At 35.5% G+C, this 142,636-nt stretch overlaps 5 protein-coding genes, 1 long non-coding RNA gene and 1 other non-coding gene across 16 annotated transcripts; 4 read left to right on the plus strand and 3 right to left on the minus strand.

The window, feature by feature from the left end:
* Window positions 1–8,079: 8,079 nt before the first annotated feature.
* Window positions 8,080–13,388, plus strand: LOC132285458 (uncharacterized). 3 transcript variants are annotated; one of them, XR_009472553.1, is made up of 5 exons: window positions 8,080–9,090; window positions 9,281–9,421; window positions 9,619–9,727; window positions 11,130–11,212; window positions 13,086–13,388. It is a non-coding gene; the product is annotated as an uncharacterized LOC132285458 (long non-coding RNA). The 3 variants fall into 3 exon arrangements; XR_009472551.1 differs by having other exon boundaries at window positions 9,619–9,690; XR_009472552.1 differs by lacking the exon at window positions 9,619–9,727.
* A 2,340-nt stretch (window positions 13,389–15,728) lies between these two features.
* On the plus strand, window positions 15,729–57,163 carry LOC132285842 (uncharacterized). Its single transcript, XM_059788071.1, has 10 exons — window positions 15,729–15,778; window positions 15,857–15,974; window positions 35,870–35,964; window positions 36,773–36,871; window positions 37,262–37,321; window positions 37,430–37,486; window positions 38,335–38,442; window positions 55,704–55,766; window positions 56,010–56,047; window positions 56,900–57,163. The coding sequence occupies exons 1-10, from the start codon at window positions 15,743–15,745 to the stop codon at window positions 56,952–56,954; spliced, it is 729 nt and encodes a 242-aa protein (XP_059644054.1). The 5' UTR covers window positions 15,729–15,742; the 3' UTR covers window positions 56,955–57,163.
* A 2,358-nt stretch (window positions 57,164–59,521) lies between these two features.
* LOC132285169 (pentatricopeptide repeat-containing protein At4g21065-like) lies at window positions 59,522–64,589 on the plus strand. Of its 5 annotated transcripts, none has more exons than XM_059787336.1 (5): window positions 59,522–59,676; window positions 59,837–62,109; window positions 62,268–62,391; window positions 63,087–63,126; window positions 64,061–64,577. In XM_059787336.1, the coding sequence occupies exon 2, from the start codon at window positions 60,000–60,002 to the stop codon at window positions 61,929–61,931; it is 1,932 nt and encodes a 643-aa protein (XP_059643319.1). In that variant the 5' UTR covers window positions 59,522–59,676; window positions 59,837–59,999; the 3' UTR covers window positions 61,932–62,109; window positions 62,268–62,391; window positions 63,087–63,126; window positions 64,061–64,577. The 5 variants fall into 5 exon arrangements, with proteins under 5 accessions (XP_059643319.1, XP_059643317.1, XP_059643321.1 ...); XM_059787334.1 differs by having other exon boundaries at window positions 63,087–63,182; window positions 64,061–64,520; XM_059787338.1 differs by lacking the exon at window positions 62,268–62,391 and having other exon boundaries at window positions 64,061–64,589.
* A 6,154-nt stretch (window positions 64,590–70,743) lies between these two features.
* On the plus strand, window positions 70,744–82,650 carry LOC132283597 (probable plastidic glucose transporter 3). Of its 3 annotated transcripts, XR_009472062.1 has the most exons (16): window positions 70,744–71,097; window positions 71,659–71,768; window positions 72,247–72,358; window positions 72,468–72,535; window positions 72,624–72,756; window positions 74,667–74,766; window positions 74,873–74,985; window positions 75,320–75,413; window positions 76,447–76,606; window positions 76,706–76,849; window positions 76,934–77,007; window positions 77,688–77,776; window positions 78,394–78,508; window positions 79,027–79,211; window positions 80,962–81,043; window positions 82,188–82,650. XR_009472062.1 is itself a non-coding variant. In XM_059785581.1 (15 exons), exons 2-14 carry the CDS (start codon window positions 71,687–71,689, stop codon window positions 79,207–79,209), a joined length of 1,467 nt encoding a protein of 488 aa, XP_059641564.1. In that variant the 5' UTR covers window positions 70,745–71,097; window positions 71,659–71,686; the 3' UTR covers window positions 79,210–79,211; window positions 82,188–82,650. The 3 variants fall into 3 exon arrangements, 2 of the variants coding, with proteins under 2 accessions (XP_059641564.1, XP_059641565.1); XM_059785581.1 differs by lacking the exon at window positions 80,962–81,043 and having other exon boundaries at window positions 70,745–71,097; XM_059785582.1 differs by lacking the exons at window positions 70,744–71,097; window positions 80,962–81,043 and adding an exon at window positions 71,327–71,410.
* An 8,001-nt stretch (window positions 82,651–90,651) lies between these two features.
* On the minus strand, window positions 90,652–104,788 carry LOC132284618 (probable inactive nicotinamidase At3g16190). 2 transcript variants are annotated; one of them, XM_059786737.1, is made up of 6 exons: window positions 104,624–104,788; window positions 104,143–104,256; window positions 103,321–103,555; window positions 103,107–103,223; window positions 98,943–99,037; window positions 90,652–91,029 (listed from the first exon to the last, which is right to left on the minus strand). In XM_059786737.1, exons 1-5 carry the CDS (start codon window positions 104,675–104,677, stop codon window positions 98,964–98,966), a joined length of 594 nt encoding a protein of 197 aa, XP_059642720.1. In that variant the 5' UTR covers window positions 104,678–104,788; the 3' UTR covers window positions 90,652–91,029; window positions 98,943–98,963. The 2 variants fall into 2 exon arrangements, with proteins under 2 accessions (XP_059642720.1, XP_059642719.1); XM_059786736.1 differs by having other exon boundaries at window positions 90,652–91,026; window positions 104,624–104,787.
* An 11,002-nt stretch (window positions 104,789–115,790) lies between these two features.
* On the minus strand, window positions 115,791–116,647 carry LOC132285127 (protein THYLAKOID ASSEMBLY 8, chloroplastic). Its single transcript, XM_059787293.1, has one exon. The coding sequence runs from the start codon at window positions 116,603–116,605 to the stop codon at window positions 115,901–115,903; it is 705 nt and encodes a 234-aa protein (XP_059643276.1). The 5' UTR covers window positions 116,606–116,647; the 3' UTR covers window positions 115,791–115,900.
* Window positions 116,648–116,746: 99 nt separating this feature from the next.
* Window positions 116,747–116,828, minus strand: TRNAS-CGA (transfer RNA serine (anticodon CGA)). The gene has a single exon. It is a non-coding gene; the product is annotated as a tRNA-Ser (tRNA).
* Window positions 116,829–142,636: the final 25,808 nt, after the last annotated feature.

Below are 142,636 nucleotides of genomic sequence, written 5' to 3' on the forward strand. Positions count from 1 at the left end.
ATGGTGGATGGATTCGGGTGTGATCCTACTTGTTTCTTGTTTTTCTATAGACTCCATACCTTCTGAATAAAATTGTAATTTGGTTAGAGAGGATTCATCTGTGCTATGAATAGGATTTTGGAAAATGTCTCTCAAAAAAACTTGAATGCTTGGTCAAGGATGAGATTATTGGACCACAAATTTTATGCGTTGGTTATATCTAAGGACTGATGCTAAGAAACGTAATTTTGAGGCTAGTCGGTCATTTGGTCGTTTGAACTATATTTATACCGATATTTATGGTTCATTTTTTATTGTAGCTCATTTGCGGTAAAGGTATTTCATTGTTTTCATTGATGGGTTCTCAAGGTATGATTGTATACTTAATCCACCAGAAGTCCGAAGCACTTGATGTGTGTAAAATCTACTAGACTAAAGTTGAAAGTAATTGGTATAAAGATTATGATTTTAAGATCGGACTAAGGTGGTGAGTTTTAATGGGAGAATGGTAAGGAGGGTGTAAATCGTAGTACATACTTAAAGAGTAATGCCTACTTAAAGAGCAGTGCATTGTGCCACAGTACACCACTTCTAGTTTTCCTGAACAGAATAGAGTTGTAAAAAATAAAAAGTGTAGGGATATCTTATAGAGACATAGTTATATAATGCAGATATTAAGGAGCTTAATACTCACACTACCAATGATTATTTTATTAGGCATCTTGAAAGATTAAAGGATTCGAGATTTTACTGTCTTGTAGACCTATGGAGATTATTGGAATATGTCATGCATATTTAATGAGAATGGTGAATCGAGTGGGAGTTTAAGATATTGTAGTTTCTTTTTATAGAAAAGTATTTTCAATATCTATTCTATTTATTCCAGGTTTCATTCTACTTTCTTTAGTGGTTTCAGTTAAAGCTCATGTTCACACTCTTTTAGTTATTTCCACTCAATTAGTTATTTCTGCTTTGCAAGCTTTTCTTTCAGTTTCCAATCTAGTTCCTAAGTATTTTTAGCTTAGGAGATCTTCTAGAGTTTGGAAGTATGATGTAGTTGGTGTTTTTGAGGTGTTTGATGGATATAAGATAAAATTGATGGCCAAGTGATTAAGCAAAAGTAAAGTATAGATTTCTTTGAGATTTTTTTCTCCAGTTTCATTAAAGAAATCTTTAAGAGTCATTATTCCATTATCGCTCGTTTATGGCTTAAGCAAGTTTTACAGTGGTATCCTAATACAATGATTGTTAATTGTAGGTTCAAAGAGAATGTTATGGATAAATGCATATACCTCAAGTTCAGTCTAGTAGATTTTACAAGAGATGATATTTTGCAAGATAGCAATGACATTCATGTGATACATGACATTAAGAATTTTATTTAAAGTTTTTGACATGAAGGACATAGGTAAGCAAAGTATGTCCTTGGCATTAGGATCCATAGAGATCACGCTACTGGAATACTCGGACTTTCTATAAAGGTTTATATTAATTAAGTATATGGAAACAATTTAAGGGTGACCAAGCGTAGTAAGCCCATTGACATAAAGTACATTTTCAAGCGTGAAAAGGTTAAGGTTTAAGTACTATTAAGATTTCCCTATATGGTTACAGAAAGATTGTTGCAAATCCTCTTACTAAAGTCTTCAGCTGAAGATAATAAAGAATTTAAAGAGCACGTTATTCGGATAGAGAGTCATTATGTTATGATGTCTGGTATTTCTTTTATATATATATGTTACATTGCAGTTAGTTTCTTTACGCCTTGTGGTGACAGTTATTTTTCCCTCCAATTTACACCTTATGGTGACAGTTATTTACATCCAAAATAAAGTTATGATGCATCATTTTTATTATCTTAATATATATGGTTTATGCACGTGTTATTATGTTTACCTGAGAGTGGTATTTCACTCGTGAGGTTGTTTGGGTTAGATGTGAGATTGGCACCACATCGGCAAGTTCAAAATAATTATTAAAGGTTGTTTGAGAGTGATATTTCACTTATACAGTTTTTTGGGCTAGATATGAGATTGACACTATATCGGTAAATCCAACTATAAGATTTGTCTGGGAGTGGTATTTCACTCATGAGGTTGTTTGGACTAAATGTGATATTGACACCACATTGGTAAATCCAAACATAAATATTAAAGTTTGCTTATGGGAGTATTAAAGTTGGGCTAGATATGGGATTGGCTCGATATCGGTAAACCCTAACACTGAACAGAATGTTGGTGGTTTGTTGTAATATGTTCAGGTGACATACCGCGATGGTATGAAGCAAGATAGATAGTGAGGCGTGCGTTTAGACCACATGCATTTTGCACATCTCATGAAATACAGTAAAAACCACTATATTTGCTTGAATCCTAAATGGAATCGGTTTTGAGACCATAGAGCTGTTTAGACTAATATATTACTTGTCTACGCATTCATGATCCACTATTGAGGAAATTTATGGAGGAGAGTGTTCTAAAGTTTCAATCCATCAATTTCGATAATTGTGTTTTCTAAATAAAAATAAGTGGCCACTCGACTTTTATAAAGTGTGTTGCAATCCATAGTGACATTTTATAAAACTTAGAGTGCATGGACCAAGTGGGAGATTGTTGGAATTTTTATATATACATTTAAATAATAAAAATTATTTTATAGTCTTATGCACTACGTTTTCTAAAGTAGGATTGCAATGTAATTATTGATACTTAATGGATTGGGTTTGTACTTTCCAATTTTGTGGTCTAATTAGGATTATGATTTTTATACCGTTGGATTATGGTTTTCCAACTTATTTGGTGTGATTTATTTCTAATCATTGATATCTAAGTTTCAATGATAGGAAGGGAGACTTAGGTATGGTTGTTTGTAGAGAAGCCGTCCCCCCTTGTTGTTGTTATATATAGGGGTTTTAAAACCCTTATTCAAATTATATCGTATCGACAACTTTTAGAAGTGGGTAAAGCACTCTAATTTTTTCAGATCTCTAAAAGGGCACTCAAGAATTCTCAAGGTATCTAAAGTTTAACCTTCTAATCAAGTATGATATCAAAACCCTCGCTTTAATTCATGATTAATTTTGATTTCTACATGTTGTTATTTGTTATTTAAACCCAACAAGTCCACCCAATGATAGCTTGGACTACAATTAATGAGCAAACAAGTAACTCAAAGAAATTGGAAGAAAGCAAGAATATCTCAAAGCCTAAACAATTATATATGGACAAAGCTTGAAGAAAGGGGTAGATAGTATGGTGAGTGTTTAGGATTCAATGTCAAAGTATTTATGAATCCATTTGAAGCTTATCTCTGTAGGACCATACATATCGATCATATCATCATTCACATGCATGTTCCCATATCCACTAGCAATAGATACATGATCGAAGTCATTGTTAAAAGAATGAGTTAGTTCAAACTTGCATAAGCTTTTAAAGAACTCAATACTTGAGCTAGAATTTTTTTTTTTTTTTTTCCCTGAATTGGGGTATTTTTATAATTTTTTTCAAAAAAAGTACAATTACAATCGGAGAAAAGCTCCAAAAAAACTGAAAATGAAATGAAATTCCACTTTCAGCAAAACAACCAAAACAAGACAAAAAGGAACATTACAGATCAAAAACAATCAAAAGATTTGCTAAGCTAATATTTAGAAATGTAATAACATCCCAAATAATAGCTTGCACAACAAATGAACATTGTTCTTGAGTCCCTGTATGAAGCATGGAATTCCTATGGGACCAAATCTTCCAAATAATAACCGGGAAAATGCCATTTAAAATCTTAGCTTTGAAAGTCTTGGACGCAGTGTGCTGTAAAAACCAATCCACAATGTGGTTCAAGCTTAAAAATTTTGGGACCTGAATCTGCAACAAATCAAAAACTCCACTCCAAATCTTTGAAACAAACTTACCATAACAGAACAAATGGTCATTCAAATCATCCCCAACAAAACAGTTATGACAAACAGATGCTACATGCAGACCTCTTTTCTGTAAATTCACAAAAGAAATATTTTTGTTGTGTAGAATGATCACAACACTTAAACTAATCCTAGGCCTACATTTCTTCCAACATAATCTAGCCCATTTGACCTTGTTTCCAGAAGCTTTGCAACAATTCCAAGTTGCTTTCAATGAAAATTTTCCATTATTCCACTTAACTTGATCCCTACCAGGTTGAATACTTATCTGCTGAATAGCATTTTTCACATTTTCAGAAAAATCTTAAGGTAGATTCCAATTCCCATGTTGCAAAATAACAAACAAGTTAGTTTGTCTGTCAAAACCTCTAAACCTATTAGCCCCAAATAACTGAATAAGAGACTGATATTTACACCAAGGATCTGTCAACAATTTGAACTGCATTCCATCTCCAACCTGAAACTTCATATTATCAAGAAGCATCTCTCTAGTCCCCAACAGGTACTTCCAAACAGCTGAATCACTCACCTTTGGAACAACAAGCCAAAAGTTAGTCTTATTTAAGTACACTGCCCTCAACCAGTGGGTCCAAAGTATACTTGAGCTAGAAATGCTAAGACCTTGTTAAAAAAGGTTATTGCTGTCAACTATAAAATAGTAAAGCTGACTTTTAGATAGTTGAATGTTAAGGCTGACTTCTAAATAGTTGAATGTTAGATTCAACATTGTATAGTCAATATTGTCACCTTTTAATAGCATGCTTTCTAGAAGCACACCAAGCTTGTGTTCACACCTTACCTAACTTCACCTAACCCGTTAGATTTTGCCTATATATACCTCTTGTATCATTCATTGTAATTAATTCAATACAATATATTTTACTCATGTACATCAATCATATGTTTTATTTTGGTCTCTAAAAAGTAGAGTCTAAGGCATTGAACTTACTTTTTCATCCATAAAGCCTTTGTTACCATGACTTGGTAAATGACTTTACCATCCGAGCATTTCTCATGAAAAACTATTTCTTAGTTTTTTGGCTGAGTATGGTAAATATGATTTTTTGAATTAAAGATGTTTTCAAACTAATTTTTTCTGGTAATTACTCCTTATACTTTAAATAGCCTAAACTGATTTTATGGGATTTTTTTTATCAATTCTACATAGAGGATCAAGTTTTACCAAAACTTTCGGGAACCTCAATTTGTACTAAAACTGAATTTTTACATTTTGAGTTAGTTGGATTTTAATTTTTTTGTATTTTTTATTGAATCCAAATAGGGGGTACTTCCTTATTTACTTAAATGTTTTCAATGAAAATAAGGTATACAGAAGTAACAACCCATGTTGTCTATCAGATGACTAAAACAGAAAATTTATTTATTTTTCATCTGACCGATCAGATCAATCATACTATTGATAGGATGCCAAAACCAGTGAACTCGCATCTTTTGTGATTTATTAATTAAACAATAATTTTTTCTTTATTAGAGAAATTCATATTGTCTAGTTTACTCGATCATTCCAATTAAATGATGTGCCAATATGTCTCAAGGTAACAAAAAATTATTGTTCTAAGGTATACGTAGGGGTGTTCAAATAATCCGTCAATCTGGTCCAAACCAATCCGATCCGTGTGGTTTGGTTTGGTTTTCATATCTCATGGTTCGGTGATGGTTTAGAAAAATAGCAATCTGCTATTCGCGGTTCGGTTAAAGAATTGGCCCTGAAAAAATTGATCCGATCCGTTAACCGAACCGAACTGATCCGTTACATTAATTATATATTAATATATTATATATACTTACTATCATTTATTACTAGCCTAACTATTCATGGCCTAACCTGAGCTTTAGCAAAGGTCAAAAAAAAAAAAAAAAAAAAAAAAAAAAAAAAAAATCCTATCAGCCATTCAGCCTAGCCCAATCCATAGTGAAACAAAAAGGCCTAGCTCAGCAAACCAAAGTTACAAACAAAATTTATGAGGCCTCAAAATTGATAGGCCGATGGATGTTGGGTCACCAAAAAAATAAAATAATTAGGGCATATCATTTAACCTTGCCAGTTGCCCCTCCAATCTCCATTCTTGTTCTCAACCCTCAAGATTGATCTCCCGAATCAAAAGTTCAAGACCTATATAAAAAGGTCTGTTTTCATATAATTGTCTTTTATTGTTCTCTAAAAACTATTTTCTGTTCTCTAAATTCTTGAGAATTATTTTCAGAATTACAAACCAAGCAAGCTCTATGGGTCTGCTTGGTTTGTAACTTTGAGAATAGTTTTATGTTTACAGAAAATTGCACAAAAAATTCTGTTTGGTTAAGTATTCTGAGAACTGTTTTTTGAAAACTCATTTACAAAAGGCCTATTTTCAGATAACTGTCTTTTATAAGTCTCTAAAAATAGTTTTTTGTTTTCTGAATTCTTGAGAATGGTTTTCAAAATTACAAACCAAACATACATATCTTTCTCTAGTCTCTGCAATTGCGAGAATCAAAAGTTCAAAACCCACATCAGCATACGCCGCATATCACTATATCAGATTGTCTCTAGTTTCTGCAACTTCTTTTCCATAGCTGATCACCTGTTCAAATGAACTGCATACACCAATTTTTTTCTTTCTTAGCAAACAAAGCATTATTGAAGAATTTTTATTTAAAAAACAAAACTACTTGTGTCATGGAATTTAATGTCCTAAATTAAAAAAATTGTTTTTTTGAATGAAATTTAAATATTTGTAATTTTCTAACAAAATGTTTTTACTTTAGATAAATTTTGAATTTTGTTTTTCTTATTTTTCGCATAATGGCCAAAGTTAAAACACAAATTATATATTAATTAAATACATTATATAATTAATAATTAAAAATTTTAAACGTGACAATCTCTATAAATACATTTATGAGAAATAGCTAATAATTAAATTTATACAGTCCCCCCCCCCCCCCAACCTAAATTTTTCTCTTTATTTTCTCTTTTACTGTTCAAATTCCTTAAATTTTCTTAATAGAAAAGTCAAAATTTTCTTCTTCAATTGAAACTTTTTAACTTTTTCCTTTTAAAGTTCTTTCATTTTTCTTTTTCTACTTTTAGCCTTAAAATTCTTCTTTTTAACGTGCATATTTGAATAATTTTGTTCTTCTTTGCCTTTTGAATTTTATAGTTGTTATATATATATATTTATATATATATATATATACACACACTATGTATTGTTTTTTTATTTGGCAGGGTGCCCCCTCACTTGAAATCCTAGTTCCGTCCGGTTAGCAAGTCACACCAACTTCTCCTAGTTCCGTCCGGTTAGCAAGTCACGCCAACTTCTCCATCATTGATCATTGAGTACGTAATACGATTGATTGAATTAAATCCATTGCCTTTGGATTAATTAGAGATGATTTTATAAGAATTAATTTTCTAAAGTAATTGATTTAAAAAAAAAAATCCTAAGAACTCGACATCACCATATAAAATAATAATAATAATAAATACATCCAAGTTTGGGTCATATATATATAGTCTTATAAGGGGTATTATAAGGTTGGTATTTTAGCTTTTGGGACAGTACCTCTCTAAAGCCCAAAAAATATCTCCCCAAAATTTTGGGGGCGAGAAATATTAGCGCCATTAGCCCAATACAGCTTTTCGTGAATTTTAACTCAAATAAGACTACAGAATGCTCTTTCACAGCCCAAGACAAATTCCTTGCTCTCTCTCTCTGCTCTCTCTCAAGAGGAAAACGGTGCCCGAGTTTTCTCTCCCTGTATTCGACGTCAGACTGAAGCCCCAATCCTTTAGGCTCAGTTTGGTAGAGTGGGTTTGAAGGGAAAGGGAAGGGAAGGTGATGGAAGGTTATAAAAAAATTGTGTTTGGGTAAAATTGGTGGAAGGGAAGGAAAGGAGAGGGAAGGGTTTGGAGGGTTAAGGCAAGGCTTGAACAGTAGATTTGTTAACCTCTCAAAAATGGGCGGAAACGGAAGGAAAAGGAAGGCAATGGCACATGTGATAATCGTGATGCCAATTTTACCCACACAAAATCAAGGATTTAGTTAAGCAAAACAAGAATTACAGACCTTAATTGGTTGATTTAGCAAAACAAAACCCGTACATATAAGTTAGCCATTGCACAGAGAAAGAGAGGGGGGAAGCTTACAGCGGCTGAAACTTGCATACAGCGAACCCGAACTGGAACAACCGGCGATGGAAACGGCGAACCCAAACTAGAACAGCGGGCAAGGGAAACTGAAAGATATGGGTTTTGATTTTTGGAACAATCTGAAACAATATGCCGATATGGGTTTTGAACCTTTGATTCTTGCAAATGATAGATAAACATATGGGTTTGGAACTTGGATTGTTGTAGTTTTGTGGTTTGCAGTTGCAAAAGAGAGAGAGTGTTGCAGAGAGAGAACGAGAATAGAGATGGAGGCGGGGACCCTAAAATGATGACCCTAAAAATATTATATTTATATTAATATTTTTCTTTTCTTTTTCTTTTTCTTTTATTTTCTTTTTTTTTTTTTTTTTTTTTACAAATATTACATACTTAAGTTATTAATTTTTATTTTAAATTATAAAAGGGTATAATAGTAAATTTACCGAAATACTTTCCTTTCCTTTCTTTCCCCAAACATAATTATTATCCTTCCCTTCCTTTTCCTTCCTTAATCAACCAAACACAATACTAAATTAAAATTATCCTTCCCTTCCCTTTCCTTCCATTTCCCTCATAACTAATCTTATCCTTCCCTTTCAAACCCACCCTACCAAACATAGCCTTAATCCGTTCAGTACTCGCAATCTCTTGGTTCAAAAAAAAAAAAAAATTTAGGGCAAATGATTTCACCTTCCCCAATCGCCTCCATCTCTATTCTCGTTCTCAACTCTGAACTTGCCCTCTCTCTGTCTCTGCAACTACAAACTACAAAATCTACAAGAATCAGAAGTTCAAAACCCATACACTTCAGTTTATCTATCTGTCTGCAAGAATCAAAAGTTCAAAACCTATTACCTATATCAAAACCCATATCGGCATATCATTTCAGATTGTTCAAAAATCAAAACCCATATCTTTCTGTTTCCATCGCCTGCTGTTCCAGTTCGGGTTCGCCGTTCGCAAGCTTCTGCCGCTGGCCCGCTGTCTCTCAACTCTCAAGCTTGCCCCCCTCTCTCTCTGCTATGGCTAACTTGTATGTTTGGGTTTTGTTTTAATTTTGTTTTCTAAATCAATTAATCAAGGTCTGTAATTCTTGTTTTGCAAACTAAATCCAATTTGGTGAAATTTTTTATGATCTTTTGTATATAGTTTTATTTTATTTTATGAATTTTAGTTATAAATATTTGTGAAGATAATGATTGAAACAGGATCTCCCTTCGCAGGATTTGGAAGACTAATTGGTAAATTTGGGTTGAACTTGAGTCTTGAAAAAGCTGAAGGGCCTTATCGTGGATTATAATTTTTTCAATTACAGCATCCTACGGTCCTACCATTTTTTAGACTGCTTTCATCACTTCAGACTGGTTAGTCATTTCTTCAATTATTCAATATATATATTTTAAATTCCAGTTTTTTTCATGCTAATAATAAATTGGATGTTAACCGCATAAAGCATAAATCTGTCAATTAATATGGGCACCCAATTGTATATGAAAGAAAGTACAAAAGAAAGTAACAAAATTTATTAATATATAAACAACAAAATTTTCATTTTTTGTAGACATTTGTTCTTTGAGCAACTTGGAGGAGCTTGATTTGAGTGTTAGTGTGAAGGGGTTGATTACAGGAAAAGGTATTATTGTGTCATATTCATTGCATTGCATTTTGAGGTAATCTACATTTTATTTTAGCAAAACAAATTTTTTTTGAATGTAAATGCTCATATTAACTAACAAATCAAAGGAGCAATATTTGAATATAAGTTATCAATGAGTTAATGCATTTAAACTAAGTCACATTACTTAAAGAATAAAAGAAAAGGAAAAAGTACTTACTACGATTTGAATGTGAGGAGCAAACCTTAATCTCTCGTCCTTGAAAGAACTTACTAAGCCTCAATGGCATAGCACTACTTTATGTAAACTACCAGTAACAGAGCTTTGAGCTTGTATTAGGATTGCCCAAAATGATAGATATATTGGTGTAATATATATGATATAGAAAAGATAAATTTGAGTTGTATATATATAAGGAAGCCCTCACTACCTTCTATTTTATAGCTTTATAAGTTGTTGGGTAACATTCGTCTGCATTTTAGAATATAAATAATGGAAAGAAATGTTGATTATTATATAGAACTGGGTTCTTCCTACACTACATGTGATATGACATACTTAATATAAAATTTGAAATTAAGAATCACTTTTGTTTCAAAACTAGGACATATGCATTATATAAAGTTTTTTTTTTTTTTTTTAGTGGTGTGTGGATGAGGCTTCATTTCATGTTATGTCATGGTGGATCGTCTAAGTTGTGAGAATAGATAAGGAAGAACAGGGGTCTATATCATCAAGGTTGCGGAAGTTTTTTCTCTAAAGGTTGAAAATATTACATTAATATATATATATATATATATTTGGTAAAAGGGTAAGCTTTATAATATAAAAGAATATATACAACATGTCCAACTCCCCAATGGAAAAGTTTTCCAAGGTAGAGTACCATAACCAGTGGTGGCATTACAAACATTAGGGGCCTGTAGCAGCAACATTGTGCAAAACATTAGAACCATTACAAATAGTTGGAACAGCACTGTAAGAACCATAATGGAACAGCACAGCTATGTGAGGAACTAGTGTTATCAATAAACTTCAGCAGTAGCAATGTGAGGAACCATAGTGATTGTAGAAATTGATCAAAGCATAGTCACAGTAAAAACCAGGATTGGCCACTTGCATGGGGCATCCCTGAGAGAAAAGTTGTTGTAGTGCTTCAGGAGATCCTATCTTTCTTCGTTCTGTATCATTTCTTAGCTTGAGGGATGCGAATCTTGCTCTGATGCAGTGAATATTGCTGAAGTGATTGTGATGAAATCATGAAAATGTGCTTAAAAAGTTGAATATTTTTTTCCCTTGCAAATTGTGTGTTGTGCCTACCCTATGAACTTGAGTGTTTGGCTCTTTGTAGTGCAATGCATTCACAAGTTGTATCCTGTTACTTGGATTTTCTTTCTTCTCTTTTCTCTGTTTTTGTTTCCTCTCTTTGTCTCTTGTGATTCGATTGTTGTTGCAGGCAGAGGAAAGATCATCAAACCCCGCCAAATGGGTACCAAGAATTCTTCTTCCAAAAGAAAAACCTTCAAGACCCCCTCTGAGGTATCTCTCTTTGTACTATCTCCTTCTCTCTCTCTCTCTCTCTCTCTCTCTCTCTTTCTCTCTCTCTCTCTCTATATATATATATATATATATATATGTCGTAATTCTTAATCCATAGTAATTTCAAAATTCAATCAATTTGAGCTAAAGAAAATCATGTAAACTCATTAAAAATTGTACTTTCATATCCAAAACTTAATTTAAAAGATAATAGTTCTAAATATAGAGATTTCAGTTCTAAAATCAACATTTTTGGTTTCATTTTCCACACAACTCTTCATTTAAATTCTAACAATTTTTCAACTAATTTAATGCAAATATGAAACCAAAACAAGGCAATAAAAATTAGTAATCCATAACCAAATCTAGAGAAATGAAATTGAGAGCATATCACAATAAACTTAACATACAATACTCTAAAATATTAGGGCAAATCATGAAATTGAATATAGCATTAATCAATTTTATGATTGCACATTTTTAATGCTTTTTACTCATGCTCGAGGGGGTCACGTGCCTTTAACTGACCAATTTTGCGGTGTATAGGGGGTCACGTGCCTTAAGTGATCATTTTTTTTTTCTTTTTTAATTTTTTATTATTGTGCATAAATGTAGGTCAGGATATAGTTGTGGATGGAGTTTGGTTTTCATTCATCGCATTTTAATATAGAATGAGATAACTATCTTATGGTCGATCACATGCTACAGAAGCTGATAGATATAAAATTAAATTTAATCATGCTATAAAGCCAAAATCTCTCTATATATACACACACTCCACAAGTCATGATAGAATTTAAACATTACATGTACTTGTTAGTAGAGTTTTGTTTTTTTTTTTTTTTCCCATCAAATTTCAATTTGCAGTCATATGTTTAGTTTGAAAGAAACATAGTTACATTAAAAGGGGTTGGTGATTCTTTAATCTTTTTTCTATGTAGACTATGTTCTAAGAAAAATCACTTATAAAAAAGAAATGTTGTAAGAAAAATCAAACACAGATAGTTCTCATGAGATACAAGAAATAAAATGTTTTATCCTGCTTTTGATTGTGATTATATGAAATTGATTTAGAATAATATAAAAGTCCTTATCCTGAAGGATATACAATAGCTTTAATTTCGCTTTCTTTAATTTGTTTAATAGTTGGACGGGATTGTCTAAGGCGTAATGCAAGTTGAGCAAAGTACATTGGAGAAGTTACTTTGAAAAATATACATGAGTGACATTTTTTTAATTTTTTTGTAATGTCATGTTCTTTGAAAGACATAGGTTTGATCTCCTTAAATGTAAAACCTTGTCTTGCTTGTTATATTATATATGATATAATTTCAGGCCACTCTTTTTTGTTGAGTTTCATTAATAGAATGTAGAGCCACAAAAGGTCTATGAATTTTTTCGTGAGTGGCTATGAATGCAAGAAGCATGTTCTTTTTTCATGGACGAAAATGAATTCATTTTTATACCAATACTAGGACATTTTCTGTATATGCCTTAAACAGAGCGGTGGAAAGAAGAGTTTTATGGGAGGACACGAGACACTATGCCTCAATTTTTGTGCAGTGATTTATTACACCTACGTCCTCTTGTTCATCTTAGTAGGTAAAAACCTACATGGAAATATCAAGACAGAAAAATAAAGAAATATAGGAAGAATTAGTATCTACTTGAGTATTTGATTTTATTAGTTCTCTCAAATTCTACCAACTTTTCTTCATTTCTCTTTGAAAAAAGTATTCAGAATCCTAAATGAATTTTGTAGCAGCATAACTTTTTCTTGGAATCATTTTTTTTTTTTTTTTTTTTTTTTTTTTTTTTTTTTTTTTTTTTTGACATAGGCACTAATTGTATTTGTTCATTATTTGTTTTGCAGATTTTTGGATGGGCTCATGCTACAAGACTTCAAGCTCTTTTTGTTTAAGATGGTTTAAGTAGTGTATGTATGTTCAGGTCTTTGAACTCTTTGTTTAGGAATCTATAGCTCATTTTTGTCTAAGATCTTGAAACCTTTTATTTAAGATACTAGCTTGTTTTGGTCCAAATTATTAGGGTTGAAATTGTTTTAGATGCTAAGACTCATTTTTTACCGCGATGGGCTATATTATGTATGTTGTAAACAATACATTTTTTTGTTGGTGTAACTTATGCAATATCGAGTATTTATTTGTTTGCATAATCGTGTTGATGTGATAAAAAAAAAATAAAATAAAATAAAATATATATATATATATATATATATATATTATTTCTTTTGTTTATAATGTTAATAATTTACAGGTTTGCAACAAATTCTTAACGTGCCACGATAAATATGTGGCCTATTTTTTATATTCGTCACAATATTTATTTTGGCTATTAAATTAAATTTTATTTTATTAATAATAGAATAGCCACGGATAAAATCCGTGGCCTATTTTGGATAGTTGCCACGACATATATTCGTAGGCAATTGAAATTATAGCCACGAATAAACTGACTTATTTTGGATATTTGTCACGACATATATTCGTGGGCAATTGAAATTATTGTCACGAATATACTTTGTGGCCTATTTTGGTATTTGTCATGACATATATTCGTAGGCAATTAAATTTATAGCCACAAATAAATTTTGTAGGAAAAGACTTATTCTGTCACGATAAATATTTTCGTTGCAAAATGATTGAATTAGTCACGATTAATTTCTATATCGGGATTGTTACTTGTCACAAAAATATTGTTATTTAGTGATGAAATAGTTTGTGGCAATAGAAGGTATTTTACTTCGAGTTTAAATTTGTGACAAAAGGTCCACATTTTACCACGAAAATTTTTAGTCGTGGTTAATTATTTGCATTCTGTGACGGGGCTACGCCCACGACCAAGCCACGAGCTATTTCTTATGGCTAAAAGGCTTTCGCCACGAAATTTGAAAGTTTTTACCACGAAGTGTCTTGTGGCAAGAATCCAAATTTGTTGTAGTTTAAATCCAAATCAATCAAATAAGCCTACAAAATTACATTTAAACACATAATTAAATTAAACACGTAAATAAATAATTAATTAATCAATTAAATAAAAAAATTGTAAATAAAATAATTAAATAAATGTCGAGACTATCCTTTAAAATTAAGAATATTACACGAGGTTGGCCGGAACCGCCAAAGGTGGCAAAAGAAACAGACAAACCAGATTCTTTGGAATATATCATCCTTGACAAAGGGCTGAATTTTTTTTTTTTTTTCTTCCCTTCAAATATCTAGATCTAGGCACTTATTGGGGCTAATAAAGTAAGCAATGTCTCTAAACTCAATTAGATGGGAGAAAGAAAAGCACAGAAAACGCACTTATTGGAGCTAACAGAGTAAGCAAAAGCAATCTCTCCAAAAGTCAATCTGTGTGCCTTTTACATAACAATTGGTAAGATGCTCTAAGAGATACAGCATTGGGTATTGGTGAGACTAATTAATGAGGGTAAAACAGACATTTTAAATTGTTGATATTTTAAAATAAAAGCAATTATAAAATTAAGGGTAAATTTATTTTTTTATATTTTTCAAAGGTGTCATTGACAGAAAAATTATTTTAAACTTAAATAATAGTAATTTTTGTTTATATTTTAATATAACATTTAGCCTTAATGTGATATTTGGCTAAAAAAAAAGTGTCATTGAAATTAATCAAAAAAAAAAATGAAGTAAAATTTAAAATTTGACAGAAGTGGCGGTAATCACTCTTTCCTAGGGTTTGTGTGAACCAGCACAGAAATGGCGGTAATCAGCACCACAACCACCATGATCATTGATTGTGAAACAAATCTTCCGTCCATCACTGTCACTTGTATCCGTGCGTCTGTTCCCTACATCACTGTTGAACTTCAGTGGCGCTCTCAGCCGTGAAATCAGATGCAGCCCGATCCGGTGCGCGACGACAGGGCTCCGCCAACGGCGGTGGAAAGAAGGTGTCGGCGCGGCTTTCTCAAATGCATCAACTCTTGCTTGAATTCGAGGAGAGAGCCGCTTCCCCCAGCATCGAACCTATTCCTAAAATCACACTCGGTAACTTCCATACAATTTGCTCTAAATAGTTGTTTTCTTTGTATCTGATATAAATTTAGAAACTATATATTGACTTTGGTGTGAAATTAGCATGCTCTTGTTGTTGCTTTTCGTATAAAGATGGATGTATTTAGTTACATATTGGTGTGGCAATGTGAATAGAAAGTGGTGAAATAAAATTGATTTTAACGAACATTTGATTGCAGAAAGTATAATTTAAACGAATTTAGGAGGGGGTGGTGGGCAACAATGGAGATTTGTTGGAGTGTGAAAGAGGTCCATGACTTTGGGGACGGAGAGAATTCCTCCAGTCAGACGTGTTTTTTGATTACTCATGAAAGAGACCACAATTCACTCATGTTTAATTTTTTTGTTTTTTGGTTTTACAGAAGTGTCAAGCTTTTATTGGTCTAGGTCCCTATCGAAAGGTTGTTAGGCATGCATTAGGTCAACCCATGACTCTTATCAAACATGGTTTCTATGGTGCACATATATGTCTCTCTCACTTTTCTCTCTGAGCTGGGACGAGGTATTCTGCTCAAAACACCCTTCAATCAAAATTCATGTTATTTGCTTGTTTTTGTTTTATTTATTTATTTATTTTCAGATTTTAGGTCAGCTACATATGGCTTCAATAGTTGCAAACCTTCCCCCAGCATTGTTGGTCAATGACAGACAAACCTTTTTGAGAACCCTTCGGAAATTTCCAATCTCTCCCGTTGGAGGTATGTCTGATTGATTTTGATATAACCTTTTATAATTCTGATTCAATTTATGTTACTGTCAAGATTCATTGTTAACTTTTTGTTGTTTGTTGAATGTCTTTTTCCATATGGTGTGTCTTCTCAGTTAATTTTGTGGTTAATATATATGTTGAATTCTATGTATGTAGAAATCTAGTACTTTCGAAAAAATCTTTTTTACCTTTTCCCTTTTTGCGTTTTTTATTTTGGCAGTTCAATTAGCTGCTTTATAGGCCTTGTTGGCCAACTTTAGATTCATATAGATTACCCAAATCAAACTGAAGTTAGCAAAAAAAAGAAAAACATTTTAAAAAAATATAATTTTTTGAGGAGTTCAGCCAATTTAATTTTTTTCCCTATCCAAAACTTTTGGATAATGGGCTTATGGAAAAATGTGTACTTTCAAAAAGATTTTGGAAAGTTTTGGCAGTAATTCGACAAAATTAGACTCTAGAGAGAGAGAGAGAGAGAGAGAGAGATAAGCAGGGAGAAAAGAGAGTGTTGCACCTAAGTTTGTGAAATTATAATTATCTGAGTAGAGTACTTATTCCATGAAAGTGAGATAGGATGCATGTGGATTATGCTTAAGAATTTGATTTCTGGTTGACTTCTTCCCTTGGAAGAAGAATTCACTTGTGGAAGTTGAATTAACTATGTTGGGACAACGGAAGCGCACAAACACACAAATCTAATGAAAGTCAACAAAACAATCATACACAAACACAAGAAATGACTTGGTTGAGCCAAAATTAGGCTAGATCCACAGATGAGAAGAGATTCCACTATAATTCGTAAAGATATTACAATTGCAGAGTACCAACACAACATACATGCCTTTTTACCATGTATCACTCCACGAGTCTATCTCCTCACAACAAGTGACCTTAGGTGTTTTTCCTATCCTACCAACCTACAAACTACCTCTACCCATCAACTCCCTCATGAGACTACATTTCTCTCAATCTCATAAGTCTCAACACACAACCTAAGCATCTATTTATAGAGTTCCAAACTCAATTCCTTGTTGTGGACAAGGATTACAATTCTTTATAGCCAAACACTTGTCAACAAGAAATTACCTAACAAAATACAACTCTAAAATATGAACTAAGAATTCGAGACAATTTCCAACAATATCCACCTTGGCTCAAAAGCCTCAGTTTCCATCCAGTTAATCATTGTTTCCCACAGGATTGATCAGGACAAGAATTTTGCAGCTTCAATCTTGCACACAAACCAAAACTCTCTTGGGACTTCCACCCACGACCCAATCATCCTGATTTTGGAACTTTCACGCATGGAGCCAGTTCCTCCTTTTCCTTCAGATTGCATGCCAAGATGTCATGATCCTCCTGCAAAACTCTTATTGTCCACACCATACAACACTCGATCAATCAAACTTATAAGGCTACACCTTAACAACTGAAACTCCATGCCATGTAACGCATCACAATTTTCTGACCATCATGACCAACCAAGCTAATTGACTTCACCTACAATTGAAACCCATTACACCAACGGTTGAGACCCTATGTGTTTTCTAGATCCCCTTCACCTTCAGCTGTGATACCAATTTGTTAGGATAACGTAAGCGCATGAGAACAAAGATCTAATGAAAACCAACAAAGACCAATGGGTTAGTGGCCTAGCGGTATCAGGTCCTTACTTCCCAACGGGAGGTCAAGGGTTCAAGCCTCAATGGAGGCATGATGTGTATGTGAGTACCAACTAAAAAAAAAAAAAAATCAACAAAGCAATCACACACAAACATAAGATACAGCGTGGTTAAGCCAAAACCGGCTTACATCTACGGATGAGAAGAGATTCCACTATGATTCATAGAGATATTACAATTGTAGAGTACCAACACCACGTACATGCCTTTTTATCATGTAACACTCCACAAGTCTATCTCCTCACTACTAGTGACCCTCGATGTTTTTCTTACTATACCAACCCACAAACTACCTCTACCCATCAACTCCCTCATGAGACTACAACTCTCTCAACTCAAAAGTCTCAACCCACAACCTACGTGCCTATTTACAGAGTTCCAAACTTAATTCCTTATTGGACAATGATTACAATTCCTTAGAGCCCAAAACTTGTCTAACAAGAAATTACCTAACAAAATACAACTCTAAAATAAAAACCTAATTAAATTTGGAATTTGAGACATAATTTCCTACAAACTAGTGGATGTTTTGTTGGGGCAACGAAAGCACAAGGAACATGGAAATCCAACCAAAAACAATAAACTAAAAAACAATCACACAACAAACACAAGATTTATGTGGTTCGGCTAAACCCGGCCTACGTCCACGGATGAGAAAGAGATTCACTATGAATATGTAGAGATATTACAACAGTAGAGAATTCCTAACACAATGTACACAAACTCTTGCCCTAAAGTTCTTCTCTGTGTACTCCACAAGAGTCGAGACTCCTTCCCACCATCGGTATTAACTCCACTTTAACCCGTAAACTACCTTTACCCAACAAATCCCTCACGAGGCTATTACCCTCCACTATAGAATTAGGGTTACATGTCTCTGATTCTCATAAGTCTCAACCAATAAACTAGGGATCTATTTGTAGAGTCCAAAACCCAATTCCGACAAATTATGTGATGTTGTGACTCTAATTTTTTTCCAAACATGACCTGGTGAAAATTTTATGGCTGTTTTTCGCTTACGGGTCGTGAACCTTGTTTAGTACTCTCTTATAGCATGATATATAATGGCACTTAGGGTTTGGAGTGGCATAACGAGAGACTGAAAATCGTAGAAAATAGAGTGAGAGAAAAGCTAGGGTTTGGAGGCTAAAACTTGTAATCCCTTGATTTTCGCATAGTGAAATTTTTTGTCGAATCGACACCGTGGACGTAGGTACAACTTATACAGAACAACATAAATCTTTGTGTTCTTTGTATAGCGTGTTTACTTTTCTGTTGTGCTTCATAATTTGTTCTTGGTTGTCAGCATTTGTCATAACAAATTACAATTCCTTCGAGGCTAGACTTGTCTAACAAGAAATTACCTAATAAAATACAACTCTAAAATAGAAACCTAATTAAACTAGATTATTTTTTTGGGATAAGTTTAATTAGACTAGAATTTGAGATACAATATGTTACGACAAACGTATCAAACCCAAGATAGAACCAGGAATCACGACGTAAACACACCAAACAAAGAATACAAAGATTTATACGTGGTTCGGGAATAGCCTATATCCACGGTGGAGATCCAGCGAAAGTCTTCACTATGTGTAAAATCAAAGATTACAAGTTTTCAACCCCTTACTCTGTTTATGTACGAATTTCAAAGTCTCTCTCTTACACCACTCCAAACCCTAAGCTCCCTTATATATCGGGCTACAAGAGACTAATAAGGGTCCACGATCTATGAGCAAAAATGGATCAAGAAAATTTCCTTGGGGTCTAACGGGTCATTAGGTCGTAAGCGTTGCGACCCAACACCAAATTTGGGCCACTATTGCCATGATTGAGAGAGATATAGTCTCATGAGGGAGTTGATGGGTAGAGGTAGTACACGGATTAGTATAATAGGAAAAACATCGATGACATTGTTATCAAGGAGATAAGCTCGTGGAGTGGTACATGGTGAAAAAACATGTATGAGGTGTTGGTACTCTATTGTTGTAATATCTTTAAGAATCATAGTGGAATCTCTTCTCATCTATGGACGTAGGCCTATTTTGGCTGAACCATGTTGCTTTGTTAGCTTTCATTGGATTTATGTATATGTGCATTTTCGCTGCTCCAACAGATTGGTATCAGAGCAAAAGGTGAAAGAAATCCAGAAAACACAAGAAGTCTCAACATGTGCTGCAACGGGCTTCAGTTGTAGGTGGAGTCAATCAGCTTGGTTACATGGCATGGAGCTCGCGTTTGACTAATTGAGCAACGTATAATGTGGAAAATTAGAGTTTTGCATCAATATCGTTAAGATTGAAGCTGCAAAAGAATTGTTCTAATTAATGCCGTGGGCGATGATTGGCTGAATGGAATTTGAACGAAGATGGAGATTGTTGAAGATTGTGTCTCAAATTCGTATTGTAATTAGGATTCTATTTTCAGAGTTTTATTCTATTAAGTAATTTCTTATTTGACAAGTCTTGGCCTCTAAGGAATCGTGTTTGGAATTCTATAAATAGATACCTAGGTTTTAGGTTGAGACTTATGAGATTGAGAGAGATGTAGTCTCATGAGGGAGTTGATGAGTAGAGGTAGTACACAGGTTGGTAGAGTAAGAAAAACACCGATGACACTGTTAGCGAGGAGATAGGCTAGTGGAGTGGTACATGGTGAAAAAATATGTATGAGGTGTTGGGTACTCTATTGTTGTAATATATTTCTGAATCATAGTGGAATCTCTTCTCATCCATGGACCTAGGCCGGTTTTGGTTGAACCATATATATTTTGTGTTTGTGTGTGATTGCTTTGTTGGCTTTCATTGGATTTATGTATCTATGCGCTTTTACTGGTCCAACACAATATATAACAATCTCCGCTTCGGTTAAAATTCCATCAATTCAATTATTGGTTCCCACAGCAATTGAGTGGGATAGCTCATGTGGCTTCAATCTTGCACAACTCTGATTGCCCCCATTATAAGTTTCTCGATCAGTCAAACTACACGGCTCCACCTTAACTACTCGAGCTCCATGCCGTAAAACCCATCACGATTTTTTTACCATTGAAACCAAACACGTCATTTAATTGACTTCACCTACAACTACACCCTATTGCAACACCTATTAAGACTCTTTGTGTTTTTTAAATCTCCTTCATCTTCGGGTTTGATACCACTTGTTAAGTGTAACGGAAGCATAATGACATCGAGATCCAATGGAAAACAATAAAACAATCACACACAAACATAAGATTTACGTGGTTCGGCCAAACCTGACATACATCCAAAGATAAGATTCCATTGTGATTATGTAGTGATATTACAAAAGTAAAGAATTCCCAACACTAGATGTGACGGCCCTGATTTTTCAAGCCAGTGCGTCCTGTGATGAATCGTAGTTTGACTCGATAATGGATCCGAAATGCGGAAGTGAAAACAGAAAAGAAGTCTCTAAGGATATGCAACATCCCTAGGATACCAAAGTGACCTTTCATAAGGCCACGGAACTCCACGAGAACCGACGCGGAAGAAAAGATCAGAAAAAGACCAAATAAGCCCCCAGGGGCAAAATGTAATTTTCTAAAACTATGGATTAGGGTGCCACCGAGCATGCCACTGGAAAGACAACGAAAAACTAATCAAGATGGACTTAAGAATCGCATGATTTAGAGTCCCGGATAAAGGAGAAACGACATGACGAAGAAAAATAAGCACTTAAGGCAAAAAGGGTAAACTGGTAATTATCCAGGAAAATCTGGGTGTAACCGAGCACATCGTTGGAAAGCCAGCGAAGAATTAGTTAAGTTCAAAAAAAAGTTCACTCGATTTGGAGTCCGGACGAGGAAGAAACGAGGGTTTGAAGTTGAGACGTCGCGGTAGCCCGACGAAGGCCTGACTCAAAATCCGACCCCCCAACGGCCAAAAATGAGAAAAATGAACTTGAAATGGAAAATTTGAAATCCAAAAATGTGAAATGGTATCAAATTACCGTTTGACCTTTGGCCACACTTCATACATGATTAATGAGACCCTATGAAAGAATAAAAATGAAATTCTCATACCCGATGCAAACATAGTGAAGCAAAGACTTGTCATTTTTCAATATTTTCATAATATTTCATGAAGTTGAAAGTTACATAGGATACAAACTAGATACCATTGGCCTATGGCCTCATCTTATACATGTCAAATACATTGTAAAGAGTGTACTCATGTACACATTACATGTATGGAATCAAATATACACATCTTGACAAATAAGGCTACAAGTGGCATTTCAAGCCAACATTTACAAGAATTAAAACCTTCAAGTCTACAATCATCCAAGTAATGATGAACATCACGAACCAAGTCTTCGTACCTGAACAAAACCCCCAGTAACTTCAGGGTGAGTAAACAAGTTTACTCGTAGGGAATGAGCACGCATAGACTCGATTTCTTCATAGATTTTTACATTAACTTGAAACGATTCAAAATGATCTTGCCACCTAACGTCTATGTCAAATTGAGACTCAGGGATCATCCTAAGCTACTTATGCAATTTAAAGTGAACAACGGCATACAAGTATACATGCTCAAGTATACTAAACACTATTAAAACATGTTATGCGACATATAAACATACATTTCCAAGTATACTAAACCATATTAAAACAAGTTATGAAACGTCCAAGCATATCTACTCAAGTATACATTTAATATGGAAAGCTCGTAAATCAAGTACACAAACACAAGTATACTAAACTAATAGGATTGTACATGTGACAAGTATACATAGCATAAGTATACTAAATGAAATTTAAACTCCTGGAGCAAGTATACAAGTTCAAGTATACTAAATAGGATTCAAATACCCAAAGTAAGCATCAATTCTCAAGACACAAGTAATCCATGATTAACAACTTGAAATTAAATGCAAAATCAAATAGTGGAAAGACTAGGACATTCGGTCGCTAAACCAAGCAAGTATTTTTGGGTAATTACGACCCACAAAGTACCACCTAGTGCGCACTTATAACTTAGAACACTCTTGTCTCCGTACTAGAGCCAAACCATAGCCATCAAATAAATTATGTCCTCACAAGCTTTCCAAAATAAATAAGTTCAAAATTTATACAAACTTAAATGCAAGTTACCACATTCCATGCACAAGTAAAGTTGAATCCACACAAACCATGTCCTAGAATTCAAGTCTAAATAGCATATGACATGTCATGTCCTCAATATGCAATTTATACATAAAGCAAGAATATCTTACAACAATTGAGCCACACAACCATCCTAAGTCACAAGTACTAAATAAGCTACAATTTAGTAACTAGCTTTCAAGGTAAGTAATTGTAATATTCTAACAAGCTATATGATCGGTCTCGTCGACTATCTCAATAATAATCAACCTTTTGCAATAGCACAAATCATTGTAAAATAGAGCTATTGTTCGGGTAAGTCGACCCACTAGGATTGCTAGTTTATGGCAACCAAGATTGTACAATCACTTTTAGTTTAATGAAAGGGGGTATAAAAGTTGGTTTTGTTTGTCACTTTGAAACTAGAATTAAGAATTGCATAAAAGAATAAATGCAAAGAATTTAAGAGGAAAGAAATCTAGGTAGAGATAGCTAGGGAAGTGAATCTACTACCAACCCTCTAAACATGCTATAATATGATTAACTTAGGGAAACAACATTTATATGTAACCAAGAAATGTAATTACACATGGTTGCTACATTACCTTCAAGAAATTTCATGAAATCAATGGCAAGAATAACCTATCAAAGTTGTACATACTTGAACTACCTAAACTAGGGTGTAGCCTTAGACATGCTTACTAAGCTAGAGATTATCAAACCTTCAATCAAATGATAAGAGCACATGAAGTTAAAAACCAAATATAGTCCATCAAATGAAGGCCCTAAGCTATGGACTATCAAACCATTACACAATCTCATTTCTATTGTCACTATGAGAATGCAAGCCATATGATCATGAGAGAAAATAATCTAAGACAAGATAATAAAATCAAAATGATCATTTATAAACATTAATATCCATTACAACATGTGTATAGATCTAGATTATGGAAAGGCCAAATATATACATCATTCCCCCAAAATAAACCAAAACTAAGGCATGCTTACAAGGGAGGGCTTCATCACCTCCCTAGAAAGGGAGTTAGTTACCCATGGGAGCAAGGAAGGAAGGAGAAGAGATCATCATCCCCACCATTTTCGCACCTCAAGGCCACAAGACACACAAACCCTCTTGAACCCAATATTTCTCTCTCTAAAACCTTACAAAAATATATGAGATGTCCCCATTACATGGTTCAAGCCTTCTATATATCAACCATAGCTATCCAACCACCTCATTTTCGTGGTCCAAAGCCCCTAGAAAAAATGCAGAGCAATCCCCTAATTAAGGGGATAACATTAGGTGAAGAGGAGGGAGCCCATGCTTGCTTGTCTGCGGAATGACGGGCGCCCGCAGGCGTAGGGCGGGCGCCCGCGATGTGACGAAGCTACTGCCAAAATTGGCAGGCTCCCATGGTTTCTTGGCGGGCGCCTGCGGCTTTGGGGCTCCAGCGGCTTCACGAGCCCGCTGCCCATTTTGGCGGGCGCCCACAGCTTTCTTGCGAGCGCCCGCAGGTTGTCCTCAACTCTGGGCACCTTTGGTAAAAAGGTCATAACTCTCTGCTCCAAACTCCAAATGACGAACCGTTTGATGATTTGGAAAACTAACTCAAAGATCTAAGTACGTCATGTTTAATGGGAGTCCAATTCTCAAGTGTGGTAGGTCAAAAATGAAGAACAAAGTCAAACTTCACTGCTGCCAGGCTGCTTTTGGTAAAAAGGCCATAACTCTCTGCTCCAAACTCCAAATGACAAACCGTTTGATGATTTGGAAATTTAACTCAAAGATCTAAGTATGTCATGTTTTAATGGGAGTCTAATTCTCAAGTTTGGTGGGTCAAATATGAAGAACAAAGTCAAACTTCACTGTTGCCAGGCTGCTTTTGGCTTTGTCCGTTGACGCGCTGATCGCGGCTAGCGCTTTTTACAGGGATAACCAGGAGTTCAATGGGACACTGGCTTGGGCAAAAATGAAGGTTCCCAGCAATGGCGTGCTTTGATTCTTCACAAACTCAATAAAGCCGCACTTTTAACTATCTTTGGGGAACCAACCTGAAAGAAAACAAAAACACGCAAATGAAGCTAATATGTACAATATGATCAACTAATGGACTTAACTAATGCAAATAAGGGTGTTTATCACACCCCCAAACTTACATTTTGCTAGTCCCATAGCAAAACCAAAATGAAGACACTTAATGAAATGACAACAAATCTCCTCTTTCGTGGGAGTGACGGTTGCATTTAGCATATGCAACAAGCCTTTTAAAACCCTTAGACATCCCTAGAGGACGAGTGAAGTCTCGTGAAGGTTTAACAGAAATGTTACCAACAAATATCAAACATGGTGCATAAAGATGCACAAAGCTCATTTGATAACCTGGAACATAGAGAACATTGGAGATGGAATCATTATGAAGACTACCTTGTGTATATGAAGTCTTGATATAACACAATGGTTAGACACATTTCAATTCTCATGCATCAACATCATAGTCTATATAAATACTTCAATTGTCATCTCTTTAATAGAAATCAACTCTAACTTCAATGAAAGTGAACCGGATTCCCAATATGTGGTTCTTACCTTCTTTTTTCAATTTCAAAACACAAGCTTCAAATCATTGAATTTCCCTTTTGAGTGAGGTCTCTAAGGCATGAATTTATTCAGAAAATAACTTTTGTTATATATATGATACATATTATGGTCGTGCATTGCCGAAGTCCCTTAAGCTTTCTAACCGACCCATGTAGCAAGTGTTAGGCTAGCAACTCCCAAACCGGACGGCTTTAGGGTGCTAAGTGTAAAGACACTCCAAGGGCTTAATAACTCGAGTTGGCAAGGCTACGAACTCCAACGAACCATGTTTATTTATTTTTATTTTTGTGAATGACCGTGCAATGCCGAAGTCCCTTAAGCTTTCTAGCTAACCCATGTAACAAGTGTTAGGCCAGCAACTCCTAAACCGGACGGCTTTAGGGTGCTAAGTGTAAGGACACTCCAAAGGCTTAATAACTCGAGTTAGCAAGGTTACGAACTTAAACTAGTCATTATCCTTATTAAATTTTATTTTATTTTTGTGATTCAATGCCAAAGATATCTATTCATTAGGGTCATCATTCAAATCAACCGAGTCATGGTCAAGGTAAATCGGATTGCATGCCTCACAATTGAGTTTCCGGTGTGCATCTGTGAAGTGTGAAGCATAGAAGAGTATGAAAACCGACGAGAGTCTAATTGAAGCATTTATACAAACCAATTTGAATCAACATGATCATTTTAGATTTTTCTTTATTTTCAAAACTATCATTTACCTCTATACACAAAGTATTAAATATATGTTTCAATCTCCAACAAGTTCCAAGATTACAGAATCATTGCTTCCCAAAAACATTATTTATTATTATTTTTTTTATCGAAATACATGAACAATCAGCACATGCAAACAAAAATGCAAAAAAAAATAAAAATTACATACCAAAAATATACCTCCAAACTTGAATGTCGCATTGTCCTCAATATGTGAAGACAAGTAAATCAAAATAAAAGCAAAGAAGGTAAAAGAACAATAATACCAAGTGGAGTGACGAAGGCAAAGGGTGTCAGCTATGTGAATACACAACCCTAAACAAATACTATACCTCCACATAATCAATCCCATCCTCCATTAAGTCAAAAATTAAAAGAAAGAGAGAGAGTAGAAGAAGAAGCTTACCCAAAAATAGAGAACAAAAAGGCCCTTTTTCTCTTGGAGTGAAATGGAGATGGATGAGAGAATGATGGAGATGGAAGGATGTTGGAGATGAGGGTTTGTGATGGAAATAGGGTTAGGAGAGAGAAAAGGAGATGGAAGAAGAGGAAGAAGGAGAAAGAGAGAGGTTGGGTCGAAGGAGAGAGAGGAGAGAGAGTTATACATTTGAAATAGGCCTAAATTGGGCCTTTAGTGGGGCTGCGAAGCATGGCGGGCGCCCGCGGAGTGTCAAGAGGTGCCCCGTCGTACGGATGAAGGCACATGGCGGGGCCCCGCAGAATTCTAGACTCTCTGCCTGTTTTGGCAGGCGCCTGCAAGAACCCGCAAGGCTCCTAGGTATAAACCTCCCTTTTGAAGTGATTTTGATTTTTGGCCTAACGAAGGCCGGGCCAGGGTCGAAAAATTCCCAAATTTGAAATTTAAGCTTTTATGGACCCTAGATACCGTGTATAACCCCCGGAACGAGAATCGGAGCTCAATTGCAAAAACAATATTTTAGAGGCCCGAATTTCCCGTGATTTTTGGATTTTTTAAGAAAATTACCGGAATGACCTTGAAAAATTTCGAAAATGGTACCGAGACCTTAAATTGACTAAGAAAACCAAATGTGACTTTTGAAACGCAATTCGAGACAATCCTGGGGAAAGTCACATTTTGGCTATACTTAGCTAATTTTCGAAAAATTTATGGCTAAGGCAACTTGGAAGAGGGAAGCTTGGAAGTTGAAAGAATTGCTTCTCAAGAGTGCTAAATTTAATATCGATAGCTAGACAGACCGAGATCGGGATCTATCGGGGAGATGGTCCCTTAACGTTCCTTTTTCAACTTTCCTCCTTCATATGGTCTCAAACTTGGATCAATGAATGGTGAGGGATATTGATCCTTCCGAAGAGAAACAAGTTTGGCCTTAGAGGATTTGAGTATCTCTTGTAATCTCATTTTTTTCATTTCCAGATTTAAGCAACGGTGTTGCTTGTTTGAGATTATGGAGTCTCTTTCAATGTCATTGTCTGGAATAACAACGAGAGGATCATGACCTTTCATATTTGCAATATCCAAGTCATATACCTCGTTATACTCAAATGGTTCATTCTCAGGTTGAGTAGCTTTGACAATGATTATAGATTGGGCCGAAATGATAGGAAGAATTTTCAGCAAACTGTCAACATTTTCCTTACCCTTGTCCGGTGGTTCACTATCAAAATATTGAGGTAACTTTGGTGAAGAAAGGGAATGAGATGGAAAATCCCAAGATAGAGATGGATTCGGTGCTTCCCATGAAGGAAAGGGAAAGTGTGATGGAATATTAAGCAAGGAGTTAACTTCCAGAATGGATTTCTCCACATCAAAATCCTCAAAATCAAAGTGGACCAAGCAAGCTTGTAGGGGATCCTCTGTTGAAGGAGTTGGGATTAGATTTTGAATGAGTTCATCAACAATAGTGACTGCAAAACACTCACTGTCATCCGAAGGAAGTTGCATAGCATTGAAGATATTGAGCTTAACATTCATATTCCCAAAAGGGATATCCATCAATCCGGTCTTACAGTTAATGGAAGCATTAGTTGTAGCTAGGAAGGGACGTCCGAGAATTATGGGAATGTGTTTTCTTGGGTCATGGACTGGTTCCGTATTAAGAACCACGAAGTCTACCGGGAAGTAGAACCTATCCACCTTTATGATAACATCTTCAATGATTCCCCATGGTTGCTTAATAGATCTATCAGCAAGTTGCAACACTATCGGAGTTGGTTTAAGATCACCCAACCCAAGTTGTAAGTAAACTGAATATGGAATCAAGTTCACACTCGCTCCTAAGTCAAGGAGGGCCCTCTCTATCTTGTGGTCACCAATGACACACGAGATTATTGGGGTGCCTGAATCCTTATACTTTGGAGGAGTGTTGTGCTGAATGATCGCACTTACATTTTCAGTTAGTCTTACCTTCTTTGGTAAATGATTATTGGAAGTGCGTTTTTAGTACACAAATCCTTGATAAATTTTGCATAGGGAGGGATTTGCTTGATAACATCCAAGAGCAGAAGGTTGATCTTTACTTGCCTAAAGACCTCTAACATGTCCTGAATTTTACAACTTTTGTCCCCAAAAATGTGTCGACTCTTGGAGACGTTGAGGAAACGGAGCCTTAGGCTCATAAGAAATCTCCACATTTGGGGTCACAAGCTTGGAATTTTCAGTGCTAGACTTTGGATTTTCAGGAGTGAAATTTGGATTAGATGAGCTAGGATTTGGATTTTTGGGAGGAAAAAGTTGTTCATTTTTTCCTCCATTAACCTTGTTGTCCACAATTCGACCACTCCGAAGGGTGGTGATTGCTTGAACTTGTTCATGAGTAGGCCCACTCGGAGGAAGGGCTTCGTCAATCACATGCATCCCTCTAGGATTCTCAAATGGTTGAGCGGGAGTTTTCCCTTTTCTCTTTGAAGAAGTTGGTTCACTGAATTAGCTATTTGTCCCACTTGATTCTCAAGTTTAGCTATTGAATGGTATGTGAATAAACCATTTGGAGAGTGGGCTGCAATGATGTCAAGAGTTGCTTGTTGGATTCCAAAATTTGCTTGTTAAAGGATTCCATCATTTGCTTGTTTGCAGCCAAAATCTCATCAGTTGGAATCACAGGAGGTGGAGTAGAAGCATTTGGATTATAGGATGGATGGTAACTTGAAGAGGCCTGAAATTGCCTATTTGGAAATTGAGAAGAGGGCTGATTTTGATGCCCTTGATTTTGAAAATTCGAATTTTGTGGGGCGGGTTGCCTCCACGAAAAAATCGGATGATCTCTCCATCCCGGATTATAGGTATTGGAATGCGGATTATTTCCGGGCTTGGAAAACATAGCATTTGCTTGCTCTTGATTGTTACTAGGAAATTGCTCCGGTGTGGGGCAATCTTCCGAAAGATGGAAAGGACTAGTGCATGATGCACACACCGCACTTGCCGAATTTTAAGACAAGGAAGGAGAGAGATGTGGTGCCATTAATTGATAGAATTTGTGAGCTATGGCATCCACTTGAGAAGATTCTTCCCTCAATGTCTTTGGTTGACATAGATTGGTTTTATTTGCATTGGTTGAGGTTGGAGCACTACGAGAATTATGTTGCAATGAGTTTTCACTCAAATTCTTGAGTAAGGTCCAAGCATCATCCGCATTCTTAGACATGAACATCCTTCCACATGATAAGTCAACCATGAATCTATGGGGGTCGGTTAAACCAGCATAAAAAACTTGCACCAATTGTCATTTTGGAATTAGGTGGTGCGGACATTTCCTAAGGACTTCTTGAAGTCTTTCCCAAGTCTCATGGAGTTATTCCCCATCGATTTGTGCAAAGCTAAAAATAGAACGCCTTATTTGGTTGGTCTTACTCACAAGATAATATTTTTTAAGAATTCTTGCTGCAATTGAGCCCATGTAGTGATGGAATTTGGAGTAAGGGAGTTCAACCAATATTTCGCCCTATCTTTTAAGGCGAATGGGAAGAGATGCAAATGGAGAGCATTTTTAGGGAAGCCCCTCAACTTGATTGTAGAACATATTTCAAGGAATTCATCAAGATGCTTATAGGGGTCTTCATTTTCAAAGCCATGAAAGGATGGAAGCATTTGAATCGTGCTAGATTTGATCTCATATTAGGTTGCCTCGATGTTTGGCATCACTATGCAAGAAGGATAGGTATAAGTTGTAGGGATGAAATGGTCCCTAAGAGTCATAGGAACTACATTTGGAATTTCGGCCCTATCATTATTGATTCCCTCATTCTCACATTTTCTTGATTACCAGCCATTGTATTAAATTCAAGTTCAATTCCTCTTATGTTTGCAGATTCCCTAAGGTTTCTTCTAAGAGTCATTTCAAGAGAATTTATGTCAATGGGAGATTCAATAGTTGGTAAAGATAATAACCTATGGCCAAACATCAACAACACACTTCACAACAAGCACAACGATTCATCACCACAATCAAATATCTCTAATTTAACCATATGCAAGATATTCACAATTTTGAAACTAGAACTTCGAAAACTTACCTAAAGTCCTCTAGACTTATGATATTTTCAGTTTTTCCACGACAAGCCTTGAGTACCTAGAATCTCACTAGAATACTTAAAACACAACAATAGTCAAAATCGAACAAGAAAATATTCACAAGAAACAATATTAACTATCAAACCAAAGTTAATCCTTCAACCTCGGTTACAAAACCGTTTGCAATCCCCGGCAACAGCGCAAAAAATTGATCGGTCTCGTCAACTATCTCAATAATAATTAACCCTTTGAAATAGCACAAATCATTGTAAAATAGGGCTATTGTTCGGGTAAGTCGAACCACTAGAATTGCTAATTTATGGCAACCAAGATTGTAAAATCATTTTTAGTTTGATGAAAAGGGGTATAAGAGTTGGTTTTATTTGTCACTTCGAAACTAGAATTAAGAATTGCATAAAACAATAAATGCAAGGAATTTAAGAGGAAAGAAATCTAGATAGAGATGACTAGGGAAGTGAATCCACTACCAACCCTCTAAACATGCTAGAATATGATTAACTTAGGGAAACAACATTTATATGTGACCAAGAAATGTAACTACACATGGGTGCTACATTACCTTCAAGAAATTTCATGAAATCAATGGCAAGAATAACCTATCAAAGTTGTATATGCTTGAACTACCTAAACTATGGTGTAGCCTTAGACATGCTTACTAAGTTAGAGATTATCAAACCTTCAATCAAATGATAAGAGCACATGAAGTTAAAAACCAAGTATAGTCCATCAAAGGAAGGCCCTAAGCTATGGACTATCAAATTTCTTAAACAACATGCCATTAAACCATTCCACAATCTCATTTCCATTGTCACTATGAAAATGTAAGCCATATGGTCATGAGAGAAAATAATCTAAGACAAGATAATAAACTCAAAATGATCATTTATAAACATTAATATCCATTACAACATATGTATAGCTCTAGATTATGGAAAGACCAAATATATACATCATTCCCCCAAAATAAACCAAAACTAAGGCATGCTTACAAGGGAGGGCTTCATCATCTCCCTAGAAAGGGAGTTAGTTACCCATAGGAGGAAGGAAGGAAGGAAGGAGAAGAGATCATCATCCCCACCATTTTCGCACCTCAAGGCCACAAGACACACAAACCCTCTTGAACCCAATATTTCTCTCTCTAAAATCTTACAAAAGTATATTTAATGTCCCCATTACATGGTTCAAGCCTTCTATATATCAACCATAGCCATCCAACCACCTCATTTTCGTGTCCAAAGCCCCTAGACAAAATGCAGAGCAATCCCCTAATTAAGGGGATAACATTAGATGAAGAGGAGGGAGCCCATGCTTGCTTGTCTGCGGAATGGCGAGCACCCGCAGGCGTAGGGCGGGCACCCGCGCTATGACGAAGCTACTGCCAAAATTGGCGGGCACCCGCGGCTTCTTGGCGGGTGCCCGCGGCTTCACGAGCCATCTGCCCATTTTAGCGGGCGCCAGCAGCTTTCTTGCGGGCCCCCGCAGCTTGTCCTCAGCTCTGCGCACCTTTGGTAAAAAGGTCATAACTCTCTGCTCCAAACTCTAAATGATGAACCGTTTGATGATTTGAAAAGCTAACTCAAAGATCTAAGTACGTGATGTTTTAATGGGGGTCCAATTCTCAAGTGTGGTGGGTCGAAAATGAAGAACAAAGTCGAACTTCACTGCTGCCAGGCTACTTTTGGTAAAAAGGTCATAACTCTCTACTCCAAACTCTAAATGACAAACTGTTTGATGATTTAGAAAGCTAACTCAAAGATCTAAGTATGTCATGTTTTAATGGGAGTCCAATTCTTAAGTGTGGTGTGTCGAAAATGAAGAACAAAGTCAAACTTCACTGCTGCTAGGCTGCTTTTGGCTCGGTCCGTTGACGCGCTAATCGCGGCTAGCGCTTTTTGCAGGGTTAACCAGGAGTTCAATAGGACACTGGCTTGGGCAATAATGAAGGTTCCCGGCAACGGCGTGCTTTAATTCTTCACAAACTCAATAAAGCCGCACTTTTAACTATCTTTGGGAAACCAACCTGAAAGTAAACAAAAACTCGCAAATGAAGCTAATATGTACAATATGATCAACTAATGGACTTAACTAATGCAAATAAAGGCGCTTGAATATGCAATATTCGGCACTTATCACTATATACCTACACAAGATATATATTTAAACAAGTTTTACAAGTCAATGATATTTTATATCATGTTAAGTCCAATTACCATTTTAAGGAGCCACAAGTACTAATTCTACATCAAGTTAGTAGCATGCTCACAAAGTAATTAAACATACTTACATTTTTAGAGATTTTCAACCTAATCATGGAAAATCTCTAGATTTCAAATCAATTCCAAATAACCTCAAACTAATATATGTTAAATAACATAGCATGCTCATTACATATATCAAATCAAAAGAGCAAAATGAGCAAGACTCCATCATGTAGATTTTAATTAATTTAAATTAATTAAATCTCTAATTTTTCAAAAGTTGTTCAAATGATCCCAAATAAATATATAACAAGGACTAAGTCATGGCCATGCCATATATCAAGTCAAAAATAGAATACAAGCAAGTTAAAATTTAGTAGAATTTAAATAAATTTAAATTCATTAAATCTCTAGATTTGAAAACTTATTTAAATCACCCCAAATTAATATACAACAAAGATCAAGTCATGGCCATGCAATATATCAAGTTTAAAGTGTATATGCAAGTTACAATAAATCATTTATTTCTCAAATTGATATAAAACATGCATACAACTTGTATTTCACTACAAAAGCAATTAAAATCGTTTATAAAATAAACTATAACACCCCCTACCTCACAAGATGATTGTTCCCCTTGAATTCAAGGTAAATCAACACTAAATGGCAAACCCTTCAAGGGTTATGTAGAGGAGGATGAGGGGAACAAAAAGTATTCCCAAGATTAAGCTTGGAAATCAATGGAAGGTTCTCAAAAATCAAAGTCAAGGCCTAAGCATTAACCTCTCTAATGGTGGCTAGGGTTTGTGGTGAGGAAGAAAATGAAATAATGAAATGAAGTGCGAGTGGAGGAAATAGAAATCCTCCACTCACTATATGATCTTACACCATGGTCAACACACACAAGTTTGGTCAATTGCACAAAAACCCTTCTTTAAAATCATAATCCCAAAGTGGCCCAAAAATAATTGTAAGACTTAATTTGGAGCATACACTTGTCACTCATCCAAGCCAACAAGTGGTCCAATCCTAGGCCAACAAATGGGTGAATTTCCACCCTCCACGTGTCAAGAGCTTAAGCTTCCAAGTGGTTCCACCAAAATGTCAGCAAGTGGTTCCATAGGAGTGTGACACTTGTCACACTTTCCAAAAATTACAAAAAGGTCCTTTTCCAAAATATCTTCTAAATTAAATTACAAAATGGTCCTTAAGGCGAAAAATAATTACTTTATGTAATTATACTAAAACCCCAAGGTTATGCATCCATACCCTTTACAAGAAAAGTAAACACTTAGCATACTTTTCTAAAAAAGTAAAAATACACATAGCATGTAATTTAAATATCGTGGATGCATGCAAAACCAGAATCAAATCCGAACACGAAAAGTGAGGTTGTGCCAACAAAGTGACAAATGGGAAAAAGACGAAAAGTGAATAATGTCGAAAAACGAAAAATGTAACAATGACGTTGTCCTTAAAGGAAGTTGTCAATCCAAAAGAAAGAGTCTCAAAAACCATTTCCGAGTACCCGAGACGACACTAATTGACAAGAAATCAAACCCAGAAAAGAAATTTCAATGAAAAAAAATTCATCCATAAAATTCTGAGGAAAAAAGGAAAGGAAGGAAATGATCGGATCATTACACTAGATCCTAACACAAACCCGTATTTTCCATGAGACTCCTTCTCGCTATCGGTGTTTCACTCTATTAACCCATAAACTACCTCTACCCATTAACTCTCTCATGAGGCTACCACCCTCCAATATAGAATTAGGGTTGCATGTCTCCTTCTCATAAGTCTCAATAGTAACCTAGGTATCTATTTATAAAGTCCCAAACCTAATTTATTGTTAGACAAGGAATACAATTCCTCGGAGCCTCAGACTTGTCTAACAAGAAATTACTTAATAAAATACAACTCTAAAATAGAAACCTAATTAGAATAGAATTTGAGACACAGTTCCTAACAATCTCCACCTTGGCTCAAATTCCATCTAGCCAAGGATCGCTTCCTACGACATTGATTAGGGCCGCTTGATCGGTGAAACCTCTAAGGCTCCACCTTGACTACTCAAACTCCATGCTATGTAACCTTTTCACAATTTTTTGACCATCGTGATTGATTCCACCTTCAATTGAAACTCGTTGCAGCATCTGTTGAGAATCCTTGTGTTTTTTGGATTTTTAGATCGTCAAATAAAAGCGAGCTTCCCAACACGAACCTTCGGCTATGATACCTTTTGTTGGGAACATCGAAAGTGTAAGGACATGAAGAAACTCAGCCTATGTCCATGGATGAGAAGAGATTCACTATGATTATATAGATATATTACAACAACAAATAATTCCCAACACCAGACCATGTACACAAACTCTTGCCCTAGAGTCCTCCTCGGTATACTCCACAAGACTCCCTCTCGCCATCGGTGTTAACTCCACTCTACTAACCCGTAGACTACCTTTACCCATCAAATCCCTCACGAGGCTACCACCTTCCACAATAGATTTAGAGCTACATATCTCTCCTTCTCATAATTCTCAACCCATATCCTATGTATCTGTTTATAGAGTCCAACACCTAATTCCTTGTTGGACGTCAACAATTACAATTCCTTCAAGTCTAGACTTGTTTAACCAGAAATTTCCTAATAAAACACAACTATAAATGGGAACCAAATTAAACTAGAATTTGAGACTCAATACATAACATGTTTGTTTGAGTTTCGCTTGTCAAAAAAAAAAGTTTATCAGAGATTTAAAATTTTGAGTAAATCGATGACTGTTTTAGAAAGTTGATGACTCCGAACGGGGTGCGATGACCTTGATAGAAAACTTTTATGGAAGACTAATTATGAGAATCACTTGTGTGAAATTCAGCACGAGGAAATTTAGATTTTGTAAAAAGCAGCTAAATTTGTATGGGCCAAATTAGTGCTGGCGTTGTGCAAGTTCCCTTGTGTAAAACATTTGAAGTGAGGGACTGGGGCTTATTCAATCTAATTTACTCTAGCACTTCATGCTTTTAGGTTTCAATTTTTATTCTTGGGTTCATTATATTTTCCATTGCAGTGAGACAGCGTCATGTTGCTGTTGTTGCAAAGGCAGGGGGTGAGACCTCCGATTCTTCACCCATCCGGACATTTATTAAAGGTGCTCTAGACTATGTGAGTACTCTCTCTCACACACACACACACATAGGCGCATGCACATACAAAAATGTCAAAATCTTTTAGTTGCCAATTTTTTTTAAAAAATGGAATTGTTTTACAGAGTGAATGCCCATAGTCCCCTGGTAAATTTGTCGCTCTGAATACTCGTTCTTTGTTCCTTCCCCTCCTCCTTTACTACCATCCTTTTTTCTTTTTCCTTTAAAATCGACTAGCAAGTTCAGCTTGTGACCACAAACTTGCGCTCATTGTTAATTTTGTTGGGATACTTCAATCTTCTGACAGATCCAATCGTCAAAAAATGCATTGTCTTCTATGTTACATGATCTCCTGTAAATGCATGAAGACTCATGTTAGACACACCTCACGTGGTATGAGTACCGTATTATGTATGATGTGTCTGGTTCTAAAAGACCCACAAACATATCCTGTAATTTAAATTACTCTGCTAAAATGTATATAAAATTCTTTTAGCATGGTCCCCTTTTACATGGTTAGTTCAAAGCACACTTTGTGCTACATAATACACCATGTCGTCCTAAGTGTTAGAAGAAATACTAAATATATGGATGTTTAGCCATGTTCTTGTTTCCTTTGTTTGGGGATTTGATAAATCCAACACTAAGACATACCCACACTTCAACAATTACTGGAGTCCATCTAACATAAATTGACTATTGTGGTTCTATATATTTTTTATTCATATTTATAACAGTAGTATTCTAAAGAATATACAACTTTATATACTCTGTTTTTATATTGATGCTACTGCTGTCTTATTTTGACTTTGGTGTTTTTTGAACAGTTGGATAAATCTGATGATCCACATGCTCTTATTAAAGTTATTATTGGGTTGGGAGCTGCAGCTGTTTTAGCTCTTTTGGCATCTATGAATCCAATTATAGTAATTTCTGCAACCCCTCTTTTGTAGAAGAACAAGAAGGAGTGTGCTAACAATTGGATGATGTCACCACATTTTTGGGGAGCAAGTTAAATCAAAAGGAGCTATTCAAAATGTTAGAAATGCATTACTTTAAGGGGATTAGAATCCATATATAATGGATCTGCTGGTGTATTTTCTGTCATTTAGTTCATCATTATGATGGGCGAACTTAGCCCTCTTAATTTGGAGCATAAGCAATTTTTTTATTTTATTTTATTTTATTGTCATTAACCTGTTCCTCTTTATATATATATATTTTTATTACTTTGGTTATGTTTGATGATTATCCTTTTACTGCCTTTCAGCACGATGAATGTCGTGATTTTTTATATTTTTTTTTTATATGAACAGGCCACTCACAAACATTTCTTTATTCAAATTGTAAAAGGAATCATCACGATGTTTCCTACGGTACGTATTGTTACATGTTTATGGTAGATAGATGGAGAAAGATATGAAAAACCTTATATGTTGCTGTTGCTGCTGTTTCATGTCATCGATGCTGCTGTTGTTGCAAAGGAAACGGGTGGTAGCTCTGATTCTTCAACCTCCCCTGCTAAATATGTTCAAAACGTTGTAAGTACTCTCTCTCTCTCTCTCTCTCACACACACACACGCACACACTCACAGAGGCTCGCGCACATGCAAAAATGTCAAAATCTTTTAGTTGCCAATTTTAACAAAAATGGAATTGTTTGGAAGAGTGAATGCCCAAAGTGTCTGGGTAAATTTGTCACTCTGAATACTCGTTCTTTGTTCCTTCCCCTCCTTTATTCCCATCTTTTTTTCTTATTCCTTGACAATTGACTAGCTCAGCTTGTGACCACAAACTTGTGCACATTGTTAATTTTGTTTGGATGCTTCAGTCTTCTGATAGATCCAATCATCAAAAAAGGCATTGTATCCTAGTTACGTGATCTCCTATAAATGCATGAAGGCTCATGTTAGATGCGGCTCACATGGTATGACCGTATGAGCACTATATTATGTATGACGTATCTGGTTCTAAAAGACCCACAAACATATCCTAGTGTAATTTAAATTACTCTTCTAGAATATATAGAAAATTCTTTTAGCATGGTCCTGTATTACGTGATTAGTTCAAAACAAGTGAAGTGCCCATGTGGAACACTTTGTGCTACATAATGCACCAAGTGATAGAAGAAGTACCATATATGGATATTTAGCTATCTTCTTGTTTCCTTTGTTTGGGAATTTGATGAATCCGACACTTACACAGACCCACACTTCAACAATTACTCTAGTCCATCCAACATAAATTGGATTTGTATTGTGGTTTTAATGTTATATATATATATTTATTCATATGTAGTAACAGTATTTTAAAGAATGTACAACATTACATACTCTTTTTTATACTAATGCTACTGCTGTCTTACTTTGACTTTGGTTTGTTTGAACAGTGGACTAATTTTGGAGCTCGATTTGCTCTTAATGGCTTGGGATTTGCTCTTAATGGCTTGGGATTTGCAGCTGTTGCAGCTCTTGGGGCAGTTACGAATCTAATTACAGTAATTTCTGCAATCCCTCTTTTGTAGAAATTAAGTTGAAGGATCTTGTGTTTGTAGAAGTAGCAAGGGAGAGGGAAAAAGAAGAAGAGAGAGAGGAATTCTGTAGAGGATGGGAGTGAGTTAGGGTTTCCCACACCTCTCACCTATTTATATATTCAAAGGATAAAAATACAGTAGTGCCCTTAGTGAATAAAAGAAATAACAAACTCAAACTCTCTAACACTCCCCCTCCCACAAACTGGAGCATGCAAATTCTATATGCCCAGCTTGGAACACATGCGTTGAAAAGCAGTACGAGCAAGCGGATTTGTAAGAACATCACCAAGCTAGTCTTTAGAGCAAATATAGGGAGTAATAATATGTTTGCGCATTAGCATATCTCAAATAAATTGACAATCCACCTCGACATGCTTGGTACCCTCGTGAAAAACAAGATTGCTAGCACTAAAGATAGCTGTCCGATTATCATAATGTATTGACATAGAAGTAGGAACGACAATACCCATCTCCTGAAGAAGAGAGAGAACCCATAACTTCTCAGAGGCAATGTGAGCCATAGCACGATACTAAACCACAACACTAGAACATGCAACAATTGTATGCTTTTCTACTGTGCTAAGTAACAATATTACCACCAACAAAGGTGCAATAACTAAAGGAGGAAACACGATTATATGACATGAAATTAGCAATGAGATGTCAAGCACAACTACGTTTACCTTGACGTAAGGCAAGTGGTAAATCATCAGTGGCAAAAGTGGACAGGGACCTCCGGTTGAGAAGATGTCGTGTCCGGACTATAAGAAATAACAGGCCGAGATCGTGATCGCTCATAAACCTACAAGGGAGGATTAGAGGGTGGAGCTAATGGCACTGGTATAGGAAGAATAGGAGAAGGTAAGGAAGACTCCCCCTCACGAGTAGATTTGAGATTATAAGGCAAACTTTGACCAGAGAATGAAAAGAAAACAGTTGACTTTCAAAAGGTAACATCAACGCTCACGAAGTATTATCGACTTTCAGGACTATAACAACTATAACCTTTCTGAGTGTGGGAGTATCCAAGAAAAAAACAATTACGAACACGAGGGGACTGTCGCAACCAGGATCTAAGATATGAACAAAGGCCAATAACTGAAGACACGAGGAGTGAGCTAAAAGGGAGGGAGATCATGATATAAAAGAGAAGAGAGAGACAAATTATTCAAAACAGTAGAGGGCATACCAGTCCGAAGAAACAATACTTCTTGAAAGGGGGAAGGCTTACCCTTATGAAGAGCACTCTTTCGAATTTTCCTACGTACTTTATGTCTCTTTTCCCAATGCCTATGAAGGTGGTTTAAAGACTTGAACAGATTTAGAGGAATTCTTTATGGGGAGGCATGAGAGACGATACCACTTGGTAAATTGAGTGAGAGTTGAGGTTTAGGAATCCAAAGGTTGGAGTTGTTCAATGAGGCGCTATTAGAAAAATGAGTTTAGAGATTTGGGGGTGAGAAGACTAATCTTTAGAGGCATGTCATTGCATGCCATTATAGGGAGGGAAATAGAGGGTGGTAGTCTAGGGAGGTGAGATCGCCAACTGGTATGGGTTTTTGGAATTTCATCCTCAAAGGATGGGATGAGTTTTCCAAACGTATCCGGTTCAAAGTTCAAAGTGGGAAACATGTCAGCTTTTGGGAGGACCACTGGCGTGCGGACTTTGTTTTGGCTCGTAGGTTTCTTTGAATTTTCAGAACTTCCATAAATAAGCATGATGTGCTTGTTGACTATTATTGGCTCGTTAATGGGTGGGTGACTTCAGATGTGAAGCTTCGTACATATGCCCATGATTGGGAGCTTATGGAGGTCACAAATTTCCTTGGTTTGATTTATAGCCTGGAGGGTGCGGGTATCAACGAGGTGGTATGGGTGGCACCTCGAGAGGAGTGTTTGAGGTCAGGTCTTTTTACCAAAACTTTATGGAGTCCCCAGGTCCCACCTTCCCTTAGAATGCTATTTGGAGGACAAAAGCCCTTTGAAGGTGGCTTTCTTCACTTAGTCTCCGGCCTTTGGAAGCATCCTTCCTCTCGACAACCTCATAATTAGACGTCAAATCGTGGTGAATTAGTGTTGCATGTGTAAAAAGTTTGGGAGAATCTGTGAACCATCTTTTGCTGCATTATCCTAGAGCAAGGGATGTCTGGTCTATGTTCCTGGTTGATTTTGGTGTGGATTAGGTTGTTTCAGAATCCACAGTGGATATGTTAGGGGCTAGGAAAGGGTGTAAAGTGGAGAGCCGAGTCAGAGATGCTTGAAGGGCCACTCCCCTTTGTTTATGGTGGGGTTTGTGGCGTGAGACGATAGGAAATCCTTTGAGGAAAAAAGAGTCCCCTATTTCATTTCCCAACTGAGTCAGACTAGGAAAGGGTTAATGGGTGGAATTGTATATCTATGGATCTTCTTTTGGATTTTATGGATAGTTTGAAATTATAGTGTCGTTGTGGGCATCTTTTTTTTGTTTGTTTTTTGGGAGGGCTCCCTTCTTGAGCACCTTTAATGAAATTTCACTTTAAAAAAAAAAAAAAAAAAAAACAGCAGGAGCATATGATTAATGAGATGACATGCAGTAAGAACCGCATTAACCCAAAACTGTTTTGGTTCCTCCATACTAAATAACAAGGTACACTCAACATCCAACAGATAGCGGTGCTTTCGTCCAGCAACACCATTTTGTTGAGAAGTGTGAGCACACCTAGTGTGACGAAAGATACCATGACCAACATAGAAGGAATCCATGATAGACTATGTATATTCCAAGGCGTTATCAGATTGAAGAATTTTAACGCGTTTACCAAATTGAGTAAAAATTTTATTATAGAATTTAACAATAATATGAGGTAACTCAGATCTCTTTAATAAAAAATAACCAAGTCATTCGAGAATAGTCATTAAAAAATATAACAAAATAGCGAAATACATTCAAACTAACTGAAATGTCCATTGGACTACATCAAAAGACTCAGTTGGACAACTATGATATGACTACGACTAGGAAAAGATCTACAGTGATGCTTGCCCAATTGGTAAGCTTCATATTCTCAGATAGACAAATGACTCAATGTAGGAATAGCTAAGAGTAACTTTGCCAAAGATGGGTGACCCAAAAGAAAATGCCATTGAAGAGGTGAGACTGTAGAACTGAAAACTGATGATAAGGTAGAAAGAGGTTCACTAGGATCCAAAAAATATGGCCTATCCTTCTCATGTCCCGATCCTATTATCTTCTAAGTCCCGAGGTCTTAAAAAACACAAGAATTGGGGAAAAAAGGTTATACAATAGTGCAATGCCTTAGTTAGTTAACTTACAGAAAGCAGATTAAATGGTAATTTAGGAACATAAAGACCGGAAGATAACGACTTGGTAAGGTGAAGGACGTTTCCCACAAACAGAATGAGAAGAACCATCAGCTAAAACAATATGATGTTTAATAGATTTGAGATCAGAAAAGAGAGTTGATATACCAAACATATGAGAACTAACTGATTTTTTCGATATCATTGACGGATTGTGGTTTAGTATTAGCCATGGGTGGTTCAATACCAACAGCAACAAGACCAATAAACCTCAACAGCCCAAGTATCCAAACAAGTCTCAGTTGCAGATTGTATGTTTTTTTACTGTGCTAAGTAACAATATTACCACCAACAAAGGTGCAATAACTAGAGGAGGAAACATGATTATATGACATGAAATTAGCAATGAGATGTCGAGTACAACTACGTTTACCTTGACGTAAGGCAAGTGGTAAATCATCAGTGGCAGAAGTGGACAGGGACCTCCGATTGAGAAGATGTCGTGTCCGGACTAGAAGAAATAATAGGTCGAGATCGTGATCGCTCGTAAACCTACAAGGGAAGATTAGAGGGTGGAGCTAATGGCATCGGTATAGGAAGAATAGGAGAAGATAAGGAAGACTCCCCCTTACGAGTAGATTTGAGATTATAAGGCAAACTCTGACCAAAGAATAAAAAGAAAGCAGTTGACTTTAAAAAGGTAACATCAGCGCTCACGAAGTATTATCGAGTTTCAGGATTATAACAACTATAACCCTTCTGAGTGTGGGAGTATCCAAGAAAAATACAATTACGAACACGAAGGGACTGTCACAACCAGGATCTAAGATATGAATACAGGCCAATAACTGAAGACACGAGGAGTGAGCTAAAAGGGAGGGAGATCATGATATAAAAGAGAAAAGAAAGACTAATTATTCAGAACAGTAGAGGGCATACCGGTCGGAAGAAATAATACTTGTTGAAAGGGGGAAGGCTTACCCTTATGAAGAGCACTCTTTCGGATTTTCCTACGTACTTTATGTCTCTTTTCCCAATGCCTGTGAAGGTGGTTTAAAGACTTTAACAAATTTAAAGGAATTTTTTATGGGGAGGCATGGGAGATGATACCACTTGGTAAATTGAGTGAAAGTTGAGGTTTAGGAATCCAAAGGCTGGAGTTGTTCAATGAGGCGTTATTAGAAAAATGGGTTTAGAGATTTGGGGGTGAGAAGACTAATCTTTGGAGGCATGTCATTGCATGCCATTAGAGGGAGGGAAATGGAGGGTGGTAGTCTAGGGAGGTGAGATCGCCAATGGGTATGGGTTCTTTGAATTTCATCCTAAAAGGATAGGATTAGTTTTCCAAACGTATCCGGTTTAAAGTTCGGAGTGGGAAACATGTCAGCTTTTGGTAGGACCATTGGTGTGAGGACTTTGCTTTGGCTCGTAGGTTATGGTTGTTGACTATTATTGGCTCGTTAATGGGATGGTGACTTAAGATGTGAAGCTTCGTACATATGTCCATGATTGGGAGCTTATGGAGGTCACAAATTTCCTTGGTTTGATCTATAGCCAGGTGGTAGAGGGTGCGGGTATCGACGAGATGGTGTGGGTGGCACCTCGAGAAGGGTGTTTGAGGTCGGGTCTTTTTACCAAAACCTTATGAGTCTCCAGGTCCCACCTTCCCTTAGAATGCTATTTGGAGGACTAAAGCCCCTTTGAAGGTGGCTTTCTTCACTTAGTCTCCTGCCCTCGGAAGCATCCTCCCTCTCGACAACCTCAGAATTAGACGTCAAATCGTGGTGAATTGGTGTTGCATGTGTAAAATGTCGGGGGAATCTGTGAACCATCTTTTACTGCATTATCCTATGGCAAGGGATGTCTAGTCTATGTTCCTGGTTGATTTTGGTGTGGATTGGGTTGTTTCAGAATCCACGGCGGATATGTTAGAGGCTAGGAAAGGGTGTACAGTGGAGAGCCGAGTCAGAGATGCTTGAAAGCCACTCCCCTTTGTTTATGGTGGGGTTTGTGGCACGAGAGGAATAGGAAATCCTTTGAGGACGAAGAGTCCCCTATTTCATTTCCCAACTGAGTCAGGCTGGTAAAGGGTTAATGGGTGAAATTGTATACCTATGGATCTTCTTTTGGATTTTGTGGATAGTTTGAAATTATAGTGTCGTTATGGGCATCTTTTTTTTGTTTGTTTTTTTGGGAGGGCTCCCTTCTTGAGCACCTTTAATGAAATTTCACTTAAAAAAAAAAAAACAACAACAAAGGCACATGATTAATGAGATGACACGCGGTAAGAACCGCATTAGCCCAAAACTGTTTTGGTACCTATATATTGAATAACATTGTACACGCAACATCCAACAGATAGCGGTGCTTTCGTTCAACAACAGTACCATTCTGTTGAGAAGTGTGAGCACAACTAGTGTGACGAAGGATACCATGACCAACACAGAAGGAATCCATGATAAACTACGTATATTCCAAGGCGTTGTCATATTGAAGAATTTTAACGCGTTTACCAAATTGAGTAAAAATTTCATTATAGAATTTAACAATAATATGAGGTAACTCAGATCTCTTTCATAAAAAATAACCAAGTCATTCGAGAATAGTCATTAACAAATATAACAAAATAGTGAAATACATTCAAACTAACTGAAATGTCCATTGGACTACATCAAAAGACTCAGTTGGACAACTATGATATGACTACGACTGGTAAAAGATCTACAGTGATGCTTGCCCAATTGGTAAGCTTCATATTCTCAGATAGACAAATGACTCAATGTAGGAATAGCTAAGAGTAACTTTACCAAAGATGGGTGACCCAAAAGAAAATGCCATTGAAGAGGTGAGACTGTAGAACTGAAAGCTGATGATAAGGTAGAAAGAGGTTCACCAGGATCCAAATAATATGGCCTATCCTTCTCATGTCCCGATCCTATTATCTTCTAAGTCCCGAGGTCTTAAAAAACACAAGAATTGGGGAAAAAAGGTTATACAATAGTGCAATGCCTTAGTTAGTTAACTTACAGAAAGCAGATTAAATGGTAATTTAGGAACATAAAGACCGGAAGATAACGACTTGGTAAGGTGAAGGACGTTTCCCACAAACAGAATGAGAAGAACCATCAGCTAAAACAATATGATGTTTAATAGATTTGAGATCAAAAAGAGAGATGATATACCAAACATATGAGAACTAACTGATATCCCAAACATATGAGAATTAGCTCCGGAGTCAATGCCCCAAGACAGAGAAAATTAGGCCACACATGCAATATTTCCTTAATTGGCTAAGGTAGCAGTTAAGGTGGAAAAGAGAGTGATTTGCAATGTCTGAAGGAGCTTGTTAAGCTGAGTAGTGAGCGTATCACGAGAAAACCCTGAAGTTACATGTCTAGATGTAGTACGAGGTTGTAGTGGCTGTGTAGCATCATCTGTAACTTGATGTGCGTGCTTTGGTTTGCCATATTTCACCCAACAATAAGGTTTAGTGTGATTTGTACTATTATTGGTTCAATGTGATTTGTACCACCACAATGATGACACTTCATGTCACGTCCACTAGTGCAAAAGAACTCTGTAACAGGTACAGTAGAGCTTTGCCCAAAGATGATCTCAATAGTCAAGAATAAGCATTAAGAGCTGTAGGTAACTTTTTGCTAGTGAGAATCTGATCTTTAAAGCCACAAAGATCTATGTCTAAACCGGATAACAATGAAGCAATTATAAACTCCTCCTCGTGCCGCTTTTGTTGATGAAGATCGGTAGTAGAAGGCTGATGTTACAGTAATTGACCTACAAAATTTTCTAGGTACCGTAGTATTCCGACAATGGTTTCCCAAACTTCTTAGTATCAAAAATCTTCTCATACAATTCATAAACCAAAGAAACATTATTATGGTGTGAAAATGACTTTGCAAGAGAGTCTCAAATCTTCTTAAGAGGAATCACAAATTGCAATTGTACTAGCAATCTCAGGTTCCATACTGTGGCACAACCAAATCATAACAATACAATCCTCACATGCCCAATTTTCAATTTGCTTCTTGTCTTGTCAGAAGAAGGATTTTCAGTAAATATTTCAATTTCTTTTGGCTACGTAGAAAAATCTGAACCACACGAGCTCAAGAAGGATAATAACTCCTATCAATTTTTTGAGCTAATTGACTTGGGCAACTATCCTATTAATTTTTTCGAGTTAATTGACTTGGGCAAATCAACATCATTGACATATTCTGGTTTATTATTAGCCATGGGTGGTTCAATACCAACTGTTTGCACAATTTTCGGCTCTTGAGAAGTGCGGGCGTGCCAGAGTCCTTGACCCGAACTCAGGGTACAAGCCGAACCATATTCCCCATGTTGGATTAGTCCTGAAAATTGGTTAGGCGACTGTAAGGAGGCGGGGAAAACACCTCCTACTGGGTTAGCATTGCCTTGGTAACAAGGACTTAAATTTTTCTCAAATGGTTGATGAAGATGACACAAAGAGTAAAATGAATGAGAAAATAATGGTGGCAAATTGAATGAATACATCTTATTGTTAAAACAAAGTGATATTTCATTAGCATCTAATGAAAATACAAAGGACAAACTAGAATGTAACATAAACTAGAGCATGGGAAATAAAAGTGGAAACATTGATAATTAACAAATACTAAAGAGTAAGACAACGACTATGATAAGTTTACATGAAAGCTGATAAACTAAATAGAAGATGAGTTATAAAACTACACTATGAACTATTCCTAGAAGAAAATAAAAAAGGCCAGTGGCCTAAAAGAGATAAGAAAGAGAAGCATAATGTTGGTTTTTTGGGGTCCTCTTGCTTATAGCCTTAGTTGGATATTTATAGTGAATTTATCTCCAAAGCACCAACCATGTTACCATTGCTTGATGTGTGCCACGTTATCACCTTGCTCATTATTCACCCTTAGATAAGGAAACTATAAAAGTGTGTTGCCCAAGATTTTGGACTTTCCTTACATTGCATACTAACATTGGTTAAACTAAAAGCTCACTTTTCAACTTTACCCAATTCTTGTAATATCATCATTTGATATCTATGTAACATATGGGTGTTTCAAAATTGTTGAAACACTTATATGTATATATGTATTTATGCTGGGGTCTTATTGTAATTAGATATAGGGTTTGTGGCCATTATGTAATTAGGCCTTTATTGTATTATATATAACTCCCTTTATGTTTTAGGGTTAAAGAAATGAGAAAATGGGCTGAGCAATTTAGTCTTTCTCTCGTGTTGTCTCTCCTTCTCTCTGTATCTCTATTCTCATTATATACAAACCTTCATTTCTACATGGTATCAGAGCGGATCGAAATTGTGAGTATGGGAAATTGCAATTGCATTGTTCTTGTATAGATCTGTGGATCTGTTCAGAGCTCATGACGGTGGTGTTATTGCCGTTTTTTGGTTGTCGACGAGCTCGCAGCCTTCTCTTGTCGTCGCTGCTCGTTGCTCGTTGCTCGTTGCTTGGTCTCAGATCTGAAACCCAGTTTGGTTACTCGCGTTGTTGCCATTTCAGTTGTCAACGAATTCACCACTTTCTCTTGTCGTCGCTGATTGCTGCTTGGTCACCGGCGGCTGTCGTCGTCGTTGCTGCTCGTTGTTTGGTCACCGACGGCTGTTGCGAGGTGCATCGCTGCTTGTTGATTCCATCGTCGCTGCCGCTGCGTACTTGCCGGAGAGCTGAGAGACGAATGGTGTTTGGCTACAGGGTGCTCGCTATCCTAATCCAGGTTAATATAATCCGGATTTGTTCCGACCCAATTTAAGGTCTGACCCGTTTAACCCGGTTTAAGGTCTGGTCCGTTTGACCCGATTCAAAATCCGATACGTTCGACCTGATCCAAGATCCGGCCCGTTTGACTGAGTCAAGGTCCGACCCGTTTGACCCGATTCAGGTCCGGCCCGATTTACTTACCGAGTCTGTTCTGCTCCGAGTCTTCTTTTGTTCCCGGTTCAACTCTGGTCTGGCCTTCTCAGGTGCAACAACTTCTTTGGTTCCTCGGTACAGATTTGGCATCTTAACTTGGCGGAGATAAGTTCTTTTTTTTTTTTTTTTGTTCTTTTCATATTCATATCTCCATGCCGAACGATTCAAATGTTGCTTCTGGGTCTACTGGAGTTAAATCTTCTGCAACATATGTTGATCCTATTAGGCTGCAAATTACATCTATGAAATTAAGTAATTCCAATTACTTACTATGGGCTCAAGCAGTAAAGATTTCTTTAAGTGCCAGACGAAAGCTGAAGTTTATTACAACTGATCCTCCATCAAAAACATCAGCAACATATGAGGAGTGGGAAACTGATAACTATATGGTTATGTCCTGGTTGTGGAACAGTATGGAACCTTCAATTGCATCCACTTTTATGTTTGTCAACACTACCAAGGCAATCTGGGATGCAGTTAAAGAAACTTACTCTATGGACACAAATGTTTCTCGCATATATTCATTGTATGAAAAGATATTTCATTCTCGTCAATCTGACTTCTCTGGTCAAGGCCTTGGTGAGTATTACAGTAATTTCAAAAGCCTGTTAGATGAGTTAAATCAGTACCACCCCTTGACTACTGATCCTGATGTTCTCAAGCGACAACGTGAGGAATTTTCTGTTTCTATTTTTCTTGCTGGTTTGCACCCGAACCTTCATAATATTCGGGACCAGATTCTTGCGGGTGATGGAGGACTCCCATCTTTGGGTAACATTTATTCCCGCTTACTTAGGGTTTCAGAACAATCACATGTGACGCCCACTGGAGTGAAAGAAAATTCAGCTATGATGATTCCTTCTATTTTTCCACAGTCCTCTAGAGGTCGTGATAGTCCTAATGGCAACAGAGGGTATGGTGGAAATTCAAGTGATACTCCTAGTGGCAACAGAGGGTATAGTGGAAATTCAGGTAGTTCTCGTGGCGGTAGTGGCCATGATAGAAGTCGCAATCGCCGTGGTCGTGGACGGAGTGACACTCGTATGTGCAGCCACTGTAAGGGTACTAACCATTGAGTTGAGAACTGTTGGACTCTTCATAGGAAACCAGCATGGGCAAATCAAGCAGTGTCTTCCTCTGACCTTGCGGGGTCTCATCCTTCTCTTGGTCAAACTTTTGGATTACCATCACCTGCGTCTACTAGTGACACTGTCACTATCACGAGCTAAGTTCAGTGCATTGGTCAACCAGACAGATCCCAACTCTACTGATGTAGTTAATTTTGCGCAATCAGGTAATATTGCATGCTTGTCCGATTTACAGACTTCAGCATCCCCTTGGATTATTGACTCTGGGGCTTCTACCCATCTCACAGGTGATGCCTCTCTATTTTCTAATTTTCAGAAGTCTAGTTCCTCATCTTTTGTTACTCTGGCTGATGGTAGAACATGTTCCATTATTGGCCAGGGAACAATTAAATTAACCCTATCCATTTCTTTATCCTCTGTGCAATTAGTTCCAAATTTTCCCTTTAATTTATTATCTGTAAGTAAATTGACTCAAGCTCTGAACTGTTTTGTCACATTTTATCCTTCGTCTTGTGTCTTTCAGGACCTCAACACGAAACAGACGATTGGTGGGGGCAGTAACAGAAATGGCCTATACTATTTGGATTGCAAACCTTCCACTGTTGCTTTACATTCCCAGATGTCTATGTACCAATGGCATTATTGGTTAGGTCATCCCTCGTTGCAGTATTTGAAGTCTGCTTTGGCCTTCCTTGAGTCAGTGTCTATTTTAAATTGTGAATCTTGTCAGTTGGGTAAGCACCATAGAGTGTCTTTCCCTCCTCGTATTGTTAATCGTCGGTCTTCTTTATTTGAATTAGTACATACGGACATTTGGGGTCCCGCTCGTCACACTAGTCACTCAGGTTTTTCTTATTTTGTTACCTTTGTTGATGATTATTCAAGGATGACTTGGTTGTTTTTAATAAAAGACCGTTCTGAACTGTTTTCCATATTTCAAATATTTTTAAAAGAAATTGAGATCCAATTTAGGTGTGTTATACGTACTTTACAATCTGACAATACTATGGAGTATGTCAAAAGTGTTATTTCTAGTTTTTGCGACTCTCGTGGTATTTTGCACCAAACTTCTTGTTCTTATACTCCTCAACAAAATGGTGTAGCTGAACGGAAAAATAGGCATTTAATTGAAATAGCTCGCACATTGATGATACATATGCATCTTCCAAAAGCATTTTGGGGCGATGCTGTTTTAACTGCTTGTTATTTAATTAATCGTATGCCATCTTCCGTTCTTAATTGGAAATGTCCTTATTCCTTTGTTTTCCCTACTCGACCATTATTTGCATTGCTGCCTCGTGTTTTTGGGTGTGTGTGTTTTGCTCACATATTACGCCCTGGTGCTGATAAATTGTCTCCTCGTGCCATCAAGTGTCTTTATTGGATACTCTTGGACTCAAAAAGGTTATATATGTTGGGATCCTAGCACTCGTAAGGCTTTTGTGTGCATGGACGTTACCTTTTTTGAGGATACTCCTTATTTTTCTTCACATAGTTCGTCTTTAGATACCGAGCTACTGCTTCCGTTGCCTGTTGTGTCACATTCATTACCCTGTGACCCACCACAATCACCTCATATGCCACTGCCACTTCAAGTGTATAGCCGTCGATCACGAGTAGCACCCCCCCCCCCCAATTGTCTACTTCCATTGAGGCTCTTCCTGCTACTGATGATCTTCCTATTGCATTACGTAAGGGTGTTCGCTCATGTGTCACTGTGCACCCCATATCTAACTTTGTTTCCTATAAAAAGGTATCGCCCTCATTTTCTTGTTTTTTATCCACGTTATCTGCTAGTGTTGTTCCAAAAACTGTGCAGGATGCTCTATCTGATACAGCTTAGCGCAACGCCATGATAGATGAAATGGATGCTCTTCATCATAATAGGACATGGGATCTTGTTTCCTTACCCCCCGGTTCCAAAATGGTTGGTTGTAAATGGGTCTACACTGTCAAATATCTCCATAATGGATCTGTTGAACGATTGAAGGCTCGCCTTGTTGCAAAGGGATACACACAAACCTATGGTATTGATTATGATGAGACCTTTTGTCCTGTTGCGAAGATTTCTTCGATCTGAATCCTTATTTCTATTGCCGCCAATCGCAATTGGCCATTGTTTCAATTAGATGTGAAAAATACTTTCTTACATGGTGACTTACATGAAGAGGTTTACATGGAGCAACCACCTGGATTTGTTGCTCAGGGGGAGTCTCGTTATGCTGTTTGTTGGCTTAAAAAGGCCCTGTACGGATTGAAACAATCTCCAAGGGCTTGGTTTGGAAAATTCTCCGAGGCGGTACTTTCCTTTGGCCTTAACAAATGCGAGACAGATCATTCGGTATTTTACCAACATACTAAAACTGGCTTTATATTTCTTGTGGTATATGTAGATGATATTGTTATAACAAGTGATAATTCTAACGGCATTGCAAAGTTAAAATTGTTCTTACAGAATCGGTTTCACACAAAGGATCTAGGCAAACTCAAATATTTCTTGGGTATTGAGGTTACTAGATCCAAGGAAGGTATAAGTCTATCTCAAAGAAAATATGTGTTGGACTTGTTAAAAGAAAAAGGTATGTTAGGTACTCGCCCTGCTGATGCTCTTATGGACCCAAATATAAAATTATTACCTGATGAGGGTGATTTATTTGACGATCATGGCAGATATCGACGCCTAGTTGGGAAACTAATTTATCTCACTATCACCCGACCTGACATTTCATATGCAGTTAGTATTGTAAGTCAGTTCATAAGTGTTCCGAGAGTACCACATTGGAATGCTGTTCTTCGAATTATTCGATATCTCAAACAAGCTCCAGGTTTTGGATTACTATATAAATCTAATGGCCATCTTAATGTGACAGGTTTCACAGATGCTGACTAGGCTAGTTCTCCCTCAGATAAGAAATCTACTACAGGCTATTGTACACTTATTGGTGGAAACCTTGTTACATGGAAAAGTAAGAAGCAAAAAGTTGTAGCACGGTCTAGCGCTGAAGCAGAGTACAGGGCGATGGCCCATACCTCTAGTGAGTTAACGTGGATACAACATTTTCTTGAAGAACTTGGGTTAATAGTCAAGACTCCTATTCCACTGTTCTGTGATAACCAAGCAACTATTCACATCGCATCCAATCCGGTTTTTCATGAAAGAACCAAGCACATTGAAGTTGATTGTCACTTCACTCGAAAGAAAATATTGAGTGGAAACATTTCTACTCCATTCGTGAAGTCTGAAGATCAATTAGCTGATATGTTTACTAAGGCTCTTGGTCATAATCGGTTAAAAGTAATTTGTTCCAAGCTGGGATTATATGATATAAATTCTCCAGCTTGAGAAGGAGTGTTAAAACACTTATATGTATATATGTATTTATGCTGGGGTCTTATTGTAATTAGATATAGGGTTTGTGGCCATTATGTAATTAGGCCTTTATTGTATTGTCTATAACTCCCTTTATGTTTTAGGGTTAAAGAAATGAGAAAATGGGCTGAGCAATTTAGTCTCTCTCTCTCTTGTTATCTCTCCTTCTCTCTGTATCTCTATTCTCATTATATACAAACCTTCATTTCTACAAAAATGATAGGGAGTTTCACCAAAATAGAACTAAAAGGTCACCCTTTCATTGTTGTTGGCCTAAAAATGCAAAAAAATAATATGTATATGATTGTGGATCAAATTTGGGTGTTAACAACTGCCCACCAACTCTTTGAAAATAGGTTCATACCAAATTTTTGAAGAGTTATTTAGGCTGATTCTCATGTTCAAGGCCATTGTATAGCCAATTTAAGGTAATACAAGCCGAAATGAGTAAAAGAATCTGGTAGCAAATTCCAGTTTTCGGCCAAAATTTTTGACACTTCTAATACTAAAATTTTGCCACTAAATGCTAGCTTGAATATTGCAATCTGTATGGCAGCATTGACCAAATCAAAATTTTGGTCTTTAGTAGCACAATGTAACATCAATATAGATACTAAATATGAGTCTAGATGACTGGCGAAATCCCTTTCTACCGAAAATTCAAAAAGTTTTTTTGTGCGACAAACAAATAAATAATCAAACGTTGGAATAATCTGAATCAACTTGACTCGAAAAATTGGCTAATTTTATTTATAATATAATTAATAATTTTCATTACTTACTGTATTGGACTAATCAATATGAAATATAAGATGTTATGATATGCATCATTTAGATACCGAGTGCCAGAGTATCTGAATATTGTGGTTGTCTTAATGGCCAAGGAAGAACCATAAAATATTCAGCCAATATAAAAACTGGTAGATCCTCCCGGCTCACATGCCAGCCAAACTAACAAACTTAATAGTTGGTGAGCTCCAACAATCCAGTAAGGATGTGAAATATGAAAATAAAATTTCACATCTAAGAAGGAAAAACTCAACCACTCGTCCATAGACCTACAAGTTTTTGTGTCAAACTTTCTACTCGCCGCCATTTTAGTAAAATTAATTGATACTCTTTTAAGGCAGATTTTCCTCCGGTGGTGTTTACCACAATGTCTAACTTTAAAAATTTTGGGGCATGGAAGTGGTGTCGTTTCTTCAGCTGTAACCACCCGGATCACTTCTTGCCCCCCATGTCCTTATAAACATCACCTTCTCGGTTATTGCATCCGAGAATCTGATTCAAGCTATCTTGGCCAACAAAGTGATCATATTTGTGGCCATGCTCAACTATGTGATAATCGTGACCTTTTGGGGAATCAGAGAGTTGAAGCATTCTTTCAAAATCCGCTCCCAAATCTTGAAAAATACTTTTTTGATTTTCTGCAAAACCATTTAAACTTTTTGCTAAATTAACTTTTAAATCTTGTAAAACGGCTCCTTGGTTTGCTAAGGAGGCACTAACATTTTGTAGAGCCGTGACAACGGCTTCTAAATCATCTTTCAACCCTATAGAAGTCCCACAGGGCGTGCCAAAAATTGTTTGCACAATTTTCGGCTCTTGAGAAGTGCGGGCGTGCCAGAGTCCTTGACCCGAACTCAGGGTATGAGCCGAACCATATTCCCCATGTTGGATTAGTCCTGAAAATTAGTTAGGCGACTGTGAGGAGGCGGGGAAAACACCTCCTACTGGGTTAGCATTGCCTTGGTAACAAGGACTTAAATTTTTCTCAAATGGTTGATGAAGATGATGCGAAGAGTAAAATGAATTGAGAAAATAATGGTGGCAAATTGAATGAATACATCTTATTGTTAAAACAAAGTGATATTTCATTAGCATCTAATGAAAATACAAAGTACAAACTAGAATGTGACATAAACTAGAGCATGGGAAATAAAAGTGGAAACATTGATAATCAACTAATACTAAAGAGTAAGATAACGACTATGATACGTTTACATGAAAGCTAATAAACTAAATAGAAGATGAGTTATAAAACTACACTATGAACTATTGCTAGGAGAAAATAAAAAAGGCCAGTGGCCTAAAGGAGATAAGAAAGAGAAGCATAATGTTGGTTTTTTGGGGTCCTCTTGCTTATAGCCTTGGTTGGATATTTATAGTGAATTTCTCTCCAAAACACCAACCATGTTACCATTGCTTGATGTGTGCCACGTCATCACCTTGCTCATTATTCACCCTTAGATAAGGAAACTATGAAAATGTGTTGCCCAAGATTTTGGACTTTCTTTACATTACATACTAACATTGGTCAAACTAAAAGCTCACTTTTTAACTTTACCCAATTTTTGTAATACCATCATTTGATAGCTATGTAACATATGGGTGTTTCAAATGATAGGGAGTTTCACCAAAATAGAACTAAAAGGTCACTCTTTCATTGTTGTTGGCCTAAAAATGCAAAAAATAATATGTATATGAATGTGGGTCAAACTTGGGTGTTACACCAACAGCAACAAGACCAATAAACCTCAACAGCCCAAGTATCCAAACAAGTCTCAGTTGCAGATTCAATCCAAAACACAACAAATTAGTCTAAAAAAAGCAGCTGAACCAAAATTTGGGCAAAAAGTTCAATCCAAAAGCAATGAATCAGAAAAACAACAACCAAGAAGTTCCTTTATGGTAGATGAATCCTTTAGGAGAGATTTCAACACAAAAACAAAATAAAAAAATGCTCCAAAATTCAGGTAAAAAAACCTTGGGCCAAAATTCCGAAAATATTTTGAGAAATGAAAACTACATCCAAACAGCTTCAAAATGCAAAACAAATAACACCATAATTACGTAAAATTCAAGCGATCCAAATGGTATGGTCCTCGACCAGTAGGTGCTGACGTCAGTGTTGGACTATGGTGTTCGGCAACTGGATGTGACTGAGTTCTAGGCTTTGATTTGGCTCTGATTCCAAGTTAAAGTTGAAGGATCTTGTGTTTGTAGAAGTAGCAAGGAAGAGGGAGAGGAAGAAAGAAGAAGAGAGAGGAATTCTGGGATGAGAATGAGTTTTTGCACACCTCACCTGTTTAGATATTGAAAGGATAAAAATACAATAGTGCCCTTAATGAATAAAAGAAATAACAAACTCAAACTCTCTTACAGTAGAAGAAAGAAGGATTAATGTGCGACGTCCATAAATTTTTGGGGAACAAGTTAAATCAAAAGGAGCTAAAAGGGGATTAGAACCTATATATAATGGATCTGCTGGTGAATTCCCTATCATTTAGTTCATCATTGTGGTGGACAAACTTAGCCCTCTTCATTTGGAACTAAAGCAAAGTTTTTTTTTTTCCATTTTTTTCCTTTTTTTGTCATTAACATGTTCCTCTTTATATTTTTTATCATGTTGGTTATATTTGATGATTTCATTTTTTATTTTTACCTGCATTTCCATACGATCGATGAATGTTCTGATATTTTTTATTTTTTTCTTTATCATATGAATAGGAAATTGACAAACTTCCTCTTATCCCAAGCGTATTTGAATTAGTCGGGATATTGTTTTCTTCGGTAAGTATTGTTACATGTTTATGCTCGAGTTAATTGCTAGAAAGATGGAGGAAATAAATGAGAAAACTTTCATTGTTGAATTACTAAAACTTCTTTGGAGCGCCAAATAGGAATAAGAAATCAATTTTCCTTTTCTGTCTGTTATCACATCTCAGGAGTCAAATGAGTATCTTACATATAGTATATTTTTCATGCACACTATTTCTTTGTTCACATATTAACTCGGAAGTCTTTCTGTTTCAGTGGTTCATATATCGCTATCTCTTATTCAAACATGCTCGGTAAGTATTTTTTTTTGGTTTTTTTTTTTTTCTTCACAATTGGTGATGTATTAAGAAAATAGAAAAAGAATTACAGGAGGGCATACCCTCAAAAAGAAAAACAGCTGGGCAAGAGAAAACAATTGAGAATGCCCATTTCCAGTACAAGCCAAAGACTTGCCAAAAAAATTACAGAATATCATAGAGGAACCATGGATATCAAGAAACTCAAACACGATCTGTCTAGCTACAACCTCAAGGTCTCTCACAGCATCACCATGCATCCTTGCATTCCTCTCCTGCCAAATGCCCCAAATCATGGCAATGAAAATACATCTATGCCCCAATAGTTTTGAACCTCCCTAAATTGAGCTGCATCCCAACCCAGTATTACGCCAAGCCAATGCCAAGCAGTATGAGAAAACTTACGAGTCCCAAACAGATGGTCTCTTGAGTCTCCTGATAGCAATTAGAGCACCTTGCTGCCAGCTGCACTTTTCTTCTCTGTTGGGAGAGAAATTATGTTCGTGCTCATCATTGAATTAAAAAGCATAGTTCCCGTAAAACAATGACAATCTCGATCCAGCTAAATCAAGCATAATATAATACTAGAAGGAAGAGTTATTTTTGTTATTTTTTTCGGCTTAACCTCTCAATCATCCTTAACTTAAGAATTGTGATTTATGCCTCTGAATGTAATCGTGGTAACCACCTCCTCTCTGTATCTGAAGACGGAACCCTTCCCATCTGTGTACCAACACGCAAATCTGTTTGCCACCTAGTTGTATTAATATAATAGTACAGCTTTTTTACATTGGAAGTTGGAAATTGCTCAGGCTTGCATATATTATCTGTTTTCTTTTTGCTGCACAGAGAGGAGCTATTTCAGACCGGCAAGAAGTTCATATCAGATATTTTGGGCCAGTAATATGCAGTCGGATAAGATTGTATTGTAATATTATATTTGTCTACAATTTTTATTGTTGTAGCATTGAAAAAAAATGTAACCTGCATTTATGCAATGGACAATGTCAGCTCTGTAATATACCATGACAAAGTATTTAACTAGTAGTCCCTTTGTTCTGTGGTTCCAGTTCCAGATGGATTGATAATTTGATTTACCAATTTTATTCTATTTCCTTTTTAGTTTTCCGTTGAACATTTTCTACTCTTATTTTCTTTTCTTGCATTCTATGGTTTCCTTTAGATTTGCTTTGGTGTGCTTTATGAATTTTTAGGGTTAAAAGGCCATCAGATGAAGGATACAGAAAATATTTTCTGAGCGAAAGGAATGCAGAAAATGTTTTGGGTTATTTCAGGGAAAGCTCACAAATGACTTCTGGGTTAAAAAGAAGTGATTGTTAGGAAAACAAGGAGGTGCTATAAGGTTGAAGGTTAGGCCACAGTGAGTGTACTATATATATAGTACACTCACTGTGGCCTAACCTATATACATATATGCGCGTGTCATTTTATCTACACTAAATCAGCATGGTGAAAGTCTAGGTTATACTTGCTGTTGGAAGGATTGATTTATTTGGTTCACATCAGGATTTTAAATGAAGTCATCAAGGTTAATTGTTTTGTGTGTGTGAGTGTGTGAATAACTGATGTATTGTCACTCTTTTGGTCAAAGTGATCTCTACCAAGCACACTCCTGCTCCTTTCTCTGGGAGTGGGGATGTGCCGTTTTGTCTCCTCGACGTCGTCGAGGATCTCTGTTATCAGAGTCTCTCTCGTTTAATCGAGAGTTTGTGTTTTTCGATCACATGTTTTGAGCCGTCTCAGCAAATGGATGGTTTTTGGGTTGCCGAAGATGGATCTGTTTGGATGATCCTTTATGGAGCTTCTTTTTGTGAAGCGATTTGCAATGGGGAGTAGATCTGCTGCATCTGAGCACTATGCCGGAGTCCGACGTCTCTGGTGCTTGTGATGTTGTGCTCGGTCGTCTCCAACTGTCCTATGACATCATGGCTGACGTTTTGGGCCGATATTTTCGATGTTCTATTTTCCTTCCTAGTGGGTCCGGTCCTTGGCTATGCTAGCACCTTCTAGATATAGGTTGTTGTCAAGGCTGTGATCTTCACATTAGTGCGTGTTAGTTTTGCTTTGGATAGTTTTGTGCATTTTGGCTTCGAATGTGTTTCTTTGTTGTATATATGGTTTACTGTTCTTGCCCATGTAGATACAACTTCTAGATATAGGTTGTTGTCAAGGCTGTGATCTTGACATTAGTGCGTGTTAGTTTTGCTTCGGATAGTTTTGTGCATTTTGGCTTCGAATGTGTTTCTTTGTTGTATGTATGGTTTACTGTTCTTGCCTATGTAGATGCCGTATGGCAGTTCTCTTGTCAGATGACAAAAAAAAAAAGGCACCCATTGACATCAAGCTGTGTCAAATGTCTGTGGTCACTTGGGCTTGGGGTTGATACTGGCTTCGTTACCTAAGGCGGTGTTGGGTCTGAAATTTTTAAATATTTGACATTTTGTTGTGAAAGTAAATTATATGTGGCCATCATCAATTACTTTGTACCAATTATATGTTTTGATAGATGTCAGAAGAAGAAAATTATGATTAAAATATGATTGTGTGTATGGGCGTGGGCAGTAAATAAAAAATGGGGGGAAAAAAGCTGTAAAGTGAGAGTGAGAATCTGCCTATAAATATACATGAATTGTGTTAAATTTAGGATACTGAAAAGAGAAGAAGTAATAGAAAGTTCATTGTGTCTTTGTTTTTTTTTATCTCCTGTGTTTCATATTTCTTGTTCAATATTTACTCTATATTTATAAAACATTAAAAATACTAATCAATGTCATTTCTCCCACGCCCAATTGTGGATGCTAATACATTAAAAATGGTGGAGAAACTTTAGACATGAAGTGTCACTCTTATATTATGTGCATGCTTTCGCTCTTGTTCCTGATTTTACTACATGTGATTTAGATTTTATTACTTTCATACTCCCGCTCCGACTCCATATGACTTAGCCACAAATTGAGTATTACCACCAAAAAAAAAAAAAACCTATGCACAAAATATTAAGCAAGCCACCACGAAAATAATAGCCAAATGGCATTTTCATTTTTTTATTGTGTGTGATATTATTACCTCTTCAAATAATAGGGTTCAAAAGTTTATTATTCCTCTCTCTCTATGGTTTGGAGAGTTCGAGTTTCGTTTGCAATTTGCCAGACAATATGTTTGTGGGTTTATGTGTTCTTCTTTTTGTTGTCAATATCCAAAAAAATAGAAAAAATAAAAATCATGTTTAATATTTCCACTAAAAGAATGTCACAGTTTAGTAAACATGACACTCTTTCGACACGAAGATAGTATAATATTTTTTTTGCTTTTCATATTTTAAAAACAATTCTTGTTACTTAATTTTACCAACCTAACATGTTAAAAACGGAAAAGGAAAACAAGAAAATCTTCCTTGCTTTTTGTTTTTTACTGCAGCCGGAAATTGCTACACAAATTCAGTGTAGCTTCCCACTACTAAAACGTTTAGACGCCCTAACGATCCTCTCTCTCCACTTTCTCTCTCTGCCACAATCTCATTCTCATCCCACCCGGTCGGCGATCGCCTGCCGACGACGGAGATGACACCACCCGCCACTCATCGACGACCGACAACTTACAGTTGTGTAAGTACTCTGTCATCTTCATCTCTCCTTTCTCCCCCCTCTCAGAGTAAAAGCTCTCTTTCTCTCTCATCCTCATGTCTCTTTCTCTCTCTTTCTTCTCGTATCTTTAGTTTTTGGAAATAGTAGGCATTACTGAACATGATTTTGTTTTCTGTTTCAGCTCTAAGAAATGAGAATCGTGGATTTTTCTTTTGAGTGACAGCAAAACAAAAAATGATCTGGTTACTATTCGGACACTAAGAGAATCACTCGCAACAAAGTTGACCTTTTGTCTATGCAATTATTTAAAAAGTGTATATCTTCTCTACGCTCTGAATTTTCAAATGCTTCTCCAAATGACAGCAAAGATAAAGAAAGGCTCTCTTTCTCCATATATGCTACTGACCTCTCTTATCAACTCTACCACTTTCTTGGATTCATCATGTACTATTCACTACCATTACCATTCCCCATATCACTCTCTTGCATCAGCAATGCCTAACACCATTCCTTCTTCTCCTGAATTTCATGCCCAACCAACCCATTTTTCGTACTTCAACTACGTGTCTCTCCTCCAATCTTGTATCGCTCAAAGGGCAATCAAGCCTGGAAGGCAGCTTCACGCCCAACTCTGCCTTACTGGACTTGGATTAAATACCAATTTAGCCACCAAACTCGTCAATTTGTACTCTCTCTGCGACTATTTATCAGATGCACACCTTCTGTTTGATAGAATTCCCAAAGGCAATATCTTCCTTTGGAATATTTTGATTCGTGGGTATGCGTGGAATGGGCCTTATGAGGTTGCCATCTCGCTCTACTACCGAATGCTTGATCATGGCCTTGTTCCTGATAATTTTACGTTACCATTTGTCCTTAAGGCGTGCTCGGCACTCTCTGCAATTGAAGTGGGGAGGGACATTCATGAGCATGTGAAGCGTACTGGGTGGGAAACGGATGTCTTTGTGGGTGCTGCACTTATTGATATGTATTCAAAATGTGGTTGTGTTGGTAGTTCCCGTCAAGTGTTTGATAAGATTCTGGGTAGAGATGTTGTCGTATGGAATTCTATGCTTGCTGCATACTCCCAAAATGGGCACCCCGAGGAATGCTTGTCGCTATGTGGTGAGCTGGCGTCAGCTGGTTTCAGACCCACTGATGCTACTCTTGTCACTGCTATCTCCGCTTCTGCTGACATAGCTGCCATTCCACAAGGCAGGGAGCTTCACGGGTTTGGTTGGAGACATGGGTTTGGATCCCATGACAAAGTGAAAACTGCCCTGGTAGATATGTATGCCAAGAGTGGTTATGTAAAGGTTGCTCGGAATTTGTTTGAAAAGCTTAGGGAGAAAAGAATTGTTTCTTGGAATGCTATGATCACTGGGTATGCTATGCATGGTCATGCTGCTGAAGCACTTGACTTGTTTGAGCAGATGACTGTAGAAGCTCAGCCAGATCATATAACTTTTGTGGGCGTTCTGTCAGCTTGCAACCATGGAGGTTTGCTCAAAGAAGGGCAAAATTTCTTTGAATCAATGAAGAGAGATTACCATATAGAACCAAGTGTTCAGCATTATACATGCATGGTTGATCTCCTTGGCCATTGTGGTCGATTAGACGAGGCTTACAATCTCATAATGAAGATGACAGTGATGCCAGATGCTGGTGTCTGGGGTGCTTTGCTTAATTCATGTAAAATCCATGCAAATGTGGAATTAGGGGAACAGGCACTAGAGAGGTTGATTGAGCTTGAACCTGATGATTCTGGTAATTACGTGATTTTATCGAACATTTATGCTCAAGCAGGGAAATGGGAAGGAGTTGCAAAGATGAGAAAACTAATGACTGATCGTGGACTGAAGAAAAGCATTGCTTGCAGCTGGATTGAAGTGAAAAACAAAGTCCATGCATTTCTTTCTGGAGATACTTCTCATCCTATGTCTGATGAGATATATGGTGAGTTAGAAAGGTTGGGAGAGCTAATGGCAGAGGCTGGCTATGTTCCAGATACTACACCTGTTTTCCATGATGTGGAGGATGATGAGAAGACCAAAATGGTTTGCAGTCATAGTGAAAGGCTAGCAATTGCATTTGGACTCATAAGTACGCCTCCTGGAACCAAGCTTTTGGTGACCAAAAACCTCCGAATTTGTGAGGACTGCCATGTTGCGATCAAGTTTATCTCAAAAATTACGCAGAGGGAAATCACCATAAGAGATGTCAACCGATATCATCATTTCAAAGATGGCATGTGCTCTTGTGGTGATTATTGGTGAAGGGAACAAAAACGAAAGTAAACTTGGGGTTAAAAATTATTTGTCACCTGGAAGAGTTCAGAATTTGGGAAAAAACCGGAAAGTTTTGAGAAGGAGCAGTTATAAACAAAACTGAGTGGAGCAAAAGCAATGAATTCTAATACAAAGGGATACTGATCCTTGTTATTATGCCAACAAGGTAAATCCTCGCTCTTTTCAGAACACCCTTCAGTCAAAATCCACGTTCTTTGCTTGCTCTGATCTATTGACATTGTTTCTGGGTTCTTAAAGTGAGAAAACCAATTTAAAAAAATTCAAACTTTTTTTCTTGTCTTTTTTGCCCTGTTTTTCCTTCAGATTTAGTTGAGATACACATCGCTTCAATAGTTGCAAACCTTCCTCCACCACTATTCCGTCAATGGCTGAAAACCCCTTTTGAGAACTCTTCAAAATTTGCAGTCTCTCCTCTCTCTCCTTGGAGGTATGCCTGATTGACTTTGATATAACCAATTACAATTCTGATTCAATGTTTATTATTGTGAAGCTTCATTGTGTGTTGCTTGTTGAATGTCTGTTTCCATATGGCATGTCTTTTCAGTTTTTTTGTTGAATTCTGTGTGTAGAATTCTAATGCTTTAGTAAAGTTTTTTTTTTTTTTTCCTGGTTTCCAATTTTGGTCTTTTTATTTTTGTAGTTAAATGCAGCTGCTTTATGTGACTCATTGGCCGACTTTAGATTCATGTAGGTTTGTGAAATCATAATCATCTGAGTAGAGTACTTATTCTATGAAAGTAAGATGGGATACCTGTAAATTAAGCTTAAGACCTTGATTTCTGCTTGACTTCTTCCCTCTGGATGTAGATTTTACTAGTGGAAGTTTCTCTGACATTCAAAATTTTGATTCAATCTATGTACTGTTCCGAAAAGTTGAAGGCTCCGAATGGAGTCTAATGTCCTTGTTAGAAAACTAATTATGAAAATCACTGGAGTGTGAAAATTCAGCATGAGGGAATATAGTTCGTATGGGCATAACTAGTGCTGTGGTTTTCCTACTAGTTTCCTTGTATAGAATATTTGAAGTGAGGGACTGGGGCTCATTCTATCTAATTTACTGTAGAACTTCATGCTTTTAGGTTTCAATTTTCCTTCTTGGGTTCATTATATTTTCCATTGCAGAGAGACAAAGTCATGTTGCTGTTGCGTGCAAAGGCAATGGGTGAGAGATCCGATTCTTCAACCTCCTTGAGTATTGTTAAATCTGTTCAAAACATTGTGACCTCTCTCTCTCTCTCTCTCTCTCTCTCTCTCTCTCTCTCTCTCACTCACTCACACACACACACACATGCGCATGCGCTCTTGCATGGACACACATTTTTAAAATCCAATAGTTGCCAATTTTAACAAAAATGGCATAGTGATTAGTCAATGCCCAGAGTGCATGGGCAAATTTCTCACTCTGAATTCTCTTTCTTTGTTCCTTCCCTGCTGCCTTCGGTCTCATCCTTTTTTCTTTTTCCTTTAAAATTGACTAGCAAGTTCAGCTTGTGACTACAAAAGCTTGGGCACTTGTTAATTTTGTTGGGATACTTCAATCTGCTGACAGATTCAATCATAAAAAATTTCATTGTCTTCTATGTTACATAATCTCTTCTAAATGCATGAAGACTCGTGTTAGACGCGCCTTGCATTTATGACGTGTCTGGTTCTAAAAGACCCACAAACATATCCTGTAATTTAGATTAACCATGCTAAAATGCATACGAAATTCTTTAATCATGGTCCTCTATGATGTGGTTAGTTCAAAGCAAGTGAAGTCTCCATGTGGAATACTTTGTGCTGCATAATACACCACGTCTTCCTAAGTGAGAGAATAATAAGCACCAAACATATGGATATTTAGCCGTCTTCTTGTCTCCTTTGTTTGGGAATTTAATAAAACCGACGCTTACATATACCCACACTTGGAACAATTAGTCATGTCCACCGAACATAAATTGACTTTGTATTGCGGTTGTATATTTCTTTTATTCATATTTAGCAACTTTTATTCATATTTAGTAACGATATTCTAAAGAATGTACCAACTTTCTCGTCTTTTTCATGCTGTTAGTAGTGCTGTCTGATTTTTTTGCTTTGGTTTGTTTGAACAGTGGGATAAATCTTAATATCGATGAAGACCAATAAGGAATGCATCAATTGGTTGATGTCCCCAAGAAAATTTTTGTTGATCAAGTTCAATCAAAAGTGTTGGTCACAACATTAGAAAGGCATTACTAAAGGGCATAAGAACCTATATATAGTGGATCTGATGGTGAATTTTCTGTAATTTAGTTCATGATTAACTTAGCCCTCTTAAGTGTGTGGAGCATAAATGCAATTTTATGTAGAGTAGTAATACTCACACCAAACACTTGCGGTGAATTGTGTAACCTAATAATTTTTAATTGGTTATTTATACCAAATACAATTAAGTGAAAGTGTGGAGCATAAATGCAATTTTCTGTAGAGTAATGATACTCACACCAAACACTTGCAGTGAATTGTGTAACTTAATAATTTTTAATTGATTATTTATACCAAATACAACTAAGTGAAGGGTTTCACTTCCTTATTTATTGCATAATTGACCGATTAAAAGAGTAGGTCTAGCAATTCATATTCGGTGAAAATTATTTTCCTTTCCCTAATTTAGTTTATCATTATTGTGAACGAATTTTCAAACTACCTGTATATGGTGGATCTGATGCTAAATTTTATGTAATTTAATTCATGATTATTTTGGACGAACTTAACCCCTCTTAAGTGTGGAGCATAAATGCAATTTTCTGTAATTTAGTTCATCATTATTGTGGATGTATTTTCTGAAATAAAGTTCTTGATTAATGAGAGATTTATTTTCATTCTTTCGGCCAAAATGATCTAATTCTAAATCACATAGAGCGAGAGCGAATTCGAGAACGGAAACGTGAGAGCGGTGGAATAAAGTCATAAATAATAAGAATTTGAGCGAGAGCGTGCACGTAACATGAGAGTGGGAGCACACTCGGAGTGTGAGAGTGATACCTGTTGAAAAAAGAATTGTGTGACTTAGAATTGTGATCTGGTAAATTTTTAATGGGCATGTAGTCTAATGTATAACCTCCCCATCCTCAAACAGAAGGGAGGGGTTCAAGATCGGGCGTGAGCAAGAAGTGTGGTTTTTTTTTTTTTTTGGTTTCTGAATAAAAAATAAAATAAAAATGTCTGATAAATTTTAAAGACTAATTGTATGTAATTTTCATTTGAATTCACTACTCTGGCAATAGTAAAATTTCAAGTTATGAGGTATTTGTGTGTAGTATTGCCAGTACTGAATTGATGATTAAGTACTGATTTGATGCTTCCAAATATAAGGGTATTTATGAAAATATTAATTTATTGTCAAGTTGAGAAATCTTGAAAAGTTAATTTTCCTAAATATCTTGAAAAGTAATAGAAGGGTATTTATGAAAATATTAATTTATTGTCAAGTTGAGAAATCTTGAAAAGTTTATTTTTCTAAATATCTTGAAAAGTTAATGATACGTTTGACAGTACCGAAAGTCTTTTTATGTATAAGAAAAAACAACAAAACAAACAAGTTTTTTCTTAGATTTTATTTTCTACTTCCAAATCTAAGCCCGTGTTTAAAGATCTTGTTTTTTGTATACGTACAAAATATCTTTACCCACTTATTCTTTTCCTGCTTTTCTAGTCAACAGTTTGATACTGGGAAATTATGAGATATTTGTGTGCTATCCAGTTGAGATTGCGCAACAGATTGCGCTTGGGAGCATGGAAATGAATTAGTGATTTGAAATTGGAAAAAATTTAACTTAAATTTTGAACTAAATTTTTTTTAATTTTAAATTCAAAATATGGATTTGATACTCGTAAATATAGGAGTGTTATTTGGTGACATATCTGAGTCACGGTCTTTTTCATTCAGGTCCGGTGACTCACACTAAGAGCTACATGTTTAGACTGCAGCAGCAGAACTAATTCTATCAATTTCAATTTTAAAACTCTAATTCAGTACCCGCCAACCGTAGCGGGCCATTTATGAAAACTATTAATTTATCTCATTTTGAGGAACAAATATTTTGGAACAGTATATATATATATATATATATATATATAATAAACTGGGAGGGAAATTAACTTTTATTATCATAATAAATAAATTTTTTTAAAGAAAAAAGAACAATAGCTGCTCTTCTTGATTGAATGGTCTCTGTTGTCAAGCTTAAATGCGAAGGGGAAAAAAAACCTATTACTACTACTTTTTCCTTTTCCTGCTTTTCTAGTCACTAGAAAAGCAGGAAAAGGAAAAAGTAGTAGTAATAGGGTTTTTTTTTTTTTTTTTTTTTTTTTTTTTTTTTTTTCTTCTTCGCATTTAAGCTTGACAACAGAGACCATTCAATCAAATATAACATTAGTAATGAATAAAATAAATAAAAATAATAATTAAAAAAAAAAAAAAAATAGTGTGAACGTGAGAAAACTATTTTAATAAATTTATCATTGTAACCTTTAAATTAATCATCGTAATTTTTTCATAATAAAAGAAATTTATTTTTTGAAAGGTTAAAAATGGTAAGAAAAGGTGAGACGATGTTCTCTCCTCCTTCCCTTTTTCTTCCTCTTACATATTTTGATTTTTCTAAATATTACTCTACTAATTTTAAAAATATCATCTTAAGTTTTTGGCTCAAGTATAATTGTGCAGTAAAATTTATTTAAATAAATAAATAAATAGGATCTTGTCTGTTCTTTTAATGCACCAATGAAATAATAGTGTTAGCCTATCATAAAAAAATAATAATAAAAATAAAAATAAAAAAAATCCATTATAAGTCACATAGATGCGCCCCTAATAATAATATGAAGTTGATTTGAAAAAGATTTCAATAAAATGTGTGTGAAAAAGATTGATTTTATTTCTTAATTTTTGGTCGGAAAAAAAATGATTGATTTGATCGGCCAACAAATTGAGAAGATCTTGGGGGCATTATGGTCAAATAATATATTCTGGTGATGTTAATTGGGTATGCTCGTGTGCATGTGCTCCCCTCAAATACTACAACTATAATCCATGTGATTCTGACCACCGATCCCACAGCTGTCATCAATTGATTACCTCAATTTAATTGCTTTCGCGCAAGAGAAACGTTAAATTCTCTCTATCTACCTAGACAACATGACATCTGTCTCTCTCCTTCCCACCTAAACAAATGGGAAGTCATTAGATTTTTATGATATTTTTCATGATTTTTGTAAGTACTATGTTTGTTGATTAAATATATATTTTTAATTTTTTATAAAATATAATATATTATTACGTATTATATTTTTTAGTTATTAATTTTTAAATTTTATTATTATGTGAATTTAATATTTTTACATTTAAAGTCACCTTTTAATTATCTATCAACGGGTTTAGAATAAACGTTGAACAATTAACAAAGGTTTTTGAGATAAATGGACAAATGTCCACTCGTTACACCATCCCTATATAATTTGTTCAAATGAAAAGCCAATATAATTTATCTTAAAAAAATGAATATTATTATTATATCATGAATTAGTATATAATATATATATATTTATTATTAGCAAGAAATTCACACACCCATTTTACTCTTTTGGAGAATAAAATTTTCATCATTCACTTTAAAAGATAGAAAAAATACTATTGAGCCACAAGGCCCTTGATCTTAATGAATTAATATATGAATTACATTATAGTACACCGTAATATATAAACTGCAGCAAATAAAATTATTCAATTGTTTACTTTTTACTACGGAGGCAATTTGTTTTGTCCCGCCGGTGTCCTGCCCCTTCCCATCTCTAATGGCATGAGTATAAAAATTATTTATGTATTGTAAAAATGGGTATAGAATAAAATTTTAAACCTGTCGCGGCTTACTAGGCGGACCCCGCCATTTATTTTTTTAGATTTTTATATAAGTTATAACTTTTGCTATCTGTTATGCTCTTTGTTGTTGTTGTTGTTATTATTATTATTATTATTTTGCAATGCTCTTTGTTATTTATCCCTTTTGCTTAAATCCCAAAAGACAAAAGTACAAAAACTTAAATAGGGCGAGACAGGGGTGGATACGGGTACACTTATCTCTCAATGGGCGGGTATGAATTGTGAGTTTTAAACCCACTACGAGTATGAGATTGTTCATAATTAAACCAAAAAGATATGAATTTAGACAAATAGATGTCGTACCCTCCCTGTTGTCATTCCTACTTCTTACTCCTATTTCTTTTTAAGGGGTTGTGATTGAATTAAATAATCATTTTCTAAAATAATTATTTGGGAAACAAAAAATTTTCTCCTTATTCAAGTTTTCAAACTCGAGTCTTTCAAAATATGTGGTCAAGGATTTAATCATCATATAGCCAAAATGAGTGTGTTATTGACCAAGATAAAAAAATATATATGTAAAATAATTTTTCTTTTCTTTTCTTGGTATGCAACGGTGGTATCGAACCTTTTAAAACACCCCCATAACCCTCACCACTCACATGCAGTTCTCAAGAAAAATCTTTAAAAATGGGAGGTAAAATACAAAAACCTACTTAGTTTGTAACTTTGAAAACACTTATCAAGAACTCTTTAAAAATAATTCTTTAAAAACAAATCTTTTTATAACCAAATTTTCATAAAACAATTTTTAGAAACTTAAACCAAACATATATATATATTATACTTCTCATGATTTCATTTTGTCATCATATGTTGGTAATTTTTCCTTTGTACAGTTAGTCAATTTCATTTTACATTTTAAATTGAACTAATTTTTTTTCAATTTTATCAGTATAATTTTTAAGACTCCAATTTCATGCAATCGAACATATTAAATATTTAGGTTAAGACTTAAAAATTAAAAATTACCCTTTGGCCTAATAGCAAAGACTTGGGTCCTTTACCCTCACGAAGCTTCAAGTTCGATTTTTCATATGTGCGAGTAATTTTTTGAAATCACAATTCATGATCATAGGCATAGTCTGAATCTTATATAACTCATGCAGTGAATCATCTTACACGAGTCTTGTGAATTAGTAAGGTGAAAGCCTGAATATCTTGATAACCGACATCCTTTGTCATCGTAACTCTGTCGGGTTTAATTCAATTTGAGTGGGAAAAAAAAATCATTAAATCTGTACCCTTTACATTTAATGGTACACGTATTACCAATGCTACATTGTCACATTTAGTATCCTTGGAAAGTAATTTCGTTCTGCAAAATCTTCACACTTGTACGTATTTTCATGCTTGTGAAATTCGGAGTGGATTTTTGTGTTTGCGTCCGGAGTATATTCGTGATCATGGAAAAAAAACATTTAAGATGTCCATTTAACCATTTAAAATAGGATTATATAAAAATTAAACAAATTGACTAAATAGAATTATATGAATGTCCATTATTGACAAATTAACGATTCAAAATATGATTATATGAATGTCCTATATTTAAATACATAATACACACAGTTTACACTTTATTATTTTTTATTTTAACAAATCAAACAAATTGACTAGTTTTTTTCTCTATTTATAATTTTCATTTTTTACTAATATTTTTCATTATATATATATATATATATATATATATATATATATATACACACTTCACTTGTATGTTATTGTTGGATTATCTCTTTAAATTTAACAGTAATTTAAAAATACCAAATAAAAATATAATTATAAAAAGTTTTAAATAAATTATGTAAATTATGGTCCTTATTTATGAAAAAGAGATCACATAAAAAAAAAAAATTGTAATTTCTAATTTTAATTATTAGAAGATGGACAATACTTAAGTCCGTTGATGCGGACCAAGCAATACAAAGGAGTACATTTTCTTTCATAACCAACTCAGAGACCATTTCTAATTTGGTAATAAAAGATCTCTCAAACAAAGATATATAAGGAGATTTGACTTCAAATCATTGGGTTATATTAGGATTTGAATTCTGTAAGGATAAATTATGTTATTTTTTCATTACCAAAATGAGAGATGGTGTATGTATCCCGGATTCTATAAGAATAAATTTTATTTTTTATTTTATTACCAAATCAATGATAATGTGTAATTTGGTAATTAAATATGCCATATACATTTATTATTAATCTACGTCGATGAAGACGCGGTACATTGTGACCATAGTCACTCATTTAATAGATCTCCCAAATGAAGATACAAGAGACTTTGAATTCTGAGTTATATTATGATTTGGATTTTATAAGGACAAATTTTGTTATTTTTTCTCTTTTTGTCTATATTAAAAAAATTACTTTAAAAATATACAAATTAATCAAATAAGTTGACAAATAAAACCTATAAAAACATTTCCGAATGAATCCGTTTGTAAAAATGTAAAGTGAACAAGAAAAATAACACGAATTTGAAACTGCTAACAAAAAAAATATATAGATTCATACTTTCACTAATCATTTTATTATTTATTTATTTATTTATATTTTTTGAACAAAAAGAGTTTGTTTCCAATTAAGTCAATATAAAATAAAGTATAGAATTTACCTTGTCAATCATTAAAATTGACCTCATGGAAGAGGTTTGCAGTATTGGTCACGCATCCGATCACAATGTACGAACTCAAATACAGTCAATATAAACTGAAAAATACAAGTCGTGGAACTTGAACCATGCCATGCACCCCATTGATAGCAACTCTCGTAGGTTTGGTTAGAGTGTTGAGGTGTCAAGAAATGAAACCAAGTGTAGGAAATATCATTCGACCGCGAAGCAGCAGATATCAAACCCGAATACAACACCCCATTAACAGATTAAACGTTACAGGTGTTCGTCTCGGAGTTGTAGACTCTTACACACTTCGCTTCTTCCATAAACAAATGTGAATGCGAAAAAAAGAAAAAAAAAAATCATAATCACCGGCGCACGTTAGCATTCGCCCCATCTCCTTCCCTTTTACATTAAACGGTTTCGTGGATTTCGCATCGATTTCCTTTTCTTCAGTCGGACTCGACGGTGACTTCACTCACTCTGACACCCCCGGCGCATGTTATAATCGGCCGCTTAGCACTCGCTCGCTCGCTCACTCTGTTTTCTTCTGTAGTTTCAGATTTGTTCTCGTCTGCATTGCAGAATTCAAAGCCTCCGACCAGGTAATGAACTTTAGATTCATCACTTTCTCTCTCTTCTTTCTCTCTCTAGCTCTCAACATTTCACCTGTTACGTATATGTATACGTATATAAGTGTGTGGTTGTCCATCCGTATGTATCTATGTACTTGTAGTTCTTCATTTGATTACAAGCAAGTACAGAGTTTCCATTCTCTATTAAGCTTCCGCGCGCGCTCTCGCTCTCTAAAAGCATATATATATATATATATATATATATATATAGCTGATTAAGAGCCAAAGCTTTTAATATTTCTTTTCATTTTGATAAACTCTTGAATTTGAGGTCATTTACAGTGTATGTGTCAGTATTCTTATTTGATATATTTGACCGGAAGAATTTGAAGTAAATTTTTTTTATTGTGAATGTAGAGATTTTCTTGAATCAGATCTAAAATCTGACATTACTTCCATGGGATGTGTAATTGTTCATTGCAGTTGTTTATTGACATCGTTTTGCACGATGATTGATTGATCTAGATGATGATAGATTGATTTAGGAAGCAAGTGATATAATTGAGTGATTGTTTGCTCGATCTGGTGCAGATTGCAGATTTTTCAATTGTGATCGAGTATGCGAGGTCGTCTACGAGATGCTTACTCCACTTACAAGCGTGTAAATTCTTTGAATGGCCATGATAAAGAAGAAAATTTAGGTACTTCTACACTGCTTATGTTCTTTGTTTGATTGTGTTCATATCTCCAATCACAGGAAATTAGGAATTTGTGTTTTCTGGAATCTTTTTTAAAAAATATTTATATATTGATTTCCTTGCACATGAGTTCTGCTTATAAGCAATATTTTTATGTGACACTTCATGATGTCCTCCTACTAGAATATAGTAAAATTCTAACTGTTGCTGAGCAAAAATTATATAATAAAAAAATAAATAAAAAATTAAGTTCAATGAGATCTGGCAATTGCTCACACATGCGTATATGTATGCTTTTGGCTTTTTAAGCATTTTTGTAGCATAGTGACATTTCCTCTACATCTCAAAGTAGAAAAGCTGAGGGTTCAAAAAAAAAAAAGAACAAAACTTTTCATTTCTTTTGCGGTTGTTCCTTCTAAAGTAGTTTATGTTGATACTGATGACATTTGCTAGTTCAACTGACTCCTTTGATGGGCCTCAGGGCGATGGCAGAATGGTTTTGGGAAAGAAGCTGGAAACCCCTCGTGGAAACGTCCTCTGCCGCATATACTTGTGGCAATTATTTCATCGCTTTTATTTGGCTACCACCTTGGGTGTGCTCCAAATCCATGAAACTCGCTATTCCTTATTCTTCTTCTCCAAATCTATCAGCTTTGAAATGAATTATAATATAAAATTGTTGTTTGTTTTCTTTTTATATAGGGTGGTTAATGACACACTTGAAAGTATTTCTACAGACCTTGGCTTTAGCGGGAGTACGCTTGCTGAAGGTACTTTATCTGACCTTTCATCTTACCAAATGTTTCTATTACTCTTGTGTGAATTTTCATGTAACAAGATACTTTCTGTCAAATGAAGGTCTAGTCGTTAGTACATGCTTAGGGGGTGCCTTTGTGGGATCATTATTCAGTGGTTGGATTGCGGATGGAGTTGGGCGCCGAAGGGCATTCCAATTGTGTGCTTTACCAATGATTTTTGGGGCTTCAATAAGGTAATTGCAATATAACGCATATGTTATTTTCTTATCCAATCTAATTGTCTGTCACCTACTAATATTTCATGGTAATATGTTCAGTTTCATCACTTTAACAGGAAATTTCTTATTTATTTGATGATTTTCTTTGATTCAAAACTTGTAAACGTCTGTTCTCTTTCATTACTTAAAATATGACCTTTTAGGGAGATCTTGCAATCGGGAAGCTGTTGCAAACTTCTTTCCATTTTTACCTCTTCACTGGAAAGTCGGTTCACATGCTATATAAGTTCTTTATCATTTACTTTCGTAGTCAATATCAGGTGGGGTTTATATTTGATGCTTGTATTCCACTGTAAAAGTGTGTCTGTAAGGTTCAATCGATCGAGCACCACTGAATAAGCCTCGATAGATTGAGCTATCAATTGAGGCCTTTTGGATTTTAAAATATTTTTTGAGAAAAAACTCGATCGATTGGCTATTCGGTTGATGCTCTTTATTTTGTTAAAATTCTTGTTATGAAAATTAGTTTATTAAAAACCTAATTTTGATAAACATGATTAAAACATAATTTTCATGCTTGTATGATCAAATCTAGGTCATAATTTGTCACTATGATCTTTACTTACCTTAACATGGGCATGTGATTGGGTCTTAAGAGATTCCTGGTGTGTTCTTAGCTGACCTCAATCTCCATCATCCATTGAGGTTGTAGCCAAGCGATTCACAAACTGACCCACATTACGATCAAAGTTTTGAGTAGGAATTTGTTGCCAACACATGACTCATATAACTAACAAGTTGATTTAATGAAGTTACTTCTGGATTCTCTCAAAGATTGGTTTAGTATTAATTAAATATCAGTAGGTCTCATCAATTCATGGATTGCTCTCATTAACATGTCTTGGGAGATATGGTGTCACATTGTAGGTTTTTGAATGTGTTACATAAACTAGTGTTTTCCTTTGCACAAGCTAGAAGCTTGGTAAATGCATAAGCTAGAAGCTTATCATTATTTATTTATTTTTTAACTGCATAACGGTGTAAATAAAATCAGTCACTATACATCAATCGTGTGCTTCTTCTATTAGTTGGCTTTGTTCAAAGTTTTGATGAGTCAAATTCTATGAAATTCACCATTTCATGCTGAATATCAGTTTTAATAGACAAATTAATTTCTGTGTCGCTCATTTTCACACGATAAGATTGAAGAATATATGATACTTTGGCTCAAACTTACATGGTGGTCTTTAAACTCTCTAGACTTGTACATTGACGGAGTTGCAAGACCTTCATATCATCCATTATTTGATCTTTCTTAGAGAATGGCTAGTATGTATATATGCTGTTCTATGGACTTCTCATTGATTTCTTTTTTCTCTTTTTCCCCCTTTATTATTATTATAATATATATTTTTTAAAAACTATGTAACAGAATAAGTTGGTAACTATCTACCAAAAAAGATTAAGTTGTTAACCATGAGTGCTAATGCATATAACATGAATGAGTGGTTAGTGTTACACATGCTTGAGATAGTAGAAACTATACAGATTCCGGAGAATGAGTTATAAATTGTCTTGAAGGTTTATTTATTATCCTCATACAATTCATAGTGTACTTGATCTAGATTCTCTGTTATTTTTATCTGGTACATGTTGAATGTAAGCTCAAAAACAATATAAACGATTATATATATTCACATTGTGTTACTTATCAAAAATATGTATATATATATATATATATATATTCACATTGTGTTGTATACTTACAAAATAAATGGTGATATAAATTATCAATCTAATCAGCACCATCTCCTACAAAGCCGGCAAAGTTCTGAGTTTCATGTTCATTATCTTGCTTCTTTGCTTTTTGAAAGATATCCATAATATCAAACTTACCAAAAGGATACTTAAACCTGAACTTGCAGTGCCACAACAAATACTCTGGGTGGTATGCTTCTTGGGAGGTTTTTTGTTGGAACTGGAATGGGTCTTGGCCCTCCTGTTGCAGCTCTCTATGTGGCAGAGGTATAGACAATGAGGGTTACTGCTTTCTCTATATCGATTAGTTGATATTGCTTAGGCCAATTGTTGAACATTTTAACATGTGGCCATAAATCGCCTTTATGTGCAGGTTTCACCGGCTTTTGCTAGGGGTACTTATGGAAGCTTCACTCAAATAGCAACATGTCTTGGACTTATAGGGGCTCTATTAATTGGAATCCCAGCCAAGGATACTGTGGGTTGGTAATAAGCATGACATGGAGCCACAACACTTTAGAATTTTTATAAATATCTTAGTTTATTCTGATATTTTCAGAAGAGGCTATCAAGAGAACCCTCTCATGACTCTTGTCATGAGCTCTCCTTATTGATCATTGGATTGAGATATTTATTGAAAGATTCATTTGATTTTTCACATATCTCAAAAAGTGTCTCAATTTAGTGATTAATAAAGGGAGCTCATGACTCTTGTCATGTGAGAGGTCTCTTGATAGCCGTACTCTTTCAGAACTACTTAAAGCAGTGGCTTAGATGAATGGATTAGAAGTAACTTTTTGTGTCTTGATGATGTGCACAGGTGGCGGGTTTGTTTCTGGGTATCTGTCATTCCTGCTGTAGTACTAGCTGTTTTAATCGGGTTCTGTGCAGAGAGTCCTCATTGGCTTTTTAAGGTAATCTGCTCTCCTTTGTCAGTTGTTAGTGTTTCTTGGGATTCAGTATCTGTTTCTCTTATGCATACAACTGCCGACAGATTCAAGTTGGTACCATTCTAGAGATATCCAAATAAAAATCTCGGTATTAATACTTTTTGACTAACAGCCTAATGTTTTACTTCCTTATTATAGTTTTATACATTCATGCCCAACATTCTAAAAAATTACCATGTTCTTGTCTTAAAGTAAACATGACACGTGCAAGTAATGCATAAAACTATTATATACTTATTTGCTCTGATCTGAATCTAGGTAGATTTAAGTGTGATTTGGATTAGTGATTCAATCTAATAATCTGGATTTGGATCTGAACAATCACATGTTTAGTCAGTTCAATATTTTGTATTCTTCGGTTAGGTCATATCAGGATGGTGTACACCATCAGTAACACCATATAGCAACATGGCATTATCATGTTTATCTCAGACGGCTGTCAATGAATAAAGTTTCCTTTGTGCTTTCCAATTGTACAATGCAACATGCATAAATGCTTCCATTAGGGCGGAACTAGCCGAATGGAATGATTAGGAGGGATCCCATTAATAAACTTATTCTGGAATTTTTCTTCATTGTTTCCATCTTTAATTATTTCAATCCTCCAATCAACTTATATGTAATTTCATAAAATCTTTGATGCCTCGTTATACTTGCTAAAGAAAAATAAAAAAAATCTGAGCACCATCATTTTCCTGGCTTACTTTGGGCATTAATAGAACACCATTTCATCCAGTGTTCCCATGCTTATTTTGGTTTCTTATTTTCATCTGATCTCTGATGGTCTGACCTGCTCTGTGTATTATATATATTACCACCCGGAGATGCTGTGATCCCTTGTTTCCAAATGTTGAAAATTTGTATCATACTTGTGATCAACCATGTCAAGGATTCCAATTTCGTGCATTATTATTCCTGAATGGTCTTCAGCATTTCACTATCCTGTTGACCCATAAAATGCTGTTTTTACTTATAATTATCTCTTCACCTGGCTCAGAGAGGAAGAATTGCTGAAACTGAAGCTGAATTTGAGAAGCTTTTAGGAGGATCGCATGTCAAATCTGCAATGGTAGAAATAGAATCGTCAAAGTCAGACAGAGTGGATGAGGCGGATAATGTAAAAACTTCGGAGTTATTCTATGGTCGTCATAAAAAAGGTATATATATATATTTATAGTTTCAAACTATTTCCGTTCCTCACCATATATGTTTGTTTCCACTTTGAATGCTGTGTTTATTTGTACTTTGTTTTTCAGTGGTTTTTATTGGCTCTATCCTATTTGCTTTACAACAACTATCTGGTATAAATGCTGTATTCTATTTCTCTTCAACTGTATTTAAGAGCGCAGGAGTCCCTCCAGACAAAGCAAACATATGTGTAGGAATTGCAAATTTATCAGGTAATATGGCTATAGCCCTCCCAATACACTTGCACATTTTAAACTCTTCTTAACCATTAGTTTACTGAAATATTGCTTTGGTAGGCTCAATTATTGCGATGATTTTGATGGATAGACTGGGAAGGAAGGTGCTTCTTCTTGGGAGTTTCTTGGGCATGGTAAAGACCTTTTCCCAGTAATTGGCACTTGGCAGTTGAGAATACTATATTCTGCAAACAACACATTGATATCTCTTGAACATTTTTTTTCTCAATAAAATGTATTCGATTTGGAAAATACTTCTGGAGCAGAAATGAACCAGATAGAAAGATATAATTTAACTCTAGATGACTTAACGCGCGGGGGGGGGGGGGGGGGGGGGAGGGGGAAGGGGCGGCCGTGTTGATAATCTTTAGATGGGTGACATGCTTTTTTCCTGACTAAACAAAACTAAAATAGGTGGGCTGGCTCAACTAATTTGATGGGTGAGCATGGAGGCAGCCTCTTCTTTTTTTCTTGGGTCATTTGTTGATTCTTCCCATTTTAAGTTGAAATTTCATTAGAAATTTGGGAATATTTAATTACTCTAATGGCATATTGCTCCCATTAGTCTAATTTAGAGTGAGGTGGAAAGTTGTGATTGGTGAACATAAGAAATTTCAAATTGGTATTGTTTAGTATGAAACCAAGTGGTGACTCAACAAAATAGTCAGTTATGCACCTCTTGCTGAAGTTGCATTGCTGTTTTGCTGATAATCACATTTAATTATTCGGATGGTTCATCAAATCCTGCAATATGGCATGTTCAACTTTCTGACATTTATACATGATGCTTTCTTTATTCATTTCATTGGTCCAGGCAGTGTCAATGGGTTTCCAGGTAACTGCAGCAAGTTCTTTGTTATCAGGCTCTGGAGAGTTGTACCTATCCGTTGGTGGCATGCTGATGTGAGTAATAAATGCAACTTACTCTTCACAATCTAAATGGCTCATTTAGTCATTTTGTAGTTACTAAACACAAATGCAACTTACTCTTCACAATCTATAATGCACCATTAGTCCATAAACATGATGCTGTGGGGTCCCTATGACCCCTCCACAAACTTTAAACAAATAATAATAGGAATAGCGGGGGGAATAAAGAGTTCTTAAGTCATTGATAGCATGGAATTTTTTTCATCATGAATTTGCTTTGACTGAGGCATTGTTTAAGGTATTGAGGGAGGCTGCCCACTCAAAGAAATAATGCAAAATCGGATGAATAAGGTATTTCAAAATGGAAAAATGATAAATTTCTATGTCAAATAGAGCAAGTAATTGTTCACCTCTTAGGAGGATTATCTATCTCTTGAATAATGTTTGCGTAAAATGGTTATGGAAGAACGTCATAAGTTGTTGGAAATTGTATTGTGGAAATAAACCAAGGTAGGCTACTGTATCTCATTGCTTAAACCACCTTTGTGACTGTAACTGTGGAAGAGAGCTAAGGGAGACAAACTTCTACAGATAGTTTCTTATCTTGAGGTTATGGTGGTATATTTTTCTTATTGAAGTTGTTTATGCAGGTTTGTCTTCACATTTGCCCTAGGCGCTGGACCAGTCCCTAGTCTCCTCCTATCAGAAATATTCCCTAACCGAATAAGAGCAAAGGCAATGGCAATCTGCATGGCAGTGCACTGGGTAAGTGGATAATTGTGTTATGCAGTTTATTCTGTCACTGGTATTGGTATTTCATTTTTTTCCTTCTTTCAATGTGCGAATGGCAATCTAAGTCCAACTTTTAGAAGGTTTCTTGAAAATAAAGTCTTCTACCTTTGAATTTCTGTTCAATGTTGAATTCCGATTATCACTTCTCAAACTATGAACCACAACTTTGAACTTAGTAGTTGAATTTGTTCATGCTTATAAACTTGGTGGTAGGGAGTTGACCTTATAAGAAGCAGAATTGTGATATTTTTATCACATACACGTTTTACTGTAAATTGGAGAATTATACTTACAGCAGGGAGTAATGTACGCTACAGTTGCTCTTAATGCCAGGTGCTTTTATACTTACATACTGATTGCTATACTATGATTCTTGTTAATTGGAATAATATAAAATCTTCATGCCTAGGGTTTGGATGAATTTTGTTTCTTTCTCAATATCTTGAACTTCTGATTCTTCCCTGCTTTATAGAAATTGGCATCTTCAACAGGTGATAAATTTTTTTGTCGGTTTGTTGTTTCTGCGCCTGCTGGAGCAACTTGGGGCACAAGTTCTCTACACAATCTTCGCTACCTTTTGCTTGATAGCTGTGGTTTTTGTGAAGAGGAATGTGATGGAAACGAAAGGAAAATCACTCCAAGAAATTGAGATTGCACTTCTGCCTGTTGATTAGAGGTAATTTTTCTAATAATGTCCCTCTCATGTAATTTTTTTTTACCAATCTTTGAATGAAGCTATAAGGCTGGGCAGGTTGAGCAAAATTATTGGTTCCGTTTCATCTAGTCAAAGCTTGGTTGTACTATCTAGTTTGTGAATAGAATTAACTCATAGCAATTCATCTCAATATATACATGCTGTTAATGACAATGATGATGATGTGATTATGACAACAAGGTTGATGGTTTCATTTCAAGTCTTTCTAGAGAAATAGTGATTAAAATGATGATGATCAAGTCCTTCCGAGTTAATAGTAATATTAACCACCCTGAAATCCCAATTTTTCGAGTTACAATTTTTTAATCAAATATGAGTTTCACTCAACTGGATAGGGCCTTGTTCAGCTCCTTGGGATTAGTCACTTGAAAATTGCCATTAGGCTCTGTTTGGGGTCTCATCAATCAAAGGCTATTCTGCCCTATTTTGTTCTCCTGACAGAGGAAGTGGGACAATTCCCTACAGATGGACACAACCATTCCTTAGTCATGGGCATCAGGTAAGTCCAGAAGTCAAATGTGAGACCTCTTGGTTATCACCTAGTGGCAATAGCCAACCCAGCAATCCTGTTGGTGTTATTTTTTTCCCCTCCAAAGCCTTGATCCTTAATTTTGTGCTGGTTTTCTTCTTGTCTTTGTGATGCCTTCAAGTTTAATCTATGAAACATGGACATCAACAGAACACAGACATGCCGACCAGGCAAATCCTACAGAATAAGGATATAGTCACAATGAGACTGCGACAAAGAAGCAATATATTTTAATATATATCCAACCCACATCTAAGTAAAACTAATATTTTGTAACTCATGTATCATGACAACCTATAGTCACCTACATTGTGGTAGGCTTGCATGTGTACAATTGTAGATATGTATACGTACATGCACCCCTAATTACAATGACTCCTCCATGTGCACCCTTTTGGTAAAGCCTTCTAGTGGTATTACTTTCAGTTTAAAATGTAATTTATTTCATGCTAATAGAAGTCATATCTCGGCATGTAAGCGTTTTGGCTCTCATACTACTGGGCTATTATTTTCTCCCCAAACGGGAGGAGCGGTTTGAGCCCCACATGGGGGGTAGCGTGGGCTGTGTGTGTTGCTTACCTAACCAAAGAAAAAATTGATGAGAACCGGAGAAGTACAGGCCACTTTCAAAATTAGCAATTTTATTTTTCAGTTGAGAACACGTATAAGATGGTCAGAGATGTATCTGGAATTTCCTCGAAGTTTGGATGTCCAAGTGTGTCCACAATGGACTTGGCTCTTCTTTAGAGTTTATTTGCTTATTTGAAGTTAACCAAATTGCTTTGTATTAGTGCAGTTTATAGTATTGGTACAAAATAATCTTAGTTGACTCTCCAATACTGTCCCGGGTATTTCCTCTTAACATATAACTACTTTAAATTCTAATCCCAACATTTCCTTTCTTGGACACCTCAATATCTCTAATTCAGCTGCTTAAATCATGGCAATGTGAATTTGTTCATTTGATATTCCGTGCCTAATATTTGGCTGGCTGTATTACGTTTTCCTCAAATTTGATTGGTATTTCCCAATCACTTTTATACTTCTCTTCATCCATCCTAGTCTAGTTCTGTAGTGTCTGCTCTAATTTCTTCTAACAGTGTATATGATTGATCGAAGACAATAAAGGACCGCTTTGGCGTAATTTACAGTTCTTTTGTTTATCTTCCTGCTTTTATTCAGATCATTTTCACGTAATCTCCTCATCACTAAGACCATTTCCCGTGGTGGCCTTCAGTTTGGGGTGCTAGGTGAGGCAGAAAAGGTACCAACCTGATCTCTAGCTTCTTATTTATACTAAAATACGAAACTCTCCTTTCTCACACTGTTGAACACAAAGCTTTGACCATTGCACCAAGCAGAATGTTGCGATTTTAACTTACTACTAGATGTCGGAAATCCTTTTCACTTTCTAATTCAGCATAACCCCCAATTTAGTCTTATTGAATGAAAATATTTACATAGCCAAAACAGTGAAAGAATAGATGAACAGTCGTAGTAAATCCATTGATGTACAGTTGGAAAGGTTACAGACTTGAAATGCACCATGATTATGTTCGATAAAATTCCCGTGAGAAGCAGAGATGGAAAGGAAGGAATTTGGATAGAGAACTTTGAATTCGAGAACCGTGCTCAAAGATACATGATTGAGAGAAAAATATGGAGGGTGAATGCTTGGGTAAGGTAGAAAGAGAATATCCTAAAATAACAAATCAACTAGAGAAACTGGGAATATACTATACTTGGATCAGAATATATGTTTCTCCATTTTTATTAAATGCTTCTTCCCTCAGTGAAGAAGGATAGTGTGGGCCAGTACAACGGGAAGGGAAGACTGAATGTGGGTTGAGATGGTAAGAAAAAATATGTTCGCCTGTGGTTCAATTGAAGTCATTGCCTAATCAGATACAACATAAATGCAAAAATAAAAATCATGGTAGCGATCCTAAATAGCCGGGAAAGAACACAGTTGAGTTGCATTACCCTTCACAAGAGTATTATTTTGTTGGATTCTTTTGAAAATTTTTGCTTATTCCTGGTTTTTGCACAGATTTTTACATGCTCTGTTTTCACAAGACCTTTAAAAAGTAATAAAGCACTGACATGACTGGCTTTTCAAGCTTTTCTCGAAATTTGCATACCGGGCTGAGTAGAATAACTTGCTTTGTCGACTCATTCATTTTCAGTTCCATATCAAATTGGAACTTCTGCGCACCTTGTCCTAATTGGTTCAAGCTTGTCCAAGTTTCTGGTTTTTTTTCTTTTTCCTTTTTCTATGGATGTAGAATTGTCGCGAGTGGGACTAACATATATAGAATTCACCACCTGATTTTTCTGATTGAAAAGAAAAATATGTTATATTGATCATCTCATCTCCAGCTGAATTAGAGGATCATGTTGTTTTGCAGGAGGCTAAAGAACATGTAGGCAACGAATTGTTTGTATGCCGCTTCATATCTTTGTTCGGCTTCCACTCGAGTTTAGGTGTGTGATTACAGTGAATAGATGATGCCATCACCGGAGAATTTGCAGACACTTCTTTCTGTCGTTCATCGGGTGGTCACTCGGGAAGGCGTCTATATATTATACGATGTCTTTCATCGACATTATACTAGCAACTGTTCATATGTGTAATTGAAGTTTGTATATTTAAAATTTCCAGGACCATGGTCCTGTCTTCTTGTAGTTCATTCACGCACTCTCACCATTTTATTCTGTGAAAGAATCACAATTCATAGCAGCCAAACTGAAGCTTCTTCACTTATAGTACAAAGATTTTGGTTGGTGACCAAGTGTTCTGTTAAGAGTTTGGTCTATTTTGATATATTATGTTGTGTTTGACAGCATCAAATCTTTTGGCTATTGAAATTATTGTGCTAGTTCAAACTTTTAAATTTTTATTTTTTCGGTTTTAATTTATAATTGTTTGTCAGTGTATGAAAACAATCCAAAGAAGAAAAACTAATAATGATATTACCTGATAATGAAAAAAAGCTGGGAAAAAAAATCAGTGAGTATGCTGATGAGAGAATCCGACTGCATTGAGGTTTTCTAAAAGGCCCGACACTACTACTATTGTCGGAAATATATATATATATATATATATATATATATATATATATATATATATATATTCACTCTCCACTATCCAACTTAAGGAGTATTCGAGAATAATATCTACAAAAGAAAAGCAAAACACAAGGAACAGTTAGTTGATTCGACGGTTGGTAATTTATTTTACCGTTCAACAGATTTTTCTGATACATTAATAGTAAACGAAGTCGAACCATGAAATCTGCTTAACTTTTTAAAATTAAATTTTAAAATATGAACTTTACTAAAATTATTTTTATTTTTATTATTATTATAATGATTTTGAGCAAAAAATCACATTCAATTCTCTTAAAACAGTCTAACAAAAATGTCTAATAGGAGAAATCAATATAATATTTGAGTAAAAAATCCAAAAAGAAAATATCATTACCATTGAAGGTGTGATCCAGTGAGGACTTTCCAACTCAACATGTAATGGTCGTCCACTGGAAAATGATTTTTAGGATCATCAGTTAAAGAGATTTGTTTGGCCCATAACTTTTAATTGGCCATGTATTCAAAATATTAAAAAAGTGGGACTTTTCACATTTTGATATATAGTAAACATGACTAATAAAATGTTTGAAGTAAAGTAATTTACTACACTTGGGTCTAAGCATCACTTATTAAAAAGCCAAATCAAAATGGAAAAGAATATAGGAAAAATGGAGGGGCATGAGCAAGAAATACAACTGGGTAATGCAATTGCGAGCTATCTGGCTTTGGAAGGATAGGTTCCCATCATTGGAGTTAGAGGTGATAAAATTAGACATGACCCGCTAACATGACACGAAGTTAATGAGTTTGGGTTAACCTTAATCGTGTTTGTGTCATTATCGTGCCAACCCATAGTAATTGTTTCCCGTTAGTATTTTGGAGCTCAATCCAATTAGACTCGTTTAATTAATCATGTCAATTCAACCCGAGTAACTATAACCTATTTTAACTCTGGACATTTTTATAATTTCAATATAAATCCAATATGGATATGGTATTTGTTCTTTTTTTGTAATTGTATTGTCCCAATTATCAATATTTTCATGAATTTAGTCATCCACTATGTCATTTTTTTTATTATCATATTTGCACTTTATACTTAAGTTAATAAACAAGTTACACGAGTCATTCAATTTAAATGGATTAAATAGGTTATTAAACGGGTCATCTTATGAGTTATACAATTCATTTAATAAACGGGTCATGTTCGTGTCGAGTTTTCAACATGATTATTAAACGAGTCATGTTCGAATTATTCTATATAATATAATACTATTAGGTCGACATGACATGAATATGAACCGCAAATGCAAATTGCTTACATGAATTCAATTTTATTTTAATAATTGAAACTCAGTTATGTATGTCAAATAGTCAAGCACTTTAAATTCCCATTAAAAAATGATTGGTTAGAAATTTTATAATAATGTGTTTTATATAATATTCTTAAAATAAGCAACATTGTATTTTTTTACCCTCAGCAAGTGAAATGTGATCCGCAAGTGAAACGTGATCCTCAACTTTCTATTTAAAAGTAAAAGAGATACCATTATACTAATAACCCTTGGCGGTAATAAAACATTTTTCAAACTACACATAGAAAGATTTGTCTTTATAACTTCTTCTTTTTTTTCCTAGTTGGTACTCACATACACATGCCCCCACTGAGGTTCGAACCCCTTACCTCCTTTGAGAAGTAAGAGATTTGGTACCACTAGACCACTTGGCTCGTTGGTTCTTTTTAACTTTCCAAAAAAAAAGTTTTTTTTTGTAGTGGTGGAAAAATTCGACACAACCTTGAGCACACCTTCTCCTTAGAAGCTTGCAGGCTACACATGGTGAGGGTGCACCTTGTTTCCTGCCCTCTCCATGCCTCAGTGTCCACTCTAGTGTGAACCATGATTCGTCATATTGACTGATACGTGACGTATTGATCGGTTCGTAACCTTTTTTCAAAGATCTGATACTGTTATACACCTTCATGAATTAGCCGATTCAAACGGTTTACACCGATATTTGTGTGAGTTCGTTACATCACTATCGTAACCGATAACGCGAATGCGAAACATGAACATGAACAATCCCCAACAGTCTTCACTTTAAGGACAACTTACCCTTGATTTGTAGGGCACTTTGTCATAGAAAGGACAAAACACTAAGGAATAAGAAGAAAAGTCAAGGGGTTTCGGGGGAGAGGTGGTGAACATTATTATATAGGCAAGATAGAGATGGATCAGCATCCTCTCTAGTTGCATAATGTCCTATTTTCTCAATTGGAGTAAATGAACAATATTAATTAAGGAAGGTAAAATCTGTATTAGTTTTATATGCAATTTTCTATATATATATATATATATATATACACTGTTGAGAAATACATATTCTCCTTCCCTCTCTTATGAATTTGCAGCAACCCATTTGAAATTACAAATCCGGTCCATTCAGCCTTTCTTCTCTCCCAAAATATTCAGATTTTGATTTGTTTCCAAATAGAAGCATGACTCTATTTCTCCTTACCTGTGTTTCCATAAATGTCATCTTATTTCTTCGTATAGTAGGTCATTTTTGTTCAAATTTAAAGATGAATACCGGAGGAGAGAGGCACCACAAGTACGATTTTCATGCTTCATATGTTTTTTTGGAAGGAAATCCTCTAATTTCCATAAGAAATGAATGACAGAAGAAGAAAAATAATTACTAAAAAGGAATGGACGTAAGTGGAAGAAACCCAAAAATAGTAAATTAATGCTCTATTTTAATTATTTAGTTAATGCGTAAATTTATTTGGTTTAAAGTAGATGCAAAAATGTCCAAAGGTCTCTTTAGAATTTCTTCTGGACTGGGAGGGTTTTATTGTGCACTTATTTGTAGATTTTAAAAGTTGTTTGTGAGGAGAAAAAATCAGAGGATTTGCAAACTATATTTGTGGTCGAAAAAGGAATGTGATAAGATGAAAGAGTGAGTTCCAGAGTACAATGTATTCCCATATTTGAGGGTCATGTGTAAATTGTTTAGGTTTAAAATATATACAAAGATTTGCTAAGCAATTTCGAATATGTTCTAGATTGTGTACTGCATAACATTCATGGCAGTTTGTAATTTAAGTCAATATAAGTTGTACGCAACATCCCAACATAATCCTTATGGATTATTTGTACATAACATCCAAGAAGTTTGTAATTTAAGTCAATATAAGTTGTACGCAACATCCCAACATAATCTTACTGGATTATTTGTACATAACATCCAAGTAGTTTGTAATTTAAGTCAATATAAGTTGTACGCAACATTCCAACATAATCTTACTGGATGATAATCATTGACTCTAATTGGAAAAACACTATAATCCTACTGTATGATAGTCATTAACTCTAATCGGAGAAACATTAGTTCAAATTATAATCACCATAATCATACTAGATTATAGTCTTTGACTCTAATCGGAGAAATACTAGTTCAAATTATAATCTACTTAACATCACAAGCAATACGTAGGTTTTATCCCAAGCAGTACGTACTTTATTTCATACTTATGTTATACATAAAATCCCAGCAAAATTCTACTGAAGAGAGTAATTGCAGTACGTAATTGAGTAGGAGAAGGATCAGGAACAGACACGAAGAGATAGAGATAAGAACACCAATGCAGGCCGAGCATCTTTTTTAATTTGAGTAACAAATTATGAATCAATAAACTAACAATTTTTAGATAAAGTGAAGAAAATTGACTGTTATCACATGAATTCAAGTTAAACCAGGTAAATAATATGAATTTGAAATGAACCAACAATTGTTCAAATAAAGGAATAAATTTGATGATAATCAAAGAAATTTCACTGGAACCTAAAATAAAATATCAAAGACTAAGGAGAGGGAGGAAGACGGCTTAGATTACACAATTGAGAGTTAAATAATATTAAATCGGACCCACCTTCTTTCTTAAAATAATTTATACAGTATTTTAAAAACAATATTTAAAGTTTTTTTATACATATAAATATAATTTTAAAAACAATAATAAAAAATTAATTAGTCAATATTTTTAATTGATGTGCATTCACATCCGCTTATTTTGATTTTGCACCGATGAAAATTGGGATGTTATATGAGGTGGGTCCCTCCAAAAGAACCCTACAGATTTTGGCAGATTAGTTACTGCAAGACTCGAGTTGATTTTGCACCGATTAGGATTGGAAATTAGTTACTGCAAGACTCGAGTTGATTTTGCACCGATTAGGTTGGGATGTTATATGAGGTGGGTCCCTCCAAAAAAACCCATAGATTTTGGCAGACAAATACTCTCTGTGTTGACAAGACAACTTTTTGGTGCCATCTTTTGCAATTTTTTAATTTTAATATCATATAGTCTACTATTTGTTAGTAATATATTGTATGTTATATATTTTGTTTATTTGACATATACAGTAAAATATTAAAGTAATAACACAAATGATGATGATGATAATAATTAATGATAGAATTGTAACGAAATTCGTTAATTACCATCTGTCTGTGATTGAAGATGTGATCCAGTGAGGACTTTTTAACTTAACATGTAATGATAGTTCACTTGGAAAATGATTTTTAAGCCGATTAATTTTACTTGGCAAACTTATACGTACATACTTATCTAACAAACATATTTGAGGTAAAGCGATTCACTTTGACACTTCGGTCAAAGTATTACTATTCTAAATATTTATATGTTCACGATCATGGTTGTATGGTCTTTTTGAAACAATTATTCTAAATATTTATACGTTCACGATCATGGTTGTATGGTCTTTTTGAAACAATTATTCTAAATATTTATATGTTCGCGATCATGGTTGTATGGTCTTTTTGAAACAATTATTCTTCCCATCTTGGAGGTCAGGAATTTGAAACCTTTAGGCTTCGTTTGGTTAGGTAGAATTAGCAAGAAAAGAAAAGAATCGAAAAATATTTAAATTTTTTGTGCGTTTGTTTAGGATGAAACATAAAATTTTCAAGAAAACTGGATTATCGCAAGTAACTAATTTTCTTTAAAACGATTCCTATATAAAACATGAGAAAATTTTTATTTCTCGGGAAAGTTGTTAAGTTATATTTTAAATTCCACCCATAATTATCAGTTGGATAACTTGGGTTTCCTTTATCTTTTTGTCCCTTTTTTATAAACATTTTTTTTCCAAACGTAAATGAAATCGTGAAATTGGAGAGTTCGCAAATTTTTTTTAATCTATTTTTATTGCTTTATTCTGTTTTCCCTGTTTTTTTTTTCCCTTCCAAATACGTATATACATATAACATATTATGGTGGATATTTTTTAAGTGCATTATATTAATTTTCAATATGTGTATATACATATCAACTAGGTTTTAGAATTTTGATACTAAAGTTATTATAAATTTTACGAAATATATACGTTCCTTAAAAAGAATAATACAAAATATTTTATAGTTATATAATTCTAGTTGAATTCAAAAAGAAAACTCTCATAAACTTGGTTGTTATATGTAAAATTCTATTGGTTTTGGTTATTCTAATATAAACAAACATCTCGTGGAACAATCCTAATCTTATTCGACTTCATCACAATCCTTACAATTACTATATAAATTGTAAGGTCCAAATCATATATATATATATATTTGAGTAAAGAAATTCCGGTGACTTGGTGTCTCACACAAATTCAGAATATTATTATCAACAACAAAATTTAATGCATGAATTAATTTTACTCAAATTTATTTATATTTTTAGTTTTTAAAATTATAAGGGCAATTTTGACAAGTACAATCATTTTCTTTTCTCTTTCATTCTATCCAAACTAACAACATAATATTTTCTCACAACTTTCTTGAAAAAATTTCATGTTAACCAAATGCACCATGAAAACTTAATTTTTTTTTCCTTCACTTCACTTTCTTTTACTTTCACTTTTCACCATCTATTTTCATATAACCAAACAGACCCTTAGAGTTACCACTCAATAATTCCTTAGTACATGTGGGATGAAACAACATGTTCTCGGTGGTGAATTATAAAGTGCTCTAAAACTACCGCACCACGTCATGAATCAAAAAACAAGAGGCAACCCTAAAAGTTCACAAAAATAAACCCCAACTCTACAAACACAAACTACGCGGTAAATTTTTTGTAAACTTCCAAGAAAACCCCCGAGTTGAAAGAAGAGAGAAGGCCCACAAGTTCTAGTATGTTGTGACTGTACTTAAATGTTACGCTAACTTCATCATTATTTTAAAAACTTGTAATATCCTAATGTCAACAAATGCGGACACTTTGGACAACAAAATTTTTATGCCCTAGTCTAGTTTACCCTTTAGACAACAAAATTCAAAGTGCCCAAGTCTTGAACCTTTTAAACCCTTTGGACCTTTATACCCTTTAGAAATTGTCTCGTGATGTTCCTTTTGAGCGCTTATTGTAAACAAGTGCATGCAAAGATGACTAAGCAATTCCAAACTTTTGTTACCTCGGAAGTTTCTTTAGTCAATGGAAATGCAACCTATAAAAAAGGCATACATTGAAAGAAAAAAACTTCATTCCAAAACACTGGTAATGAATTCTCTCTCCCTGTATCTTGATCTACTCTTAACATTTCATGATTTTTAATTTTTTTGTTCTAACTCAAAAATTCATGTCTTCTTCAGATTTGTGATCATACTCCGATGGCCGACATTGCAAGAACAAACCACCCTTTCGACCGGCAGTGGGGAAGCTACCCTGGACAGTTCAATGTTGCATTCATCGACATGAGATGCTACTTCTCTATCTCTCGAGAACACCGTCGTCCACCCACCTCCCGGCACACTACGTTTGCCTTCATTGTTCCGGTGCTACTCAACTTTCTCGAATTGATGTCTTCTTCTCCATTTGAAACGCACCCCAAAACCATGTTCATTGCTGTTACAAGTTTGCTCGTGTATTGCTGGGCGTACGATGCTGAGCAGAGATTTTCTTCGACTCGTCCTTCTCCAACTCATACCTGGGCTGTCCGCGGTGTCATGATGTTGTTTGGATTGATTGCAGAGGCATCTCTAGCATCAATTCTTTTCCCTCCCCACATATTCCCAGTCATATACTTACCGTACGTCTTATTAACAGCAGTTGAATTGCTGCGCTGCCGACTTCAAATGCTGTGGAACTGGCCGAATCAGATAATCATGGGCGAGCATTCCGGTGTTAGACTGCCTGTGTAACCGAAGGGAATTCAGCAATGGGATGTGGTTTTAGGTGGTTTTGCACTTCGTAATGTGTTATGGGTGGGGGTTCAATATCTGCAATTTGTCATGTGGTCTAGTGTTGGTTTAAACCCTAGTAAGTGTTTTACTTCACAGAAAGGAGAGATCATGTCCAAACAGGGGAATTAAGACCATTCCAAAATCATGGGTGTAGCCACAGAGCTAGGGCTTAGATCCTAAAAATATCCAAAAAGTCCAACTAATCTTTGCCGCAACACATCAGTTCTTTTCAAAAATTTAAAATAAATTAAACAGAAAACAAAGGTAACTAAACATTGCAGCTCTCATTTCTCAGTTTTTCTTCCATCTGAGACCAACATATATAATCAACAATATCTCCTCAAAACATCCTCCTTCGTACATATGTTTAACATATGTAGATGGAAGAATCACCAATGTCTTCTCAGACCAAAAATAATCGATAATGTCTCCTCACACTATTCCCGAATGGGTGGTGCCGAACACGCAACGCCCTCATTGCGTTCGGATCACCCTGGCTCTAATATCAAGAAGAAATATAAAAAGAAGAAAAAATGAGATAATTGTGTAAAGGCTTGAATATTATTTGAGAAAGGGTTGAATGAGGCTTAACACTCATTCACAGCTCCAGTATTTATATACCAAAAATAACACATGTTAATATTACAAGAAAGCAAATTAAATCAAATCACAGCATATTCTTTATGCCATTATTCGTGGCTATCAAATCGCTATGCTAACAGGCTTTCGTATCTCTGCTAACAAGGAAGAAAACCAAAAAGAAAATAGTGACCCTTTCTCTCACCTTTTCCACATGCACAATCAACTCTCTGTTGGCCATTAATTCTTCATCAAACTGCTAATTTACAGAAGCATAGCTTTCTTCAACAGATTGTCGAATTTGGTTCAATTTGAGATGGCTCGAGTTTTCTGCTGACAAAGAGAAAAATAAAGTGACTTTAATTTCTTCCTGAAAATTAAATGAACAACTCATTTTGTAGGTAATACAAAAACCAATCCCAAGCACAAAAAATAAGAAATTTTCTGTTAAAAGAACTTAAGAACTTCTGATTTAGAAATTATAACACCACAATAGAGCATGGTTCTGAATAAAAACCCTCAATACACTGAAGGAATAAACATGATAAATTAACACAAAATGTTAAAAGGATTCAAATAATTTCTGACAGAAGTTGCTATACCAGAGGTATCAGAGGAGGTGATGATCTACATACCAAAATTAGATGATTTGATGAGTTGTAAGATAACTTATAATTAGGGATTCCATTCCAATTTAGATGATTTACAGATTGCTTGTAGTTAGGAATATTATTTGTGGATACCAAATCTTGGGATATGATTGTGGTAAGCATTACTTGTATAGTAAATATTATTATATCAAGAAAGTCTGCCGAAGGGAAAGACAGAAGTTTACTTCGGAAATCTCTTTGTTCTCTTCGTCTTGTCATGGTATCAGAGCCTAGCTTGATACAAGAGACGTTCTGAGTTTTTTTTTTGATAAGATAAATCACAGTTTTTTTGTTAAAAACTATGGTGTCTTGTTTCTAAGGAGTTGCAGCAACAATCTTGGTTTGAGTTGCAGTCAATAATTGCTGTTAGCATTATCTCAGGTTCTCATTCATCTTTTATCTTTTGTTCGAGTCTCTTTTGAAGTTTTTTTTTTAGAATGTCAGAAAAGTCAGAAATCTTGCCCATTAAATTGAATGTATGTTTGTTAAAGGGAAAGAATTGTGGGGACATGTAGATGGATCAATCCCAGAACCAAAAGCTGGGACTGAAAATGCTAGCATAGCTAAATGGGAGTCTAATGATGCAAAGATAATTAGTTGGATTTTAAGCTCAGTAGATTCTAATATTGTACTCAATTTGCGGCCTTATTCCAATGCTAAAGCTTATAATCAAGAAAATTCTGGGAGGCGTTTTCAGCTTGAATTGGACATATCTGAATATTCCCAAGGGAATATGTCAATTCAAGACTATTATTCTGGATTCATGAATCTTTGGGCTGAATATAAGCAACTAATTTATGCAACTGTCCCAAGTGAGGGGCTACCATCTCTTCAAAAAGTGATTTTGAATCTATTCGCTCAAATCTGATGGCTAGAGATCCTTCTCCATCATTGGATATGTGCTTTGGTGAACTTCTCCGAGAAGAACAACGTTGTTTGACTCAAGCTACAATTGAACAAAAGGGTGTTGGCACTAATCCACTGGATGTAGCTTATGCAGCTCAGACTAAAGGAAGGGATTTGAGCAAAATACAATGTTATAGCTGTAAGGAATATGGGCATATAGCCAATCAGTGTAAGAAAAAATTCTGCAGCTACTGTAAGAAGTCTGGACATTTGATTGTTGATTGCCGTTAGCGACCTCAAAATCGATCATCCCAGGCTTTCAATGCTACCACCGCAGTGGGTTCTCCCTCTGCTGCTACGACCATGCAGCCTCCTCAAGCTTTTATTGCTTCTAGTTCCATAACTCCAGAGGTAGTGCAACAAATGATTCATTCTGCATTTTATGCTCTTGGTCTCACAGGTAAAACTTCCTCCTTATCTATTTGGTATGTTGATTCTGGTGCTTCCAATCACATGACCTCTTCCTCAACACGTCACTAATGTGAAACCATATGTGGGAAATGTGAAAATTCATACTGCTAATGGAGAACATCTTCCCATTAAGTCGGTAATATCCCTCATTCTTTGCCATTACATAATGTTTATCATACACCACGTTTGACCTCTAATCTTATATATGTCGGTCAATTGGTTGATAACAACTGTAAAGTCTCATTTTCTACATCTGGATGTATTGTGCAGGATCAGGAGTAGGGGAAAGTGATCGGGAAGGGACCTAAATGTGGAAGGCTGTTTCCTCTAAAGCTTGTTTAGCTATCCCAGGAATAAATCTTTATTTTCGTTAGTTTGTCCTTCTTCTAGTACGTCATATCAGATGTGGCATAAACGATTGGGGCATCCTAATGCCAAAAGATTGTTGTTCTTGTTGAAATCTGGTTTGTTTTTTAATAAAGACCCTGTTTCTTTCAATGATGTCTCATTTGATTGTAGTAGTTGTAAATTGGGTAAAAGTAAGACTCTTCCTTTTCCAATTCATGGTGACATTACTACAAAATGCTTCGATTTGATTCATACTGATGTTTGGGGGGATGCTCCATTTCCCTCTCATTCTCATCACAAATATTTTGTTTCCTTCATCGACGATTATAGTCGACACACATGGATTTATTTTTTGCATTCTAAATCTGGAGTTTTTGATGCCTTTAAGCGTTTTTTTGGCTTACCTAAAAAATCAATTTTCCACATCCATCAAAATTCTTCGTTCCGATTCCGGAGGTGAATATATGAAAAACGAATTTCACTTCAAAATGAAGGAATCATTTCCCAGCGAACTTGTCCATCTACTCCTCAACAAAAAGGAGTACCCGAGAGGAAAAATAGGCATCCTTTGGATGTTACTCGGACCCTACTTCTTGATGCATCAGTACCCTCTCATTTTTGGGTGGAAGCACTTTCCACAGCTGCGCATCTTATCAATAGATTGCCTTCTCCAAAGCTTCAACATCAATCTCCATATTTTCGCTTCCATCAAGCTAATCCCAACTATAACCAACTGCGTGTTTTTGGTTGTGTTTGTTATGTCCATCTACCTGCACAAGATCGAAACAAATTATCTGCACAATCTGCTCATTGTGCATTTCTTGGGTATGCATCTCATCAAAAAGGTTTTTTGTGTTATGATCCTTCTGTCCGTCGCATTCGTACCTCTCGTAATGTTGTCTTTGTTGAAAAACAGTATTTCTTTCAAAACACTCATGTCCCTTCTCCTCCGTCCTCCTTTTCTTATCTTCATGACTTTAGTAGTAATAATCCTACTATTTTCACAAGGTTTAAACCTGGGCTGGTTTATAAGCGACGAGGTAAGACAACAATTGGTGCAGAAGAAGGTCCTAACCGTGACTCCTCTCCATCTCCTGATCTAAGTCCACAACCGCCTCCTCTTCAAAGATCCACTCGCCAAATCAAACCTCCTGATCGCCTAATTCTTATGACCACTCTGACATCAAAATCTATTCCCAACTCATATTCACAGGCTGTACAACATTTATGTTGGAACAAGCTATGAAGGAAGAATTGGAAGCTTTAGAGAGGAATCATACTTGGGATATTGTTCCTTGTCCTCTTGGTCACAAACCAATTGGTTGCAAATGGATTTACTCTGTTAAACTTAGATCTAATGGCTCCTTCGATCGATATAAAGCTCGTTTGGTCGCTCTCGGGAATTGGCAAGAGTATAGGATTAATTATGAAGAGACTTTTGCTCCTGTGGCAAAAATGACAACTGTTCGTGCAGTGCTTGCTATTGCAGCTTCTCAAGCTTGGCCTCTTTTTCAAATGGATGTAAAAAACGCCTTCTTACATGGTGATCTGAACGAAGAAATCTATATGAGACTTCCACCTGGTGTCACAAGCAATTCCACATCAGATGTGTGTCATCTATGACGCTCTCTTTATGGCCTGAAACAAGCGCCACGAGCTTGGTTTGAAAAGTTTGGTAACACTATTCGTCAATTTGGCTTTAATCATAGTACCAATGATCCTTCTATGTTTCTTCGTCGTCGTGAAACTGGTATCACCATTCTCCTTGTACATGTGGACGACATCATCATCACTGGTACAGATACAGTAGGCATTCAACAACTACAGGCTTCTTTACACTCTTCTTTCCACATGAAGGATCTTGGAAACCTCACGTATTTCCTAGGCCTTGAAGTGCATCAGTCAAGTAATGGAATTTTTATTAATCAGCACAAATATGCCAAAGATCTTATTACTTTGGCTGGACTCGAGAACTCAACTCCAGTAGATACTCCACTTGAAATTAATGTCAAGTATAAAAAAGATGAAGGCCAACTACTCTCTGATCCTACGACATATAGGCAACTAGTTGGAAGCTTGGTTTATTTGACAATCACAAGACCAGATATTTCTTATGCACTTAATTTGATGAGTCAGTTTATGCATCAACCTTGACATCTTCATCTTGCAGCTGTCAAACGGATCATTCGCTATTTACTCGGCACTCCAGAGCGTGGGTTATTTTATAAAGTTGGTTCATCTCTCCAACTTACAGCTTATAGTGATGCTGACTGGGCAAGTTGTCCTGATTCTTGTCGATCTACAACGGGGTGGTGCATGTATCTCAATGGCTCCCTTGTGTCATGGAAATGTAAGAAACAAGAACGAGTTTCAAAATCTTCTACCGAGGCAGAATATCAAGCCATGACTTCTGCCTGTTCTGAAATCGTTTGGCTTCATCGTCTTCTCTCTGAATTAGGTTTCCCTCAATTAAATCCTACTTCTCTTCATGCTGATAACACAAGCGCCATCCGGATTACAGCAAATCCAGTATTTCATGAACGGACTAAACACATAGAGGTCGATTGTCACTACATTCGGGAAGCCTATGTTAATCATCTCGTTACTTTGCCTCGTGTCAACAAATTTCCAAACTGCAGGTATTTTCACTAAAGCCTTAACTAAGACTCGTCACCAGTTCTTAGTTGACAAATTGATGCTTGTGGATTCACCAACATCAATTTGAGGGGGGTATCAGAGGTATCAGAGGAGGTGATCTACATACCAAAATTAGATGATTTGATGAATTGTAAGATAACTTATAATTAGGGATTCTATTCCAATTTAGATGATTTACAGATTGCTTGTAATTAGGAATATTATTTGTGGATACCAAATCTTGGGATATGATTGTGGTAAGCATTCCTTGTATAGTAAATATTATTATATAAAGAAAGTCTCCCGAAGGGAAAGACAGAGAAGTGTACTTCAGAAATCTCTTTGTTCTCTTCGTCTTGTCAGTTGCTACATATTATGTGGATTCAACAAAAGAATCTATAACTGAGACCAAACTGCACATTATTGAGCCCTGTACTACAAAAATTTGTCCAAAGCTCACTATCACTGAGCTAACCTACAATTTCGGTACTCTTGTAACTTCTAGACTGAATAGATTGTGCTGCTGCTCGAGTTCATGCCTGAACTGCCAGAGCAAGGATTAGCATGGAAAGCTTACTGCCGAGTCGAGCCTTCAAGCAATTTCAGCGAGAGAGTATGATCCTGCATTGCCAAGAGATTTCCCCCAAAGTTAGTTTTAACATGCCAATTAGCTCATCACCATTGAGTGGGCTCTTCGAATGTACCGCTGTTGGCTTAAGCACTTCATGAGTCTCTGTTTTAGCTGGTTTTGTACAGTACCCCAACCAAAACGGAAAAGAATATGGGAATAATAGAGGGGCATAAGCAGGAAATACAACTTGGTAATGCAATTGCGAGCTATCTGGCTTTGGAAGGACAGGTTCTCCATCATTGGAATTAGGGGTGGCAAAATTCGACACGACCTACTAACATGACACCAAGTTAATGGGTATGGGTTGACCTTAATCTTGTTCGTGTAATAATCATACCAACCCATTTAATTAATTGTTTCATGTTCGTGTTTCAGAGCTCAATCCGATTAGACCCATTTAATTAATCATGTCAATTCAACCCAATTAACCCATAACCTATTTTAACCCAATTACTCTGGACATTTTTGCTGTTTCAATATAAATCCAATATGGATATGGTATTTGTTATTTATTTATTTATTTTTGTAATTGTATTGTCCCAATTATCAATATTTTCATGAATTTAGTCGTCATCCACTGTGTCATTTTTTCATCATATTTTCATTTTATACGCAAGTTAATAAACAAGTTACAAGACTCTTTTAATTTAAATGGGTTAAATAGGTTATTAAACGGGTCGTGTTACGAGTGACACAATTCATTTATTAAGGGGTTGTGTCATGTTACTTGTTTAATAAATGGGTTGTGTTCGTGTCAAGAGTTTCTAACATGATTATTAAACGAGTCGTGTTCGGATTAACCTATTTGATATAATACTATTAGGTCAACATGACACGAATATGAACCGCCAACACGAATTGCCACCCCTAGTATTTACATGTATTCAATTTTAGCCATTTTATTTTCATAATTGAAACTCAAGTACGTATGTCAAATAGTCAAGTACTTTAAATTCCCATAAAAATGATTGATTAGAAATTTTATCAAAATGAGTTTTATTTTTCAAATATTCTTAAAATAAGCAACATCATTTGAGAAATAAAGCATAGTTCTTTTATTTTTACCCTAATAAGTGAAACGTAAGCCTCGAATTTCTATTTAAAAGTAGAAGAGATACCATTAGGCTCTAGCCCTTGGTGGTAATAAAGCATAGTTTTCAGGCTAAAATGGTTCAATATTCTGTTCAAACTACACACAGATAAGATTTGTTTTCTAAATTTCAATTCCCCCCAAACCCCGCCCCCCCCCCCCCCCCCCCCCCCCCCCCCCGGGGCCACCACAACAATGAAATCCTTCAACATGTGTTTGTTTTTAATCTTTTTTATTTTTGTAAGAAGATACTTACAATCAGGATCACCTCAACCCAAGAATCTTCCTTTAGATATGTCTTCCAAGAAAATACATTCGGTACATCAATATTTTTCGAAAACAATTTGTATGATTGATCCTTAACCTTTTTCATTAATGTCTATCCATGTATAAATATATAGTATGTATGGAGAAACTGCTAGCACCCCTCATATGTGATATGTATGTACCAAGGTCTGCAACCTAATGGAATCTCCTCTACCTCCCGAAGTGAGAGGTGAGGAGGGTTCAAGTCCCCATAGAGAAAAAGAGTGAGTTTCCTGCCAAGAACATATGTGTGTGTGTGTGTGTGTGTGTGATATGTGTGTCATGGATAATTTGGTTAGTTGAGGATAATTTCTCGTTGTTTTCAAATTCACGAGTAGGAATATAGACCATTACTTGTACAACAGTTGAATAAAAAAGGGAAAGTTCAGGTTTAAAAAATAAATAAAAAACGAATGTTATGCCAAAGTGAACTTTGGAGGCATAATTTCCTAATTAGTAAATCGCAGCCAATAACACAAATTCCACCCAACTGTCAAAACTAATTATGGAAGTGGTAACTTTTTCAGTGCCCTTTCCCTAAATATGCACCAAACCTGGACATTTTTGAGTTGCACCAATGCACAATATATATATATATATATATATATATATATATATAATTACACCTTACCAGATGTGAACTTAAAAGTATTAAATCTCTGCACTGCACTAGAAATGGTACACGAGTGTACTCAAAGTGGTACAAGTGAAAAAGATAAAAAACAAGAAAAGAAAAAAGACTTCTCCAAATTCCCAATTTTCTCCTCCTCGCCCCAAATTTCCAACTGTGGATCCAAAGAAATTCTTCTCTTGTTTCATAAAGGGGAAAAAATGAAAAATGAAAAAAGTAGTCTGTCGGAGTTTGTTTTCACTGGATTTAATGAGCCTAGCCAAAAAAGCATCATGTTTTGGCTTGTCAAGCACATCAGCAATATGAGAAAAGCATGTTAGACTACTTTTAATTAGTAACTTCTAAAATTAGCAGCCCTTCACACATAAACACAAATGCACATGTGTGCCACATCACCACACAATTACACTGGTCCGACTGTGGACAGAAGCAGACAGTAGATATTATAAAACCAACAGATATTAAATAATCAATAGTTTAAGCAAGACCTAGACACCAGTTGAACTAGAAGCAAAAATATCAGCTGATTTCATACTGCCCGCATTTCAATCACGACCAACTCAATTACAAAATACGACCACTCAAGGCCTTCAAACATATAACAGACTGGTAAGGAGGTACACGAAAGGGACTCACCTGATTCAGTTGTGAAACATATCAATGATCAGATTTGCACCATTCCTGTAATGTTGGGGTTGTGACTCCAATATTCCTCATGTCAAATAAATTTGCTGGTTAAGAAAATGCAGAATTCAATGTCGGTCACTTATTTTTATAGGCTAAACCACTTTGCAATATAGACATTCTGAAGAAAAATACAAGTAATAGTTAAGTGCTATAAAAAGTACATCCAAGAGTCAAAATACAATTTTTAATTAAAGAAAGAAGAAACGCCTAAACTTAAGACCTGAAACCAGTTTCAAGCACTTGAACTTGCCAGTCTGCCACCTCTTGGTAGCAAAAGTAGAATTTCACTTGGGTACTGAACTTCCTTGATGCAATGATAATTAGATATTTGGTAGAGAAAAAGGAGAACATTTTAAAGCAGGTGAAAGAAAGAAATGATAACATCAATCTTTTTTTCTTCTTTTTGTCACGACATTGTTTTATGGTCTGGGCAATGACGATATGAAAGAACCACAAAAGACACAACTTACACGAAAAGATAAAATGAATTTGTAGTTATTGTGAGGGTTCTTATATAACAATTAAAAAGGGAAAATAATATATAAATTTTGCATACCCCTAACGACCAGAGTGTTTGAAACAAAGCACAACAGAGAAACAAAACCAACAAAAAAGAGCCTAGTTAAAAACTTAATGTTCTCAACAAATCTCAATAAAGTGCCTTCTGCATCTTCAAGAACACCGGGCTCCTTTAGTTCAAAGGCCTAAAATATGTACATACACGAGAAGAATCTTACTAACAGCCATGGATTATATCAAAAAAAAAAAAAATGAAATTATAATCACTAATGGAACCCTAGTCCTAGTATGTGACATCAGTTGATTGCAAGGAATATGTTATGCTACGAGCCTACTACCAAGTTTTTGTTGTATGGCTCCAAATTTAACCTTGATAGCACATAATTTCCTGTTCTTTATTTTTCTCACCTATGTAACATGGTACTTTTGTATTACCTGGAGTTCATTTGTATCTGATCTTTGTTGGTAATTTTTGTCAATAGAAGATTTTACATTTTGTACACATGAAAAGGTGAGGAGGATAGAACACAGTTCCAAGATGTTTCTGGTCTCTCTCTCTCTGTTGAATTTTGCGGAAGCTACTACTGCAAAGTTTATGACTCCTCTTCAACTTCATTAGAGCTTTAATTCCAACTTGTTCCAAGTCCCTTCCATAATCTTTTTTTAGATATCTTAATACCTCTATACCTTTGGGTATACAATTTTCAATTACCACAAACTGCAAAATCACTCCACAAAAGCTCTAGGTTTCCTTCTTCTTACTACATCTAAATTACCCAACTCCGGTTTTCTTCTCCCATATAAAAACAAATTTACAAAGTCTTTCTTTGTTTCTCACTTTCTGTATTATAAGGTCAGCCTATATTTCATACTAACACAGATTTTTTTTTTTTTCTTTTCCTAATTTTTGGGGGGTTTGGAATTCATAAGTGATAAGGCGATTATTTAGGAGTTGGGCGGTGCAGTGCTGGTGGTGGACTTTCTATAGAACTATGCATTTCAGATCTCTTTCAACGAGTTATATCAAAATAAATATTGACTAATCGACTCTCATCTCTTACCAATTTAGATTTCCTATAAATGAGTTACTTCCGACTCTAAAACCAGATTCTCTCTCTAAATTAAATTATTGCCCTTTCATCAGTCATATTATCTGGTGGTCTGTTGAATTGATCATGTGACTTTCTTCATGTAGTGATTCAATAGGCATATCTCCACATAAGGAAGAGACATCAACATGTTGGGTTTGTCCTTTGGTATCAATGCAACTTCTCTAACAAAAAAAAGGATCTAATATTTACCGGTAGAATATTATTAGTGATATACTCTAATCTAATGCCTTATAGGTATAGTTACTACTGCTACTAGATATACAGGAGGTAATGAATTACATCTTTGTTTGTGTGTTGAGGTTTCAAGGTTTCTGTCATCATTCAAACTTGCATAAACTTTGACATACCTACCTTCGGATTCTAAGCACAATTTCACCTAAATTCCGTGTGTATGTAAAATCTTTCAGCTACAGTCGACACCAATTGTGCACTCTGCCCCTATTGTTCCTACCCCATAGCAACACCTGCTTTCTATAGTGTTCTACAGCTCTTTATTACCCCAAAGCTTCTAGATCCTCACTATAGGAACCTCCATAAACTTCTGTCGATCACCCCAGTTCAAAAAGTGAGCAAGTGAGCAACATTTGGCCCAAAACATGTTATGGTGTCAAGTTTCTTATTAAACACTTCAAATTCAGATGCACTAATTCTGCTCCAAGCCTTTTAAACTAATCACAAACTATAGTTCAGAACTTCTAGCAATTAGTCATACTTCTTAGCTTGATCAAGAATTAATACAGTCTCAAGTGACTATTTTGTGGAACCAGCGAGATTGACAATGTTAGGAGAAGTGTCACCAAATTAGTGAACAAAGCACCTTCATTGTGATCAAATGGGGAAACTCCAACTTTGTTTGGTCAATATGTTCCAGAAAGTCATTAGAATATAACCATGCTTAATCATATAGAATCTTCGATACTCAAGAAACAACATATTTATAAGATGAGCATAATTAACAGAAGGTTATTAAGATGGCCAATGACACGATAGAAAAATAATTAAGTTAAGAATGAATGCAAAAATAGAGAATGTAAAATCATTGTCAATTGAAAACAAATGAGACAAACTCATTTATTGTGATTTATCGATGAGCATCAGCAAGGATCAACTGATGTGTTATGGTGATACGCTGCTGGTTGATATTGCAAGAATAAATGATGTAGAACAATTTATTTCCTATTTAGTATTTTTATTATTATTTTTAGGTTTCTTATTTATTTTTATTTTAATAATTTTTAGAGAGAGTTTAGTTTTAGGTAGTTTTCTTTTATTTTTAGTTTCTTTTATACTATTAGTTTCCTTATTACAGTTTTAGGGTTTTACTTATTATAAATATGCATGGACAGAAACAGCAAAATTTTAACCTTTAATTAATAAAATTTTAACCTTTAATTAATAAAATTTCAATTGCTTTGCAATTTTTATTCAACTTTGTGGATTCAAAGTTAGCCTTGTTCCTTGTAAACGATTTCACAGCTCCCGCTACATCAATAAATATGAGAAGAGAAAAGAGGATAGAAGATGAGGGATTCCTAAGGTGGGTTCTGTCACTATCAGGGTGCATAGTATCCAAGCGTCCAGAAAGAAATTTGTTAATGATGCTCCTAGGCTGCCCTCACATTTTAACTCACAGAAAAACTTCAATTTTTCACTCATGAGCTTCGTCAATGGCCTATAGTGTGCACATTTTCTGGTTCTTTAGCAAGGATAATCATGGAACTGCCTTTGGGATGGTGATCTACTTCATCTTTTGCTTTGCTGATGTGCTTGTCGGTATTCATATAGTGATTTCAATTTAGTTGGGTTGAGAGTTGGACAAGCTTTCTTAATTGAAATAAAATCTAGTTCTACAACTAACATACAAATCTCAATGGGCCAAAATGGCATATATTTTATCACAAGAAAAAACAGGAGAATATTAGGATGATCACTAACTCTTTGGAATTTATCCACATTTCTGTCTCCGTAAGGTTTAATTTTAGATTAATTGGCACTTACAATGGAATAACAAGCAACACAAGTCACAATCAAGGGTCGCCTTTTTTAAGCTTATCAAGTATAAACAGGCTATGAGCCAACCATCACAAGCCATATAATGATCTGAAATTCTGATTGGTTCAATGAAATAAGAAACAAGAAACTTGACTTCAAACCAAAGTATTCTTAATTGATGAAGAAAGATGTTCCAGCTAATAAGGCAACACATAACAAGAAAAAGTTTGACAAGCGAGTTGGTATTAATGCCTATTAAGTTTCATAAACATTAAGGCATCAAATTATGCACAGAGAAGAATAACCACCCAAATTCCAGTCATTGCAAATATCTAGTTCAAAAAATAGTCCTGAATATTTAATGAAAATATTTATGTAAGTAAGCTTCAATTTATTGATGATGAATTAAAACAGCAAGGTTCTGCAAAATGCCACACATGAAGTGGGGCCTTCTTTTCAGTAATGGTTTTGAGAGATCCAAAGCGCATACCAATATGTATGTCAGGTGTGGCAGCAGCAGTGGCATCAACAATAACAGTAACAGATTGATAATCCAATGCCACCGCGTCAAAGACCGTCTGCCTGATACAGTTTGGAGTTTGAACACCTAAACACATATATTTAAGAGATTACAAGCCATAAACACACAACTATTATTGAGATCCCATGAAACAGAACTGACCCACAAGACCAGAATCATTTACCAGTGACCACTAAACTATTAATGCCGGCACCCTGAAGAAACGAATGCAGATGTGTGGCAAAGAATGCACTAAAACGAGTCTTCACCAACTTATAATCTTCTTCCTTAATCACAAGCCCATCAACCAGCTCAGCACCCACACTACCCTTAGAGGTCGGTTTCGGCTTCCCATCAGAGTACAATTCCTGGCGAAAGAGTTCTACATCTCTTCCTAGTGGGTCATGCTCGCGAACAACCTAGACCAGATTTTTCAATGATTAAGTTCCAAACATAGAGAATCACAACTTCAATCAGTACAACAAAATTCTTTTTCCTATTATGAATATGATTCAGATATATGTATATTATGTATATATATTAAGATGAAAAGGCCAGATTCATAATTATATGAGCAAAGCACTAGGAATGCCATTTTTCACTTGCTTGAAAACTTATATGCTATGGGAGCACTGAATTGGTGCCTTGGATTTGGGATTGGAGGAAATTCAGTTCAAACTTTGTACTAAATTTCTTCCAATCCCAATTTTATAGTGCTGATTCGGTGCTTCCAAACATAACAATAATGTAAAAGCAATTCTAATTTCTTAATTTGATCTAAATCACCATTAAGTCAAGTGAGGATAAGAATATAGCAAAAACAAACAAAATTAAGGTAACATATTCACAGACATGTATATACATACTTCCTACATTTGAATAAGAATCAGATTCAACATGCTATATTGAATAATTAATTTTACAATTCAATGGAAGTGAATGGTATGAATACAACTAAAGAGAGAGAAACAGTATAGGTTGGAAGAGAGAGAGAGAGAAATGACACCCAAACTACGAGGATGCCCCGCTGCCTAGCAACTTCAACAGCCTTTATAAGGTTGGGAACAATAGCCTGGCCACCAGCTACAAGCATCGGACCATCTGGTAGTATGAAATCTTTCTACACAGTCCATGAAAAAAAAAACAGAGAGCAGAATGTCAAATATCACACATAAAGAAAAGAGACACAATATACAAAATTGAATTTTAAGAAAAGGGTTGAGCACACGATCAATGAAAAATTAAGTAGAATGTCAGTCAAATGTCACACGTAATAAGAAAAAGAAACCCAATATACAAAATTGAATTTCAAGAAAAGGGTTGGGCATTTCTGCTCAATTATATATGTGGGGTTGAATCGGTTGATGGAGAACAAAAAAATTTGAAACATGACATATACGTACGTACATACATACATATATATATATACATACATATATATAGATACACACAAAGATAAATTAGAGAGAATAGAAGAGCAGAGGCACCTGCATGTCTATGACGAGAAGAGCAGTGTTCTTCCATTTATCATCAAAAGCCATTAGAAACCACTGTTCTCGGATGGTTTGACTGTGAACCCAATTTTAGAAACACCAATTGCTGTGCGTTTTGGTGGAGGAAGTGTCTTCTGTGGAGCAAAAAAAGAGATTAATTCTTTGTTTTTTCACTCTTTTAGTGGATTGGATCTAATCTGTATACTGGATTGGGACTCTTCAGGTGTGGTATGGACTCAAAATTTATGGATTGGGTTTTTGGGCCTCTTTTCTTGTTCCAATGTGTGTGCGTGTGGTATTTTTTTTTTTTTTTTTTAAAGGTAAAGGTTAAGTATGTATTAAACATGTGGTACAATAATGTGGAATAAAAATGTTTGCATTGCCTTTGATTTCTTTGTTGGACTAAAATCCAAAGGGTTTGTTTGGTTAGCATGAAGTAGGTAGAAAGGAAAAGAAAAAAAATATATTTAACTTTTTTAGAAGTTTGGTTAGCGTGAAAGAGAAAATTTTCAGGAAAGTAATTTTCTTGCAACTGCTTAATTTTACTCAACACAGAGAAATTTTACTTTCCCGTAAAAGTGGTGCCTTCACATCTTAGTTTCCTATTATGCCCATGTCATCCTCCTCACTTTCTCCACAAACTTCTATAATAAGTGAGAGTCATTATTTTGTAAATTGTTTATAAGATCATGTAAATACTAATTTAATTGTATGTAGTTTTATATCAAAATTAAAATTTTATTTTATTTTTTTCCTTCCACAATTAATAATGATTGACACTGATATATATATATACATATAAATCTGAGTATTGAGTAACAAAGTGTTGGATTAAAAACTAGGTTAGTGTCTTTACGTATACAAGTTTTTAAATTATAATTTAATTCATATATATATATATATATATATATATATATATATATATATGACTTCTCATGACTTTAGGACTCAACTACTGAAATGTACTAAACTCATTTAATTTTAACTCTATGTATATTAGATATGCTAAATTAATTTAGTTTTAACTCTAGGTATATTATATGTAACAAACTAATTTAGTTACAAATATTTTATTTCTATTAGACTGAAGTTTTTTATTTATTTATTTATTTATTTTTATGACTAAAAGTATATATATTAACTTCAACATTTTTTCCTTAAGAATTTTCGAATCAAAATTTTTTATAATTAAACTTGTACCTATAATCACATATATTTAATTATTACAAATACTATAATATCCATTAATTTATCTTTGAATTTAAAATTTTAATTTTGTTTATAATTCTGGAGATATGATAGTATCTCAAAAGAGTACAAAGTAATCTTATAATTAAAAGGGTAGTTTGGGAAGTACAATCACTTTCTTTTCACTTTCATTCTTTCCAAACTCACAAAATAATATTTTCTCACAACTTTCTTCAAAAATTTTCTTGCTAATTAAATACATAATAGAAATTTGATTTTCTTTTCCTTTCCTTTACTTTCTTTCACTTTCACTTTTTAACAAAAAATCCTATCTAACCAAACGGACCGTAAGGATAATGATAAATAATACGGGAGTCGAATACATTTTATTTTTTTTATAAGAGTGGGGATGATTATACATGTAATGATATCATCCTTCACTTACATAAATATAATCGAATATATCTGATTTTTGAATTTTGTATCACAACTCTAGAGTTTTTAAAGTGGACATCTATTTTTGGACGGAGGAAGTAATGCATAATTTGAAGAGAGGATTGTTGATCATACAATTTGTGGGGTTTATTGAGAAAAGGAAGACGCTATTGTTAATTTGCTACGTTTTTTGCTTCGTAGCTTAGGTGCTTTGGAAGTTTATGGCCTATTTGGTTTATTTTTTTAAATTCAAAAACAAAAAACTGTTTTTGCAAAGCTATAAAAGACAATTCTCTTAAAATATGATTTTGCTTGGTTTGTAACTCTGAAAATAGTTCTCAAGAACTTGAAAAACAAAAAACAATTTTTAGATAACTATAAAAGACAGTTTTTTGAAAATAGATCTTTTTTTTATAAATTTTCAAAAAATAATTTTCCAAAAAATTGAATAAGTAAGAGTTTTTGTACATTTTTATAACTAAATTTTCAAAAAACATTTCTCAAAAAAAGGGAACCAAGTAAAATTGATTTTTAGTTTTCAGAAAATAGTTCTAAGAAAACGAAACCAAGTATGCCCTAAGTTTTTAAGATTGCGGTTTAATAATCAAAAGTCTTCCCGTCTCAACTAACAGAGGTTTGGAAGAAGAAAAAAAAAATTGGAAATTTTTAAGAGTTGCAAAACAGTGATATACGCATTGACATGCCTTACATGAATTTATTGATATTATTGAAGATATTAAATTTTTAATTAGCTATTATGTTGATATTAAATTGGTTTGGCTCTTCTCTTTGGCTTTCTAAAGAGTGTAATGTGTTTTCTTTTTTGGAAAAGTTAGAGAGTGTAATGTTGTTTGCTCATAAACAACATAACAAAGTACAGTATATCAATAGCATTGCCAATATCGAATGTTCTTTTCTTCTCCCTTAGCTGTCGCTAGAGGGTTTCTCTCCTTCGTTCTTTCTCCTTCGGTGATCTTACAAGAAGGAGTCCAAAACATCTAGCTCTTGCAAGCCAAGAAGCTCTGGTTTTCTTTCTTTCTTGATGTGTCAAGTCTGATTTGGTGCCTCTTTTCCTTCTCTTTGTCTTCCATCGTTCAGAATGGAGGATGAATTGGCATCGCAATTGGAATTTTGCAAACTTTCGGCTGAAGAAGAGCAAGAAGTGGTCATCGCCAACACAGTGGCGTTGGAAGGCCTAAAGTTCTATCAACATAGTCTTGTAGGGAAGCTCTTCACTGACAAACCCCCAAAATTATTTGGTATGCGGAAAGCCCTTAGTGAAGCTTGGGACTATGAAAGTCTCCAAATGTATCCTATAAAAAATCTTATGTTCCAGTTCATTATTCCTAGTGAAGAGGATAATAAGAGAATCTTGAGAAATCGGTCATGGGGCTTTAATGGGGACCTAATCTCAGCCCAAAAATGGTCACCAAATTTTGAATTCACGGATTCATCGTTTCACAATGTCCCCTTTTGGGTTAGAGTTACGAAAGTTCCTACAGAACTCACCACAGAAGAGGCAACCAGAGATATTGCATCCTTTTTCCTGTCCTGTGAAAAGGTCGAGGTGAGAGATCTCGACTTCAATAGGGGCCGATACCTCCGAATTCGAGTGGAAGTTGATGCTTCTAAGCCTTTCCAACGGGGACTCAAAATATGGCATGAAAACAAGCAAAAGTGGACCAAATTTTGGTATGAGCACTTGCCATCCCTCTGTTAGAATTGCAGTCGTGTTGGCCATGAGATCAACTCGTGTCCTTGGAAGGTTGATGAACGTCAATTTAGCCTATGGCTGAAAGCGACGGGAACTGTAGGCAAACTAAAGAAGAGCCATAAATCATGGGAATCTAAAAGCCCCTCACAATCTTAACGTTCTCCATCGATTTCCTTATTTTTTCTGGTCATCAGAAACTTTCCTGGCGAAGCTAATAGCGGTAATAATGACCCAGTCCTTTCTCTCAATACCAGAGCCCACGTGGACCTGACAACAAAAGTTCACAGTACCTATTCAGCCCAACAATTCTGCTCTTCAGTCACATCTAACGATATGAGTAATAAAGGGGTGGATCCTCATACTTCTCATCCAATGGTTTCTTTGATAGCTATGTTACCATATGAGATTGTAGAAGTCCAAACCCTAACTGCTATGGATACCTGGGCTCCTAAGGCTCCAATCTTTATGAATAAAAGTGTTAGGCATAGGCCCATTTACCAAGGTGTCCAGATTGATCAGCCCAACTGTAATACCCCTAATTTAAAAAGAATAGTCTCGGTATTATTTTAATAGTTTTAATTGCATTTAATTATTTAGTTGTTTTCTTGAATAATTGTTTACTTGTTTAATTGATTTAATTATTTGTTTAAATTGAATTGTATGTGATGATGTGTATTTATTTAGGAATTTAATTGTTTTATTTTTATTTTTTAAGGAATTGGATATGGATTGTAGTAATTGACCAATCAATTGGACTGACATGGACTACTTGGATAAGGAGTTTAATCGGTACGAATAATTACCCATGTATATGTGTGTGTGTGTGTATATATATATATATATATATATATATATAAAGAAAGTCCTTTAATAATAATCTGATATATATTTATATATTATATATAAAAAAGAGTACACATAGATTATACGTAATATATATTTAAGTTACCTTTTTAGTATTTAAATTTTATTTTATTTTATTTTAATTTGTCTTGAAATGAGAAAATGATTAGGGTTATTTTAGTTGCCTATAAATATATAACTATAGAGTTGTGAAAGAGGTTAGAAAATATATCACGTACATATTTTAGAGAGAGAAATAAGGAAGAGAAAGTAAGAGAAAAAGGAAGAAGGAGGTTAGGGTTTTTATCAAATCCCTAAAGGCAAGTTTTAATTCTTCTCTTCTCCTTTGATTCGTACTCTATGCATGCTAGATTAATTATAGGTTTTTTAAATAAATTAATTGAATCAAATTTCATTGATTAATTTGAGAATTTAAAGTCATGTTTTAATAATGAAATTTATTTTTTTTCTTTAGCACTGTTGGTGGCCTTAGTTTTTAATTTCATTTATATATATATATATTTTTTAATTAGTTGTAGCATGAATCAGCTGGGATATATGTTGATTGTAGTTTTTTTAAAAGAAAAAAAAAAACAATAGTTTGCGCGCCGAACGAGGTGAAGTTTAGATTCGCATGAATCAATTTGATACCAAAAATTAAAACTGTTGGTTCTCCATAAGCTACGAGGGAGGAAGAAAAAAAGTCAAAGTTTAATAGTGCATCAATTTAGATTATGGGTATGAAATCAACAATTGTTTTTTTTTTTAATTCATAAAGTCATACACGGATCAGCTATATTATTAGTATGAAATCAGAAGTTGGTTTTGTTCATAAAAGCAAACACGCCGAACAAGGCAACATTTAAAACTGTTATGGTTAGAAATACATCAATTTGGTATATAACAAATTTGATTATGTATTAAATATGTTAATGTTAATTTGTTTAAGGTAGGAATATTAAATTAATATTTGTTATTTTTGGATTGATAGATCTATATTAAATATTTAATTGATTTAAATAGATTCACTAAGAGTTGGAATGCATGATTTAAGTTCATGCTAAGTATGGAATGTAATTAATTTTAAAATGATAAATTAATTAGATAATGTTGGATTATATTATTTTAATCAATTATTTAGATGTAAATTAATTTAATTCGAACATGGAGATGTACAATTTAGTTGAGATGCATTTTAATGTCTAGTGATGTAAATAAAATGCATGCTATTTAGAATTTATATTTTTGCTCAAGTAAATGCAAAGGATGTGTATATGATTTGTATCATATTTATTTGGATTATTATATGAAAATATTACTGACATTATCCTTGGATTCGAAACTTTTATTTGATTATGATATGGATTAATGCACCATTATGGGATGGGGGCATAGTAGGGATAGATTAACGTAAGAGTTAAGTCCTACCTATTTTTAATAAGGGAACGGATTAACCATAGTGTTAAGTCCTACTTATTTATGTCAGGTCAACAGAATAGTTGGATGACATTTTATTAAAATAATAATTAGATAGTTTATTTGGATGGTTGGATAGAACGGATTTTAAATATATAATTATACGCCATGATATGAGCTTGAGTCTCAGGATCAGTGGTTAGGGTGCGTATATTGCCAGGGATGTGTAACTAGATATAATGTAGTTGTGTACCCTGGTAGGTCTAGGTACTCATGCCCACTATATGTGCGTTTTTACATGTTGCCTACTATTCAGGTTGATTCAACTTTATAGTCTAGTGAGGTTCCTTTAATGTGTATATATCTATATATGGACTATTTAGTTATTATTGAATTAATTAGGATGTGTATGTGTATCGGGTCTCTGTTTGGGATGTAGTAGATTAGAACTTGTATGTGGGCCTGACCCACCATTATTTTTCAGGTGTTCGTCAGTTCCAGTCTTAGAGATTGTTCGTGCCGAGCAGAGACAGTCATTCACTCTTCCGACTCTACGTAGGACTCTTCTACATGGTTTAATTATTAATTTTTATTTCAGTTTAGTTATGTCAGTTAGGATTTTATTAGGGGTCCACATTATGGATTCCCGAGTTGTAGTTTAATTAACTATTGGTATCAGAGGATTGAAGGATTCTATAGTATTTATTTGAGGATTTTTAAAATAGGGATTTATTATTTAGTTTCCTTCAGCTTATTATTTATTTATTTATTTATTATTCTTTTTTTGTATTTAAATGCTTATTTAAATATTAATTGTTTGATATCCCTTATATTCTGTGCTCGGACTTGATCACCCGTGGCCCTAGAATCGAGGGGTATCATACCAACAGACCACCACCATCTACCCTCAGACCCTTCTAATCAGCCCATCTTGAAGGAATCTAATCACTCTTCACAAAACCCAGAAGATCCTAAGCCCAATAAGCAAGGTATAACTTCTTTCCCTAATACAACTACTATTTTGTCGTCTCCTAAAGATGAAATACTTAGCCACCGATCTTGGAAGAGAAAGGCTAGAAAGCAAACGCAATACAGTTTGGTTGACCCTGATCAGTCTACTCGAAAAGGGAGCATTGAAAGTTAAGATATCTTACCTTCGACAACTCCAAAACGTCCCAAAGCGAATGACTCACCTCCTTGTTTCAGGACTTTTGATGTTATGCTTTCCTCTCCCATTTATCCAATCCGGTGGTGGTAGCCAGCTTCGAATGAGCCCCCCCCCCCCCCCCCCCCAACAAATGAAGGTCCTGGTGTAGAATTGTCAGGGTTTGGGGAACCCCCTGACAGTTTCCCAGTTGAGGAGGCTCGTTAGCCTTCATTCCCCTCCTTTAATTTTTATAACATATACCAAAAATGACAAAGATCGTGTTGACCACCTCCGTGTTTTGTTAGGTTCGTATGAAGTGTTTGAAGTTCCGTTAGTAGGTCGGTCTGGGGGCTTGGATCTTCTTTTTTCGAAGGAGTGGCAGATTTCCATCATCGATTTTTCTGAATTTCAAATTACTTGTAAAGTGATTGGTGGGAAAGGGGATCGTCCCTGATTTTTTTTAGGAATTTACGGTTCATGTACGGAAAAGGAACGGGCTTTCCAATGGAGATATCTTCATAGTCTAATATATCAATTAGGCCCTCAATGGATTTTGATGGGCGATTTTAACACAGTGCTCTGTAAAGATGAAAAAAAGTGGTGGCCGTATCAAGCAAGGGTGGATGCTAAAGGAGTTTAAATTTTTCTTTAAAGACTGTAATTTGATGGACCTTCGTTTCAAAGGCTTCCCGTTCACTTGGTGTAACAAAAGGGACTCATCAGGTAAACTCATTCTTGCTCCCCTTGATAGAGCTATGTGTTCTAGTGCTTGGTTTAATTTGTTCCCTCGATGCATGCTTCATCATATTTCAATCCAGGGGTCGGATCATGATGCTTTAATGTTATGCCTCAATGACTCCATCTCTCATTCTAAAAGGAAATTTTATTTTGATGCTCGTTGGGTCAAAGATGAGGGTTTCAAGCCTGTTATTGAAAAAGGGTGGGACGTTTCCTTTCCAGGCCCTCCTCTTCAAGGTATTTAGAAAAAATTATTTCAGTGCAAAATGGACCTCAAATATTGGAGGCGTGGCAAACGTAACAATTCGTAAGTCAAAATTCGGGAGCTTGAACAATAGTTAAAGCTTATCAAGGAGCAAGAAACTGAGTTTGACAAGGCTCAATTTTTTAAGTTAGAATAAGAATTGGGTAATGCCTGGAGGGAGGAAGAACTGTTCTGGATGCAAAAGTCCAGGATTGCAAAGTTGAATCATGGGGATAAAAATATGAAATTTTTCCACAAGAAAGCAAAAATTCGTAAGCGAAAGAATGAGATTATTGGAATTGAAGATCACAATGGTCAGTGACAATATTCTAAGGAAGATATCCGTCGGGTGGCCGAAGATTATTTTCAAAACCTTTTTCATGGCTATCCCAGCCCATGATGATTTTTTATTTTGGGAGCTGGTCCAGCCTAAGGTGTCTCTGGATATGAATCACGAGCTTATGCGTGAGGGGACCGAAGAGGAACTCTTCTCAGCTCTAGCTAGCATGGGGCCCTATAAGTCTCCTGGACTGAATGGCTTCACCCAGCTTTTTTTCCACTCCAACTGGGAGATTCTCAAGGCTGATCTTGTTAAAGCTTTTAACTCTTTTCTTCAAGGTAATCCTCTTCCAGCCGACCTCAACTCTACTCTTCTGGTTTTTATCCCCAAAGTTCCCCATCCCACTTCAATGAAAAATTTTCACCCAATTGCGTTGTGTAATGTGTCTTATAAGATTTTCTCCAAAGCTTTAGCAAATAGACGTACTTAAGCCTCTTCTCCCTTGCCTTATTAGTGATGCGCAGAGTGCCTTCGTGCCCCACTGTCTGATTTATGATAATATTATTTTAGCCCATGACATGTTGCATATCTTGGAGTTTAAAAAATATGGCGACTCCTATTTAATAGCCCTAAAACTTGATATGGCAAAGGCATATGACCGAGTCAACTGGTCGTTTCTTCACAAATTTATGCTTCAGTTGGGATTTGATTAAAGATGGGTGTGCATGATGATGGAATGCGTTAGTACTGCCTCATACCCTGTGTTGATTAATGGGGGAAAAGGCACCTATTGTTCTCCTTTTCGAGGTCTCCGTCAAGGTGATCCCCTCTCCCCTTTTCTCTTCCTTTTTTGTACTGAAGGCTTGTCCTTACTGTTCCACGAAAGTGCTAGAAGAAACCGTCTCAAGGGTCTCAAAATAGGTAATGGCCGCCCTTCCATCTCTTACTTACTTTTCGTAGATGATGCTCTCATCTTTTATAAAGCTGCGGAGCCTGAAGTGCAGTGTATCAAATCCCCCATGGACTAATATGAAGCCTTAACTTGTCAGTTTGTCAACCTTGATAAATCATGTATGTATTTCTCTCCTAATTCTCCATATTAGCTTAAAGCCTGGTGCAAACAGTTTTTGGGCTTCTATAATGTTGATTGGTGTAATAATTATTTGGGTTTGCCATCCCTTATGGGAAGATCTAAGACTGCGGCTCTTAATTTTATATCGGAGAGGGTTTCCTCAAAAACTAAACTTCTCAAAGGCACTTTGCTATCCAAGGCGGGCAGAGAACTGTGACAGCCCTAGTTTTTCAAGCCAGTGCCGTCACAGTTGGTATCATACTTGAAAAACCAGGGCCGTCACAAGAAGTAATGGTGAAAGCAATCTTGTCTGCAATTCCAACCTTTCTTATGCACTGTTTCAAACTTTCCAAACACAACTGCCAAAGATTGACTAGTAATCTTCTTAACTTTTGGTGGAGCGGCAAAGAAAATCCAACAAAATCAAATGGATCAGTTGGGACAATCTTTGCAAATCTAAGGTGGAGGGCGGACTTGGCTTCAAGAACGTGGAGGCTTTCAACCTTGTTCTCCTTGCCAAGCTTGCATGGATGATGGAGATTGTTGATGACTCCTTGCTTTTAAAATCTTTTAAATCAAAATATTTCAAAAATTGCAATTTTGTTGACACTCCACACAAGTCCAGTGCTTCTTTAGTTTATAAAAGTATCCTGGCGGCCGAAGCGGTTATTAAGAAAGGCATGAAATGGCGTATTGGCAACAGGTCCTCGGTTAACTGCTAGAAAGATAACTGGCTTCCTAACGTCTCAAATTTTTCCACTACCTCTTCCTCTACTAGAGCCAATTTCTTTTCAGTTGCTAATCTGATTATCTATGGCCGGTTCTTGGTTAAAAATACCTACCATGTGGTTTAATCTATCATTTTTCCTTCAACCCGTCCTTCTCCAGCAGAAAGTTGTAGTTTTGATGACGCCAAAGGGAGTATGTGGAAGCAGGTGTGGTCTATTCGTACACATAAAAATATTCATTTATTCTTGTGGCAAAGTCTCCATGAATGCATTCCTGTGAATCATCTTCTCTTTTTACAAGGAGTGATTGAGTTTTCTTCTTGTCCGGTTTGTGAGGATGCGGTTGAGACTCTTGATCATGTTCTCTACTCCTGCCCCTTTGCTTGTATGGTTTGAAAACTCAGCCTTCTTAGAAGGGACTTTAGTGATCAATTCTCATGCTTTTGGCCTAAGAGGTGGTTTGACCTATGTAACAATCTCTCTAAGTATAATGATTCGAAGGATAGCTTGAGTTTGGCTGCTTTTATTTGTTGGAGAATCTGGAAATGTCATAATGATTTGATTTTTAAACATAAGTGCTAGGATCCATTTGAGGCGGCCCAAATTGCTTTCACTGATTTTCAGGAGTTCATTGAGATTCAGAGACATAATCGTCTATTCTGTATTCCATCTCCTCCCTCTCCTTCTTTTCTGGCAAAAATGACGGCACCAAATATAGGAGCTCTTAAACTGAACTTTGATGTTGCGTTTAACTTTATCTAGAAGTCTTGTGGTGGTGGTTTGATCTTCCGAAACCATCTTAGCCATCCTATTGAGATTGCTTCAGTTTTCCTTGAGAACGTCAATTGTCCAACAATTGTTGAGGGCCTTATTCTTAGGGAATCTCTGCTTTTTTTTAAACACTAGGGGTATAGAGATTTTGTTGTCAAAGGAGATTGCCAATCTGTTATGTCTTTGAAGGCGTCAGTGGAAGGATTAATTGTTATCTTCAATGATGTTATGTCTCTTCTCAAGGCCTGTGTGGCTTCTTCCCTTTCTTGGGTCCCTCGGAAGGGAAATCTTGTAACTCATTTGTTGAGCAAGAAAGCTATTGTAGCCGTACGTGACGATGTTGAGTGGAGCATTTGGCCCAAATGATTGTTAGATGCTCTCCTCCCTAACTGTATTTCTTTTGTTTCTTGATCTATTCTGTTTGTTGGTGTTAAAAAAATAAATAACATTGCCACTATATAGTTTCCCATATTAAATGACTACATATCATTTTTTTTTTTCTTTTTTTTCACATGTCACATACAAGTATTAAAAAATAATAATAATAAAAAAACCATACAAGTATTAAAGTATAAACATAAAACCTACTAACAAAATTGAAAATATATAGAGAGAGTATAATATAAAATTGAGACATCAATCTCTAATCCAAACTTTACAAAAGGGACTTCAAAAGTTTCATTTCAAAATGTTGATTAAACACCTACTTTCTCCAAAACGCCCCTAGACAACCTCCCAATTTCCATATCAATCTCATCAGCCACACTCACTTTCCCCAATCTCTTCAACCCCCTGCTCAAAACCTTAGCCACATACTCGTCAGCCTCACACGTGGACCCCCACCCACTTCTCTTCATCAACCCGTAAATCCTGACCGTCGATTCCGCTCTCCCCGCTGCAATCAACGCCTTGATCAGCCGTAGCAATCCCTTGTCACACGGGATCACACCCTCCCCCTCCAGATCGACGATCAGACGGTCGATATCGTCCGACATCCCATTCCTCGCCAGCGCCGAAACCAAGTCGGCGTACAGGGTCAAGTCGGTGTTGTACCAGGGTTCTGATCGGACGGCCGAGAAGACTTCGAGCGCTACGTGGCACTGGTCCTGCCGTAGGAGCTCGTTGTAGGTGGCGATAAGGTCGGACTTGATCAGGCGGGAGAGGGTCTTGGAGAGGAGGTCGTTGAGCTTTGTCTGATCTCCTCTGTGGGCCCGTTTCAGGGATTGGACGGCTTGGATTGCTTCTATGCTCAACACGCGGCCTCTGAGGAGTGGGCCACGGTTATCCCTTGGACCGCATCGTATCGTAACACAGCTTCTGCTGCTGGTGTTGTTGATTGGTTGGGTCGTCGAAGGGGGGAGAGAGAGAAATGTGAGGTTTGAGCGGGGAGAGGACGCCATGGATGAAGAGGAAAAAGATGAGGAGAGAGAAAATAAGTTACTGTTTATACACACACATAGTGGTGGTTTTTTGAAAAGACTATAATACCCTTTAATATTGCAAAAAAGTGTGAAAAAAATTGCAAAAAGTCCAATTACAAACGTCGACAGCAGGATTCGAACCTGCGCAGGCAAAGCCCAACAGATTTCGAGTCTGTCTCCTTAACCACTCGGACATATCGACGCTATATCATGTTTATCAGAGTTTAAATAATATATAATATTTTTTATAGTTACTACTAAATCACTAACTATTCCATAGAGCGGTCAATAAATTGACAATTGTGGAAGAAAAAAAAAATCTTAAAATTAAGGGAAGAGGTGATAAATGCACTACACTCCAAAATTAACCTATAATGATATAATTTTCTTTTCATTTAATTCACGATAATGAAGTATATGGAACATTTTAGTTGTTTAGTTGAAGGAAGAAAAAAAAAAAAATGGAGCGCATTTTTTGCGCTTTTGCATAATTGTGGAATGTGGAAGAAAGGATGGGTATATCGATAACTATCTTACTAAAATCTGGATGTTCTGGACTATGGAGTATGTTTTCTATTCAAGACTTTAGCATATATATATATATATATATATATATATATTTTACCAATTTATATGGTCTCAATTGGATTTGGGGAGTAAAAACACACCATCCCTTTCTACAAAACTATGGGTAACAGAGATTCATGGTGCATCAAATTCCACCCATGGTTTCAAATTGCACTAGATTTCAACATAAACCACTTGATAACAATACTATTATGGTGCCTCATTGAATGTGACAACTTTTATGTACTACAATTCTACACAATGATGCTGCAACAATAAGGTACTTTTTCATCTAATGAATACATTCCATACCACTTTTCAGCCACAATATAATTAGGTTTTTGTCACCATCTTCAATTCATTAAGGAATAAAACATATCTTTGATTGAAGATATGCAAATTGTTCCAACATGTTTCTTGTTAGTTTTTTGTTTTTTTTTTTAGTTGATTGATTGGTCATATTAGGTGGTTGAACTAACCACACATATATATATGTTTCACCATTCTATCTCAACCTTCCAATCCACACATTGCTCCTTTGGACCTTCCATTTCCTCGTTGAGGGATGAGATAGTCCTTATCAGCGACCTCAAACTTGCAATCATTTTATTGAATGATCATGCTACATAGAGTTTTGTTGCCCAATCCCATCTCAATAATTCATTCTCTCTTGATGAATGGAATAAGCTACAAGGAGAGAGTTCAAACCGTTTAGCTTTTAGGGTTGTTTGGAACACCAAGGCTGAGTAAAAAATATATATTCTTTTTAAGTAAATGAAGAAAAAAAAAAAACGAAAAGAAGTTAAAGTGATCAAAACCTAACTTAGTTAAAACGGGAGTACAAAAGTAACAAAATATAAGTCAATCAGAGGAGAGTGAGATCAGGAGCTCGTGTGGTGCCATGAGAGCAAGGAACTTGTACTTATGTAGAGCGTGAGAGCGGGAGCGTACATGGAACTTGAAAGCTAGCTACACCCATTTAGAAAAAATGTGTGACTTAGACAAGGGCGAATCCAGAAATTGTTAATAAGGGGGGTTAATATTAAAAAAGGGGAAATTAGGGATCGAAAGATTAAAGAGTTAAAAAAATTTAGAGGAAATAGGGTTAAACTTTAGAGGGAGAGAAATAGTGAGCTCTCTTATTTGTGCAAGATTAGAAATTTAGGAGTATCTGTGCTTTGGTTTAGTGATTATTTAGGGTTTGTTTGACTTGGGCCTTTTTAAAATTGTGGCTTAGATATTGGGCTTATTTGGATGGGTTAAAATTGAGGGGCTAATACTACTACTAATTTTTTCTTTTTTAAAACATTGGGCTAAATATACATATACTAAAAAAAAATTTTAGGGGGGGCTTGGATTCGCCACTGGACTTAGATCACCCAGAATTTTCATTTTCATTTTTCTTTTCAAGTATATGAAAATAAATAAATAAATAAATAAAATGAAGAAGAAGAAGTAAATGATCAAAAACTTAAGTCACAATGAGAGGGAGCGAGAACGGGTGTGTAAAAACGAAGAAATCAAAGTCAGACAGAGTGAGAGTGAGAGCGGAAACTCGTACGGAGCGTAAGAGCAAGAGCGAGAGCGAGAGCGTACGCCGAGAGTGAGAGCTAGCGACACCCATTTAAAAAAAAAAAAAAAAAAAATTGCATGACTTAGATCACTCAGAATTTTTATTTTTATTTTTATTTTTGAATGGAAGTAGTTTGTCAATCACTGTGATTTGGATATTAGATACAAGTGATTGTGATGTCTAAAAGGAAGAGCAACAGAAGGAGCAGTGACAATATAGATTTTGAATCGAGTGAAACAATTCTTTGAATGTCTTGAAGCAAAATGGCTTTCCTAAAAATAAATAAATAAAAAAGGGCTTTCGATGGTTTTTGGGTGAAAATTGTGTACTAGTAAGTAGTAACTTCAACCTATATTGAGCAACCAATAAGAAAGATTTTGAATTGTTTTAGGAATTTCAGTGTGGGAGCAATAGCAAATTTTTATAGGTACATATATCAACAAAAAAAAAAAAAATAGAGAGAGAGAGAGAGAGAGAGAGAGAGAGGGGGGGGGATATAATGGTAATAAAAAAAATAATTGTGCATTACTTGCTTTTTGGCCACTGCAAAACACGTACCGCATGGCCACGACGCAAGCGGAAAATAACTAAGCAAACAAACTGCACTTGTGGTACGAATATGAAAAATTTAGATTTTGGTTTAATACGGAGGGAACTCCCTTTTAGCTTTTTAATGCTTATATATAAAAAATCGCTTTTACTTTTTAGTTATACATGTTATTTCAGGTTATGTCAAATCTTATATTGATAAACATTTTGGTTTTAATTTTTAATTACATTTAAATTATTTTTTGAATTTTTACACACACAAATTGACCTATATATATATTTTTTAGTTGGTACTTACACACACTTATTTCTTCTAAGACTTGAAATTTGAACTCCTGACCTCTCTTTGGGAGGTAAGAAACTAATATTACTAAACCACTGTCCATTAATTTTTAATACAAAATATCTATAAATTTAAATGATAAAAATATATACTCTTTTAATTAATATACAAAACCCCCATATGCCAAATCTCTCTCTCTCTCTCTCTCTCTCTTTTCAGTGTTCTGGATTTTGGAGATTCTTGCACCCATACAGTACTAGAACCTCTATCACCATTACCATACGCTACCTCCCCCACCCAAAACCTCTATCACCACCACACCCACCCAAAATCTTCATCACTTCCACCCATTACCCAAAACCACCTACCACCCATCACCCCCACCCCCACGTCCACCTAAAATCTATTGTGAAAATTCTACATCTTTTATAGATAATACAAATAACAATACATCAACTTTATTCATAACACAATGAATTAAAAACAAGGAACAATTCCGTTGATAGAAAAATGAAATAACATACTTTCATTAAATTTGAACAATATGATATAACAATGAACATGAATTTAAAAAAATAAATAATTTAACAATATGATAGTAATATTAACTCAATAATATAATAATAAAGCTAAAAATAGATAAAAACATAAGTAATAAAATACATAACAAGAATTAATCAATAGATAAAATAAAGATTAAGAAAGGGCTGGCCTAATTGTTGAGGCATGTGTAAATACATTGACTTAAAGTTGATAGTTCTCCCCTCCATGCGAGTATTGGCGAAACTAGTTAGCCTCCAAAATACAACCTAATCAGCTCACAACCAAGGGCGAATCCAGGATTTTGAATGGGATGGGCTAATTTTAGATTTTAACCAAGGGCGGATCTAGGATTTTGAATGGGGTAGGCTAATTTTAGATTTTGAGGTGAGCTAATATTACCTTTTTTATTTTTTATTTATTTATTTTTTGGGCGAGACTAAAAGTAGTATAGTAATTTTTTTTTTTTTAGGGGTGGGCGAAGGTGCCGCCCTTACTCACAGCGGTGTTTCTTCCATGTGCACGACCACATAAAGATTAGGTCTAAGTCTATGTATGTCTTATTGCTTATAAACTCAATATTCAAATAACTCTCAATGAAAAGATAGAATAATGTCATGAAGTGATTCCTAAGACGCTTGGAGGATGGAAGACACGCATGCTGGTTGGCAAAGAGCAGAGTTTGACTGGGAATGGTTCAAGGGAAGGGGCATGCAGGAGCACAGGTGTGATACCCCTCGATTCTAGAACCACGGGTGATCAATTCTGAGCACAGATCCGAAGGATATCAAACAATTAATATTTAATCGAACACAGAATACAAAATGAATTTAAGAAATAATAATAAGCTGAAGGAATACTAAATTAAAAATCCTCAAATATAAATATTTAAACTCTGACAATCCAAACTTCATAAGTTTACAACTCGGGAATCCATCTCCAGTGGACCCCTAATAAAAATCCAAACCGAGCGAAAATAAATAACTGAAGATAAAAACCCAAATCGAATATCAGGAAAGAAGTCCTACATCGTCGGTAGAATGAAAGATCGTCTCTGCTCAGCTCGAACAAGCTCTAAGACCTCAACCATCCAATACCTGAAAAATAATAAATGGGTCAGGCTCACTAGCAAGTTTTATACTACTACTACCCAAGCAGAGACCCGATACGCATGTGCATCCTAACTAATCCAACAATAACTAAATAGTCCGTAGATACGTATATATATAATCACACTACAAGACTCTCACTGGACTACAGGCCTGTCTCAACCTGACTAGTAGGCACCATGCAAAACGCACCTGAGGTGGGCATGACTACCTAGATCTAACAGGGTACCCACCCAACTATCATAGCCAGTTATGCATCCCAATGCATATATGCTCCCTAGCCAACGACTCTGAGACTCAGGCTCATATCGTGGCACCATAAAAATATATTTAAAATCCGTTCCAAACTAAAAGTGTCACTCAACTGTTTAGTGATTTGACACAAAATACAGGTAGGACTTAACTTTTGTAGTTAATCCATCCCTTAATCTAGAGTAGGTAGGACTTAGCATTTTTAAACTAATCCCGCTAGTATGTCACCGTCCCATACCGGTGCATACCAAACATCCATCCAGAATTGATAATATATATATGACAGCATAACATATCAATATCAACATATCCAATCATAAGCATAACAAGAATGTTTAACTAGCAGGCTTGTCAACACATCCAGTACCTAATTCTCGAACAAATTTTAAATGCAGAGAATAAATATAACCATCCTGTAACTCACAATAAGCATAATAATAACATTAACAGACTTTACATGCTTACTTGTAATTACTTCACAACATCCCACAAGTTGACATAAACAATTTTTTTGTAATCATCAACTAGTTCCTTATTAAGTATTAACTGAATTTATATTAGTTAATAAGCTTAATCCCATACCCCTGTTATATGATTTACATATCAAACGCCTAATTCAATTGCTAAATTAAAATTAAACAACTTGAATCATTCGCACAAAGCAACCATGTAAACTTTCTTAAAAGTTTCATAATGTCCCTTCTACTAACCTTCTATGGTATAAATATGTATTATCATGCCTTCTGAAGTTTAGTAGGAATTTAAACATCACTGAGAACCTCTAATTAAACTCTCAGTTGCCCCTGGAAACCCATTAATCCAAGCACAGTAGCTAGCAGTCTCGCAGAAAAAAAAAAAAAAAAAAAAAAGAAAACCCTCGAAGGAGCTGGCTCCACCTAGAGTGGAGCCGCCTCCATCACCAAGTAGAGCCTGCTCTACTACAAAGTAGAGCCTGCTCCATCTTTTAATTGAGCCTGCTCTACTTGAAATAGAGCAGGCTCCTTCCCCTGTGCGTTATTTTTCCAATTCCGGCGGTGTCCGGCTGTGTTGATCCTCCAAACCAAATTTCTTGCTGATTAAAATTAAGTCCTTGGGTGTTCAAAAGTTAATTAACTTCCTTAATTAATAATCACATTCAGTGGGAACAAGAATTAAACAAAATAGTTTAAAAATGATTAACATGCACCTAAAAGAAAACATATTGTTCAACTTCTTCTCCAACTCCGGCAACTTTGTTCCTCCAACCCAAGTTCCTTATTGATTTAAAACTAAGTCCTAGGGTATTCCAGAGTAATTTAAATTCATCATTCATTAATTGAATTCAATTGGAACAAGAGTTACACAAAACAGAATAAAACATGCAAAATACTTAATCGGAAACACAACCTGTTTTGAACAAATTCCATGCAACTAAGCAGTTTAATTTAGTTTTTACCCATCCTGAGATTGTGTTAGAGATGCAAAGAACACAAGCCAAAGAGATAGAGCTAGTATAAAACTTGCCTTACACCGACGTCGTTCGACAAACTCCGGCCAACTCTCTGTTTCTTCCCTTTGTTGCTTCCCAAATTTCTCCCAGACTCCTCTAAACTTCTCTCTATTTTCTTTATGTCGTGACTAGGTTTTTTTTTTATCTCTAAACCCTAAGTAGTCGTCTAATACTATATTCATAGGCTTAAGTAAAACCTAAACCCTAATTCTAATCGAAAGAGAATTATACAACCGACAATATAACAATCCTATACTACGTCGGCTACAACAATGACGCTAAAACAAAATCCTAATTAATCCTACTAACGTAAAAACTCATTTACTTAATTAAATCATTTAATAATTAATTCTATTTAAAGAAAACAATTTCATCAACTAATTAAAACCCAATAAATAAACAATTAAAGAATTAAATAGAATAAATAATTTACAACACTTAAACAAGTCACAAAATTCAAATAATTAATTAAATCCAATGAAACAATGAAACCAACAAATTCACAACTAAACACATAAAACACAATTTAAATAATTAAATAAATTCCAGAATTATCCTTGTTAAATTAGGGGTATTACATTCTTCCCCCCTAACAACAGGAATTCCGTCCTCGGAATTCGCTCTTACTTTCTTCCAATATTTCAGGAAACTGCGAACGAATGCCATCCTCCCATTCTTAAGTGGACTCAGCCTCATTGTGATGACTCCACTGAACACGCACCAAAGGAATAACCTTATTACGAAGGATTTGATCCCGACGATTTATAATACGACACGGTGGTTCCAAATAAGTTGCATCTGGCTGCAACTCAATCTCCCTGACATTGATATGCTGATACCGATCCTCATCTCGCAGAAATTTCTGCAACATGGAAACATGAAACACATTGTGGACACGATCTAAAGTATTCAGAAGTGCCAACCGATAAGCAACAGCTCCAATGCGGTCCGTAATCATGAATGGACCGACAAATCGTGGTGACAACTTCCCTGTCTTCCCAAAGCACATAACACCCTTCATAGGAGACACTTTGAGTAGAACCTGATCCCTAACCTGAAACTCCAATGCTAGAGTGCGACGATCAGCATAGCTCTTCTACCTACTTTCGGCAGTACGCATGCGATCTCGAATAAGAGATATCTTCTCAGAAGTATCCTTGATGAACTCAGGATCCAAGAATCTGCTCTCACCAAGCTCCATCCAACAAACAGGTGATCGACACGGTCGGTCGTATAACGCCTCAATTGGTGCCATCCCAATAGTCTTCTGGAAACTATTGTTATAAGCAAACTCCACAAGTGACAAATATTCCTCCCAGTGGCCCTTGAAATCCAGAACACACGACCGAAGCATATCTTCCATAATCTGATTCACCCTCTCAGTCTGTCCGTCAGTCTGAGGATGATAAGCAGTATTAAGGTGTAACTCCGTACCTAAAGCCTGCTGAAAACTCTTCCAAAATCCAGATACAAAGCTCGAATCCCTGTCCGATATAATAGACAATGGAATGCCATGTAGCTTCACAATCTCTGAAATGTAAAGCCTCGCCAACTGCTCCGAAGTGTAGTCAGTGCAAATAGGCAAGAAATGAGCTGACTTGGTCAACCTATCCACAATGACCCATATGGAATTATGCCCCTTGAAAGAATTTGGCAACCCTTCCACAAAATCTATAGATATGCTCTCCCATTTCCACTCCGGAATTGGTAGTGGCTGTAGAGCTCCTGGCGGCCTCTGATGATCAATCTTAACCATCTGACAAGTACTACACTGAGAAACAAAAAAAGCAATGTCCCTCTTCATACCTGCCCACCAAAACTGCCGCTTCATATCTTGATACATCTTATCGCCTTTTGGATGAACAGAGAACTCAGAGTGGTGAGTCTCAGTCATCACATCCTTCCTCAAATTATCAGCAGAAGGTACCACTAACCGTCCCTTGTACCTTAAACCTCCATCAGCCCCAACATAGTAGAATGGAACCTCTCCGAAAGCTATCTCTGCGACCTTGTCAACACACTGCTGATCGGTGAGTTGTGCTTGTAAAACCTTGCGAATGATGGAAGGTGTAACCACCATGCAAGCCATAAAAGCATCTAATAACTCATCCACACTCTTCAAAGCATTCCACTCAGTAGTGAATAGACCAGAAAGACTACCAACAGGTCGACGACTGAGTGCATCCGCCACCACATTCGCTTTCCCTGGATGGTACTGTATAGAAAAAATGATAGTCTTTTACAAACTCCAACCATCTGCGCTGTCTCATATTCAGCTCCTGCTGAGTGAACAAGTACTGCAGACTCTTGTGATCACTGAAAAATCTGAAGGACTCACCCAACAGATAATGCCTCCAAATACGCAAGGCAAAAACCACTGCTGCCAACTCCAAATCATGTGTTGGATAATTAAGCTCATGATGCTTAAGTTTCCAAGATCCATAAGAAATCGGTCGCTCCTCCTGCATCAATACACATCCAAGACCCTGCAACGAAGCATCCGTGTAAACAAGATACTCTATCCCGCTCTACGGAGTAGCCAGAACCAGTGCAGAAGTCAGCTTCCTTTTCAGCTCATCAAAAGCTCGCTGACAGTGTTCATCCCACACGAACTATACACCCTTCTTGGTCAGATGAGTGAGTGGTCCTACTATCTTGGAGAACCCCTGGATGAATCTCCTGTAATAGCCTGCCAAACCGAGGAAACTCCGAATCTCAGTAAGTGATGTAGGCTGTCCCCACTCAACCACCGCTGAAACCTTGGCCGGATCCACTGCTATCCCCTTTTCTGACACCACGTGACCCAGAAATTTCACCTCCCACTGCCAAAATTCACACTTCTCGAACTTGGCATATAACTGGTGCTCACGAAGCGTCTGCAAGACTATGCGAAGATGTCTAGCATGATCGTCCTCCGACCGAGAATAGATCAAGATGTCATCAATAAAGACAATAACAAACTGATCCAAATAAGCCCGGAAGACTCTATTCATTAAGTCCATGAACACTGCAGGTGCATTAGTCGTCCCAAATGGCATAACACGAAACTCATAAGAACCATATCTCGTGAGAAATGCTGTCTTAGGAACATCCTGCTCCCTAACCCTCAGCTGATGATACCCAGAACGCAGATCAATCTTGGAGAAGTATGTGGCTCCCCTTAACTGATCAAACATGTCATCAATCCTGGGCAAAGGATACTTGTTACGAATCGTAACCTTGTTCAACTCCCTGTAATCTATACACAGATGAAGCGAACCATCCTTCTTCTTCACAAATAGAACCGGTGCTCCCCAAGGTGATGTACTCCTGCGAATAAAACCCTGGCTGAGTAACTGCTGAATCTGATCCCTCAGCTCTCTCATCTCTGCCGGTGCCATCCTATAAGGTGCCCTAGCAATAGGCGCAGTGCCTGGAGCTAAGTCTATCACAAAATCGATCTCGCGACTAGGTGGCAACCCTGGAATCTCCTGAAATACATCCGGGAAATCATGTACAATCGGTATGTTAACCAATGACACAGTAATCCCCTCCTTATTTTCCTTCTCCACATGGAACAAATAGGTGCTACCGCCCCCTTTAGAACGTGGCATAGCTACTACATACATATCATGACCAGGTATGGTAAAAATAATAGATCCATCCAAAATAAAGAACTTGAGCATGGCAGTGGTAACCGATCCATCCATCATAAGTATCCTGTCCTAAATGTACATGTCTAGGATAAAAGATTGGCTAGAAATCCGAGTCTACCAATATCTAGTGTCACAGACACATCACTCTCATGAAAAATGGCAGTATTGCCCAACCACGTAGAAATATCCTGAGGTCTACTGCATACGCGTGTCACCAACCAATCCATAAAAATCCCATGTTTCTAAATACTTCATAGAGTAAAACACATAAGGTAAAACAAAATGCTCCATAATCATCCCAATTTAGATTATTATTCTATCCTGGGAATTCCTCCTTTTAAACCAAACCTACCATATTGATTTACACAAGTTCTCTTATAAACTTCTTGGTAATCAACCTGTCTCCACACCATGTATTTACAAGCAACTATTTACTTGCCTGTTTCACAAACCCCAATCACTCTATTGGGATAATCATCTATTAATACAACATAATCATCCCACTATAGTTTAATAAAAAACCATATATACCACAAAACATACTATCACACAACACAATTCAAAAATAGCTAAAACCGCTAATTTACTTTATTAAGAAGTTTTCCAAATCATAAACTGTCAAACGAATAATCGAAAATAATCTTTAACACACAACTAGTGTATGTGTTTAAATCCATACCACACTTTTATTAAAATCTCCTCCACTATCAATAACCAAAAATCACTCTTAAAAGAGCCATCCTCCTTGCGGTTTAGTACCTTCCTGCTAGGATGGCCCGATACCTCCTCGTCTAGGACACTGCCTAACAGTGTGACCGTACTCTCCACAAGTATAGCAAGTACCCCTAAAAGTACCAAACGGCCTCCTCTGTTGGTTAGACCGTAGTTGATCCCGTTCTGCCTGTGGTACCCCATTATGCTATCTCTGGGCTAACTCAGGACATTGGTTGGATGTATGCCCATCTTCTCCGCAGCCAAAACAATGAACTTTAACCATATTCTGCACCACTAGTACTGTTTCAAGTGTTTGTTGCACATGTAGCTGACTCTGAAGTGCCGCTGCTATGCCTGCAGCTACAGCCTGAGCAATGATGTAAACTAACTGAGGAGAATCCTCTGGATCCCTGCCCTGATTGTAGGCCTGTTGCTAAGACTCCTGAGTATGCTGAATTTCCTCATGCTCTATCTGCAACTGACCATCTTCCTCCTGAAACCTAGGCATTTGCTGCTCTTCCCCCATTTGCCGACGTTGCAGGCGTTCTTGCTGCCTACGTGCCAGTCTCCTCTGTCGACTGTTCATGTTCTGTCCTCTTCTAGCGTTAACCATACTGTTAACATAGAAAGACAAACATCAATACGATTGTAAACGGACCGTAAAGGAATTCAACGAATCCTAATCTTAAAGCTCTAAACAAGAGAGAACGCTACGCGGAAGACTTATTCAATAGAATCCTAGACACACTTGAAACTGGAGTGCTCTGATACCAACTGTGATACCCCTCGATTCTAGGGCCACGGGTGATCAAGTTCGAGCACAGATTCGAAGGATATCAAACAATTAATATTTAATCGAATACAGAATACAAAATGAATTTAAGAAATAATAATAAGCTGAAGGAATACTAAATTAAAAATCCTCAAATATAAATATTTAAACTCTGACAATCCAAACTTCATAAGTTTACAACTCGGGAATCCATCTCCAGTGGACCCCTAATAAAAATCCAAACCGAGCGAAAATAAATAACTGAAGATAAAAGCCCAAATCGAATATCAGGGAAAGAAGTCCTACATCGTCGGTAGAATGAAAGATCGTCTCTGCTCAGCTCGAACAAGCTCTAAGACCTCAACCATCCAATACCTGAAAAATAATAAGTGGGTCAGGCCCACTAGCAAGTTTTATACTACTACTACCCAAGCAGAGACCCGATACGCATGTACATCCTAACCAATCCAACAATAACTAAATAGTCCGTAGATACATATATATATAATCACACTACAGGACTCTCACTGGACTACAGACCTGTCTCAACCTGACTAGTAGGCACCATACAAAATGCACCTGAGGTGGGCATGACTACCTAGATCTAGCAGGGTACCCACCCAACCATCATAGCCAGTTATGCATCCCAATGTATATATGCTCCCTAGCCAACGAATCTGAGACTCAAGCTCATATCGTGGCACCATAAAAGTATATTTAAAATCCGTTCCAAACTAAAAGTGTCATTCAACTATTTAGTGATCTGACACAAAATACAGGTAGGACATAACTTTTGTAGTTAATCCATCCCTTAATCCAGAGTAGGTAGGACTTAACATTTTTAAACTAATCCCCCTAGTATGTCACCGTCCCATACCGGTGCATACCAAACATCCATCCAGAATTGATAATATATATATGACAGCATAACATATCAATATCAATATATCCAATCATAAGCATAACAAGAATGTTTAACTAGCAGGCTTGTCAACACATCCAGTACCTGATTCTCCAACAAATTTTAAATGCAGAGAATAAATATAACCATCCTGTAACTCACAATAAGCATAATAATAACATTAACAGACTTTACATGCTTACTTGTAATTACTCCACAACATCCCACAAGTTGACATAAACAATTTTTTTGTAATCATCAACTAGTTCCTTATTAAGTATTAACTGAATTTATATTAGTTAATAGGCTTAATCCCATACCCCTGTTACATGATTTACATATCAAACGCCTAATTCAATTGCTAAATTAGAAATAAACAACTTGAATCATTCGCACAAAGCAACCATGTAAACTTTCTTAAAAGTTTCATAATGTCCCTTCTACTAACCTTCTATGGTATAAATATGTATTATCATGCCTTCTGAAGTTTAGTAGGAATTTAAACATCACTGAGAACCTCTAATTAAACTCTCAGTTGCCCCTGGAAACCCATTAATCTAAGCACAGTAGCTAGCAGTCTCGTAGAAAACAAAAAAAAAAAAAAAACCTTCGAAGGAGCCGGCTCCACCTAGAGTGGAGCCGCCTACATCACCAAGTAGAGCCGGCTCTACTACAAAGTAGAGCCTGTTCCATCTTTTAATTGAGCCTGCTCTACTTGAAATAGAGCAGGCTCCTTCCCCTGTGCGTCGTTTTTCCAATTTCGGCGGTGTCCGGCTGTGTTGATCCTCCAAACCAAATTTCTTGCTGATTAAAATTAAGTCCTTGGGTGTTCAAAATTTAATTAACTTCCTTGATTAATAATCACATTCAGTGGGAACAAGAATTAAACAAAATAGTTTAAAAACGATTAACATGCACCTAAAAGAAAACATGTTGTTCAACTTCTTCTCCAACTCCGGCAACTTTGTTCCTCCAACCCAAGTTCCTTGTTGATTTAAAACTAAGTCCTAGGGTATTCCAGAGTAATTTAAATTCATCATTCATTAATTGAATTCAATTGGAACAAGAGTTACACAAAACAGAATAAAACATGCAAAATACTTAATCGGAAACACAACCTGTTTTGAACAAATTCCATGCAACTAAGCAGTTTAATTTAGTTTTTACCCATCCTGAGATTGTGTTAGAGATGCAAAGAACACAGGCCAAAGAGATAGAGCTAGAATAAAACTTGCCTTACACCGACGTCGTTCAACAAACTTCGGCCAACTCTCTGTTTCTTCCCTTTGTTGCTTCCCAAATTTCTCCCAGACTCCTCTAAACTTCTCTCTATTTTCTTTATGTCATGACTAGGTTTTTTTTGATCTCTAAACCCTAAGTAGTCGTCTAATTCTATATTTATAGGCTTAAGTAAAACCTAAACCCTAATTCTAATTGAAAGAGAATTATACAACTGACAATATAACAATCCTATACTACGTCGGCTACAACAATGACGCTAAAACAAAACCCTAGTTAATCCTACTGACGTAAAAACTCATTTACTTAATTAAATCATTTAATAATTAATTCTATTTAAAGAAAATAATTTCATCAACTAATTAAAACCCAATAAATAAACAATTAAAGAATTAAATAGAATAAATAATTTACAACACTTAAACAAGTCACAAAATTCAAATAATTAATTAAATCCAATGAAACAATGAAACCAACAAATTCACAACTAAACACATAAAACACAATTTAAATAATTAAATAAATTCCAGAATTATCCTTGTTAAATTAGGGGTATTACAACAGGATGGTACCTCTTCAGAGTTCAGGCAGGTCGACTCGGTTGAGTGCGAGGAGCTTGTCGCTAGTCATGGACTTGACTATGAAGAAGGGAGTTGGCCATCCCTGCACAAATTGGTTGGGAGCTAGAGCCTTTCCCCTGATGAGACCAGGGCAGGTCGAAACCAGTCAGCATGTATCTTTGGGAGGGCAGGTCGTGGTGACTGACCATGGCGCTTGCACGAGCTGAAGCAACACCTTGGTGCCGCACGGGCCGTGCCGCTGCGCCAAATCTCTAGGCCCATGACAAATGGTATCAGAGCAAGAGTTGGGGTAAAGCACGGTGGGGTGCCCCCTTGTCGATCCGGAGGGGTTAGAGGATGAAGACGGTGCACTGAAGTTGTGTCAATGAGGAGGAATCAATGCAGTTGGGGGGAGAGCCTCTATCTCCATAGGAAGAGGCGTCCGTTGAAATTGGGCACCGGAGGGCCTGAGGGCCACGCGCACCAAAGTTCGTGCTTAGTCCTTGGGTGATGCAAACCATGGTGAAGGGCAAGCATCAAGTCGGCAAGAGGCCCTTGCTTGCTTGGGATGTCGCGGAGGCAACATGACGGAGAAGAGTCACGTCCTTGAGGAGTGGACGTCCACTTGGTCCGAGGCCTATCATTGGGCGAGTGCAGTGCAGGGAGTTGCACAAGGAAGCAATGGTGGGAAGGCATGCATACCGCATGGAAGTAGACTCTGGAAGGGAGTGGACCCAATAGTGAAGTGCCGTACTACGACGAGGGCGTCGCAGGATTTGGGTGGGGGAGAGTGTCACGAAGTGATTACTAAGACACTTTGAGGATGGAAGACACGCATGCTGGTTGGCAAAGAGCAGAGTTTGACTGGGAATGGTTTCAGGGAAGGGGGGTGCAAGAGCACAGGATGGTACCTCTTCAAAGTTCAGGCAAGTCAACTCGGTTGAGTGCAAGGAGCTTGTCGCTGGTCATGGACTTGGCTATGAAGAAAGGAGTTGGTCATCCCTGCACAAACTGGTCGGGAGCTGGAGCTGTTCCCCTGATGAGACCAAGGCAGGTTGAAACCAGTCAGCATATATCCTTGGGAGGGCAGGTCGTGATGGCTGACTAGAGCGCTTGCGCGAGTTGAAGCAACACCTTGGTGCCGCACGGGCCGTGCCGCTGCGCCAAATCTCTAGGCCCGTGACAATAAGCTCACAATCTTACAAAAGTGTCACTCTATGTTTTTACCACATATTCAAAGTCATACTATAGATGTTTTATATATAGAATATTTATAAGGAGTAAAATATATAATTGCTAAGGTATAATAATGATAGAAATTATAATTAAAATAATATACACCATATGTATAATTTAATTAGTGAAATAAAATCTCATTAAACCATAATATAATTATATTTTTATTAAATATTCCCAACAAAACCTTCATCATGACCACCCATCACCCAAAACCACATATCACCACCACCCCCACCCAATATCTCCATCACCCTCACCCAAAGTTGAGGTAGAAAATTCATGAACTTCAGTCTCATCCATCACCACCACCCCTACCCAACACTTCCATCACCACCAACCCCACCCAAAACCAAACTGAATCCCAAACTTCTAACCAAAAAAATGCAAAACCCATCCCAGAGAGGACGCCGACACGCCGAACCCCCACCTAAAACCAAACCCCAACCCAAACCCCAACTGCCTTATTTGTGCCATTTTAGTTCTCTTTCGAAGAGAGTTGAACCGCCTTATCTAAAATCAGTTTTATGCAAGGAGCATTTTTGTAAATTTGTTGGAACTATAAGTATAAAATTTGAACTAATTCCAATTCTAGTTCTAAGACGAAAATTCCATATTTAAAAAATCTGTAAATGCAATTCAAAGACCATTTTGCGAGATAATACTCAAGATTGGATTCAACATTCATGGTACATGCTAAAATATTAATTTACACAAAATAAACAATTTATTTATTCTAAAATCATTATCATGTAAAGGGTTCTGCTACTGTAAACAGGCACCTATAGACAAAGTCTAAGTATTGTATAATATACACATTTAGTGAGAGAAGAATATGGTTAAATTTTAAGATATTTTGGTAATTTAAAATAGGTCTCTTGTGCAATTAAGTCATTTTTCACATGAGACAAAGTCAATACAAAGTCAAAAGGGTAGCGTAGTCATCTTATACCTTAAAAGTACACTGACACCACTAAAAAGTGACATTTGGGATGTAAATGAAATACGGATCCACTCTTTCAAATATGAATAAAAGTTAAAACCAAAATTCACGTCTATGTGAGATTTGAGTAAACCTGAGCAGGTGTCAGTGTAATTTACTCTATTAAATTACATTATATTTATATATACATATATATTAGTGACAAGTGCATAAAATACTCCTAAAGTATACTCTGCGTAGCACTTTTACTCCCTATTTGAAAAAGTGAGAAAAAAAATACCCCTAATCTTTTTACATTGTGCAAAAATATCCCTCTTGGTATAAATTAGTGATGTAATACCCGTTTTCTCCTTTTATTCTTCCAAAAATGTTTAAGGAGTTATATATGCTACTAATCTCATAATCTAGGGGTTTTACATGCATATTACCTTTTTTTAAAAAAAGATTTTTTCTCTGTATATTTCTTAACCATTATTTTATTTTTTTTGAAACTTTTAGAATTTGTAAAACAAGTTTTTGAATTTATTAAAATTTCAGTTTACTGTTAAATTTTTTTTTCTTTATTTTTTATTTTTTTAAGTACCAACAGTGTTGAACAAAAAAAAGAAAAAAAGTAAAAATATCCCACTATCAATATACACTACTTTTCAGAATTTGGAGGGGATTTGTTTTCTTTAATTTGCACTTTATTTTTTATTTTTATCTTTACTTTTCTTTTACACTTTTATTTATTTATTTATTTTTTATTTTTATCTTTACTTGTCCATTGATGACGTCCTTCAATAGTGTCATTTTCAATCATTTTATTAAATTATTTATTTTTATTAAATGGTTCAATAAGGGTAATTTAGTCAACTTAGGGTTTAAATTTGTCAGAGAAGCCTATTTACGCCAAATTAAAACTTTATGAGTGTTTTTTGCATGTAATCCGATAGTGTCTTTTTGGGTCATTTTACAAAATTATTTATTTTTATATATTTTAAAACATGGTTCAGTAAGGGTAATTTAGTCAACTTAGGGTTTAAATTTTTCAGAGAGACTTATTTGTACCAAATTGAAACTTTAGGGCTTTTTTTTTTTATACGTGAGGGGTGTGATATGCATTGTAAGCATACTTTAGGACTATTTTATGCACTTGTCCATATATATTATGCATTCGAATGCTATAAACACATATAAATACACACGTATGGATATAATTCTTGAACGGTATGCATCATTTATAAAGTCTAGTTAAACAAAATTTCATTTATTTTCCTTAAGTTCTTCTAATTTTTGAATGTCAAGACGGTAAAGTCACTTAATAAATATATACACACATACTCTAAATAGATGGATCAATTCAATTTCTTATATATATGGCGAAACCAAACTACCTTATTTTGTAAGAAGGGAGATGAAAGGAAGGTGAAAGGAAATGTCGAGTGAGAGAGGTGCAACTTAGGAACGCCACTCGATTTTTCGCGGGATTAGACACTCATTTTTAATATTAGAGTAGGGCATGAATTGAAATTCTCAACTCGAACTAAATTAGAGTTGGGTAATTGGATTGAGGTGTCAACAACCCAAACCCGAATTTTAATTTTAATTTATATAAATATTTTATTTTAAATATACTTTGGTTGTGCTCGACTGAATGGAATTAGAGTTTTGGAATTGAAATTGATGGAATTTGAAAAAATTTAGTTTAGATTTTTGAGTTACTTTTTTTCATTTTCATCAATTCCAATTTCAAAATTCTAATTACATGCAGAACATAGTTCATGCATATTTCAAATTAAGATCAAATTGGTCCGGTAAGTTATCCATTTATTATTATTATGTCATAGGATGTATTGATGAATATTTTTAATTATTTGAGTTATAAAAAGGTTGTTCATCTTTAGTCTTTACAACAATTATGCCTACTGGTAGATCAAGTACATGCCAAGCACATAAAAGAATGAGAAATTAATTTACAAGTTTCATAAGGTTGTTGAGGTACATCATATTAATTTATATAAAAAGGTATGTGGAAATCCGAACTTAATCAAAAAATCTCAATTTGAGTTACAAACCCGAATTCAAAATGGGCTAATAAAATTTAAGAACGAATTGGAGAGTTCGGTTATTGTTGTATGTTTCATATTCTGGATTGAGCCCGAATTGTATCTGCAATCCTCTTGAATTAAACTCATAGGGAGGAATAAAGAAAAGAAATGGAGAGGGAAAAGAAAGGAAGGAGGGAAGTTATTTTCATCAAGCCTAGCATATTTTATTGAGCGGAAAGGAAGAAAAAAAAACATGGCTCATCTCATTTTTGACCATTTTACCCCTTAAAAAAAAAAGGAGTGGATATCACTTCAGGTCGATCTTATCATCCGATGGTGGAAAGCACTTGAGCAGCATCAATAATGATGGACCACATCTTTAGGGCAAAGGTGAGAATGTTAATGCAAAGGCATGACACAGAATTTTTTTGAATGGGGCAGTGTTGAGGAACAAATTGAATCCCTTTTCTTTGAGGGTGGTTTTTGTCAACTTGTGTCCACTGTAGCTATGGTGGGCTACATGTGGGACCCAATAAAATATCAACATCCAAGTGTTTTTAGATTTAGATAAACATACACATGTAAAAGGTGAATAAAGAGATGGAGTTTGGAGCTAATGGGGTTTTGTTAAAGTGTGGTGGAACCCCACGGTGATTCCAATTGATAGCCTAGAAAAACCATCCGATGGGTCCACCATCTTGTGGCTAGCAGCATTACCATGTGGACCCCACCTACTTGCTTCAATGCTCTTTGTCAAATAAAACGGCCCAAGAGGATACTCTTTCCAAAAGTAATTAAAGTTTTTTTTTTTTTTTTTTTTCAAAAAAAGAAAATTGGCATTACATATAATTAGTTTTTGTTATGTTGCTACTACTCCACAAAAGTGTTTGGATGTTGGAAAAATTATACTGAAATTCTCTACTATTTTTACGGATAAACTGACCCTTTAGAAAAAGAAAATAGAATTAAAACATTGATCTCTTTATATTTATAAAGTAATTTCATTATAATAAAAGGATAATAGTACAAAGAGAAAAGGGGGCATTTGGCCCGGTATTTTTGAACCCAAACCAGAATCTAATGATTCTTTAATTTTTAGAAATAGAACCCAATCATTTTATTATAGAATCGTATCAAATCGTATAATTCAATTCAATAATAAGTCAAGAGAAATTCTTGTAATTATAAAATATATTTACTAATTATGAAAAAATAAAGATGATATCGATGAAATATATTCCAGACAAATCCTAAAGGTTTTAGCATATATGCGAATGAGGAGGACCTTCAAATAATGTTCTTCATTCATTTGCAAGAAAATAAAACAAACAATAGAGAAAGAAACAAAAAAAAAAAAAAAAAAAAATGCACACTGTCCACTAGTCATGTGTCGAGGGACCATTTTCTTATATTCCCAACTACTTCCTAAGACTGGCCCAAAGGCCTTGATCACCACATTATAGATGTAGGACATGCTCTCTAACATGCCAGTTATTATTGTCTTTTTGATAGGTTTAAGATACAAAGTAGAAATGTATTATTTTATTTTTTTTATTTTTTTTTTATTTTTTTGAAGGTTAAAGCATAGGATGCCATTTGGCCACAAGCATAGCGCCCTTACCAACTGGGCTATCACACCACACCTAGTAGAAATGTATTTTGTTAGAGAGGTCTGTCCGTATCGAATTCAGATAGAAAAGTTTTTGAGCATATATTGACTACTATGCAACATTATTTAACAGTTTAAAGTTTTATGTTAGAAAATTGTTACAAGTGATATTAAAACATAACTATTTCTTAATTCAATTTCACGCCAATCCCTCATTACATTTAGGGGTGACAATATCCGATTTACGTATTTGAACTGTAAACCAGATGACTCATTTTAGGTTTTGACTTGTTAACTCGATTAATACGTTTAATTAAAAGTGTTGTGTTTGTGTTAAAAATACCTGTTGAACTAAAAGTGTTAAATAAACTTGTTGTCTTTATGTCAGAAATGACTTAAACATGTCTTGTTGTGTTATTTGTTATTATGTCAAGTTTTGATTCATTTATTAAACGAGTTACACGTATTGTGTCATGTTACAAGTTTTGATTTATTATTCATGTCAAGATTTATTGACATGAATAATAATCGTGTTGTATTCGATTCATTTAATAGAATATCCATAATCTAACACGACACAAACACGACCTGTCAACTAGACCTGTAAAAGGGTCGGATTCGAATCAGTGCTGATCCGGTCCAAATCCGATAAGGTTATGCTCGATCTAATTCGATAATATAATAGATATTTTGTGAATAAATTCATATCCGATTTGTTATGAAACAGATATCCAATCCGATAAGGGGGTGTGTATACAATTTTATTTTATTTTTATAAAACAATTATTTCAAAAGAGAATAAAAATAATAATAAAAAATAATTAAAATATGAAAAAGAAAATTATATCTTTTATTCTTTGTTAAAGAACAAAAATTTCAGAATAAAAATAAATAAAGAAAGAGGAGAAAATAATGAAATATTTTGATAATATATAAATATTATGCATTATAAAATTAGATTATACTCCGTATATGTTTAATATATTATTTCGGATCAGATTGTTATCGAATCGGATGGATCATAATTCATATTCAGTTTGCTTAGCTAAGAATTATCATATTCGAATCGTTAACGGATTATCGAATTAAATTTTTAATCCATTGATAAGTTATTGGATCGAATTCGGATCAAAATTTAATTCATTGACAAGTATACCGCGAATGAGGAGTTTGTAGTATGGAGTATGTTTGTGCAATTCAATTGAGTCACAGTATGATTTTTTAATTTTTATGTTCCAAAAAAAATCAGTCAACAATGAGGATAATGATTCAAAGAAACCATGAGTGTAGTGGTAGAAGTGTTGGCACTCTTTGTTGACTCCACAAAGACTATTTTACCCATGTTGATTCTTATTGAGATGATTAAACTTTTGACATGAAATGAAACGCATTGAAAGGGGGATTCATGTAGAATGAGGTTGATGGTTCAAAGGTGGAGAGTCCTCAGCAATGAATATAACATTTCAAAGATTGACACTTTTCGTTCTTGTTGCTGAATCATATTCTTAACATTCTTTCGAATCCCTTCGTAACCTAGTGGTTAGGTTATTCGCTGTTATTTTTGTAAATTCAACTTCGAATCTTCACACTTTTAATTTTTAATTTAACATTCTTGCTTCAAAAGAAATAGAAATTACATATCTTAATGTCACACACAATAAAAACAGAAAAAATACCACTAAACGAACTTAAATGGATTAATTAATATCAAATTAAAGCGGATGGGTTTCAAACTTTACTTGTATTATAATATAATTAAAATTCCTATAAATTAATAATAATAATTAATTATCCGACAAACTTAATTTAAACCACCTTGTGTTCCTAATTTTGATTAAAGTTGATGGGGAGAAATGAAATTTCCAAAAAGATAAATAATTAAAAAAAAATAAAAATAAAATGTGAATGAACAGAAATAAAGATTACTAATCTTTTGACTGGACATTTTGTCAAAAAAACTTTATAATTGTCCGACAAATATTCCCCATCAACTGAATAACTCGGTTTTAGTTCATTCCAAGTGACAAACACAGTAAATTAGGCACAGTTTGGCTTGTGATTTTTGAGCAATCAAAGTCTGGTCAATTCAACACGGAATCAAGTTCAGTCCAAAACCAATTTAAGACTTGACAAAAGCCATCTGAGCCCAAACTTGAACAGTGTTTGTTTGGAATTTGAGCTTGTATTAAAGTTTGATTAGGTTAGTAGAGCATGGTCTTGTCTTAGTCATGAATATCATCACCGCAAATATACCCCAATGAGTCGAAAGAGAAAATTAGGGATGGCAAGGGGCAGAGATATAAAGCAGGTTTGCCTAAGCGTATCTATTTTCGTCCCACTCCGTTTACTCTTTTTTTTTTTCTTCATATAAATAAATTGATAAAATTTATACAATGGAAATACATAGTAAATAATGATATATATATATTTATATATAATAATGTGCATATATCTAATTTAGGGGCAAAAAAAAGTGCATATATCTATAACACACACACACATATATATATATATATATATATATATATATATATATATATTGTAGAAAAAAAAAAAAAAAAGTATACGGGGTGGGGTGGGTATTTATCAAAATCCGTCCTCGCTCCGTAACCCGTGACTGGTTTAAAATCAAAATCTTTATCCGCCCATATGGTACATAAACGATTCTCATACTCGTGCCATTAGGGGCGAAACAGGGTGGGGCACTGGCGGGGCAGTTCAATCCCTAAAGAAGATATTACATAGTTTGGGACTATTGATCTCGGTCAATCACCATTAAAATGTAAGTAAATGTTTTTAGTAAATCTTATACATTTCTAACACAAAAACTAAATAAAGCTTATATATTTCTAATACAATTGCTTTGAATGATAATTGGTCGAGAGGAATAATTCTGAGACCATCTAAAAATTTCTCTGGTAAAAAACTCTAAGTAGTGGAATAGAACAGAAGAAGAGAAAATGTTTGTTTGTCATGATTGTGAGGAGATGGTGAATTCAATTAAGGCCAATGATGTATAAATTTAGTGTAGCCAATTGAGTGATGGAAGAAGTGATTAGCTTTTGGAATATGGTATAATAGGTTTTTTAAAGGAGGATAACGAAGAAGTAGTGATAAGATTTCTGAACATTATAATAGGCTCTTGTCAGATAATGCAAAAGAAGAGACAAAAATTTAGTGATGCCAATTAAGTGTAACTAGAAAAAGAAAAAGTTTGAAGCTTTTGGGCTGTGTTATGATCTTGAGTTTACTTTAGTGAAAATGTTCAAAAGCAACGGGATATGGTTAGAGAAGGGAGAGTAAACAAAGTTAAACGGTTAGAGAAGGGAGAGTAAACAAAGTTAAACCAGTCCCAATTGAAGTCCTAATGAATCAATTTTGTAGTGACATAAGAGTACAACAAGAGCTCTTATGTGGGTCGTTACAATGACATCAGAAGCATGATTTAGTCGGAAGTGTACCGACAAAAAAGTCATGTGGGCGGGTGCAAAAGACATTGGTATCAAATTCTGATTCAGCTGAAAATGTGTCGATGAGAATGTCGGGCCTCCTAGGGGGGTGGATTGTGGTGGCCTATGTGAGCAGTTGCAACAGGCACTGACATGCTACAATACTTGGCTACAGGTTACACAATTTTATATTGTCTTGGTAAGATATTGACAGACTACTACACTAGACAAGTTATAAGTTGGACAAAAAAAATATGAAGTGCTCATATGTGATGGTACAACAAGAGCTCTTGTCAATATTTAAAGAAAAAAAGAAAAGAAAAGGATTCTAGCTCTAAATGCTTAGGAGAGATATTCTATTTTTATATTTTCTCTTATCCTAAATAGTTAGATATTTTAGGAATTGTGAAACAATTCTCAATTCCTAATTCTCAAAGTACTCAACAATTCTCTAAGCATCTAACTATTTAGAAACAAAGAGAGTAACATAATGGTAATAATTAATTAGATTAAATTATTCAACATCAGTCAATTTTTGTTTTTTGGTTTGGATCTTTTGTTGCTACATTATTATTATTATTATTGGGTAATTTCAACACATAATTATGTTAATTTGTGAAAGTTGCAAAAACAGTGCTAAGTCACAATAAGTAGCCATGAGTCGTAATGTCTGGAGGAGCAAAAGGTTTTGGTTCTTCTTGGGACTTTTACCAATACCAGACGGTTATTTGACCGGCTTTACCGGTAAACGCCGGTCCAACGACGTTGAAAGAGGTCTCCAGTCTTTGGGTCAAAGACTCAATCATAGTCCGCTCACTGCCGTCAACTCAACAACCGCACGCCGTTATGTCCCCTAACCACCAGTTACAATGACGTAAACGAATCACATCCGTTCAAATCTCATACTTTTTCCTACACCGTTCGATTGCTCCCGCACGCTTGTGCACTTTTGGATTTACACAATAATTACTATAGATCCAGGCGTGGTAAAAAAGCTTTACTGCACCCCACAGTACAAACACGGTAAAAAAATTACCTCAAAAGGTTTTAACACTGAACAGTGAGCAGAGAAAGAGCATTTTCTTTTCTTTTACGTAAAAATTTTCTCGGCAACCAAACAGAATCTTCAGCCTCCTCCAGTACAAGAGACAACGTTCTGATCCAAAACTGCCGTTTTTTCAATGTCGCGATTGTTTCGAGCTTTTCAGACAGGCTTTTCCATGATTTCTAGGGTTTTGTTTCCAAGCTGTCGTCTTCAATACAGCCGTTAAAATTCTGTTTTTTACCCTAATGCTCTGAAAATTTTCCTGGAAAATTCAGTAACAAATCCAAGAAAATCACCGAAGAGTGAGCTATCAAGATGACAGATCCGAGATATTTATTTTTATTTTAAATTTTTTTCTCAAAAAAAGAGAGGAAGAGTCGTAATAAGTGAGACAGTGTTTTGTGCATTCGTTCAATCACTTTCTTTCTGCTGAAATTGTTTCTTCTCCGTCTCGCGCTTTTCCCTCTCCTTTCTCTATCTCCCGTTCCGTGCGATTCCATTCTCTCTCTCTCTAAAAGGACTTTCTCTTTCTACAAATATTCTCTAAATTACGCCCTGTACCTTGGCGCACTTTAGTTCGAGGACGGTGTATAGTGGGCTTGATTAAAGTAGAATAAACGATAACATTATCTTAAAAGGTTTGCCGGGAGATTCTCAGTATCTGTCGGTGCGATTGCCGGATTGAGATGTACATATACATCTATATATAATTATATACTTGTATATATATAAAAACTAGTATATATATATATATGCTGTACAAGTCTAATTGAAAAAGTTGACCCAACAACTGAAAGCCCAAAAAACAAAAAAATATGGACCTCTTTATAAAACTTTTTTCTCAACGAGAGTGAGACTTTTAAAAATAAATATATAAATTCAAGTGGAAGATTTTGTGTGTGTGAATTAATTATCTACCAAAAAAATATATATATAACTATTAATTTAATTATTTAAACTAACAAATGGCAGCTGAAAACTTCTTGAACTTATTCATAAAAAAAAAAAAAAAAAGTGTTTTCACAAGCGGTTTTGTTTTTTTGTTTTTTAATTTTTTTTAATTTTTTATTTTGCACTACTATTGTTTCTGAACATTGTTTGGAAGAGAAAAAAAGGAAAAAAGAAAAAAAGAAGAAGAAGACGGTTTTCATAGCTATTTAAAATGCTCTACTGTTTCAAAATAGTTTACAAGAAAAAAATTTACAATCATGTATCTATTTAACTTTAGATTGCCTTTTTACTTTCTCCAACATATTTATTGCATATACTTATTGAAATGTTTTGGCAAGGTAGATGAGTTAAGTTTATCCGAACAATTCAAAATTTTATTTTGTTAAGAAGTGTATCAAAATAAAATTCATTAACAATGTAGCAAAAATTATTCACAAACAAAAAGAAAAAAAAAAAAAAGAAAGAAAAATGTACCAAAATTTTTAAAAGGCTATTTTGATGGAGCTTCATTGTAAATATAGCTCAAGTTGGGCATTGTGGGCCTACTTCTCCTCAAACAGGTGT

Source organism: Cornus florida, unplaced genomic scaffold (assembly GCF_030987335.1).
Source record: "Cornus florida cultivar Cherokee Brave unplaced genomic scaffold, ASM3098733v1 CherokeeBrave_3.0.0_Hap2_Chr11, whole genome shotgun sequence".
Taxonomy (NCBI): domain Eukaryota; kingdom Viridiplantae; phylum Streptophyta; class Magnoliopsida; order Cornales; family Cornaceae; genus Cornus; species Cornus florida.

Excerpts from the sequence above, each read along its gene's own strand:
- LOC132285842 (XM_059788071.1), top strand. The coding sequence starts at position 15,743 with ATGTCTCTCTCACTTTTCTCTCTGAGCTGGGACGAG. Across the intron at positions 35,965-36,772 it reads TTAAAGGTGCTCTAGACTAT|TTGGATAAATCTGATGATCC; the intron begins GTGAGTACTCTC and ends TTTTTTGAACAG. Across the intron at positions 55,767-56,009 it reads TCGGGATATTGTTTTCTTCG|TGGTTCATATATCGCTATCT; the intron begins GTAAGTATTGTT and ends TTTCTGTTTCAG.
- LOC132283597 (XM_059785581.1), top strand. The coding sequence starts at position 71,687 with ATGCGAGGTCGTCTACGAGATGCTTACTCCACTTACAAGCGTGTAAAT. Across the intron at positions 76,607-76,705 it reads CTATGGTCGTCATAAAAAAG|TGGTTTTTATTGGCTCTATC; the intron begins GTATATATATAT and ends TTTGTTTTTCAG. Across the intron at positions 76,850-76,933 it reads AGGAATTGCAAATTTATCAG|GCTCAATTATTGCGATGATT; the intron begins GTAATATGGCTA and ends TTGCTTTGGTAG.
- LOC132285127 (XM_059787293.1), bottom strand. The coding sequence starts at position 116,605 with ATGGCGTCCTCTCCCCGCTCAAACCTCACATTTCTCTCTCTCCCCCCT.
- LOC132285169 (XM_059787338.1), top strand. The coding sequence starts at position 60,000 with ATGCTTCTCCAAATGACAGCAAAGATAAAGAAAGGCTCTCTTTCTCCA.
- LOC132284618 (XM_059786737.1), bottom strand. The coding sequence starts at position 104,677 with ATGGCTTTTGATGATAAATGGAAGAACACTGCTCTTCTCGTCATAGAC. Across the intron at positions 104,257-104,623 it reads TTCTCGTCATAGACATGCAG|AAAGATTTCATACTACCAGA; the intron begins GTGCCTCTGCTC and ends TGGACTGTGTAG. Across the intron at positions 99,038-103,106 it reads CACACCTGACATACATATTG|CAAATTTATTTGACATGAGG; the intron begins GTATGCGCTTTG and ends TTTCTTAACCAG.